Source organism: Aegilops tauschii, chromosome 7 (genome assembly GCF_002575655.3).
Source record: "Aegilops tauschii subsp. strangulata cultivar AL8/78 chromosome 7, Aet v6.0, whole genome shotgun sequence".
NCBI classification, from domain to species: domain Eukaryota; kingdom Viridiplantae; phylum Streptophyta; class Magnoliopsida; order Poales; family Poaceae; genus Aegilops; species Aegilops tauschii.
Genome location: NC_053041.3, coordinates 347,743,388 through 347,887,566, shown reverse-complemented (window position 1 = coordinate 347,887,566; position 144,179 = coordinate 347,743,388).

The window sequence follows — 144,179 nt, the reverse complement described above, 5'->3', positions numbered from 1 at the left end:
AGAAATCACTCAACCAACAAGAGTAGATCAAACATGCGCTAGATCGATGAACACAAAGGTAAGAAACAAGATCCAAAGTCAACAACGGACGATACAAACGGTAACCGATTCTTCTCCGTGAGGAGGTCTTGAATCCACGAGGGGATCTTCCCGTGAGGGGTCTTGAATCCAAGGTGGATCTTCTCCGTAGAGGGGCCACGGTCTCTCTCATGGAGTAGATCCGATATGGATGAGCAAAGCTCTATCTCTAAATGAGCTAATCCTTTGCTACCCTAACTAGGAGGAGGGGGAGTAGTATATATAGTCTAAGCCACGAAGGGGTAAGTGGGAAAGAGAGATACATGGGCCTCTGGCTCGTGGCTGCGCGCAGACAGGCGCCGGATGTCCGGGCTGGGGGGCGGATGTCCGGGGCTCGGGCCGGATGTCTGGGCTGAAGTGGCCAAACTTCGGGTGCCTTCTGTTGTCGATGCCGGATTTCCGGGGGAAGGGCCGGATGTCCGGGCTTTGGCGAGGCGCCGGATGTCCGGGGCTGGCGCCGGATGTCCGGCCGCTGATGGTACTTGGCGGCTGCTGTGGGTGAGGTTCTAGGGGCCGGATGTCCGGGGTCCTGGCCGGATGTCCGGGTCCTGGGAGTTGTCTCCGTCTTCTTCTTCCATCGTCGCTTCCATGCTTCTCTCGCGGATGGTGTAGTTGTTCCTTGGCGCTTGCACTCCTCCTCGTCGTCTGCAGTGTTCCGACAATACCCTATGCATGCACACGAGTGGAGTGTCAAGTAGTATACCATCCTCGAAGGTGTCAAGTGAGCATGTGTAAAGGAGATGATTCACCTTTGTGTATGTGAAGTAGATGTCGCACGTGTCACTTGCCAAACGAACTCTTGACATGGTGATGTCCATAGGATGCTCCGCATCATCTCCCCTCCCTTGGGAAAGACCCGACCTCGGATCGAAAACCAAATCACCATGGAAAAGAGATGGCTTCGCCGTGTAGAAGTGGACGTTCACCAAGTACGTGTCATCTTGAAGCTCGAAATGGGCACTCTCCAATGTCGCACCGTCTTGTGATTCCTTGAAAAGGAGTAAGGACAACAAACACTTGGAAAAACAAATGTGGTTAGCGTTAGTGCAAAACCAAGCATTCAAGAGGTGATTCACCAAACAAGTGTCGTCATCATGCAAAGCATATGGTGTGACAAAGGATTGAGACATGGCATGTAAGTATATCAATCGAGCACAAGCAAAGATATCATGGGGGCAAGCATGTAAATTGGAGGTAGGGATGCAAATATGTGTGTCAAGAGAATAAGCATCTACCTCAGGTTCATAGCAAGCATGGGCAAAGCGCTCAATGAAAGGTCTATGGTAAGCATAGGAATCATTCACGACACCTAAGAAGATGAGATGTCTAAACACATGGGTTAAGTGCAAGACAATCCAAGCATAATGTGCATAGGGTGTAGTGAACATAGTGTGGCACTCAACACAATAGAAAGAGCAATTGTTCATCATGTGTGAGGCAATCAAGTCAATCATGTGACAAGCAACGGGACATGGCATATGTGAAGGGATGACATTGTTGCAACCAAACATATGAGAGGAGCAAGTAATCCAAGAATTGGATGCAACACACAAGGCATATATATCATGATGCATGGGACGGTGAAAATGACAAGTCGAAGCAAGATCTCTATCAAGTGTGCAATCAAGTGGTCCAAGATGAACAATAAGTCTCATGGTGCAAGCAACACAAGTAGTATGATCCGCAATATCCATGCTCAAGAAAGATATCACCTTGATGGCGTGTTCTTGTGCATTCTTCACAATGCCGAAGTGGTAGGAAAGGTGGCGCAGAAACGAGTCGTGGTCGAATGTATGAGGCTCGCTCTCAAGAGCTCGAATGGTCAACTCACGTGAAGCGGAAGTCGACACAAAGTCCAAGTATCTTACACATGCACACAACAAACACAAAGAACGTATACGCATGGTAGATAAACACATCATCCATCATGATGGTTTTCTTCTCTTGCACAAAGCCATGAGAAACACAAGTGCATGAATAATATGATGCAATAATGGCTATATTCATGGCACGAGGAATATGGTGCAAAGAGGTAAGGCAAGCATGCTTCACAAGAAATATGTCAAAATCTCCAAATATATGTGAGAATGCTATGGGGGCAAACTCATTATCAATACTAAGGGCATTGTTGCTCTCAATACATGTCAAATCATCTATCATGATAGAGGCAATGTATGGAGAGATATGACAAGAAGCAATAACAATCATGTGCAAAGCATGTAGGTGGTTGTCATCAACCGAATGAAATGAGCAAGTATCAATCATTGGTGATGCAACAAGGCAAGCAATAGTAATCAAGTTGTGCAAACTAGTGGAGCGAAGATGCAACACACTAGAGGGAATCATGACAATCATGTCATGTGAGTAAAGATAGGCATAGGCAATGTACATGACATATCGCAAGCACGAACACAAATCAAGATCATAGTATCATCATAGGCATGGGGCACAAAGCAATCATGGCAATAACAAACAATATCTCCACCTCGCTTGCAAATACACATACAAGTACTAGAATCAATCATCATGTGTAATGCAAAGCATGGGTCACAAATGCATGGCAAAGGCATAGTAATGGGCATATCATGCAAAGTGAACATGGCAAGATGGGCAAAGGATATATAATGGACAACAACCCATAACCATGTGAGGGCCATGTAAAAGAAATGCGCGAAGTGTTTGCGCGAAGTGAGCGGTGGGAAAGGCAATCCATGGGATCCCAAGTCATCATTGCTCTCTAGAGCTCGTTTTGTCAACTCGTGGGATTGCGAGGTTAACAAGTATTCATGGGTACCTACACAAAAGAGACACAATCCAAAGAAATTGTGCGCGTGGTAAATGTACACATCATCCATCATGATGTGTATGTGCAAGTGAGTGTTAGCACAAGATAAGCATCGCTCAAAGAAATTTGATGCATGGTATAAGAACATGTCATCCATCATGAAAGAATAGTTGTTATGTCTGACACGATGGGGATGCAAATTGAGCATACTAGTATATGTCACAACAATATCACTATGATTCATGGGGAGCATATTGTGCACATAATTATTGGGATCATGCAATGGATAGGATGGATCACAATCTCCTAAAATGTATGAGGAAACTATGGGGGTCCCCTCATGAGCAATATTGTAATCATATGGAGAAAATGGACAACATCCACAACAATGCATATCCGAAGCTAGGTGGTCATGGCATGGCATATGAGATAAATGATGCAAAGGGAGCATGTCAATATCATCACAAGAAAAACAAATGCCAATAACCATGGGCTTGTCATCTATGCCATATGTGCAAATTGGGTTAATTTTAATGGCATATGCATAGTCACTACGAAGAGATTGCAAATATGACATATGATTGATCTCATGCATAGCATATGACAAGTCAAGCGGATTGTCAAACATGATGTGACCTAAAGAATTGTCACAAGAAATCCTATGTAACATGGCATCACAACTAATAGACTCCACATGGCAATCATCATACTCATCATAAATGGGTAAATCATCCCATGGGGAAATCTCACTAGCATGAAGCAAGGTAATAGGTGGATCAACATCATGCAAGCAATCAATGTCAAGAATGTCCACTAGTGGGACTAGAGCATCACCGTCACCTATGTTACCTTTGTCATTCCAATCAAGTGGTGTAGGTGAGGTGGGAAAGACCAAATGGTGGTCATCTTCATCTTGATGGAACCATGTGGGGGTGCATCATATTCCACCATGGCCATCGTCATGTCCATTGGAAGGACGAAGTCGTCGTGAATTGGCGCGTCATCATAAATGAGACCTAGCACCAAATGAGAAGACACAATAGAGGTAGAGGTTAAGTCGTTAGAAATCGAAGTGGCCTCACTCTCTCTATGTGGTGGTTCACTCACTCCCTCAAAGTAGGTGCACTCAATCGCACGTATGGTGGAGTCACTCATCTCACTCAAGTGGTGGGGGTTGTGGCTCTCTTCACATGGGAATTGGGGCAACACATCGGATATGGGGCTAGTGGTGAAGTCACTCTCACTCTCAATATGGTGGCACAAGTCACTCAAGTCATCATACGTCGCCGTGGTCGAAGTGAAATACTCAACCATCTCATCGCCGTCGCCGTGGATGAAGGCCGAAGATGGCACATCATCACTCTCGCCTCCTAAGATGGAAGCATCATCCTTGCTCATCACCATGTCGCTTGCCTCAAAAGCTTGGTCCTTGAAGGTCTCCGTAGTCGTACTCGTCGCCGCACCATCTTGAAAAAGAGTCGTGGAGGACTCGGCATCATCAATGCCACAAAGAGGGATGGCGGTGAAGTCAAACTTGGGATCATCGTCTTGGAGCTCGTCGGGCTTGGACATCTTGGTGGTACTAGCCTCATGCTCGTCGTCTTTGAGCTTGGTCTTCGAGAAGTGTGCTTGGGGTGGAGAAGCCTTGGCCTTCATGAGTTCTTGTTCCTCCTTGAGAGCACCAATGTAGTTGTCGTCGAGGGACTTGTAGTTCTCGAGGAAGATAGTCTTGGAGATGGCATTGTTCAATCCCAGCATGAAGTGGAACTTCATTGACATGGGGTCGTCCACGCCGGCTCGTCGCAAGGCAATCTTCATCTCCTTGAAGTACGCGTCGATGTACTTGGATCCTTGGTTGGTGTTCTCCAATTGGCGTAGAAGTTGTTCCGTGTAGGTTGGAGGCACAAACTCTTCTTCGTCTTGGGCCAACTCATGTCGTAGGTTTCCGAAGGTGTGTGAAGCCACCATGTCGAGGCGTAGTCGTGGATGTTTCTTGTGGCGCACTTCACTTGATCTTCGGGAGGAACTTGATGTAGCTTGAGGTAGTCGTCCATTAGGTGCTCCCACTCGAGATACTCCTCGGGTTCTTGAGTCCCATAGAAAGGAATCGCATGGTCGGTGTCGAGGTCGTAGTAGCTTGTGGAAGTCGCGGACTTGAGCTTGGGGAGCTTCTCTTGAGCGTAGTCTTGAGGTGCTTGTTGGCGAAGATGCCGTATATCCGTAGGCGAAGATGCCTTGAAGTCGCTTGGCGAAGATGCCAACGGAGATGGTGAAGTCGTTGAGCGGTTGTTGGTGTAGAGCTCTTGACCTTCACGTTCTTGGTGGTGATGGTGTCGATGCCGATGTGACCTTGCCGGAGATGGTAGCTCGGAGGCATGTGCTCTTGAGCGTCTTCTCGAAGATGAGGAAGATCGCTTGTATGATTTGATGAGGGATTGGATCTCCTCCATTTGAGCTTGCATCTTGGCGTCGAAGTTGTTGTTCGTGGCATCGAACTTGTCGTTGTTGTGGTAGACCGAAGGTGAAATACCTTGCCTATCCATCACAAGACTCGAGCAAATATTAGTGGGAGAAAGCGAAGAACGATACCAAATGTACCTTGACCGATGTTGAAGATGGATCAATGATCACTCAATGTGTAACAAGGAAATAGCACAATTGGTACCAATTCTTGTCGGTTTCTCACACCTACACAAGTAAGGCTTATAGTGGAGCTCGGTGAGGATAGTGGCACAATAAAAATTTGATGCAAAATGTTAGCAAGAGTCAATAATGTTGAAAGAGATTCACAAATTCGCAAGTGAAACAAGTAGACCAATAGCAAAGAATGGCACACGGAAACACACACACGGATAGATAAATGGGGTCATGCAACCAAGGAATGAGCACAAAATGTGGAGAGTCCACGGAAAACGCTCGTGTTGCACAACTCAAGAGAGACGCTAGCACGATTGCTCAATAGGCGGATACGACACTTGTGCACAACCTATGATATGCAAAATGGATAAACTTCTATCCCAAGTATGCTTTGTATGTATGGTTCCCGGTGTTTCTCTCAAGATGATCCAAGATGATCGGATATGACAATCTTATATGCAATGTGGTATGATGCTATGGCACTTGCTTACAAGCTTCTTTGCTCTTCTCTTTTGCTTAAAATCTTATTCTTTTTTTTGTATGTATGGCCACTTTGCAAAATGCACAAACCAAGATAGCAATAGTGTGTATGCGGGAACAAACTTGAGGCACACGAGATGATATGATACCAATATGATATGGTATGTATGCAATGGAAGTTGTAGACCACTAATGTGCACAAGTAATGTTGCCGGCAATACTCGAATGGCTAGTCTCGATAGGCAAGTGACGCAAAATGGGGTAGGGGTTATCAATGCAATTGCAAGGGGAATATACAATGGTGTCGTCGAGGTTACCGTCCTTGGCGATGATGAGTGGCGGTGTTCTTGATGCAGATACCAAGATGATGGAGACTCGTCCCTAAGTAGCCGAAACACCTTAGGAAACGGAAAAACCACAACTCAAAATCTCAAGGACAAAAGTCAAACGGTGGTAGTTTAAGCGGTGGTGGTTTTGCGGAAGCTCAATGGGGTTGCAAAAATGCAATGCGGAAGTCGAGGGTAAGGTGGATGGACTATACACGGTGTCGGAGTTCGAAACATGGTCCCTAAGTAGTCGAAACACCTTAGGAGACACAACTCACAACGCAAACAAAATTGGGTTAAGTTGGGTTGGTGGAAGTGTATGGTGGGTATGCCTATGTGGAAGTTATGGTGGCGGTTGATGAAGAAGCAATCATCCCTAAGTAGCTGAAACACCTTAGGAGACTCGAATCACAACTCAAACAACCACAAATGCAAAGGGGAACAAAATTGGTTATGTTGCGGAAGTCGGTGGTGGCTATGCGGAAGTGGTGGTGGTATGCGGAAGTGTATGTGGGCACCGGGACAAAATTTGGTGAGAGTTAGGCGGAAAACGGAGTGGAGGATGGAAGTGATGCTGCCAGGGGCCGGATGTCTGGGCTGATGGCCGGATGTCCGGGCCGGGCCGGATGTCCGGGCTGGTCGGGCCGGATGTCCGGGCTCGGGATCCGTGGATGAACACCGCGTGGAGAGGTCAAATCCGGGGCAAAATTCGGAAGATTTTGTGGATGGAAATTGGGGAAAAGATGGGGAAAAGCTAGATCTACCTGCAACACACGAAATCCGCGGATCAAATCCAACAAAACTTCATCACACCAACAAATCACAAAAAAAATTGGGGCAATCTTCGGGTTAGGACGAAAAACAACAAAATCAAGCTAGAAAACAAAGAGAGGGGGCTCCGAAATCGTGATCAACGTGGCTCATGATACCAAGATGATATCATGAGACAAGCTGGCTCTGATCCAAGATGATGTAGGGTGGAACCCTAGATGGCTGATCTTTCACGAAAGGAGCGGATCCCTACGAAGAACGTGATGAACACGAGGGGAAACACGAGGGAAACATGAGGGGAACACGAGAGAAATCACTCAACCAACAAGAGTAGATCACACATGCGCTAGATCGATGAACACAAAGGTAAGATACAAGATCCAAAGTCAACAACGGACGATACAAACGGTAACCGATTCTTCTCCGTGAGGAGGTCTTGAATCCACGAGGGGATCTTCCCGTGAGGGGTCTTGAATCCAAGGTGGATCTTCTCCGTAGAGAGGCCGCGGTCTCTCTTGTGGAGTAGATCCGATATGGATGAGCAAAGCTCTATCTCTAAATGAGCTAATCCTTTGCTACCCTAACTAGGAGGAGGGGGAGTAGTATATATAGTCTAAGCCACGAAGGGGTAAGTGGGAAAGAGAGATACATGGGCCTCTGGCCCGTGGCTGCGCGCAGGCAGGCGCCGGATGTCCGGGCTGGGGGCCGAATGTCCGGGGCTTCGCGAGGCGCCGGATGTCTGGGGCTCGGGCCGGATGTCCGGGCTGAAGTGGCCAAACTTCGGGTGCCTTCTGTTGTCGATGCCGGATTTCCGGGGGAAGGGCCGGATGTCCGGGCTTTGGCGAGGCGCCGGATGTCCGGGGCTGGCGCCGGATGTCCGGCCGCTGATGGTACTTGGCGGCTGGGCAGCTGCTGTGGGTGAGGTTCCATGGGCCGGATGTCCGGGGTCCTGGCCGGATGTCCGGGTTCTGGGAGCTGTCTCCGTCTTCTTCTTCCATCGTCGCTTCCATGCTTCTCTCGCGGATGGTGTAGTTGTTCCTTGGCGCTTGCACTCCTCCTCGTCGTCCGTAGTGTTCCGACAATACCTATGCATGCACACGAGTGGAGTGTCAAGTAGTATACCATCCTCGAAGGTGTCAAGTGAGCACGTGTAAAGGAGATGATTCACCTTTGTGTATATGAAGTAGATGTCGCACGTGTCACTTGCCAAACGAACACTTGACATGGTGATGTCCATAGGATGCTCCGCATCAACTCACATTATGGTTCAAGGGATAGTCGTGGATCACTCTGCAGATGACACTGATTCTGACGAAGCGCCTGCACCACCGAAGCCTAAGAAGCTGAAGAAACCCAAGGCTTCGAAGCCTTCCACTGCTCCAAGTGCTTCACGAGCAAAGCCTCTGGCCACTACTCCTCCTGCACCTAGTGTGCATTCTGAAGATCTCTCACGCATCTCCAAGTCCGAGAAGGAGAAGAAGAAGCCCATGCACACTCCTGGTCCAGCACTGACCCCTGCTGCTATTCTAAGAAATGAGAACGACGCCATTGATCTGTCGAGTGACGACGATCTAGATGATGATGCTCTTGAGCTGCTGATAAAGAGCAAGCAAGAGGCGGAAATCTTCAATGATTTGCCTCTCTTTGACGTGGAAGTGTTGAACAATGTCATTGATGAGTGGTTTGACACCCCCAATCTCAGCTTTGATGATCTGCAACTCCCCATTGGCCTCAGCGTCTCCTTCCATGGAGCCATTGCTCCTGAGCTGGCTCTTGCTCAGAAAATCATTGAACTGAAGCACAAAATTGACTATGAGAAGGCTCAGTTCAAGAAGCATATGGCCCAGCTCAGTGTGACAGACGTCCAAAATTTCAAGACAATGATGCATGAGCTCAAGGAAGCGTTTCACAAGAAACGTGATGAAGCCAAAGGTTCTTGTGAGCGCATGAAGCACTTGGCTGCCAAATGTGTTCAAGCCTACAATGAAGCTGAGAAGCGCAAGGCACTTGGGCGTCCTGGCATCGACCCCAAGATGGCTGCCAAGAAAAAGAAGCCAACGGTGGCCCCAGCTGAAGCACCCAGGCGGGACGAACCTCGCATTGTCTACCCCGCCAGTATGACAGGCGTGAAGCCTAAGGTCCCCACAGTGGCTTCGGAGCTTAAGAAAACAAGGGCAGCTGAAGCCAAAGCCAGAAAGCGCAAGACCAAGAACACCACTGACGAGGCTCCACCTGCCAAGAAACGTAAAACCAAGAAGAAAGATCGGGCAGCTTCCACAGAGCCCCTTGTCGTCGAGCCAATTTCTGTTGCTCATCCTGCCTCTGCACAACAAGAGCGTCATTTGATAGTTCATGAGCCTGCTTCCCCAGAGGCTCCTGAAGCTGAAGACATTCCAGTTGTCAACCCTAACGCAGCTGAAGACATTGGTCCCCAAGACAATGTAGAAGATGATGAAGTCCTTCCTCAGATCGAGCACAATGTGGTATCATCGCCTGTTCTCACGAACAGCGAACTCATCAGCATTGGTCGTCCTTTGACACCAATCACTCAGGATGATTCATGGGCTGATCACCCTCAAGACTCCCCCCGTCAAGCAGAAACACCAACTACTCCCCCAACTCAAGTCACCACTCCGGTGCTTGAAGATGATGACTTTAAGGCCCAACCTACTCCATCTCCACAAGCGTCGCCAGCGTTCCGCAGGCTTCGCAAAGGTCCAAGGCCACAAGTCACACTTTCGAGTGTTCCGGAAGGAGAAGAGCACCATTCTGTGTCACGCCAAGTTTTTCCTGAGGCCTTTCCTACTGCGAACATCTCCGAGTCTGAAGCCAAAGCGGCTGAAGACATTCCGGCTGCATCAGCCGATGAACAAGAAGAGCCCAGAGATGAAGAAGAACGTGCTGCTACACCCCCAACCAACCCTGAAGTTGTTCTCGAGGAGAACGTGTCCGACCCTCCAGCTACTCGAGTGGAGGTTGATAACATTGGGGCGACCACCAACACCCATACTGAAGCCAATGACGTTGTCATGGCTGAAGCTACTATGGCGCCTGAAGTTAATGTGGTGCCAGAAGTGATTGCACCTGAAGCCACTGCTGCTCCTGATGCAAATCTGCAGCCTGAAGTCAATACGACTGCCACTGCCACTGCTCCTGTACCGCCTCCACGGCTACACACCATCGAGCAAGCATATGATCATGGTCAGCTGGTCACTGTCAGATGGCCCATTCTCGTTCCTCCACCTGCTGCTGGTCCGCAATTTGACTATCATATCGAGCACAGGCCTCAGGTCCAGAAGCCGAAGCCAAGGTTGCCCAGGTTTCCAGGTACAGCAACTTCACCAGGGTCGTTCAATGCAAATGGCTTCATTGCGCACAACACTTTCTTTGATAGTGCCAAGAACCCCTATTCCAAGCCAAGGATTTCATCTAACCGGTTCTGGAGCTATCAGCAGCGCAGTTACTACTCTTGTGTTCTCTATGACCAAGGGCGCATCTTTCCACATATGCGTCTAGATTGTGAAGCCATTGCTGGGCTGCCCTGCCTTGAAGAAGCCCTTGACTGCTTCCGTGATGCTAGTCTTCTAAACTTTGTCACAGATAAGGAGCATTGGAATGAAGAGCTTCTGCTACAATTTTATTCTACCCTTCACATTCGCGGCTACAACAGGGATCCGAAGACTTGGGTTGTAGCGACCAGACCTCAAACAGTCTAGTCTCTGTGCATCAGTGTCATCCCTGGATCGGTAATGCTGACACGCACAGTACTTTGAAGGATTTATAACAGAGTAGCAATCACACACTTATTACAACGAATAGTTCAAGAGAACTCAATACAATAAATATGGCTTATGGCCATCTAAAATACGATAACAGCGGAAGGCTTGGAAGATAAAGTGAGTCCATCAACTCCAACGGCATCACTGAGTATAAGACCACGACCTAAGGCTCCTTACTGTCCTCTGAAAAGTCTGCAACATGATACGTTGCAGCCCGAAAATGGGTCAGCACATGGAATATGCTGGCAAAGTAACACATAGAGAGTAATGAACAGAATAATGCTATCACTACATGCATATTTGGCTGGTGGAAAGCTCTATGGTTACAGTTTTGCGAAAAGCCAATTTTTCCCTACCACAAAGGAATAAGTTTTATTTAACTATCATGGTGGTTGTTAAACATTGAGAAGGTACCTCCAACTCAATCCCAATTAAGAACGTGATTAACCCAATCAAATTAAATTAAGTAACATGATGATGAGATTCACATGATAATCCAAGAACTAGATACACAAGATGTCCATAACCGGGGACACGGCTAATCATGATTAGTTTGTACACTCTGCAGAGGTTTGTGCACTTTTCCCCATAAGACTCGATCGCCTCCGCTTGATTTCTCGCACTACATGGTGTTTGAGAAACGGATGACCGAGACACAGTCTTTCAGAAACACTACTCTTTACTCCGGGTGGACAGTTACACCTACTTTCCCCTACATCTGCTAGCCCACCTCTTCAAGAGGTCATGTAACCTACTCAACTATGCTAGAGCCCATAATAGCTTGTGGCTGCACACGGAAGTTTCTAGCATGAATAATCTCATGATCCCTTTGAGTCTGGGTGGCGGTCCATAGGATGATCACACGGGTACTCCGGGATATCCAAAAATACAGGCAACACTGGTTTCTCCAGGTGCCTCAATCCACCCAGATGTAAATTAAAGTAGCCACCTTAAGTTGAACCATAAATTAATAATCTCACATCTGTCATGAAGAATTCACTCAAACCCAATCCATGTCTACGAGCATAGCATAGCAATATAAGCAAACGTAGAAGTAACTCCCAAAGGTTTGATAGTAAACAGGACAATAGGTACTACCTCATCTACTTCCCAAAACCCACATATTAATCAGATCCTAATCATGCAACTGTTTGAGGATTGATGTAATGCAATAAAACTGGGTGATGAAAAGTATGATCAAAGTGTTACTTGCCTTGCTGATGATCCGTGAAACCTAGAGACTCGTAGTAGCACGCTTCGCATCTGCGTACTCTATCGCAAACAAACAATACATACATAAGCAATCAAGCAAGGGTGCACGAAATAGAACTCAAAAGAAGAGATCTAACTAGAAAGTTCAACTTAAGAACTCCGGTTTGCAAACAGAATCAATTCAAATGAAGCAACAAAGGTCAAACGGCGAAAGAAACAAGCTTCGTTTACTAATCTGGATCTAAGTCAAATTTTACAGTAGCAAAAACTTGTTTGAATTGGTTAAACGGAAAGAGAATTTCGAGACGAAACTCTAGGCGCTTGAATCGCCTGATTCCGATAAATGAGCGAAAAGTTATACTAAAACGAAAAACAGATCGGAAATCGCGATCAGGAATAATCACGGAAAATCCGAGAAAAAGAAAAACTGACGAACAGGCTAACGATCGATCGTTCGCTGTCTGTAAAAAAAATGAAAACCGTTCGTTAAAACAAACAAACGAACGGGCGTTCGCTATTTAACTAAACCGGGAAAAAAATAAACCGATCTAATATAAAGAAACGAATCTCGGTTTCGAAATAAAACCGAACGGTTTTTCGAGAAAAACCGGCGGCTACCTCGGTTCGCGTGACGGCGGCGGCGGCGAGCGGGTCCGGCGGGTGGCAGCGTCGGGCGAGAGGCGGCGGGGCTCCGGCGGGCGGAGGAGGACGGCTGTGGGGCTCCGGCGGGTGGCGGGTCGGGCGGCGCGGGTTTTGGGGCGGCGGCGACTTGGGCTGAGGCGGGGCTTGGGCCGCGGCTTTAAAGGCCAGCCGGGCTGAGGTGTCCGGGTCGGACACGGCCCGTAAGGCGGTTGACTTTAAAAAAAAATCGGACGTGCAAAAAAAGTAAGAAAAGAAATACTAAACGGACTCCAAAAATCCCGAAATAAATTTTCCCCGTCCTCTAAAGCTAAGCCGGACAAGATGAACATTTATTTGGGCCTAAAATGCAATTTTGAAAAACGCGTATTTTTTTCTAATTCGAATAAAATCAAATAAAATCAAATATTTGTTTTTAATATTTTTCCTCCAATATTTCATTATTTGTGGAGAAGTCATTTTATCCCCTCTCATATATTTTGATATGAAATATTTTGGGAGAGAAAAATAATTAAAACAAATGATCCTATTTTCAAAATTTGAGAAAACCCAAATATGAAAATAACGAAATCCCCAACTCTCTCCGTGGGTCCTTGAGTTGCGTGAAATTTCTGGGATCGCAAATCAAAATGCAATAAAATATGATATGCATGATGATCTAATGTATAACATTCCAAATTGAAAATTTGGGATGTTACATGGGTCCTTGAGTGGATGACAGGCAATGTCCATCATGAAGCCAAAGCTCTTGATATCATTGAGCTAACTGGCCTGCCCACTCTAGGTGAACTCTTCGAGCCTGGTTGTCAGCTTCACCGCAATGCATTGGAGAGCATCTTTTAGAAGCCAGAGCCCAACATGAGCCAATGCTAAGCATGATGAAGACTCTGCCACGCGACGCTGAATACCCAAGAGAATTCTTTGTTGAAGACCTAGAGTTTCTGCCCCAAACCATCAATCATATCATAAGGCGAACTCTATGGCCATCAAGGGACATTCTTCTGCAGCGAAGCTTGAAGGAGCGATGAAGACGTTGGTCTTTTATATCTTCGATGGCATCTTCAATGCTCAAGACTTCTTTATCAGGCAATTGGCTGCATCAGGCTCTGATCTCTTTGGTCTGAAGTTCTACGCTCCATGGGTTATGCGCCTTATCAAGCTTCATTCAGCTGTCAACTATCAGCCTTCTGCTCGCAACCATCTGATCTTTTTGCCAGATGTTGATATGTCAGTTGAAGCCATATACCCAGAGCCTGCCAAGGAGCCTATTTATCTTCACAATGCTGATCACCAAAGCTTCACACAGCCCATTGAAGGAGTCCAAGCTATCACTCGTGTTTATCCTTTGGCTGGCAATACACGTGCACCTCACCGTGCCCAAACTGAAGCTACTGAAAGCACTATTGTTCAACGGCCTCGAAAGCGATCTCGTGCTCTCAATGACTGAGAGCTTCTCATCGCCCTGCATCAGAAACAGGATAAGCATCACTACTGGCTGAAGCGGCAGATGCAAAGCCTCTTGGTGGACGTCAATCGCATTCGCAACCTTGCCACCAAGAATGCATTTGTCACTCATGAAACATGTCGGAGGTCTTGGAAGAGTTTGACTTTGCTCAGTGCTGAAGCAGATCTTCAAGACGATGGCTTCACTGAAAGATTCAAGTTTGACTCCACTCCTCCAAGGAATGTTGTCTTGCGTCGGACTCCCTCTCTTGAAGACTCTGACTATTCCTCCTCAGCTGCAAAGGTGAATGCCCGAGTCATTGATGACCAAGATGATGCTACTTCACCACCTCCAACTTCAGCGCGTGTCGACAATGCACCAAGTTCTTCTGCACCGCCAAACGCCAACGACGACCCTGCAGCTTCTCCTACTCCTTCTGGGAATGAGTAGAGGCTCTATGTCTTCAAACCTTTTTGGTCCTTACTGACAAAAGGGGGAGAAGCATATGAGTTGATAGTCTTCAAGCGGGTCCATATGGGCGGTTGCTTTATATTTTGCCTAGTGTTTACAACTCTCGCTTTTGATACATTTGGTTCTTTTGAGTTGTAACACTTAAACTTGATGGTCGTCTGCTACTTGTTTGCTATTCTGTGATGCGATGATAAATCCCGCATGAAGTCATATTGCAGACGTCCATTTTTTATTTTGCATGTCATTATCTTCGTTATATCAAATCATGCATGATGAATTGTCTTCATAAGTTGAAGAGGATCTCCACAAGTACAACCTGCCATGTGCATTTGCATTCCAAAAGCAAATTACTTATATGCACATCTTCAGGGGGAGCCTGTTGCTACTTATGAAGACAATACCTTAATCCTTTACAATCTCACATACTTTTATCCCCGTTGAACACTTCAACCAGTTTGTCATCAATCACCAAAAAGGGGGAGATTGTAAGTGCATCTAGTGCCACCCCTAGTTGGTTTTGGAGTATTGACGATGAATCTGGTTGAGGGACTAATGTGTTTGTGAGAATTGCAGGATAACACAGGTAGTAGTCCCTCATTGATTCGGTTTACCTACCGGAGATGACCCCTAAAAATGTATGAAGACATTGAAGACAATGGTGGTATATGAAGATATTCACATTGAAGACTATGACAAGAGAAGACATCGCGTGAAGACTATGGAGCGCGAAGACTTAGTTGTTTCGTTGTTTCCTATTCTTCTTTGTTGAGTCATAGGAACCACCGTACTATTAAGTGGTGTCCCAGTGAACAAAGTCAGAGTGACTGAAGTGATGCTCAACCAAATCCTATGTCTTCGAGCGAAGACAATGAGAGCAAATCTTATCCAGAGTGGGATGAGTCAGCCTTACTTGTAGCCCAAGTCATGCTGCCGCGTGTGTTTGAAATCTGACCATTGGAACACGTGTCAGTTCCTTAGTGACCCAGGGTCACTTCGGACAAATCAGGTCGGGTTGCCTAGTGGCTATAAATAGCCCACCCCCTACACCATAAAGTGGTGGCTGCTCAGAGTTAGTGCACGGCTTTTGTCGTTTGAGAGCAACCCACCTCCGAAGCTTTTGAGAGAGAGAAATCCTTGCGAGGACAAAGCCCAAACACCCAGAGCCAAAGAGTGTTAGGCATCACTGAAGTCTTTCTGTCCGCGTGACCTGAAGACTTGTTACACTTGAGGACTGTGAATCCTCCAGCCGGTTAGGCGTCGCGTTCTGAGCATCCAAGAGTCATTGTGGATCGCCGGTGAACGAAGTCTGTGAAGGTTTGGAAGTCTACCTTGAAGACTTACCAGAGTGATTGGGCGAGGACTGGGTGTCCTTAGCTCAAGGGGAATAAGGTGAAGACACGGTCTTCTGAGTTAAATATCAGCCTCCCTAACCAGACGTACAGTTGTCACAGCAACTGGAACTGGTCCAACAAATCCTTGTCCTCATCAAGTGACTGGTTCTATCCTCTCCCTCTCTTTATTTACAGTTTGTCTTCGTGAAGTCATTGCCTGCCTGTGTTACCTGTTTGACTTCACTGTGTGACTTCTATTGTTGATTGGCTTCATACTATCTTCCATCCTGATCTTTACTACCTAGTTGCTATTAGTCTTCGTGCTTTTACTTCATTGAATACTTGACTATGGCTTGCCTAGTGTAGTCTACCTTCCGCTGCATGTCAATAGGTTCATTTCTATTGTTTGTCTTCGAAACTCCGATGTTCTGAAGACGTTCATAAAAATCGCCTATTCACCCCCCCTCTAGTCGATAACTAGCACTTTCAAGTCCCACTCTATGTCACCACAAAATAAATTTGGAGAAAGACGCCAAACCAGTTATTGATCACCAACGACGGCTAAATCCTAAGATGAAAGAAGTGGTAAGAAAGGAAATATTAAAGCTCCTTGAGGCAGGTATAATTTATCCCGTTGCTGATAGTCAGTGGGTAAGTCCTGTCCATTGTGTCCCTAAGAAGGGAGGTATTACTGTTCCTAATGATTAAGATGAATTGATCCCGCAAAGAGTTATAACAGGTTATAGGATGGTAATTGATTTTCACAAATTAAATAAAGCTACTAAAAAAGATCATTACCCTTTGCCTTTTATTGATCAAATGCTATAAAGATTATCCAAACATACACATTTTTGCTTTCTAGATGGTTACTCTGGTTTCTCTCAAATACCTGTGTCAGCTGAGGATCAAGAAAAGACCACTTTTACTTGCCCTTTTAGTACTTTTGCTTATAGACGTATGCCTTTTGGTTTATGTAATGCACCTGCTACCTTTCAAAGATGCATGATGGCTATATTCTCTGACTTTTGTGAAAAAAATTGTGAGGTTTTCATGGATGATTTCTCCGTTTATGGATCCTCTTTTGATGATTGCTTGAGCAACCTTGATCGAGTTTTGCAGATACGTGAAGAAACTAATCTTGTCTTGAATTGGGAGAAATGCCACTTTATGGTTAATGAAGGCATTGTCTTGGGGCATAAAATTTCTGAAAGAGGCATTGAAGTTGATAAAGCTAAAGTTGATGCTATTGAAGAGATGCCGTGTCCTAAGGACATCAAAGGTATAAGAAGTTTTCTGGGTCATGCCGGTTTTTATAGGAGGTTCATTAAGGACTTCTCAAAAATTTCTCGGCCTCTGACTAATCTATTACAAAAAGATATTCCTTTTGTCTTTGATGATGATTGTGTAGAGGCATTTGAAATACTTAAGAAAGCTTTGATTTCTGCACCTATTGTTCAGCCACCTGATTGGAATTTACCTTTTGAAATTATGTGTGATGCTAGTGATTATGCTGTAGGTGCTGTTCTAGGGCAAAGATTTGATAAGAAATTAAATGTTATTCAATATGCTAGTAAAACTCTAGACAATGCCCTGAGAAATTATGCTACTACTGAAAAACAATTTTTAGCAGTTGTTTTTGCTTGTGATAAGTTCAGACCTTATATTGTTGATTCTAAAGTAACTATTCGCACTGATCATGCTGCTATTAAATACCTTATGGAAAATAAAGATGCTAAACCTAGACTTATTAGATGGGTTCTCTTGCTACAAGAATTTGATTTACATATTATTGATAGAAAGGGAGCTGAGAACCCCGTTGCAGACAACTTGTCTAAGTTAGAGAATGTTCTTGATGACCCACTACCTATTGATGATAGCTTTCCTGATGAACAATTGGCTGTCATAAATGCTTCTCGAACTGCTCCATGGTATGCTGATTATGCTAATTACATTGTTGCTAAATTTATACCACCTAGTTTCACATACCAGCAAAAGAAAAAGTTTTTCTATGATTTGAGACATTACTTTTGGGATGACCCACATCTCTATAAAGAAGGAGTAGATGGTGTTATTAGAGGTTGTGTACCTGAGCATGAACAGGAACAGATCCTATGCAAGTGTCACTCCGAGGCTTATGGAGGGCACCACGCTGGAGATAGAGCTGCACATAAGGTATTGCAATCCAGTTTTTATTGGCCTACCCTCTTCAAAGATGCCCGTAAGTTTGTCTTGTCTTATGATGAATGCCAAAGAATTGGTAATATTAGTAGACGTCAAGAAATGCGTATGAATTATTCGCTTGTTATTGAACCATTTGATGTTTGGGGCTTTGATTATATGGGACCGTTTCCTTCCTCTAATGGGTATACACATATTTTAGTTGTTGTTGATTACGTTACTAAGTGGGCAGAAGCTATTCCAACTAGTAGTGCTGATCATAACACCTCTATTAAGATGCTTAAAGAAGTTATTTTTCCGAGGTTTGGAGTCCCTAGATATTTAATGACTAATGGTGGTTCACACTTTATTCATGGTGCCTTTCGTAAAATGCTTGCTAAGTACGATGTTAATCATAGAATTGCATCTCCATATCACCCACAGTCTAGTGGTCAAGTAGAATTGAGTAATAGAGAGCTCAAATTAATTTTGCAAAAGACTGTTAATAGATCTAGAAAGAATTGGTCCAAGAAACTTGATGATGCATTATGGGCCTATAGAACTGCATATAAAAATCCAATGGGTATGTCTCCGTATAAAATGGTTTATGGAAAAGCATGTCACTTACCTCTCGAACTAGAACATAAGACATTTGGGCCATTAAAGAGCTCAATTATGATTTCAAACTTGCCGGTGAGAAGAGGCTATTTGACATTAGCTCACTTGATGAATGGAGAACCCAGGCCTATGAGAATGCCAAGTTGTTTAAAGAAAAAGTTAAAAGATGGCATGACAAAAGGATACAAAAACATGAGTTTAATATAGGTGATTATGTGTTGCTATACAACTCTCGTTTAAGATTTTTTGCAAGAAAAAATCTCTCTAAATGGGAAGGTCCTTACGTTATCGAGGAGGTCTCGTTCCGGTGCCATAAAAATCAACAACTTCGAAGGCACAAATCTGAAGGTGGTGAACGGTCAAAGAATAAAACATTATATCTCAGGTAATCCTATAAATGTTGAAACCAATGTTATTGAAACCGTAACCCCGGAGGAATACATAAGGGACACTTTCCAGAACGCTTCAGACTCCGAAAAGGAATAGGTACGTGGTACGGTAAGTAAACCAACTCCAAAACAGTTCTAATGGCAATTTTTCTCCATTTTGGAATATTTAAGAAAATAGGAAAATAAGAAGTAGTCCGGGAAGGACACGAGGGTGGGAGGCGCGCCCTACCCCCTGGGTTTGCCCCTTGCCTCGTGGGCACCTCGTGTGCCCTCCGGACTCCGTTTTCTTGCACGATACTTTTTTTGGTCGGTAAAAATTCATTATATAATCTCCCGCAGGTTTTGACCACCGTATCATGCAAATATCCTCTGTTTTTGTTTTGAGCTGTTTTTCTGACAGATCTAGATCGCCATGACGTCTCCAAGTGCCCCCAAGGACAAGTTCTTCGAGAAGGTCATCAACCCCTACCTTGCAGAAGTGCTGCAACACCCTCAAACCATTGAGATGCATGAGGGGGTGCTGCACATCCGCGATGTTGAGGGACCAAGGAGGACCGGAAGCGTGGAAACAAGGCTCGAGGCAATGGAACAACAAGTTTTCAAGTGTCAGGAGATGGTGGAGCGCGGACTTGACTCCAATCACATAATGATCACGGAGTTCACCAACAACCACAAGCTGGATGCCAAGGACATTGGGGAGGCCATCTTCAAGCTTCACGAGAAAATCGAGCACCTCCAAGCCCAGAACTATGACCTGCAAAACCAAAACTGTGAGTATGAATATAGATTCAAGAGGATGAGTTTGGCTGCAGATTTAAGGATCCCGGAGACTCGAGCATCCTTCTATGATGGAGAGCCTATGCCTTGGAAGATGGATGACAAGCCTACATCATCAACAATTTCTTCACCAGCAAAAGAGACATAATCACATGGGTATGGGCACTCACCTTGGCAACTCCCAAGCTTGGGGGAGGTGCCCCGGTATCGTATCAACATCACATTCCTATCTTTACCTTTTTCTTAGTTCGATCCTTTTTGGTAATATCTTGATCTAGTAGAATAAAGTTTTAGTATGATTTAGTTTTGAGTTTAGCTCTATGATCCCTCTATGTAATCGAGTCCGTGAGCTATATATAATAAAGATTAGTGTTGAGTCAAGGGCTTGATTATCTTGCTATGATCTCGAGGGAATTAAAGAAAAAGAAAGAATAAAAAGAAATAAAGAGATCATATTGATCTTATGGAGAGTAATGACTTCACATATAAAGAGTATGATGAATAAAAGTTGTTGAGAGTTGACAAACATAGTTTTGGTCATCGTTGCAATTAATAGGAAGTAATAAAGAAAGAGAGGTTCTCACATATAAATACACTATCTTGGACATCTTTTATGATTGTGAGCACTCATTAAAATATGACATGTTAACGAGTTGATGTTGGACAAGGAAGACAACGTAATGGGTTATGTTTTCTTATATCTGAGATAAAGTATATTGTCATGGATCATCCAACATGTTGAGCTTGCCTTTCCCTCTCATGCTAGCCAAATTCTTTGCACCAAGTAGAGATACTACTTGTGCTTCCGAATACCCTCAAAACCAGTTTTGCCATGAGTGTCCACCATATCTACCTATGGATTGAGTAAGATCCTTCAAGTAAGTTGTCATCGGTGCAAGCAATAAAAATTGCTCTCTAAATATGTATGACTTATTAGTGTGGAGAAAATAAGCTTTATACGATCTTGTGATGTGGAAGAAAAAAAAGCGACGGACTGCATAATAAAGGTCCATATCACAAGTGCCAATATAAGGTGACGTTCTTTTGCATTAAGATTTCATGCATCCAACCATGAAAGCGCATGACAACCTCTCCTTCCCTCTGCGAAGGGCCTATCTTTTACTTTTGTCTTATTCCTTATGCAAGTGTCATGGTGATCTTCACCTTTCCTTTTTACATTTTATCCTTTTTCACAAGCACATTGTGTTGGAAAGATCCTGATATATATATATATATATATATATATATATATATATATATATATATATATATATATATATATATATATATATATATATATATATATATATATCCAATTGGATGTAACTTAACATGAACCATTATTGTTGACACTACCCTTGAGGTAAAAGGTTGGGAGGCAACACTATAAGCCCCTATCTTTCTCTGTGTCCGATTAAAACTCCATACCCATAAGTATTGCGTGAGTGTTAGCAATTGTGAAAGACTAAATGATAGTTGAGTATGTGGACCTGCTGAAAAGCTCTTATATTGACTCTTTCCGATGTTATGATAAATTGCAATTGCTTCAATGACCGAGATTATAGTTTGTTAGTTCTCACTGAAGTTTCTGATTCATACTTGACGCTGTGAATAGATTATTACTTGAGCATAATAAATCATATGACAATATTCATAAATGTTGCTGTTATAAGAATGATCATGATGCCCTCATGTCTGTATTTTATTTTATCGACACCTCTATCTCTAAACATGTGGACATATTTATCGTTATCGCCTTCCACTTGAGGACAAGCGAGGTCTAAGCTTAAGGGAGTTGATACGTCCATTTTGCATCATGCTTTTATATCGATATTTATTGCATTATGGGTTGTTATTACACGTTATGCCACAATACTTATGCCTATTCTCTCTTATTTTACAAGGTTTACATGAAGAGGGAGAATGCCGACAGCTGGAATTCTGGGCTGGAAAAGGAGCAAATATTAGAGACCTATTCTGCACAGCTCCAAAAGTCCTGAAACTTCACGGAAGTCATTTTTGGAATTAATAAAAAATACTAAGCGAAGAAATGTAGCGACCCGACTTGGTAAGAGTCGAAGTCTCTGTGCTTACCGTGCTAGTCCCTGGATTGACTTGCTAGCACACACAGTACTCGATGAAATAACAGAAATAACACACATCTCTTTATTACATCGATAGTCCAGGAGCAATACATTTATTACAAAATAGGGCATAGAGCCAATAAACAAATACTGTGGAAGCAAAGTAGTAAATGAGTCCAACTCCACGAGCAAGGTTGTGTGTAGAACATCGACCTATCGCACCTTAATCCTCGTCGGATATATCTGCAATGTGATAAGTTGCAGCCATATAGGTCAGTACATTGTCACATCATAAGTGTAAAGAACCTACTTGTACATGCAATTTGGCTGGTGGAAAGCTCTAAGTTTAGTTTTTTGCATAAAGCTAGTTTTTCCCTATTAGGAAAGATTTTATTCTACTACTACACATTTGCATAGGATGAGTTGGCAAACCCAACTCCATCCGTTCCCAAGTTTCATTTAAAACCCAACTATTTAATTAAAGGTGAGGAGATCTCCCGGCATTTCCACTACTAGATGCTCAACTTGTCCGTAACCGGGGACACGGCTAATCGATTAGGTTGACACTCTGCAGAGGTTGCACACTTTTCCCCACAAGACTCGACCACCTCCATGATCGGAAGATCGAGACATAGTCTTTCGAAAATGTTCCCCCTTAACCCACGGATAGGCCGGTACACCTACATCATTCTACATCCGCTAGCCCATCCCGGAAGGGGTCACACTAACTACTCAACTAAGCCAGAGCCCATATTGGCTTGTGGCTGCACACGTAAGCTTCTAGACATGAGAATACGATTGATCTCTTTGAGCCTGAGCAGACGGTCCACTAGTGGTGCACCACCATGGATTTCCCATGCGTGCCCCACTGTACTTCGCCACCATTCCAACAACTTTCCGCCCAGGTAGTTCATTAATTATCTTAGGTCCTATTTACTACATTGTCACTCATACTTTACAATGATCACTCCCCAAATCCACGTTTACTTAGCGAAGCAACATAATGTAAAACGATGGCGATAATGTTATAAGGTTCAGACCTACCTCAATGAACTACTGGGTGAAAATCATAGTCATGCGGCATCAATTCCTACCATGCAGTCCTACCTCAAAGAACTAAGTGCATAACAAAAACATAGGTAATGAAACATGATCAAGATGCAACTTGCCTTGGTACTGTTGGTTGAATTCTAAAGACTGATAATATTCTGCTTCGCACTCCGCGCAATCTATCGCAAAGAAGATAAACAAACATAAGCAAACATTTCAGAGAACCAAGAAGAACGTGCAAAGCAAGAAGTCTCGGAAAAACCAAATGAACAAACAACACACTTAACTAGCACAAAAATATTCTAAGTGCAAAACAACATAGGCACATGGTTCAAGAAGTGATGTGAACTATAGTGCATTCTATGCATACTAGCAAAAATATTAATGGACAGATGCTAGTGTGTGAAAATTATTGTGACAAAGGTCCAGGTGATAGGGTTCGGCTACGGTGACAGAATGCAAAAAGAATCAACTTAATCGGAGCTACGGTTTGAGAGATATGGCCATTTGAAGTTCGAATTCGAATCTGAATAAATTCAAATTTGAATATGACAAAAGTTTACGAAAAGGATACCACTGGATAGATCTAAACATGACGAAGAATTTGCCGCTGGTTTCATCGAGTTTGGATCTACGGTTAAAAAGTTGTGGCTACTCGAAGTTCAGGGACTAATCTGCTAATTACAGGGACTAAACAGAGAAGAAAACTATCGCAACCAAGTCCCTGGCCACGTGGCGGCTCCTAGCTGGCCGAGCAGCGTCTGCTGCGGAGGCTATACGGCGAATGGCCGCTAAATAAAAAAAAAAGCGACGGCTAACTAAAGAAAAACCGACGCTCGGTTTAAATAAAACCGCACGGTCTAAGGGAACCGCGGTTAACCGCGTACCTCTTCGCAAAATTAAAAAAACGAACCTAATCTAATCTGGGCCGTCGGTGATCGATCTAACGGGCGGGAGTGGGGCGGCGGCTTACAGCGGCTGGCGACGTCGGCGACGAGCAGAGGACGGCGGCGCGGCGTCGGGCGGTGGCGGGGCCGCGGCTACGGCGGTCCTCGGCGTCGGGGAGGTGCGGCGCGACGTGGGCGTCCGGATGGTGGCATCAGGGCTCCTTAGGGGCGTCTGGGATCGGCGAGACGAAGGCGGCGGCGCTCCGTGGGCTCCGGCGAGGTCGGGCGTCGTCTCCGGCGGGACCTAGGCGAGGAAAAGGTGTCAAAAAGACAAGCAAGTTCACGGTGGCACGATTGACGAAGGAACAAGGGCTCGGGGTGGTTTACTGGCAGCGGAATGCTCCGGCGAGGTTCGTTCGGCCGGCGAGATCCAAGCGGCGACTGCGGGCGGTAGGACCGGCGTGGAAAGAAGCGGGACGGCGAGGATGGAAGAGGGGGTCGAGGGGCTTTTATAGGCGAGGGCAGAGGGCTCGGGGTCGACGGATAAGACTTATCCGAGCGCGAGGCGACCGGCTGTTGCGGGCGGCGAGGCACGGATGTTTATCCCGCGTGGTGCGAGTGGTTGGGGACGGCCTGACGGGCGGGGCCCGCCTGGTAGCGGCAGTGAGAGGAGGCGAGCGAGGGCGAGCGCGGCGCGGTCGACCGGGCGGGAGGCTTCGGGCGCGCGGGCGGCCTTGGGCCGAAAATGGCCGGTGGGCTGGCTGGCCTGGCGGGGCTGGCTGAGCGCGTGCGTCCCTGGTCCGAACTGGTTTCGGTCCAGGCGGGTGAGTGCGTGCGTGCGTGCGTGTTTTTTTAACGGAACACTAAAGTGGCCCTAAATAATTCAAATGAATTAATAAAAACACCACAATAATTTCTAAAATAACTATACAATATTTAGAACCTAATGAACATTAACTTAAGCACATAGCATTTTGAAAATATTTTCCTACTGCAATTAATGCATTTTTTTAAATAAATACCAATAAACTCCAAAACTTCAAATAATATTCAGAATAAAATTTCCCACACTTTTATAAATTTGAGGAAGTCATCTTATCCCCTCTCATTTGTTTTTCACGAGTGGAAAAATATTATTTGAATATTTCAAAAACTCCAAAATGCAAAGAAATATGATATGCATTGAATGATTCTATTAACATCCAAATTTAATAAAAATTGGGATGTTACAAACCTACCCCCCTTAAGATGAATCTCGTCCTCGAGATTCGGGTTGGCCAGCAAAAAGGTGTGGATGGTCCTGTCTAAGATCTTCCTCTCGTTCCCAAGTAGCTTCCTCCTCGGTGTGGTGACTCTACTGAACCTTGCAGAACTTGATGATCTTGGTACGAGTGATTCTCTCTGCAGTCTCAAGAATCTTAATAGGTTTCTCCTCATAAGTCAGATCATTCTCCAACTGAATTGCCTCCAGTGGCACTGTATCTCTCAAAGGAATGTCCGCCATCTCTGCATGACACTTCTTCAGCTGGGAAACATGAAACACATCATGAACTCCCGACAAAGCCTCTGGTAATTCCACCAAAAACTTTCCACGCCATTGCATATCAGCTGGAAGTACCAGAGGCTTTGTCGGGAGTTCATGATGTGTTTCATGTTTCCCAGCTGAAGAAGTGTCATGCAGAGATGGCGGACATTCCTTTGAGAGATACAGTGCCACTGGAGGCAATTCAGTTGGAGAATGATCTGACTTATGAGGAGAAACCTATTAAGATTCTTGAGACTGCAGAGAGAATCACTCATACCAAGATCATGAAGTTCTGCAAGGTTCAGTGGAGTCACCACACCGAGGAGGAAGCTACTTGGGAACGAGAGGAAGATCTTAGACAGGACCATCCACACCTTTTTGCTGGCCAACCCGAATCTCGAGGACGAGATTCATCTTAAGGGGGGTAGGTTTGTAACATCCCAATTTTTATTAAATTTGGATGTTAATAGAATCATTCAATGCATATCATATTTCTTTGCATTTTGGAGTTTTCGAAATATTCAAATAATATTTTTCCACTCGAGAAAAACAAATGAGAGGGGATAAGATGACTTCCTCAAATTTATAAAAGAGTGGGAAATTTTATTTTGAATATTATTTGAAGTTTTGGAGTTTATTGGTATTTATTTAAAAAAATGCATTAATTGCATTAGGAAAATGTTTTCAAAATGTTATGTGCTTAAGTTAATGTTCATTAGGTTCTAAATATTGTATAGTTATTTTAGAAATTATTGTGGTGTTTTTATTAATTCATTTGAATTATTTAGGGCCACTTTAGTGTTCGGTTAAAAAAAACACGCACGCACGCACGCACCCGCGAGACCAGCCAGCCCACCGGCCATTTTCGGCCCAAGGCCGCCCGCGCGCCCGAAGCCTCCCGCTCGGTCGACTGCGCCGCGCTCGCCCTCGCTCGCCTCCTCTCGCTGACGCTGCCAGGCGGGCCCCGCCCCTCAGGCCGTCCCCAACCTCCACACCGCGCGGAATAAACATCCGTGCCTCGCCGGCCGCCTCGCGCTCGGATAAGGCTTATCCGTCGACCCCGAGCCCTCTGCCCTCGCCTATAAAAGCCCCTCGACCCCCTCTTCCATCCTCGCCGTCCCGCTTCTTCCCACGCCGCTCCTACCGCCCGCAGTCGCCGCTTGGATCTCGCCGGCCGAACGGACCTCGCCGGACCATTCCGCTGCCAGTAAATCACCCCGAGCCCTTGTTCCTTCGTCAATCGTGCCACCGTGAACTTGCTCGTCTTTTTGACACCTTTTCCTCGCCTAGGTCCCGCCGGAGACGACGCCCGACCTCGCCGGAGCCCACGGAGCGCCGCCGCCTTCGTCTCGCCGATCCCAGACTCCCCTGAGGAGACCTAACGCCACCATCCGGACGCCCATGCCGCGCCGCACCTCCCCGTCTTCTTCCCCGACGCCGAGGACCGCCGTAGCCGCGGCCCCGCCACCGCCCGACGCCGCGCCGCCGTCCTCTGCTCGTCGCCGACGTCGCCAGCCGCCGCCCCACTCCCGCCCGTTAGATCGACCACCGACGGCCCAGATTAGATTAGGTTCATTTTTTTATTTTGCAAAGAGGTACGCGGTTAACCGCAATTCCCTTAGACCGTGCGGTTTTATTTAAACCGAGCGTCGGTTTTTCTTTAGTTAGTCGTCGCCGTTGTTTTTTTTCTATTTAGCGGCCATTCGCTGTATAGCCTCCGCAGCAGACGCTGCTCGGCCAGCCAGGAGCCGCCACGTGGCCAGGGACTTGGTTGCGATAGTTTTCTTCTCTGTTTAGTCCCTGTAATTAGCAGATTAGTCCCTGAACGTCGAGTAGCGAACTTTTTAACCGTAGATCCAAACTCGATGAAACCAGCGGCAAATTCTTCTTCATGTTTAGATCTATCCAGTGGTATCGTTTTTGTAAACTTTTGTCAGATTAAAATTTGAATTTATTCAGATTCGAATTCGAACTTCAACTGGCCATATCTCTCAAACCGTAGCTCCGATTAAGTTGATTCTTTTTGCATTCTGTCACCGTAGCTGAACCCTATGACCTGGACCTTTGTCACAATAATTTTCACACACTAGAATCTGTCCATTAATATTTTTGCTAGTATGCATAGAATGCACTATAGTTCACATCACTTCTTGAACCATGTGCCTATGTTGTTTTGCACTTAGAATATTTTTGTGCTAGTTAAGTGTGTTGTTTGTTCATTTGATTTTTCCGAGACTTCTTGCTTTGCACGTTCTTCTTGGTTCTCTGAAATGTTTGGTTATGTTTGTTTATCTTCTTGGCGATAGATTGCGCGGAGTGCGAAGCAGAATATTATCAGTCTTTAGAATTCAACCAGCAGTACCAAGGCAAGTTGCATCTTGATCATGTTTCATTACCTATGTTTTTGTTATGCACTTAGTTCTTTGAGGTAGGACTGCATGGAAGGAATTGATGCCGCATGACTATGCTTTTCACCCAGTAGTTCATTGAGGTAGGTCTGAACCTTATAACATTGTCGCCATCATTTTACATTATGTTGCTTCGCTAAGTAGACGTGGATTTGGGGAGTGATCATTGTAAAGTATGAGTGACAATGTAGTAAATAGGACCTAAGATAATTAATGAACTACCTGGGCGGAAACTTGTTGGAATGGTGGCAAAGTACAGTGGGGCACGCATGGGAAATCCATGGTGGTGCACCACTAGTGGACCGTCTGCTCAGGCTCAAAGAGATCAATCGTATTCTCATGTCTAGAAGCTTACGTGTGCAGCCACAAGCCAATATGGGCTCTGGCTTAGTTGAGTAGTTAGTGTGACCCCTCCGGGATGGGCTAGCGGATGTAGAATGATGTAGGTGTACCGGCCTATCCGTGGGTTAAGGGGGAACATTTTCGAAAGACTATGTCTCGATCTTCCGATCATGGAGGTGGTCGAGTCTTGTGGGGAAAAGTGCGCAACCTCTGCAGAGTGTCAACCTAATCGATTAGCCGTGTCCCCGGTTACGGACAAGTTGAGCATCTAGTAGTGGAAATGCCGGGAGATCTCCTCACCTTTAATTAAACAGTTGGATTTTAAATGAAACTTGGGAACGGATGGAGTTGGGTTTGCCAACTCATCCTATGCAAATGTGTAGTAGTAGAATAACATCTTTCCTAATAGGGAAAAACTAGCTTTATGCAAAAAACTAAACTTAGAGCTTTCCACCAGCCAAATTATGTGTACAAGTAGGTTCTTTACACTTATGATGTGACTTGCCAGTACATTCAATGTACTGACCTATATGGCTGCAACTTATCACGTTGCAGATATATCCGACGAGGATTAAGGTGCGATAGGTCGATGTTCTACACTCAACCTTGCTCGTGGAGTTGGACTCATTTACTACTTTGCTTCCGCAGTGTTTGTTTATTGGCTATATGCCCTATTTTGTAATAAATGTATTGCTCCTGGACTATCGATGTAATAAAGAGATGTGTGTTATTTCTGTTATTTCATCGAGTACTGTGTGTGCTAGCAAGTCGATCCAGGGACTAGCACGGTAAGCACAGAGACTTCGACTCTTACCAAGTCGGGTCGCTACAAGATGGTATCAGAGCCAGGTTGACTGTAGGACGCGACCCCTAGAAAATGGAAAAAACCATAGGATAAAAACTATATTTTTCACTTTCCCTATATATCCTTTGGTCTCGTACCTTCTCTACTTCGATACTAATTTCTTCTCTCTTTCAAAATGTAGACGTCGTCTGCCATTGTTGAGTTCGAGCAGCCCGATGAGACCATGCCCTTTGGACGGCAGCTGATGAAGATCGTGAGGCACCTGAAGATTGGGCTTCCCACATTCACTGGAAGTTTCACTGCCACCTTGCCCGAGGAGACGCGTTGGAGGATTGATGCCCATATCCCCGGACGCATCCTCGGAAACCACACCAAGCCCATTGATTTCCATGTGGATACTGCAACATGGGGCTTGGGCAGGGGCATCACTGCTCACATTGCTCTCGGACGCATTTCGGGAGGAGTATGACGAGGACCTCAAGAAGACCTCCTTCGTGATGTACGGACGCCGCGATGCAAATGGAGATGTGGTGCGTACCCTGGAGGACGAGACGATAGCATCCCATATCCAGGACATGGAGGATCACATTCGTATGATGGAGCTGGAGCTGTCTAACAACATGATCGTCATCAAGAACCTCATGACTCGCAAGGCCGATCTCGAGGAGGAACTCCAGGACGCTCGCATCAAGCATGAGGGAGAGCTGGACGCACTGCAGGAGAAGATCGACGACCTGAAGCTTGAGCTTGAGGAGGCCGAGGAGAAGCTGGATGAGGGAGAAAACATCCAGGAGGATCACTCTTATGGAGATTACGTCAGCCAGGACAAGGACCAGGATGATGAGCTTGGAGATGACGACACAGACAGTGATGCAAGGACACCTGATGTCAACATGGTTGACTGCTCTTCATCCGATGAGAGTTAGATTTATACCACCATGAGAGTTAGAAATTCGATTTCGTTATCCGACTAGTTTTACTTCATTTGTAAGACCTTGTCAAATCTTGTGACATGGCTTACCTTAGGTTTGATTATTTGTGTGAACCTCTTTGTTTCAAATTGAATTGGAGTGATTTGAAGTTTTATTGCTATCATGTGCATATGGGTAGTGTGATTTTACTCACTAGGCCTTATCCTATTCTAACTCCTCATCCACTCTAAACCCATCAGATGCCTCCAAGACGTGACCACGGATTCAACTTTCCGCCGGAGCTCACGCAATTGATCCAGCAGCAGAATGCTCTTATGCAGATGCTCATTCAGAACCAGAACAACAACAACACCAACAACAACCCACCGCCGCCACCCCCAGTTGACAGTCTTACCCGTTTTCTGAGGCTGAACCCACCCGTGTTCTCCAGTAGCACGGAGCCGATTGTCGCAGATGACTGGCTCCGCAAGATAGGAAGGGAACTGGCCACGACAAGATGCAATGATGCTGAGAAGGTGAAGTTTGCCGCCCATCAGCTGGATGGCCTGGCCGCTGCTTGGTGGGAGAACTACACCACCACATACCCCTTGGAGAGTGTGACTTGGACTCAGTTCCAGCAGGCGTTCCGCACTGCTCATGTCTCAGCTGGAGCCATGAGTCTGAAGAAGAAGGAGTTCCGCAGCTTGCGCCAGGGAGGACGCACGTTATCCCAGTATGTTGATGAGTTCAGTAAGTTGGCCCGTTATGCCCCAGAGGACGTGGCCACTGATGCAGCCAAGCAAGAGAAGTTTCTGGAGGGACTGAACGATGAGTTGGGAGTTCAGTTGACTGTGGCGACCTTTGTGAACTATCAGGAGCTGGTTGATAAGGCTACCATTCTCGAAGGCAAGCACCAGCGGATGGAGAATCGTAAGAGGAAGTACGGTCACGGGAAGTATAACTCTGGAGTTCAACAGAAACCCCGGTACAGCCCGTACTCAGGAAGTTCTGGATCAGGCACTAGCAAGTTTGGAGGGAATCATCATAACCATGGAGGCCACATTCAGCATGGAGGAAATGGACACAACCACCATGGTCACAAGCATGGAAATGGCAATGGCAATGGAGGGAATGGCAACCAGCAGCATTTCAACTCTTCTACACCAATGAAGAAAGATCTGAGTCACATCACTTGCTTCAAATGCAAGAAGACAGGGCACTACTCCAATGAGTGTCCCGAGCAGCAGAATGGGAATGGAAATGGGAATTCTGGAGGCAAGAAGCCTAATCCCTTCACTAAGGGGCATGTGAATCATGTCAATGTGGAGGAGGTCTATGAGCAGCCTGACGCAGTGATTGGTAAGTTCTTGGTTAATTCATTTCCAGCACTCATTCTTTTTGACACTGGTGCATCACATTCATTCATATCAAGGGGATTCGTGGATAAACATAAGTTGCCTACCATAGCTCTTAAGTCACCCATTCTAGTGAGTTCCCCAGGAGCCGAGTCTATGGCTAGTCAGGGATGTTTCCAGTTGCCTTTGAACATAGGGGGACATGTTTTTCCCATAGACATGATCATACTAGAGTCGCAAGGGTTGGATGTAATCCTAGGGATGGATTGGATGTCCAAGTATGTGGGGAACATTGATTGTGCTAGGAGATCGATTTTTCTCACCACCCCAGAGAAGAAGAGGATCAAGTATGTATCTAGGCTTAAGCCTAAGAGGACTCAGGTGAACTCTCTTACGGGAGTTGTCCAGGAAGAAGTACCAGTGGTGAAGGATTATCCCGATGTATTTCCGGAGGAGTTACCGGGTATGCCGCCAGATCGGGAGATTGAGTTTTTGATTGAGTTGCTGCCAGGTACAGGACCTATCTCCAAGAGGCCGTATCGGATGCCCGCTAATGATTTGGAGGAAGTCAAGAAACAGATTAAGGAGTTGCTAGAGAAAGGGTATATTCGCCCGAGTTCATCACCTTGGGGAGCCCCAGTACTCTTAGTGGAGAAGAAGGATGGGACCTTGAGGATGTGTGTGGATTACCGCTCTTTGAACGAGGTGACCATCAAGAACAAGTATCCCCTACCGATGATCAATGACTTGTTTAACCAGCTAGAAGGAGCTAGTGTTTTCTCCAAGATCGATCTTCGATCGGGTTATCACCAATTGGAGATCCGTGAGAAGGATATACCCAAGACAGCTTTTACCACAAGGTATGGGCTTTATGAGTATACAGTCATGTCCTTTGGTTTGACTAATGCCCCTGCTTATTTTATGAGCATGATGAACAAGGTGTTCATGGAGTTCTTGGATAAGTTCGTTGTGGTATTCATTGATGACATATTGGTTTTCTCCAAGAACGAGGAGGAACATGCTGAACATCTGCGCTTAGTTTTGGAGAAGCTCAGAGAACATCAACTTTATGCCAAGTTTAGCAAGTGTGAGTTTTGGCTCAAGGAAGTCAGATTCCTTGGACATGTAGTCTCAGGTGAAGGGATTGCAGTGGACCCTACCAAGGTAGAGTCAGTCACAGAATGGAATGCACCCACCACAGTTGGCGAGATTCGTAGTTTTCTTGGACTTGCTGGATATTACTGGAGATTTATTGAAAATTTCTCCAAGATTGCAAGGCCCATGACAGCGTTGTTGAAGAAGGACACCATGTTCGTTTGGACTGAAGAGTGTGAAGCCAGCTTTCAAGAGTTGAAGAAGCGTTTGGTCACAACCCCAGTGCTAATCCTGCCTGACGTGCACAAGGACTTTCAGGTGTATTGTGATGCTTCACGTCTGGGACTTGGAGGTGTTCTTATGCAAGAGGGAAAGGTTGTAGCTTATGCTTCACGACAGCTTCGACCTCATGAGTTGAACTATGCCATGCATGATTTGGAGTGGGCAGCCGTAGTACATGCGCTCAAGACATGGAGACACTATCTTATTGGGAATCGTTGTGATGTTTACACGGATCACAAGAGTTTGAAGTACATTTTCACGCAGAAGGAGTTGAATCTCAGGCAAAGGAGATGGTTGGAACTTATAAAGGATTATGACATGAGTCTGCATTATCATCCAGGAAAAGCCAATGTTGTGGCGGATGCTTTGAGCCGTGAGAGTTATGTTAGTACCCTTACAGCAGGAGGTTTACTTCAGGAGTTATGTGATGAGCTTAGAGACATTCAGTTGGAAATAGTTCCAAGAGGTTATGTTGCCGCACTCGAGGTACAGTCCACCTTGTTGGGAAGGATCAGAGAGGCCCAGAAGTTGGACCAAGGTATTGCTGAGATAAAGGAAATGATGAGCAAAGGGAAAGCAGAAGGATTCCGTGAGGATGAAAATGGAATCATATGGTTTGAGCAACGGATTTGCGTACCCAATGACCCGAAGATCAGGAAGTTGATTCTTCAGGAGGCTCATGACTCACCATATTCCATACACCCAGGCAACACCAAGATGTACTTGGACTTGAAGGAAAGTTTTTGGTGGGCCGGTATGAAGAGAGAGATTGCCGAGTATGTCGCAATATGTGATGTATGTCAGAGAGTAAAGGCGGGGCATCAGAAACCAACAGGTTTACTTCAGCCGTTGCCGATACCTGATTGGAAATGGGATAAACTTGGTATGGACTTTATCACGGGGTTACCCAGGACCCGTTCAGGTTATGATTCCATTTGGGTGATAGTGGATCGTTTGACCAAGGTTGCTCACTTCATTCCAGTAAAGACCACCTATACAAGTGCTAAGCTGGCAAAGATATATATGACCAGGATCGTATGTCTGCATGGAGTTCCGAGGAGCATCGTATCAGATAGAGGAACACAGTTTACCTCAAAGTTTTGGAATCAGTTGCATGAAACTTTGGGTACCAGGCTAGAGTTCAGTATAGCCTTCCATCCACAGACTGATGGGCAGACAGAGAGAGTCAATCAGATTCTGGAGGACATGCCGAGAGCTTGTGCGCTAGACTATGGGTCTAGTTGGGATGATAACTTACCCTACGCAGAGTTCTCGTACAACAATAGCTACCAAGCCAGTTTGCAAATGGCCCCTTTCGAGGCATTGTATGGCAGGAAATGCAGGACACCTTCGATGTGGGATGGAGTTGGAGATCGCAAATTGTTTGGACCTGATTTGATTAGGGATTCTGAGGAGAAGGTCAAGTTGATTCATGACAGAATTAAGATAGCTCAGTCAAGGCAGAAAAGTTATGCCGATGCTAAACGCAAGGAAGTGATCTATGAAGTGGGAGATAGAGCATATCTTCGAGTGTCACCACTTCGAGGTATTAAGAGATTTGGAGTCAAAGGAAAGTTAGCACCACGGTTTGTGGGACCATACAGAGTTCTGGAACGTAGAGGAGAGGTTGCATACCAGCTGGAATTACCAGAGGCTTTGTTGGGAGTTCATGATGGGTTTCATGTTTCCCAGCTGAAGAAGTGTCATGCAGAGATGGCGGACATTCCTTTGAGAGATACAGTGCCACTGGAGGCAATTAGGTTGGAGAATGATCTGACTTATGAGGAGAAACCTATTAAGATTCTTGAGACTGCAGAGAGAATCACTCGTACCAAGATCATCAAGTTCTGCAAGGTTCAGTGGAGTCACCACACCGAGGAGGAAGCTACTTGGGAACGAGAGGAAGATCTTAGACAGGACCATCCACACCTTTTTGCTGGCCAACCCGAATCTCGAGGATGAGATTCATCTTAAGGGGGGTAGGTTTGTAACATCCCATTTTTTATTAAATTTGGATGTTAATAGAATCATTCAATGCATATCATATTTCTTTGCATTTTGGAGTTTTTGAAATATTCAAATAATATTTTTCCACTCGAGAAAAACAAATGAGGGGATAAGATGACTTCCTCAAATTTATAAAAGAGTGGGAAATTTTATTCTGAATATTATTTGAAGTTTTGGAGTTTATTGGTATTTATTTTTAAAAATGCATTAATTGCAGTAGGAAAATATTTTCAAAATGTTATGTGCTTAAGTTAATGTTCATTAGGTTCTAAATATTGTATAGTTATTTTAGAAATTATTGTGGTGTTTTTATTAATTCATTTGAATTATTTAGGGCCACTTTAGTGTTCCGTTAAAAAAAACACGCACGCACGCACGCACTCACCCGCCTGGACCGAAACCAGTTCGGACCAGGGACGCACGCGCTCAGCTAGCCCCGCCAGGCCAGCCAGCCCACCGGCCATTTTCGGCCCAAGGCCGCCCGCGCGCCCGAAGCCTCCCGCCCGGTCGAGCGCGCCGCGCTCGCCCTCGCTCGCCTCCTCTCACTGCCGCTGCCAGGCGGGCCCCGCCCGTCAGGCCGTCCCCAACCTCCCGCACCACGCGGGATAAACATCCGCGCCTCGTCGCCCGCAACCGCCGGTCGCCTCGCGCTCGGATAAGGCTTATCCGTCGACCCCGAGCCCTCTGCCCTCGCCTATAAAAGCCCCTCGACCCCCTCTTCCATCCTCGCCGTCCCGCTTCTTTCCACGCCGCTCCTACCGCCCGCAGTCGCCGCTTGGATCTCGCCGGCCGAACGGACCTCGCCGGAGCATTCCGCTGCCAGTAAACCACCCCGAGCCCTTGTTCCTTCGTCAATCGTGCCACCGTGAACTTGCTTGTCTTTTTGACACCTTTTCCTCGCCTAGGTCCCGCCGGAGACGACGCCCGACCTCGCCGGAGCCCACGGAGCGCCGCCGCCTTCGTCTCGCCGATCCCAGACGCCCCTGAGGAGCCCTGATGCCACCATCCGGACGCCCACGCCGCGCCGCACCTCCCCGACGCCGACGACCGCCGTAGCCGCGGCCCCGCCACCGCCCGACGCCGCGCCGCCGTCCTCTGCTCGTCGCCGACGTCGCCAGCCGCTGTAAGCCGCCGCCCCACTCCCGCCCGTTAGATCGATCACCGACGGCCCAGATTAGATTAGGTTCGTTTTTTTTTATTTTGCGAAGAGGTACGCGGTTAACCGCGGTTCCCGTAGACCGTGCGGTTTTATTTAAACCGAGCGTCGGTTTTTCTTTAGTTAGCCGTCGCCGTTGTTTTTTTTCTATTTAGCGGCCATTCGCCGTATAGCCTCCGCAGCAGACGCTGCTTGGCCAGCTAGGAGCCGCCACGTGGCCAGGGACTTGGTTGCGATAGTTTTCTTCTCTGTTTAGTCCCTGTAATTAGCAGATCAGTCCTTGAACTTCGAGTAGCCACAACTTTTTAACCGTAGATCCAAACTCGATGAAACCAGCGGCAAATTCTTCGTCATGTTTAGATCTATCAAGTGGTATCCTTTTTGTAAACTTTTGTCAGATTCAAATTTGAATTTATTCAGATTCGAATTCGAACTTCAAATGGCCATATCTCTCAAACCGTAGCTCCGATTAAGTTGATTCTTTTTGCATTCTGTCACCGTAGCCGAACCCTATCACCTGGACCTTTGTCACAATAATTTTCACACACTAGAATCTGTCCATTATTATTTTTGCTAGTATGCATAGAATGCACTATAGTCCAATTGGATATATATATATATATATATATATATATATATATATATATATATATATATATATCAGGATCTTTCCAACACAATGTGCTTGTGAAAGGATAAAATGTAAAAAGGAAAGGTGAAGATCACCATGACACTTGCATAAGGAATAAGACAAAAGTAAAAGATAGGCCCTTCGGAGAGGGAAGGAGAGGTTGTCATGCGCTTTCATGGTTGGATGCATGAAATCTTAATGCAAAAGAACGTCACCTTATATTGGCACTTGTGATATGGACCTTTATTATGCAGTCCGTCGCTTTTTTTTTCTTCCACATCACAAGATCATATAAAGCTTATTTTCTCCACACTAATAAGTCATACATATTTAGAGAGCAATTTTTATTGCTTGCACCGATGACAACTTACTTGAAGGATCTTACTCAATCCATAGGTAGATATGGTGGACACTCATGGCAAAACTGGTTTTGAGGGTATTCGGAAGCACAAGTAGTATCTCTACTTGGTGCAAAGAATTTGGCTAGCATGAGAGGGAAAGGCAAGCTCAACATGTTGGATGATCCATGACAATATACTTTATCTCAGATATAAGAAAACATAACCCATTACGTTGTCTTCCTTGTCCAACATCAACTCGTTAACATGTCATATTTTAATGAGTGCTCACAATCATAAAAGATGTCCAAGATAGTGTATTTATATGTGAGAACCTCTCTTTCTTTATTACTTCCTATTAATTGCAACGATGACCAAAACTATGTTTGTCAACTCTCAACAACTTTTATTCATCATACTCTTTATATGTGAAGTCATTACTCTCCATAAGATCAATATGATCTCTTTATTTCTTTTTATTCTTTCTTTTTCTTTAATTCCCTCGAGATCATAGCAAGATAATCAAGCCCTTGACTCAACACTAATCTTTATTATATATAGCTCACGGACTCGATTACATAGAGGGATCATAGAGCTAAACTCAAAACTAAATCATACTAAAACTTTATTCTACTAGATCAAGATATTACCAAAAAGGATCAAACTAAGAAAAAGGTAAAGATAGGAATGTGATGTTGATACGATACCGGGGCACCTCCCCCAAGCTTGGGAGTTGCCAAGGTGAGTGCCCATACCCATGTGATTATGTCTCTTTTGCTGGTGAAGAAATTGTTGATGATGTAGGCTTGTCATCCATCTTCCAAGGCATAGGCTCTCCATCATAGAAGGATGCTCGAGTCTCCGGGATCCTTAAATCTGCAGCCAAACTCATCCTCTTGAATCTATATTCATACTCACAGTTTTGGTTTTGCAGGTCATAGTTCTGGGCTTGGAGGTGCTCGATTTTCTCGTGAAGCTTGAAGATGGCCTCCCCAATGTCCTTGGCATCCAGCTTGTGGTTGTTGGTGAACTCCGTGATCATTATATAATGAATTTTTACCGACCAAAAAAAGTATCGTGCAAGAAAACGGAGTCCGGAGGGCACACGAGGTGCCCACGAGGCAAGGGGCAAACCCAGGGGGTAGGGCGCGCCTCCCACCCTCGTGTCCTTCCCGGACTACTTCTTATTTTCCTATTTTCTTAAATATTCCAAAATGGAGAAAAATTGCCATTATAACTGTTTTGGAGTTGGTTTACTTACCGTACCACGTACCTATTCCTTTTCGGAGTCTGAAGCGTTCTGGAAAGTGTCCCTTATGTATTCCCCCGGGGTTACGGTTTCAATAACATTAGTTTCAACATTTATAGGATTACCTGAGATATAATGTTTTATTCTTTGACCGTTCACCACCTTCAGATTTGTGCCTTCGAAGTTGTTGATTTTTATGGCACCGGAACGATAGACCTCCTCGATAACGTAAGGACCTTCCCATTTAGAGAGATTTTTTCTTGCAAAAAATCTTAAACGAGAGTTGTATAGCAACACATAATCACCTATATTAAACTCATGTTTTTGTATCCTTTTGTCATGCCATCTTTTAACTTTTTCTTTAAACAACTTGGCATTCTCATAGGCCTGGGTTCTCCATTCATCAAGTGAGCTAATGTCAAATAGCCTCTTCTCACCGGCAAGTTTGAAATCATAACTGAGCTCTTTAATGGCCCAAATGTCTTATGTTCTAGTTCGAGAGGTAAGTGACATGCTTTTCCATAAACCATTTTATACGGAGACATACCCATTGGATTTTTATATGCAGTTCTATAGGCCCATAATGCATCATCAAGTTTCTTGGACCAATTCTTTCTAGATCTATTAACAGTCTTTTGCAAAATTAATTTGAGCTCTCTATTACTCAATTCTACTTGACCACTAGACTGTGGGTGATATGCAGATGCAATTCTATGATTAACATCGTACTTAGCAAGCATTTTATGAAAGGCACCATGAATAAAGTGTGAACCACCATCAGTCATTAAATATCTAGGGACTCCAAACCTCGGAAAAATAACTTCTTTAAGCATCTTAATAGAGGTGTTATGATCAGCACTACTAGTTGGAATAGCTTCTGCCCACTTAGTAACGTAATCAACAACAACTAAAATATGTGTATACCCATTAGAGGAAGGAAACGGTCCCATATAATCAAAGCCCCAAACATCAAATGGTTCAATAACAAGCGAATAATTCATACGCATTTCTTGGCGTCTACTAATATTACCAATTCTTTGGCATTCATCATAAGACAAGACAAACTTACGGGCATCTTTGAAGAGGGTAGGCCAATAAAAACCGGATTGCAATACCTTATGTGCAGTTCTATCTCCAGCGTGGTGCCCTCCATAAGCCTCGGAGTGACACTTGCATAGGATCTGTTCCTGTTCATGCTCAGGTACACAACGTCTAATAACACCATCTACTCCTTCTTTATAGAGATGTGGGTCATCCCAAAAGTAATGTCTCAAATCATAGAAAAACTTTTTCTTTTGCTGGTATGTGAAACTAGGTGGTATAAATTTAGCAACAATGTAATTAGCATAATCAGCATACCATGGAGCAGTTCGAGAAGCATTTATGACAGCCAATTGTTCATCAGGAAAGCTATCATCAATAGGTAGTGGGTCATCAAGAACATTCTCTAACTTAGACAAGTTGTCTGCAACGGGGTTCTCAGCTCCCTTTCTATCAATAATATGTAAATCAAATTCTTGTAGCAAGAGAACCCATCTAATAAGTCTAGGTTTAGCATCTTTATTTTCCATAAGGTATTTAATAGCAGCATGATCAGTGCGAATAGTTACTTTAGAATCAACAATATAAGGTCTGAACTTATCATAAGCAAAAACAACTGCTAAAAATTGTTTTTCAGTAGTAGCATAATTTCTCTGGGCATTGTCTAGAGTTTTACTAGCATATTGAATAACATTTAATTTCTTATCAAATCTTTGCCCTAGAACAGCACCTACAGCATAATCACTAGCATCACACATAATTTCAAAAGGTAAATTCCAATCAGGTGGCTGAACAATAGGTGCAGAAATCAAAGCTTTCTTAAGTATTTCAAATGCCTCTACACAATCATCATCAAAGACAAAAGGAATATCTTTTTGTAATAGATTAGTCAGAGGCCGAGAAATTTTTGAGAAGTCCTTAATGAACCTCCTATAAAAACCGGCATGACCCAGAAAACTTCTTATACCTTTGATGTCCTTAGGACACGGCATCTCTTCAATAGCATCAACTTTAGCTTTATCAACTTCAATGCCTCTTTCAGAAATTTTATGCCCCAAGACAATGCCTTCATTAACCATAAAGTGGCATTTCTCCCAATTCAAGACAAGATTAGTTTCTTCACATCTCTGCAAAACTCGATCAAGGTTGCTCAAGCAATCATCAAAAGAGGATCCATAAACAGAGAAATCATCCATGAAAACCTCACAATTTTTTTCACAAAAGTCAGAGAATATAGCCATCATGCATCTTTGAAAGGTAGCAGGTGCATTACATAAACCAAAAGGCATACGTCTATAAGCAAAAGTACTGAAAGGGCAAGTAAAAGTGGTCTTTTCTTGATCCTCAGCTGACACAGGTATTTGAGAGAAACCAGAGTAACCATCTAGAAAGCAAAAATGTGTATGTTTGGATAATCTTTATAGCATTTGATCAATAAAAGGCAAAGGGTAATGATCTTTTTTAGTAGCTTTATTTAATTTGTGAAAATCAATTACCATCCTATAACCTGTTATAATTCTTTGCGGGATCAATTCATCTTAATCATTAGGAACAGTAATACCTCCCTTCTTAGGGACACAATGGACAGGACTTACCCACTGACTATCAGCAACGGGATAAATTATACCTGCCTCAAGGAGCTTTAATATTTCCTTTCTTACCACTTCTTTCATCTTAGGATTTAGCCGTCGTTGGTGATCAATAACTGGTTTGGCGTCTTTCTCCAAATTTATTTTGTGGTGACATAGGGTGGGACTTGAAAGTGCTAGTTATCGACTAGAGGGGGGTGAATAGGTGATTTTTATGAACGTCTTTAGAACATCGGAGTTTCGAAGACAAACAATAGAAATGAACCTATTAACATGCAGCGGAAGGTAGACTACACTAGGCAAGCCATAGTCAAGTATTCAATGAAGTAAAAGCACGAAGACTAATAGCAACTAGGTAGTAAAGATCAGGATGGAATATAGTATGAAGCCAATCAACAATAGAAGTCACACAGTGAAGTCAAACAGGTAACACAGGCAGGCAATGACTTCACGAAGACAAACTGTAAATAAAGAGAGGGAGAGGATAGAACCAGTCACTTGATGAGGACAAGGATTTGTTGGACCAGTTCCAGTTGCTGTGACAACTGTACGTCTGGTTAGGGAGGCTGAGATTTAACTCAGAAGACCGTGTCTTCACCTTATTCCCCTTGAGCTAAGGACACCCAGTCCTCGCCCAATCACTCTGGTAAGTCTTCAAGGTAGACTTCCAAACCTTCACAGACTTCGTTCACCGGCGATCCACAATGACTCTTGGATGCTCAGAACGCGACGCCTAACCGGCTGGAGGATTCACACTCCTCAAGTGTAACAAGTCTTCAAGTCACGCGGACAGAAAGACTTCAGTGATGCCTAACACTCTTTGGCTCTGGGTGTTTGGGCTTTGTCCTTGCAAGGATTTCTCTCTCTCAAAAGCTTCAGAGGTGGGTTGCTCTCAAACGACAAAAGCCGTGCACTAACTTTGAGCAGCCACCACTTTATGGTGTAGGGGGTGGGCTATTTATAGCCACTAGGCAACCCGACCTGATTTGTCCGAAATGACCCTGGGTCACTAAGGAACTGACACGTGTTCTAATGGTCAGATTTCAAACACATGCGGCAGCATGACTTGGGCTACAAGTAAGGCTGACTCATCCCACTCTGGATAAGATTTGCTCTCATTGTCTTCACTTGAAGACATAAGATTTGGTTGAGCATCACTTCAGTCACTCTGACTTTGTTCACTGGGACCGCACTTAACAGTACGGTGGTTCCTATGACTCAACAAAGAAGAAAAGGAAACAACGAAACAACTAAGTCTTCGTGCTCCATAGTCTTCACGCGATGTCTTCTCTTGTCATAGTCTTCAATGTGAATATCTTCACATACCACCATTGTCTTCAATGTCTTCATACATTTTTAGGGGTCATCTCCGGTAGGTAAACCGAATCAATGAGGGACTACCTGTGTTATCCTGCAATTCTCACATACACATTAGTCCCTCAACCAGATTCATCGTCAATACTCCAAAACCAACTAGGGGTGGCACTAGATGCACTTACAATCTCCCCCTTTTTGGTGATTGATGACAAACTGGTTGAAGTGTTCAATGGGGATAAAAGTATGTGAGATTGTAAAGGATTAAGGTATTGTCTTCATAAGTAGCAACAGGCTCCCCCTGAAGATGTGCATATAAGTAATTTGCTTTTGGAATGCAAATGCACATGGCAGGTTGTACTTGTGGAGATCCTCTTCAACTTATGAAGACAATTCATCATGCATGATTTGATATAACGAAGATAATGACATGCAAAATAAAAATGGACGTCTGCAATATGACTTCATGCGGGATTTATCATCGCATCACAGAATAGCAAACAAGTAGCAGACGACCATCAAGTTTAAGTGTTACAACTCAAAAGAACCAAATGTATCAAAAGCGAGAGTTGTAAACACTAGGCAAAATATAAAGCAACCGCCCATATGGACCCGCTTGAAGACTATCAACTCATATGCTTCTCCCCCTTTTGTCAGTAAGGACCAAAAAGGTTTGAAGACATAGAGCCTCTACTCATTCCCAGAAAGAGTAGGAGAAGCTGCAGGGTCGTCGTTGGCGTTTGGCGGTGCAGAAGAACTTGGTGCATTGTCGACACGCGCTGAAGTTGGAGGTGGTGAAGTAGCATCATCTTGGTCATCAATGACTCGGGCATTCATCGTTGCAGCTGAGGAGGAATAGTCAGAGTCTTCAAGAGAGGGAGTCCGACGCAAGACAACATTCCTTGGAGGAGTGGAGTCAAACTTGAATCTTTCAGTGAAGCCATCGTCTTGAAGATCTGCTTCAGCACTGAGCAAAGTCAAACTCTTCCAAGACCTCCGACATGTTTCATGAGTGACAAATGCATTCTTGGTGGCAAGGCTGCGAATGCGATTGACGTCCACCAAGAGGCTTTGCATCTGCCGCTTCAGCCAGTAGTGATGCTTATCCTGTTTCTGATGCAGGGCGACGAGAAGCTCTCAGTCATTGAGAGCACGAGATCGCTTTCGAGGCCGTTGAACAATAGTGCTTTCAGTAGCTTCAGTTTGGGCACGGTGAGGTGCACGTGTATTGCCAGCCAAAGGATAAACACGAGTGATAGCTTGGACTCCTTCAATGGGCTGTGTGAAGCTTTGGTGATCAGCATTGTGAAGATAAACAGGCTCCTTGGCAGGCTCTGGGTATATGGCTTCAACTGACATATCAACATCTGGCAAAAAGATCAGATGGTTGCGAGCAGAAGGCTGATAGTTGACAACTGAATGAAGCTTGATAAGGCGCATAACCCATGGAGCGTAGAACTTCATACCAAAGAGATCAGAGCCGGATGCAGCCAATTGCCTGATAAAGAAGTCTTGAGCATTGAAGATGCCATCGAAGATATAAAAGACCAACGTCTTCATCGCTCCTTCAAGCTTCGCTGCAGAAGAATGTCCCTTGATGGCCATAGAGTTCGCCTTATGATATGATTGATGGTTTGGGGCAGAAACTCTAGGTCTTCAACAAAGAATTCTCTTGGGTATTCAGCGTCGCGTGGCAGAGGCTTCATCATGCTTAGCATTTGGCTCATGTTGGGCTCTGGCTTCTAAAAGATGCTCTCCGATGCATTGCGGTGAAGCTGACAACCAGGCTCGAAGAGTTCACCTAGAGTGGGCAGGCCAGTTAGCTCAATGATATCAAGAGCTTTGGCTTCATGATGGACATTGCCTGTCATCCACTCAAGGACCCATGTAACATCCCAAATTTTCAATTTGGAATGTTATACATTAGATCATCATGCATATCATATTTTATTGCATTTTGATTTGCGATCCTAGAAATTTCATGCAACTCAAGGACCCACGGAGAGAGTTGGGGATTTCGTTATTTTCATATTTGGGTTTTCTCAAATTTTGAAAATAGGATCATTTGTTTTAATTATTTTTCTCTCTGAAAATATTTCATATCAAAATATATGACAGGGGATAAAATAACTTCTCCACAAATAATGAAAAATTGGAGGAAAAATATTAAAAAAAATATTTGATTTTATTTGATTTTATTCGAATTAGAAAAAATACGCGTTTTTCAAAATTGCATTTTAGGCCCAAATAAATGTTCATCTTGTCCGGCTTCGCTTTAGAGGACGGGGAAAATTTATTTCGGGATTTTTGGTGTCCGTTTAGTATTTCTTTTCTTACTTTTTCTGCACGTCCGATTTTTTTTTAAAGTCAACCGCCTTACGGGCCGTGTCCGACCCGGACACCTCAGCCCGGTCGGCCTTTAAAGCCGCGGGCTGAGCCCCGCCTCAGCCCAAGTCGTCGCCGCCCCAAAACCCGCGCCGCCGCCGCCGCCCGCTACCCGACCCGCCACCCGCCGGAGCCCCGCCGCCTCTCGCCCGACACTGCCACCCGCCGGAGCCGCTCGCCGCCGCCGCCGTCACGCGAACCGAGGTAGCCGCCGGTTTTTCTCGAAAAACCGTTCGGTTTTATTTCGAAACCGAGATGCGTTTTTTTATATTAGATTGGTTTATTTTTTCCCCGGTTTAGTTAAATAGCGAACGCCCGTTCGTTCGTTCGTTTTAACGAACGGTTTTCATTTTTTTTACAGACAGCGAACGTTCGATCGTTAGCCTGTTCGTCAGTTTTTCTTTTTCTCAGATTTTCCGCGATTATTCCTGATCGCGATTTCCGATCTGTTTTTCGTTTTAGTATAACTTTTCGCTCGTTTATCGGAATCAGGCGATTCAAGCGCCTAGAGTTTCGTCTCGAAATTCTCTTTCCGTTTAACCAATTCAAACAAGTTTTTGCTACTGTAAAATTGGACTTAGATCCAGATTAGTAAACGAAGCTTGTTTCTTTCGCCGTTTGACCTTCGTTGCTTCGTTTGAATTGATTCTGTTTGCAAACCGGAGTTCTTAAGTTGAACTTTCTAGTTAGATCTCTTATTTTGAGTTATATTTCGTGCACCCTTGCTTGATTGCTTATGTATGTATTGTTTGTTTGCGATAGAGTACCCAGATGCGAAGCGTGCTACTACGAGTCTCTAGGTTTCAAGGATCATCAGCAAGGCAAGTAACACTTTGATCATACTGTTCATCACCCAGTTTTATTGCATTAGATCAATCCTCAAACAGTTGCATGATTAGGATCTGATTAATATGTGGGTTTTGGGAAGTAGATGAGGTAGTACTTATTGTCCTGTTTACTATCAAACCTTTGGGAGTTACTTCTACGTTTGCTTATATTGCTATGCTATGCTCGTAGACGTGGATTGGGTTTGAGTGATTTCTTCATGACAGATGTGAGATTATTAATTTATGGTTCAACTTAAGGTGGCTACTTTAATTTACATCTGGGTGGATTGAGGCACCTGGAGAAACCAGTGTTGCCTGTATTTTTGGATATCCCGGAGTACCCGTGTGATCATCCTATGGACCGCCACCCAGACTCAAAGGGATCATGAGATTATTCATGCTAGAAACTTCCGTGTGCAGCCACAAGCTATTATGGGCTCTAGCATAGTTGAGTAGGTTACATGACCTCTTGAAGAGGTGGGCTAGCAGATGTAGGGGAAAGTAGGTGTAACTGTCCACCCGGAGTAAAGAGTAGTGTTTCTGAAAGACTGTGTCTCGGTCATCCGTTTCTCAAACACCATGTAGTGCGAGAAATCAAGCGGAGGCGATCGAGTCTTATGGGGAAAAGTGCACAAACCTCTGCAGAGTGTACAAACTAATCATGATTAGCCGTGTCCCCGGTTATGGACATCTTGTGTATCTAGTTCTTGGATTATCATGTGAATCTCATCATCATGTTACTTAATTTAATTTGATTGGGTTAATCACGTTCTTAATTGGGATTGAGTTGGAGGTACCTTCTCAATGTTTAACAACCACCATGATAGTTAAATAAAACTTATTCCTTTGTGGTAGGGAAAAATTGGCTTTTCGCAAAACTGTAACCATAGAGCTTTCCACCAGCCAAATATGCATGTAGTGATAGCATTATTCTGTTCATTACTCTCTATGTGTTACTTTGCCAGCATATTCCATGTGCTGACCCGTTTTCAGGCTGCAACGTATCATGTTGCAGACTTTTCAGACGACGAGTAAGGAGCCTTAGGTCGTGGTCTTATACTCAGTGATGCCGTTGGAGTTGATGGACTCACTTTATCTTCCAAGCCTTCCGCTGTTATCATATTTTAGATGGCCTTAAGCCATATTTATTGTATTGAGTTCTCTTGAACTATTCGATGTAATAAGTGTGTGATTGCTACTCTATTATAAATCCTTCAAAGTACTGTGCGTGTCAGCATTACCGATCCAGGGATGACACTGATGCACAGAGACTAGACTGTTTGAGGTCTGGTCGCTACAGAGATGGTATCAGAGCACACACTGACTGTAGGACACGACCACTAAGCTAAAGCCCTAGATCACTACTCTCTTCTCATTTCTGAGTCCTCTCCTTTCTTCCACTCTTTTAGGATGGCAGATGCAAGGAACAAGTTCGCGGAACCAGATGAGGATACACCTTTTGGACGACACTTGAAGGAAGTTACTAAGTACCTGAACATCGGAATACCAAGCTTCACCGGAACCTACAACGCCACACTACCAGAAGAGGAGCACTGGATGATTCAAGTTCAAGTTCCAGGAAGGACGTTCACGCCAATCACTGAGCCCATAGAGTTTTCCTTTGATGCACCAACCTGGAGTCTAGGAAAGAGCATGGCAGCCCACATCACCATGGGACGCATTGGAGAAGTGTACCACAATGATCTCAAGGATACTATCTATCAGATTTGTGGGCGCCGAGACGAGCAATGGGAGATGATCAGTACCAGGAAGGATAGATCTATTGCAGCTTTCATCCAGGAGTTAAACCAGCACATTCGTCGCCAGGAGAACCAGATGTGCGTAGACATGATAGAACTGAAGAAGGCAAAGACTAGGATCATGGAACTGGAGGAAGAACTCAAGGCTACACACGAGGATTATATGGAGGAAATCGTCGCACTAGTGGAGAAGAATGACGACCTGACAAAGAAGCTAGGAGTTTTCATGGGAGACCCAGCACCAGGACGAGATGATGACGATTCTACTTGCCCGGAGAATTACATCATCATTGACGACACCGACTCGGAACCCATTGAGGATGATTTGGAGGATGAAGCCAGAGCAGATATCATGGAGTCTTCGACTGAGCAATTTTTCTAGTAGACCACCAAATTAGTTGTAGTATTCCACCATGTATATATTATAGTCCAAGCACTTTGTAACGATAGTTAGATCGATTGTATGCCTTGTTTGAATTGATTGGAGTGATATGATTGTGTTTGTCTCATGTGCATATGGGTAGTGTTTTCCCTCTAGACCTCATTCTATTCTATTTTCTCATCTTTTCTAAACCATCAGATGCCTCTGAGACGCGACACCGGATTTGTTTTCCCACCGGAGATCACTCAGTTGATTCAGCAGCAGAATGCCCTGATGCAAGTGCTAGTTCAAAACCAAGGCAACAACAACAACCCACCACCACCACCTGTTGATCACTTAGCCCGATCTCCTAGGCTGAATCCGCCGGTGTTTTCCAGTAGCACCGAGCCGATTGTGGCAGATGATTGGCTCCGCAAGGTTGGAAGGGAGATGACCACTGCAGGATGCACAGATGCGGAGAGAGTGCGTTTTGCCGCACATCAGCTTGATGGACCCGCAACATCATGGTGGGAGAATTACACAGCCACTCACCCCATTGACACTGTCACATGGGACCAGTTTCAGCAAGCTTTCCGTTGATGAGGACATCAATACCATTGTTACACCTACAGCCCCTGCTGTTATACATACTGGACCAATTACTAGAGCTCGCGCACGCCAATTAAATTACCCGGTACTTTCGTTTCTTGGTAATGATTCTAATGTTCATGAGAATATGATGCTGCCTAAATTGGATACATTTGTTTTGCTTACAAATGAAGGGCCTAGCTTTGAGAAGGATGAACATTGGAGCAAGAACAAGCATGGAGATGATGGCATGCGCATGGGGAACAAGAACGGAGTTACAAGTGATGATTTCAGGACGTTGAAGCCACCATAATGCGTGCATGAAGCCTTGGACGAAATATACAAGATGCTACTTCATAACTTTCGTCCAGAGGCTATTCTAGGTGATGCGTCACCTTATTATTGGGCCAGGCCCATGTAATTTCGAAATACATAAGTATAGGCTGTTTTTAGAGTCCGTATGTGTGGGGAAACAAGAGATAGGGTTGGTTTCGGACCTCTTCCTCAAGGGCCACGAAATTCCCCCCTCTTCCTCCATATATACAGCCCTTAGGGCATCGTTTAGACTTTGGGTTTTGTTTAGATTAAAAGTTCACCATAGCTGCAACTTCGCGTACTTCGTTTGTGTTCAGCGACCAGACAAAGGCGTCACAGAACTCCACCTTGATCAATAAAGCTTTCATCTTATATTTGCAATATCCAGATTGCAATCTCAGTTTCTTGCTTGTTCTTCGTTTGCTTGCAGGAAACAGACCCTCGTGGTCAGGTTGATCGTGCTCCGGCGTGGTCGATAACCTCTCGGAGTTGGTTTAGCGATTGCTAAGGCGCGACGTCCTCGCACGTTCGTAGTCGGATCGTCAAAGTCGACTTCCACCAAAGCGATATCCATCATCTCATCGAAAGACGGGACACCTTTGCCTCTATCATCCGTACTGCCCATGTTTCAGTAGGAGCTATGGCCATGAAGAAGCGTGAGTTTCGCAACTTACGCCAAGGAGGACGTACCGTTGGCCAGTACGTGGATGATTTTAGTAAGTTAGCACGTTATGCCCCAGATGACGTTGTTACGGATGCAGCTAAGCAGGAGAAGTTTCTGGAAGGACTGAATGATGAGCTGAGCATGCAGTTGATGGTGGCAACTTTTAACAACTACCAGGAGTTGGTAGATAGAGCTCTCATGATTGAAGGGAAGCAGCAGCAGATTGAGAGTCGTAAGAGGAAGTATGGACAAGGAAAGTACAGTACAGGAGCTCACCAGAAGCCTCGTTTTACCCCGAACCCGGGAGGACACCTTCAGCATAACCATGGAGGTCACAATCACAATGGAGGAAGTTCGCACAATCATAGTGGCCCCAAGAATGGCAATGGGAACGGAGGAAGCAACGGACAGAACCGTACCAACCCATCAACCCCAGCCAAGAGGGATCTAAGCCACGTTACCTGTTTCAAGTGCCAGAAGACTGGACATTATGCCACTAATTGTCCAGAAGCAAAGAATGGAAATGGCAATGGAAGCTCGGGGAAGAAGCCGAACCCTTTCAACAGGGGACAGGTGAACCACGTTAATGTGGAGGTTGAAGCACAGTCTGATGCAGTAATAGGTAAGTTCTTGGTTAAGTCATTTACTGCAATCGTTCTTTTTGATACTGGTGCATCACATTCATACATATCAAGGGGATTTGTGGATAAGTTTAAGTTGCCCACCAAAGTTCTTAGAACACCTATGTTAGTAACCTCGCCAGGAGCAGAGTATATGGCAAGCCAAGGATGTCTTCAGTTGCCATTGGCCATAGGTAGGCATGTTTTCCCCTCAGACCTAATAGTTTTGGAGTCACAAGGTTTGGATGTGATTTTGGGAATGGATTGGCTATCGATGTATGGAGGAATCGATTGCGCCAGTAAGACGATTTTGCTTACTACCCCAGAAGGAAGAAGGATTAAGTATGTATCCCGACATGTGCCGAAGAGGGCTCAAGTGAATTCCTTATCAGGAGTTGTACAGGAGGAAGTACCAGTGGTGAATGAATTCCCTGACGTATTTCCAGAGGAGTTGCCAGGCATGCCACCGGATAGAGACATCGAGTTTTTGATTGAGCTTTTGCCAGGCACTGGGCCAATATCTAAGAGACCGTACAGGATGCCCGCTATTGGAAGAAATTAAGAAGCAGATTAAGGAGTTACTGGATAAAGGATATATTCGCCCAAGTTCGTCACCTTGGGGATCACCCGTACTTCTAGTGGAGAAGAAAGATGGATCGTTGAGGATGGTTGTTGATTATCGTGGATTGAATGAAGTAACAATCAAGAACAAGTACCCACTGCCGATGATCAATGATCTGTTTGACCGACTACAAGGAGCTAAAGTATTTTCCAAGATTGATTTGCGATCAGGATACCACCAGTTGAAGATTCGAGAGCAGGATATACCCAAGACAGCTTTTACCACAAGGTATGGGCTATATGAGTACACCGTTATGTCATTTGGCCTGACTAACGCACCTGCCTATTTCATGAACATGATGAACAAAGTGTTTATGGAGTTTTTGGATAAGTTCGTCGTAGTGTTCATTGATGGTATTCTGGTCTATTCGAAGAATGAAGAAGAGCATAAGGAGCATTTGCGTTTGGTACTTGGAAAGCTCAGAGAACATCAGTTATATGCCAAGTTCAGCAAGTGCGAGTTTTGCTTAAAGGAAGTTGGATTCCTTGGACATGTTATATCCGGAGAAGGAATAGCAGTAGATCCCACCAAGGTTAACACTGTGACAAGTTGGGACGCACCCACGACAGTTGGAGAAATCCGGAGTTTTCTTGGACTCGCAGGATATTACCGAAGATTCATCGAGAATTTCTCGAAGATTGCAAAGCCTATGACGGAGTTGTTGAAGAAGGACACCAAATTCATTTGGACTGAGGAATGTGAGGCTAGTTTCCAGGAATTGAAGAAACGTTTGGATACAGGGCAAGTGTTGATTCTGCCAGATCAACGCAAGGATTATGAAGTATATAGCGACGCTTCTCGTCGAGGACTTGGAGCAGTGCTAATGCAGGAGGGAAGAGTTGTTTCATATGCCTCACGACAGCTTAAACCCCATGAGTTGAATTATGCTACACATGATTTGGAGTTAGCAGCCGTAGTGCATGCGTTGAAGACATGGAGACATTTTCTCATGGGAAACCATTGTGAGGTGTACACGGATCACAAGAGTTTGAAGTACATTTTCACGCAGAAGGAGTTGAATCTCAGGCAAAGGAGATGGTTGGAGCTCATTAAGGATTATGATATGAGATTGCATTATCACCTAGGGAAGGCTAACGTAGTAGCCGATGCGTTGAGCCGCAAGAGCCATGTCAACACGCTCATGACCGGAGAGTTACCCAAGAAGTTAGCATAGGATCTTCGTGAACTATGTTTGGAAATAGTTCCAAGAGGTTTTGTAGCAGCATTGGAGATTCAGTCTACTTTGATGGATAAGATCAGAGAAGCTTAGAAAACAGACAAGGAAATTGCTGAGATAAAGGAAAGGATGAGTAAAGGAAAAGCCAAGGGATTTCGTGAGGATGAACACGATACCTTATGGTTTGAGGACCGCGTTTATGTGCCCAATGATCCGGAGATCAGGAAGTTGATTCTGCAAGAGGCCCATGATTCACCATATTCGATTCACCCAGGAAATACCAAGATGTATTTGGATTTGAAGGATACTTTCTGGTGGACCGGAATGAAGAAAGATATTGCGGAGTATGTAGCAGTTTGTGATGTATGTCAGAGAGTAAAGGCAGAGCATCAGAAGCCAGCAGGATTGCTACAACCATTGCCGATACCCGAATGGAAGTGGGATAAGCTAGGCATGGATTTTATCACAGGATTGCCCAGGACTCGTTCAGGCTATGACTCGATATGGGTTGTAGTCGATCGTTTGACGAAGGTAGCTCATTTCATCCCAGTAAAGACCACTTATACAAGTGCTAAGTTGGCAAAGATATACATGACCAGGATCGTATGTCTGCATGGAGTTCCGAGGACCATTGTATCAGATAGAGGAACCCAGTTTACTTCAAAGTTTTGGAATCAGTTGCACGAGACTTTGGGTACCAGGCTAGAGTTCAGTACAGCCTTTCATCCATAGACAGACAGACAGACCGAGAGAGTCAATCAGATTTTGGAGGACATGCTGAGAGCTTGTGCGCTAGATTATGGATCTAGTTGGGACGACAATTTGCCATATGCAGAGTTCTCTTACAACAATAGTTATCAATCCAGTTTGAAGATGGCCCCTTTCGAAGCTCTGTACGGAAGGAGGTGCAGGACACCGTTGTTGTGGGACGAAGTTGGAGACCGCCAGTTGTTTGGACCAGATTTGATTAAAGAGTCTGAACAGAAAGTGAAGTTGATTCGCGATAGGCTCAAGGTAGCCCAGTCCAGGCAGAAGAGTTATGCGGATTCTAAACGCAAGGAGACAGTTTACGAAGTCGGAGACAGAGTTTATCTTCGAGTATCACCACTTCGAGGAGTAAAGCGCTTTGGAGTTAAGGGAAAGTTAGCGCCACGTTTTGTAGGACCATACAAAGTTTTGGAGCGTATGGGGGAAGTTGCTTACAAGTTGGAATTGCCCGAAGGATTGTCGGGAGTTCACGATGTGTTCCATGTTTCTCAGCTGAAGAAGTGCCACGCAGAGATGGTTGAGATACCACTGAGAGATACAGTGCCATTGGAAGCGATTCAGCTGGATAGTGACTTGACCTATGAGGAGAAACCAATTAAGATTCTTGAGTATGCCAGCCGAGTCACCCGCAGCAAGGTATCAAGTTTTGCAAAGTTCAGTGGAGTCACCATACCGAAGATGAAGCCACCTGGGAGCGAGAGGAAGATCTACGGAAGGACCACTCTCACCTATTTTCTAGCCAACCCGAATCTCGAGGGCGAGATTCATCTTAAGGGGGGTAGGTTTATAACATCCCAAATTTCAATTTGCAATGTTATACATTAGATCATCATGCATATCATATTTTATTGCACTTTGATTTGCGATCCTAGAAATTTCACGCAACTCAAGGACCCACGGAGAGAGTTGGGGATTTCGTTATTTTCATATTTGGGTTTTCTCAAATTTTGAAAATAGGATCATTTATTTTAATTATTTTTCTCTCCGAAAATATTTCATATCTAAATTATGAGAGGGGATAAAATGACTTCTCCACAAATAATGAAATATTGGAGGAAAAATATTAAAAACAAATATTTGATTTTATTTGGATTTTATTTGATTTTATTCGAATTAGGAAAAATACGCGTTTTTCAAAATTGCATTTTAGGCCCAAATAAATGTTCATCTTGTCCAGCTTATTTTTAGAGGACGGGGAAAATTTATTTCGGGATTTTTGGAGTTCGTTTAGTATTTATTTTCTTACTTTTCTGCACGTACGAATTATTATTATTTTTTAAAAGTCAACTGCCTTACGGGCCGTGTCTGACCCGGACACCTCAGCCCGGCCGGCCTTTAAAGCCGCGGCCCGACCCCGCCTCAGCCCAAGTCGCCGCCGCCCCGAAACCCGCGCCGCCGACGCCGTCCCGTGCCGCCCGCCGCCCGCGTCGCCCCGCCGCCCGACCCGCCACCCGCCGGAGCCCCGTCGCCGTCCGCCGCCGCCTCTCGCCCGACGCCGCCACCCGCCGGAGCGGCTCGCCGCCGCCGCCGTCACGCGAACCGAGGTAGCCACCGGTTTTTCTCGAAAAACCGTTCGGTTTTATTTCGAAATCGAGATGCGTTTTTTATATTAGATCGGTTTATTTTTACAGACAGCGAACGTTCGTCCGCCGCCGCCTCTCGCCCGTTCGTTCGTTTTAACGAACGGTTTTCGTTTTTTTACAGACAGCGAACGTTCGATCGTTAGCCTGTTCGTCAGTTTTTCTTTTTCTCGGATTTTCCGCGATTATTCCTGATCGCGATTTCCGATCTGTTTTTCATTTTAGTATAACTTTTCGCTCGTTTATCGGACTCAGGTGATTCAAGCGCCTAGAGTTTCGTCTCGAAATTCTCTTTCCGTTTAACCAACTCAGACAAGTTTTTGCTACTGTAAAATTCGACTTAGATCCAGATTAGTAAACGAAGCTTGTTTCTTTCGCCGTTTGACCTTCGTTGCTTCGTTTGAATTGATTCTTTTTGCAAACCGGAGTTCTTAAGTTGAACTTTCTGGTTAGATCTCTTATTTTGAGTTTTATTTCGTGCACCCTTGCTTGATTGCTTATGTATGTATTGTTTATTTGCGATAGAGTACCCGGAGTGCGAAGCGTGCTACTACGAGTCTCTAGGTTTCACGGATCATCAGCATGGCAAGTAACACTTTGATCATACTTTTCATCACCCAGTTTTATTGCATTAGATCAATCCTCAAACAGTTGCATGATTAGGATCTGATTAATATGTGGGTTTTGGGAAGTAGATGAGGTAGTACCTATTGTCCTGTTTACTATCAAACCTTTGGGAGTTACTTCTACGTTTTCTTATATTGCTATGCTCTGCTCGTAGACTTGGATTGGGTTTGAGTGAATTCTTCATGACAGATGTGAGATTATTAATTTATGGTTCAACTTATGGTGGTTACTTTAATTTACATCTGGGTGGATTGAGGCACCTGGAGAAACCAGTGTTGCCTGTATTTTTGGATATCCCGGAGTACCCGTGTGATCATCCTATGGACCGCCACCCAGACTCAAAGGGATCATGAGATTATTCATGCTAGAAACTTCCGTGTGCAGCCACAAGCTATTATGGGCTCTAGCATAGTTGAGTGGGTTACATGACCTCTTGAAGAGGTGGGCTAGCAGATGTAGGGGAAAGTAGGTGTAACTGTCCACCCGGAGTAAAGAGTAGTGTTTCTGAAAGACTGTGTCTCGGTCATCCGTTTCTCAAACACCATGTAGTGCGAGAAATCAAGCGGAGGCGATCGAGTCTTGTGGGGAAAAGTGCACAAACCTCTGCAGAGTGTACAAACTAATCATGATTAGTCGTGTCCCAGGTTATGGACATCCTGAGTATCTAGTTCTTGGATTATCATGTGAATCTCATCATCATGTTACTTAATTTAATTTGATTGGGTTAATCACGTTCTTAATTGGGATTGAGTTGGAGGTACCTTCTCAATGTTTAACAACCACCATGATAGTTAAATAAAACTTATTCCTTTGTGGTAGGGAAAAATTGGCTTTTCGCAAAACTGTAACCATAGAGCTTTCCACCAGCCAAATATGCATGTAGTGATAGCATTATTCTGTTCATTACTCTCTATGTGTTACTTTTCCAGCATATTCCATGTGCTGACCCGTTTTCGGGCTGCAACGTATCATGTTGCAGACTTTTCAGAGGACAGTAAGGAGCCTTAGGTCGTGGTCTTATACTCAGTGATGCCGTTGGAGTTGATGGACTCACTTTATCTTCCAAGCCTTCCGCTGTTATCGTGTTTTAGATGGCCTTAAGCCATATTTATTGTATTGAGTTCTCTTGAACTATTCATTGTAATAAGTGTGTGATTGCTACTCTGTTATAAATCCTTCAAAGTACTGTGCGTGTCAGCATTACCGATCCAGGGATGACACTGATGCACAGAGACTAGACTGTTTGAGGTCTGGTCGCTACAACCCAAGTCTTCAGATCCCTGTTGTAGCCGCGAATGTGAAGGGTAGAATAAAATTGTAGCAGAAGCTCTTCATTCCAATGCTCCTTATCTGTGATAAAGTTTAGAAGACTAGCATCACGGAAGCAGTCAAGGGCTTCTTCAAGGCAGGGCAGTCCAGCAATGGCTTCACAATCTAGACGCATATGTGGAAAGATGCGCCCTTGATCATACAGAACACAAGAGTAGTAACTGCGCTGCTGATAGCTCCAGAACCGATTAGATGAAATCCTTGGCTTGGAATAGGGGTTCTTGGCACTATCAAAGAAAGTGTTGTGCGCAATGAAGCCATTTGCATTGAACGACCCTGGTGAAGTTGCTGTACCTGGAAACCTGGGCAACCTTGGCTTCGGCTTCTGGACCTGAGGCCTGTGCTCGATATGATAGTCAAATTGCGGACCAGCAGCAAGTGGAGGAACGAGAATGGGCCATCTGACAGTAACCAGCTGACCATGATCATATGCTTGCTCGATGGTGTGTAGCCGTGGAGGCGGTACAGGAGCAGTGGCAGTGGCAGTGGTATTGACTTCAGGCTGTAGATTTGCATCAGGAGCAGCAGTGGCTTCAGGTGCAATCACTTCTGGCACCACATTAACTTCAGGCGCCATAGTAGCTTCAGCCATGACAACGTCATTGGCTTCAGTATGGGTGTTGGTGGTCGCCCCAATGTTATCAACCTCCACTCGAGTAGCTGGAGGGTCGGACACGTTCTCCTCGAGAACAACTTCAGGGTTGGTTGGGGGTGTAGCAGCACGTTCTTCTTCATCTCTGGGCTCTTCTTGTTCATCGGCTGATGCAGCCGGAATGTCTTCAGCCGCTTTGGCTTCAGACTCGGAGATGTTCGCAGTAGGAGAGGCCTCAGGAAAAACTTGGCGTGACACAGAATGGTGCTCTTCTCCTTCCGGAACACTCGAAAGTGTGACTTGTGGCCTTGGACCTTTGCGAAGCCTGCGGAACGCTGGCGATGCTTGTGGAGATGGAGTAGGTTGGGCCTTAAAGTCATCATCTTCAAGCACCGGAGTGGTGACTTGAGTTGGCGGAGTAGTTGGTGTTTCTGCTTGACGGGGGGAGTCTTGAGGGTGATCAGCCCATGAATCATCTTGAGTGATTGGTGTCAAAGGACGACCAATGCTGATGAGTTCGCTGTTCGTGAGAACAGGCGATGATACCACATTGTGCTCGATCTGAGGAAGGACTTCATCATCTTCTACATTGTCTTGGGGACCAATGTCTTCAGCTGCGTTAGGGTTGACAGCTGGAATGTCTTCAGCTTCAGGAGCCTCTGGGGAAGCAGGCTCATGAACTATCAAATGACGCTCTTGTTGTGCAGAGGCAGGATGAGCAACAGAAATTGGCTCGACGACAAGGGGCTCTGTGGAAGCTGCCCGATCTTTCTTCTTGGTTTTACGTTTCTTGGCAGGTGGAGCCTCGTCAGTGGTGTTCTTGGTCTTGCGCTTTCTGGCTTTGGCTTCAGCTGCCCTTGTTTTCTTAAGCTCCGAAGCCACTGTGGGGACCTTAGGCTTCACGCCTGTCATACTGGCGGGGAAGACAATGCGAGGTTCGTCCCGCCTGGGTGCTTCAGCTGGGGCCACCGTTGGCTTCTTTTTCTTGGCAGCCATCTTGGGGTCGATGCCAGGACGCCCAAGTGCCTTGCGCTTCTCAGCTTCGTTGTAGGCTTGAACACATTTGGCAGCCAAGTGCTTCATGCGCTCACAAGAACCTTTGGCTTCATCACGTTTCTTGTGAAACGCTTCCTTGAGCTCATGCATCATTGTCTTGAAATTTTGGACGTCTGTCACACTGAGCTGGGCCATATGCTTCTTGAACTGAGCCTTCTCATAGTCAATTTTGTGCTTCAGTTCAATGATTTTCTGAGCAAGAGCCAGCTCAGGAGCAATGGCTCCATGGAAGGAGACGCTGAGGCCAATGGGGAGTTGCAGATCATCAAAACTGAGATGGGGGTGTCAAACCACTCATCAATGAAATTGTTCAACACTTCCACGTCAAAGAGAGGCAAATCATTGAAGATTTCCGCCTCTTGCTTGCTCTTTATCAGCAGCTCAAGAGCATCATCATCTAGATCGTCGTCACTCGACAGATCAATGGCGTCGTTCTCATTTCTTAGAATAGCAGCAGGGGTCAGTGCTGGACCAGGAGTGTGCATGGGCTTCTTCTTCTCCTTCTCGGACTTGGAGATGCGTGAGAGATCTTCAGAATGCACACTAGGTGCAGGAGGAGCAGTGGCCAGAGGCTTTGCTCGCGAAGCACTTGGAGCAGTGGAAGGCTTCGAAGCCTTGGGTTTCTTCAGCTTCTTAGGCTTCGGTGGTGCAGGCGCTTCGTCAGAATCAGTGTCATCTGCAGAGTGATCCACGACTATCCCTTGAACCATAATGTGAGTTGATGCGGAGCATCCTATGGACATCACCATGTCAAGAGTTCGTTTGGCAAGTGACACGTGCGACATCTACTTCATATACACAAAGGTGAATCATCTCCTTTACACGTGCTCACTTGACACCTTCGAGGATGGTATACTACTTGACACTCCACTCGTGTGCATGCATAGGTATTGTCGGAACACTACGGACGACGAGGAGGAGTGCAAGCGCCAAGGAACAACTACACCATCCGCGAGAGAAGCATGGAAGCGACGATGGAAGAAGAAGACGGAGACAGCTCCCAGGACCCGGACATCCGGCCAGGACCCCGGACATCCGGCCCGTGGAACCTCACCCACAGCAGCCGCCCAGCCGCCAAGTACCATCAGCGGCCGGACATCCGGCGCCCCCCCGGACATCCGGCGCCTCGCCAAAGCCCGGACATCCGGCATCGACAACAGAAGGCACCCGAAGTTTGGCCACTTCAGCCCGGACATCCGGCCCGAGCCCCGGACATCCGGCGCCTCGCGAAGCCCCGGACATCCGGCCCCCAGCCCGGACATCCGGCGCCTGCCTGCGCGCAGCCACGGGCCAGAGGCCCATGTATCTCTCTTTCCCACTTACCCCTTCGTGGCTTAGACTATATATACTACTCCCCTCCTCCTAGTTAGGGTAGCAAAGGATTAGCTCATTTAGAGATAGAGCTTTGCTCATCCATATCGGATCTACTCCACAAGAGAGACCGCGGCCCCTCTACGGAGAAGATCCACCTTGGATTCAAGACCCCTCACGGGAAGATCCCCTTGTGGATTCAAGACCTCCTCACGGAGAAGAATCGGTTACCGTTTGTATCGTCCGTTGTTGACTTTGGATCTTGTATCTTACCTTTGTGTTCATCGATCTAGCGCATGTGTGATCTACTCTTGTTGGTTGAGTGATTTCTCTCGTGTTCCCCTCATGTTTCCCTCGTGTTTCCCCTCGTGTTCATCACGTTCTTCGTAGGGATCCGCTCCTTTCGTGAAAGATTGGCCATCTAGGGTTCCACCCTACATCATCTTGGATCAGAGCCAGCTTGTCTCATGATATCATCTTGGTATCATGAGCCACGTTGATCACGATTTCGGAGCCCCCTCTCTTTGTTTTCTAGCTTGATTTTGTTGTTTTTCGTCCTAACCCGAAAATTGCCCCAATTTTTTTTTTGTGATTTGTTGGTGTGATGAAGTTTTGTTGGATTTGATCCGCGGATTTCGTGTGTTGCAGGTAGATCTAGCTTTTCCCCATCTTTTCCCCAATTTCCACCCACAAAATCTTCCGAATTTTGCCCCGGATTTGACCTCTCCACGCGGTGTTCATCCACGGATCCCGAGCCCGGACATCCGGCCTGGCCCGGACATCCGGCCATCAGCCCAGACATTCGGCCCCTGGCAGCATCACTTCCATCCTCCACTCCGTTTTCCGCCTAACTCTCACCAAATTTTGTCCCGGTGCCCACATACACTTCCGCATACCACCACCACTTCCGCATAGCCACCACCGACTTCCGCAACATAACCAATTTTGTTCCCGTTTGCATTTGTGGTTGTTTGAGTTGTGATTCGAGTCTCCTAAGGTGTTTCAGCTACTTAGGGATGATTGCTTCTTCATCAACCGCCACCATAACTTCCACATAGGCATACCCACCATACACTTCCACCAACCCAACTTAACCAAATTTTGTTTGTGTTGTGAGTTGTGCCTCCTAAGGTGTTTCGGCTACTTAGGGACCATGTTTCGAACTCCGACACCGTGTATAGTCCATCCACCTTACCCTCGACTTCCGCATTGCATTTTCGCAACCCCATTGAGCTTCCGCAAAACCACCACCGCTTAAACTACCACCGTTTGACTTTTGTCCTTGAGATTTTGAGTTGTGGTTTTTCCGTTTCCTAAGGTGTTTCGGCTACTTAGGGACGAGTCTCCATCATCTTGATATCTACATCAAGAACACCGCCACTCATCATCGCCAAGGACGGTAACCTCGACGACACCATTGTATATTCCCCTTGCAATTGCATTGATAACCCCTAGCCCATTTTGCGTCACTTGCCTAACGAGACTAGCCATTCGAGTATTGCCGGCAACGTTACTTGTGCACATTAGTGGTCTACAACTTCCATTGCATACATACCATATCATATTGGTATCATATCATCTCGTGTGCCTCAAGTTTGTTCCCGCATACACACTATTGCTATCTTGGTTTGTGCATTTTGCAAAGTGGCCATACATACAAAAAAAGAATAAGCTTTTAAGCAAAAGAGAAGAGCAAAGAAGCTTGTAAGCAAGTGCCATAGCATCATACCACATTGCATATAAGATTGTCATATCCGATCATCTTGGATCATCTTGAGAGAAACACCGGGAACCATACATACATAGCATACTTGGGATAGAAGTTTATCCATTTTGCATATCATAGGTTGTGCACAAGTGTCGTATCCGCCTATTGAGCAATCGTGCTAGCGTCTCTCTTGAGTTGTGCAACACGAGCGTTTTCCATGGACTCTCCACATTTTGTGCTCATTCCTTGGTTGCACGACCCCATTTATCTATCCGTGTGTGTGTTTCCGTGTGCCATTCTTTGCTATTGGTCTACTTGTTTCACTTGCGAATTTGTGAATCTCTTTCAACATTATTGACTCTTGCTAACATTTTGCATCAAATTTTTTTTGTGCCACTATCCTCACCGAGCTCCACTATAAGCCTTACTTGTGTAGGTGTGAGAAACCGACAAGAATTGGTACCAATTGTGCTATTTCCTTGTTACACATTGAGTGATCATTGATCCATCTTCAACATCGGTCAAGGTACATTTGGTATCATTCTTCTCTTTCTCCCACTAATATTTGCTCGAGTCTTGTGATGGATAGGCAAGGTATTTCACCTTCGGTCTACCACAACAACGACAAGTTCGATGCCACGAACAACAACTTCTACGCCAAGATGCAAGCTCAAATGGAGGAGATCCAATCCCTCATCAAATCCTACAAGCGATCTTCCTCATCTTCGAGAAGACGCTCAAGAGCACATGCCTCCGAGCTACCATCTCCGGCAAGGTCACATCGGCATCGACACCATCACCACCAAGAACGTGAAGGTCAAGAGCTCTACCCCAACAACCGCTCAACGACTTCACCATCTCCCTTGGCATCTTCGCCAAGCGACTTCAAGGCATCTTCGCCTACGGATATACGGCATCTTCGCCAACAAGCACCTCAAGACTACGCTCAAGAGAAGCTCCCCAAGCTCAAGTCCGCGACTTCCACGAGCTACTACGACCTCGACACCGACCATGCGATTCCTTTCTATGGGACTCAAGAACCCGAGGAGTATCTCGAGTGGGAGCACCTAATGGACGACTACCTCAAGCTACATCAAGTTCCTCCCGAAGATCAAGTGAAGTGCGCCACAAGAAACTTCCACGACTACGCCTCGACATGGTGGCTTCACACACCTTCGGAAACCTACGACATGAGTTGGCCCAAGACGAAGAAAGCTTTGCGGCGAGAGTTTGTGCCTCCAACCTACATGGAACAACTTCTACGCCAATTGGAGAACACCAACCAAGGATCCAAGTCCATCGACGCGTACTTCAAGGAGATGAAGATTGCCTTGCGACGAGCCGGCATGGACGACCCCATGTCAATGAAGTTCCACTTCATGCTGGGATTGAACAATGCCATCTCTAAGACTATCTTCCTCGAGAACTACAAGTCCCTCGACGACAACTACATTGGTGCTCTCAAGGCGGAACAAGAACTCATGAAGGCCAAGGCTTCTCCACCCCAAGCACACTTCTCGAAGACCAAGCTCAAAGACGACGAGCATGAGGCTAGTACCACCAAGGTGTCCAAGCCCGACGAACTCCAAGACGATGATCCCAAGTTCGACTTCACCGCCATCCCTCTTTGTGGCATTGATGATGCCGAGTCCTCCACGACTCTTTTTCAAGATGGTGCGGCGACGAGTACGACTACGGAGACCTTCAAGGACCAAGCTTTTGAGGCAAGCGACATGGTGATGAGCAAGGATGATGCTTCCATCTTAGGAGGCGAGAGTGATGATGTGCCATCTTCGGCCTTCATCCACGGCGACGGCGATGAGATGGTTGAGTATTTCACTTCGACCACGGCGACGTATGATGACTTGAGTGACTTGTGCCACCATATTGAGAGTGAGAGTGACTTCACCACTAGCCCCATATCCGATGTGTTGCCCCAATTCCCATGTGAAGAGAGCCACAACCCCCACCACTTGAGTGAGATGAGTGACTCCACCATACGTGCGATTGAGTGCACCTACTTTGAGGGAGTGAGTGAACCACCACATAGAGGGAGTGAGGCCACTTCGATTTCTAACGACTTAACCTCTACCTCTATTGTGTCTTCTCATTTGGTGCTAGGTCTCATTTATGATGACGCGCCGATTCACGACGACTTCGTCCTTCCTATGGACATGACGATGGCCATGGTGGAATATGATGCACCCCCACATGGTTCCATCAGGATGAAGATGACCACCATTTGGTCTTTCCCACCTCACCTACACCACTTGATTGGAATGACAAAGGTAACATAGGTGACGGTGATGCTCTAGTCCCACTAGTGGACATTCTTGACATTGATTGCTTGCATGATGTTGATCCACCTATTACCTTGCTTCATGCTAGTGAGATTTCCCCATGTGATGATTTACCCATTTATGATGAGTATGATGATTGCCATGTGGAGTCTATTAGTTGTGATGCCATGTTACATAGGATTTCTTGTGACAATTCTTTAGGTCACATCATGTTTGACAATCCGCTTGACTTGTCATATGCTATGCATGAGATCAATCATATGTCATATTTGCAATCTCTTCGTAGTGACTATGCATATGCCATTAAAATTAACCCAATTTGCACATATGGCATAGATGACAAGCCCATGGTTATTGGCATTTGTTTTTCTTGTGATGATATTGACATGCTCCCTTTGCATCATTTATCTCATATGCCATGCCATGACCACCTAGCTTCGGATATGCATTGTTGTGGATGTTGTCCATTTTCTCCATATGATTACAATATTGCTCATGAGGGGACCCCCATAGTTTCCTCATACATTTTAGGAGATTGTGATCCATCCTATCCATTGCATGATCCCAATAATTATGTGCACAATATGCTCCCCATGAATCATAGTGATATTGTTGTGACATATACTAGTATGCTCAATTTGCATCCCCATCGTGTCAGACATAACAACTATTCTTTCATGATGGATGACATGTTCTTATACCGTGCATCAAATTTCTTTGAGCGATGCTTATCTTGTGCTAACACTCACTTGCACATACACATCATGATGGATGATGTGTACATTTACCACGCGCACAATTTCTTTGGATTGTGTCTCTTTTGTGTAGGTACCCATGAATACTTGTCAACCTCGCAATCCCATGAGTTGACAAAACGAGCTCTAGAGAGCAATGATGACTTGGGATCCCATGGATTGCCTTTCCCACCGCTCACTTCGCGCAAACACTTCGCGCATTTCTTTTACATGGCCCTCACATGGTTATGGGTTGTTGTCCATTATATATCCTTTGCCCATCTTGCCATGTTCACTTTGCATGATATGCCCATTACTATGCCTTTGCCATGCATTTGTGACCCATGCTTTGCATTACACATGATGATTGATTCTAGTACTTGTATGTGTATTTGCAAGCGTGGTGGAGATATTGTTTGTTATTGCCATGATTGCTTTGTGCCCCATGCCTATGATGATACTATGATCTTGATTTGTGTTCGTGCTTGCGATATGTCATGTACATTGCCTATGCCTATTCTTTACTCACATGGCATGATTACCATGATTCCCTCTAGTGTGTTGCATCTTCGCTCCACTAGTTTGCACGACTTGATTACTATTGCTTGCCTTGTTGCATCACCAATGATTGATACTTGCTCATTTCATTCGGTTGATGACAACCACCTACATGCTTTGCACATGATTGTTATTGCTTCTTGTCATATCTCTCCATACATTGCCTCTATCATGATAGATGATTTGACATGTATTGAGTGCAACAATGCCCTTAGTCTTGATAATGAGTTTGCCCCCATAGCATTCTCACATATATTTGGAGATTTTGACATATTTCTTGTGAAGCATGCTTGCCTTACCTCTTTGCACCATATTCCTCGTGCCATGAATATAGCCATTATTGCATCATATTATTCATGCACTTGTGTTTCTCATGGCTTTGTGCAAGAGAAGAAAACCATCATGATGGATGATGTGTTTATCTACCATGCGTATACGTTCTTTGTTTTGTTGTGTGCATGTGTAGGATACTTGGACTTTGTGTCGACTTCCGCTTCACGTGAGTTGACCATTCGAGCTCTTGAGAGCGAGCCTAAAACATTTGACCACGACTCGTTTCTGCGCCACCTTTCCTACCACTTCGGCATTGTGAAGAATGCACAAGAACACACCATCAAGGTGATATCTTTCTTGAGCATGGATATTGCGGATCATACTACTTGTGTTGCTTGCACCATGAGACTTATTGTTCATCTTGGACCACTTGATTGCACACTTGATAGAGATCTTGCTTCGACTTGTCATTTTCACCGTCCCATGCATCATGATATATATGCCTTGTGTGTTGCATCCAATTCTTGGATTACTTGCTCCTCTCATATGTTTGGTTGCAACAATGTCATCCCTTCACAGATGCCATGTCCCATTGCTTGTCACATGATTGACTTGATTGCCTCACACATGATGAACAATTGCTCTTTCTATTGTGTTGAGTGCCACACTATGTTCACTACACCCTATGCACATTATGCTTGGATTGTCTTGCACTTAACCCATGTGTTTAGACATCTCATCTTCTTAGGTGTCGTGAATGATTCCTATGCCTACCATAGACCTTTCATTGAGCGCTTTGCCCATGCTTGCTATGAACCTGAGGTAGATGCTTATTCTCTTGACACACATATTTGCATCCCTACCTCCAATTTACATGCTTGCCCCCATGATATCTTTGCTTGTGCTCGATTGATATACTTACATGCCATGTCTCAATCCTTTGTCACACCATATGCTTTGCATGATGACGACACTTGTTTGGTGAATCACCTCTTGAATTCTTGGTTTTGCACTAACGCTAACCACATTTGTTTTTCCAAGTGTTTGTTGTCCTTACTCCTTTTCAAGGAATCACAAGACGGTGCGACATTGGAGAGTGCCCATTTCGAGCTTCAAGATGACACGTACTTGGTGAACGTCCACTTCTACACGGCGAAGCCATCTCTTTTCCATGGTGATTTGATTTTCGATCCGAGGTCGGATCTTTCCCAAGGGAGGGGAGATGATGCGGAGCATCCTATGGACATCACCATGTCAAGAGTTCGTTTGGCAAGTGACACGTGCGACATCTACTTCACATACACAAAGGTGAATCATCTCCTTTACACGTGCTCACTTGACACCTTCGAGGATGGTATACTACTTGACACTCCACTCGTGTGCATACATAGGTATTGTCGGAACACTACGGACGACGAGGAGGAGTGCAAGCGCCAAGGAACAACTACACCATCCGCGAGAGAAGCATGGAAGCGACGATGGAAGAAGAAGACGGAGACAGCTCCCAGGACCCGGACATCCGGCCAGGACCCCGGAGATCCGGCCCCTGGAACCTCACCCACAGCAGCCGCCCAGCCGCCAAGTACCATCAGCGGCCGGACATCCGGCGCCAGCCCCGGACATCCGGCGCCTCGCCAAAGCCCGGACATCCGGCCCTTCCCCCGGAAATCCGGCATCGACAACAGAAGGCACCCGAAGTTTGGCCACTTCAGCCCGGACATCCGGCCCGAGCCCCGGACATCCGCCCCCCCGCTCGGAAATCCGGCGCCTGCCTACGCGCAGCCACGGGCCAGAGGCCCATGTATCTCTCTTTCCCACTTACCCCTTCGTGGCTTAGACTATATATACTACTCCCCCTCCTCCTAGTTAGGGTAGCAAAGGATTAGCTCATTTAGAGATAGAGCTTTGCTCATCCATATCGGATCTACTCCACGAGAGAGACCGCGGCCCCTCTACGGAGAAGATCCACCTTGGATTCAAGACCCCTCACGGGAAGATCCCCTCATGGATTCAAGACCTCCTCACGGAGAAGAATCGGTTACCGTTTGTATCGTCCGTTGTTGACTTTGGATCTTGTATCTTACCTTTGTGTTCATGGATCTAGCGCATGCTTGATCTACTCTTGTTGGTTGAGTGATTTCTCTCGTGTTCCCCTCGTGCTTCCCTCATGTTTCCCCTCGTGTTCATCACGTTCTTCGTAGGGATCCGCTCCTTTCATGAAAGATCGGCCATCTAGGGTTCCACCCTACATCATGAGTGATGAGACCCTCTAGGTTGTAGAAGGGCCCAACAATATTGGGTTCAGCCTCACGTGTGCCATTGGCATGAGGAGCAGAGGGGTCGGGGTTGCAGTCTAAGCCTCGCGACTTCTTGTTTTCTTTGGCCGAGTTCTTGGCAAACTGGAAGTTGCGCTTGAACAGATTGTCTTCACGACACCATAGCAGAGACGATGGGTCGGCATCAGTAGGCTGTGGTCCTCGGACCATACAAGGGTAGAAACCTTGATCAATTGCTTCAGAACTGGACCTGGGTGGAAGATTTTTGTACAAGATGTCTCCCCAGGGTTGCTTGATGGCATTCTTTTCAGCATATTCCTGGGTCACGAACCTGTACTTGAACCATTGCTCTGCCCAATATCTTCGAATCCATTGGATTCGAGTTTTGCGCTGATTGTAATCCTCTTCTGGATCTGTCTTGTACAGCTCATAGAGGCCAGGCGACAAATCTCTTGATGTTCCCCCACGCGCTGTCTGCCTCCCTTCCTTGCTGACTCTGTTGCCATGAAGTTCAGACTGAATGGCTTCAAAACTGTCAAAGGCTTCCGTCTGCTGGTCAGACAGGAACTAGCTTCGGGAGAGTTGATATGATGTTGTAAGAATTCTGCAAATGAATGCAGACTATGAGAACCAAGGGATTCTCCCACGGACATGTACCTGTGACATCATTAGAGATGCGAGGGAAGGGAAAGAGGTCATATGCATTCTCAGAAGATTTTGAAGATAAATCAGTTTAGAAGACATTGACCTCACAGCGCCAAGACATTCACTTATATGTTGAGAGTTGGTTCCAGATTTGTACGAATCCAAGAATAGGTACAAGTGAGGAATCTAACTATGTGTGAAGCATAAGTGAACATACTGGGCATATGATGAGATGCAGAACAGGATAGCTCCAAATTTTTGGAGGCAGAAACTACTTTTGGAAGAAAGGATGAATCTATTGGATCAAAAAGACGGTAAAAAGAGAGTTTTAATTTACCACACGATGAACTGCTAGACGAAGTAGAAGATGAGGCCGAGCAGTTCGATCTTCCGTTCCCTAACTTGGCGACGGAGGACACCTACGGCGGCGGCGGAGACGACGATGTCCACTGCCGGCGTGAGGACGGCGTCGGTGAGGTCGCGGCAGCTAAGTGCTTCGTCGCCGGCGTCGTCGAGAGCTAGCGGTGGCGCTAGGGTTTTGACGAGGTGGAGAGGTGGAAGAACGATTTTTTGACCATGATGTGATGTGCATTTATAAGGAGAGGGACGGCACAGCGCAATTACGCAGGTGCCCCTGGCGGTTCACATCTGAGCGACACGTGGCGAACATGCAACACATTAGGAGTTGTTCCATGTTCCCACGCACGCCTGGACTATCGGGTGGTCGTTCCGGCTTCTCCGGATTTCAGGCACTAAGGATTGAGCATTTAAAACAGATTTAATGTTTGTCTCTGTATCTTCTGCTGACAAGCACACAGAGAAGACATTTGACGGTTTCAATAGAATGCATATGATTTGGATAGATAGACTTGAGTAGGAAGCATAGATAAGTTAGGGTCCGATCACATTCACTTAGTTCAAAAGATTCAAACAAGAAGACATAGCTATAAGTGGATGCTGTAGAGGACAGAACACTAATATATGTATATATCAAAATAAGACCAAATCAACAATGTGAAGATGAACATTGAAGACAAATCAATGTTGAAGATAAATTGAATGTGAAGACTTTGCAAAAGTAACGCCACAGAAAAACACTTCAAACAAAAGTTTGGTGGTGGCGTTACCCACCGTATAGGAAGTATTAGACCCAGACACGGCGCACAATTATCGTGGCGCTCCAAAGTCAAATTCCGCATTAATGTATTCACACTCAGAGTGTAAGTCTTCATTGATTGAAGATATACATTCCTTCGTGCGTTGCACATCTAAATCATCAACATGCATAAGTGTTAGGATGTGTGCCTGATCACAGGACATTTGAGGATTCCAAGATATTCAGCTCACACTGCAACTTGCAAAACCTTTTCTCATCCAAGGGCTTTGTGAAGATATCAGCCAATTGCTCTTCAGTGTTGACGTGAATGATATCAATATATTCCTTCATAACATGATCTCTGAGAAACTGATGATGTATTTCAATGTGCTTTGTCTTCGAGTGCTGAACTGGATTGTTGGCAATCTTGATGGCGCTTTCATTGTCACAATAGAGTGGTACTTGTTTCAGATGGATGCCATAGTCCTTGAGTGTTTGCTTCATCCATAGAAGCTGAGCGCAGCAAGATCCAACAGCAATGTATTCAGATTCAGCAGTGGAGAGAGATACACAGTTCTGCTTCTTTGAAGACCAACAGACAAGTGATCGTCCCAGAAAGTGACATGTGCCTGATGTAGACTTGCGATCCACCTTGTCACCAGCATAATCAGCATCCGAAAATCCAACTAGATCAAATTCGGAGCCCTTTGGATACCATAATCCTAATGTTGGGGTGTAAGCCAAATATCGAAGAATTTGCTTCACAGCTAAATGATGCGATTCCTTTGGTGCCGCTTGGAATCAAGCACACATGCAAACACTAAGCATGATATCTGGCCTAGATGCACATAAATAAAGTAAAGAACCAATCATGGAGCGGTATACCTTTTGATCGAACTCTTTACCATTGGCGTAAGGACCCAGATGACTCTTGGTTGGCATTGGCGTCGTGTAACCTTTGCAGTCTTGCATTCCAAACTTCTTCAGGCAATCTTTGAGATATTTCTCGTGAGATATGAAGATGCCATTGCTTTGCTGACGAATTTGAAGACCAAGGAACAACTTCAGCTCACCCATCATGGACATCTGATATTGCTCTTGCATCATGTGTCCAAACTCATCACTGTATTTCTGGTTGGTGCAGCCGAAGATGATGTCATCCACATATATTTGGCACACAAACAGTTCACCATCATATGTCTTCGTGAGGAGTGTAGGATCTAGCGAACCAGGTTTGAAGCCTTTGCTCTTCAGGAAGTCTTTGAGTCTATCATACCAAGCGCGAGGGGCTTGTTTGAGGCCATACAGTGCCTTGTTAAGCTTGTATACCATGCCAGGATGTTTTGGATCTTCAAAGCCAGGAGGTTGTGCAACATACACTTATTCTTCAATCTTGCCGTTGAGAAAAGCACTCTTCACATCCATTTGATACTGAAGGATGTTGTGATGATTTGCGTAGGCTAGCAGTATGCGAATGGCTTCAAGCCTGGCCACGGGAGCAAATGTTTCATCGAAGTCAATCCCTTCAACTTGAGTGTATCCTTGAGCAATGAGACGGGCCTTGTTTCTGATGACTTGACCATGCTCATCTTGCTTGTTGCGATATATCCATTTTGTGCCTATTATGTTGTGCTTGCGAGGGTCAGGACGCTTGACAAGTTCCCGGATATTGTTCAGCTTGAACTGTTGAAGCTCTTCTTGCATAGCTTGAATCCATTCAGGTTCCATGAAGGCTTCAGCAACTTTCTTGGGTTCAGATATTGAGACAAATGCAAAGTGCCCACAGAAATTTGCTAGATGTGTTGCTCTCGAACGAGTGAGTGGACCAGGCGCATTGATGCTATCAATTATCTTCTCAATCTGTACTTCATTTGCAACACGAGGATGAACTGGACGAAGATTTTGCTCTTGCTGATCATTGTCATCGTTAGGAGGATTGTCTTCAGGCCGAGCATTGTCTTCAGGTTGATTAGGTGCAGAAATGATAAGTTCCTCTTCAGGCTGTGCTTCAGACGGTATGATTTCTCTAGTTCCCATAAGCTTGATGGATTCACTAGGTGGAACTTCATCTAGCACATTTGGCAGGTGCTCTCTTTGCGAGCCGTTAGTTTCATTGAACCGCACATCTACAGTTTCAACCACTTTATAGTGAAAGAGGTTGAAGACTCTGTAGGAGTGCGAGTCCTTTCCATAACCAAGTATAAAACCTTCATGTGCTTTCGGTGCAAATTTTGAAGTGTGATGTGGATCCTTGATCCAGCACCTAGCACCAAATACTCTGAAGTAACTAACATTTGGCTTCTTACCAGTCAGGAGTTCATAGGATGTCTTCTTCAGAAGCTTGTGAAGATAAACTCGGTTGATGACATGGCATGCAGTATCAATAACTTCAAGCCAGAACTTTCTTGGAGTCTTGTATTCATCGAGCATCGTCCGAGCCATCTCATTGAGTGTTCTGTTCTTGCGCTCCACGATGCCATTCTGCTGAGGTGTGTATGGTGCAGAGAACTCATGAGTGATGCCCAATGTATCCAGGTAAAGTTCGAGGCCGGTGTTCTTGAACTCTATGCCGTTGTCACTTCTGATATGCTTGATCTTGACGCCATAGTTGTTCATGGCACGGTTGGCGAAGCGTCTGAATACATCCTGCACTTCAGTCTTGTAGAGGATTATGTGTACCCAAGTATATCTTGAATAATCATCAACAATGATGAAACCATAGAGACAAGCAGTAGTAGTGAGAGTAGAGTAGTGAGTAGGGCCAAATAGGTCCATGTGTAGCAGCTCGAAGGGTTGAGATGTCGTCATCTTCGAGGGATGCTTGGCCCTTGTCATCTTTCCAGCTTCGCAGGCACCACATAAGTGATCCTTCTTGAACTTGACGCCCTTGATGCCTATGACGTGTTTCTTCTTTGCGAGCGTATGCAAGTTCCTCATCCCAGCTTGCCCTAGCCTCCGATGCCAGAGCCAGCATTCTGAAGCTTTTGCAAGAAGACATACGACAAGCTGTGGTCCTACTGAGAAATCTACCATGTACAAATCATCTTTCTGATACCCTTCAAAGACTAGAGACTTGTCAGATTCCATTAGAACAAGGCAACGATATTTTCCAAATATCACAATCATGTTCAAATCGCAAAGCATTGAGACAGACATTAAGTTGAAACCAAGGGATTCAACAAGCATCACTTTATCCATGTGCTGATCCTTTGAGATTGCAACTCTACCTAGACCCAATACCTTGCTTTTACCAGTGTCAGCAAATGTGATGTGACTCTTGTCAGATGGACGTAAGGTTGAGTCCATGAGAAGACTTCGATCACCAGTCATATGATTAGTGCATCCGCTGTCCATAATCCATTCTGAAGCATGAGGTGTCATACCCTACAGTACAGTTAGGGGGACAGGCTTCACCAAGAGTATTGTGAAGCATAAACATTTGACGCACAAGAGGATTATCAAAGCTTAGATCAAGATTAGGACTGATAGGATGATTGGCAAGCGATTCAGGAACAAAATACATAGTGAGACCATTTGGGCATTTTATCTTGCGCCCCACAAGATGTTTTAGGTCCCCAGCAATAGCATCGGACGCCTTTGATTTCCGGCTGGAGACCTTTCCCTGCAAAAGAAAGTTAATTCTTCTTAACCACCCACATCTTCAGGGGTGGCTTAGAAGCAATGAGTCTAAGTGCAGCATCTGAGAACTTCGGCTTTGAAGCCCTAGCAAATAGCCTTGCAGAAGGTGAATAGTACTCATATGAATAAGCAGAATAGTTCTTAGTCTTATGAACATAGCGGTTTGATGATACACGCTCATATTCATAAGTTCGAGTATGATTTCCCTGCAAAACATTGGTGTTAGGCTGACTCAGGTGAGTCCTCTGTCTGTATGAAGCCTTTGGACCATATGAAGCCTTTGGTCTGGGGTTTGTCTTCTTCCCAGGCGGTGTCATGATGAGATTCACTGGAAGATTCTCAAGACAATTTTTGGGAACCCAGATCTTCTTCATAGGTGGTCCATTCCTGCAGTTAGTACCAATATACCTGGCAAACACTTCACCATTCTGATTCTTAAACAGTTTGTAGTTTGCATCAAAGGATTCATCGATGATAATAGGGTTAGCACAAGTGAAGCCAGATAACGTCGATGGATCCACTGAAGGTTCCTTTGCAGCCACCCATGTGGTTTTGGGGTACTGCTCAGGTTTCCAGTAAGAACCATCAACATTCATTTTCCTCTCGAACCCAACACCCTCTTTCCTAGGGTTTCGGTTCAGAATCTGCTTTTTGAGGACATCGCACAGTGTCTGATGCCCTTTGAGACTTTTGTACATCCCTGTTTCAAGCAATGTCTTCAACCTAGCATTTTCATCAGCAATAGTGGTGGCATCCTCAGCAGAGGGGTTAGTTACCACATCAACAGTTGAAGATATTGCAAAAGTAGCAGCAGTACAACATTCAACAACAGAAGTAGCGTTATCATGCTCAAGGAATTTTAGACATGGTGGTTCAAATCCTTCCTGAGCGGTACTGATCTGTTGAGCGCGAAGTGACTCATTCTCTTTTTGATGATCTTCATGAGCCGCTCTCAATTTCTCAAGCTCTTGCTTCCTTTGAAGATAATCATAGGAAAGCTTTTCATGAGTAGTTGAGAGCGTTTCATGACGACTTTCAAGTTCCTGGTACTTAACATGAAGATTTTTTATGTCTTCAATTAAGGACTGAGATCGGGTCATTTCCGCGTCCAACAGGTCATCGCTTTTGTCTAACAGTTTTTGAGTGTGTTCCATAGCTTTCTGTTGTTCAGTTGCAATTTTAGCAAGTGTTTTATAGCTGGGTTTGGATTCACAATCAGAGTCATCTTCACTTTGATGTTTGAAAGTAAGCATCGCGTGATTTTACCTTGGCACCACGTGCCATGAAGCAGTAGGTAGGAGCAGAGTCATCCTTGTCATTAGCATCAGCATTGGTGACGGGGCCATTGTCTTCAGTGTTGAAGATGGACTTGGCAACGTAGGCTGTAGCTAGAGCCAGACTTGCAACGCCAGGGTCGGACTCCTCCTCAGACTCCACCTCCGCCTCCTCAGAAGCAGACTCCTCCTCTGAATCCATCTCCTTGCCAACAAAAGCACGAGCCTTGCCAGATGAGCTCTTCTTATGTGATGAAGACTTGGACGAAGACTTGGAAGAAGAGTTTGAGGATTTCTTCTTCTTCTTCTTGTCATCAGAATCATATTCCTTGCTCTTCTTCTTGTTGTTGTTCTCATTGTCCCACTATGGACACTCAGAGATGTAGTGTCCAGGTTTCTTGCACTTGTGACATGTTCTCTTCTTGTAATCATGAGTGGAAGCTTCATCATTTCTTGAGCTGGATCGTGAAGACTTTCTGAAGCCCTTCTTCTCAGTGAACTTCTGGAACTTCTTCACAAGCATAGCAAGCTCCTTTCCATGTCTTCAGGATCACAAGAACTGCAGTCAGATTCTTCTTCAGATGAGGAAACAGCTTTTGCCTTCAAAGCGTGAGTTCGGCCGTAGTTTGGACCATAGATATCTCTTTTCTCAGATAGCTAGAACTCATGTGTGTTGAGCCTCTCAAGTATGTCAGACGGATCGAGTGTCTTGAAGTCAGGGCGTTCTTGTATCATCAGGGCAAGGGTGTTGAATGAGCTGTCAAGTGATCTCAGGAGTGTCTTGACGATTTCATGCTTGGTGATCTCAGTGGCGCCGAGAGCACGAAGCTCATTTGTGATGTCAGTGAGGTGATCAAACGTGAGCTGGACATTCTCATTGTCGTTTCTCTTGAAGCGGTTGAAGAGGTTGCGAAGAACACTGATCCTTTGATCTCTCTAGGTTGAGATGCCATCGTTGACCTTGGAGAGCCAGTCCCAGACTAGCTTCGACGTTTCCAGAGCACTCACACGGCCATACTGTCCTTTGGTCAGATGGCCACAGATGATGTTCTTGGCAGTAGAATCCAGTTGAATGAACTTCTTGACATCAGCAGGGGTGACACCTTCACCAGTCTTGGGAACACCATTCTTGACGACATACCAGAGGTCGACATCAATGGCTTCAAGATGCATGCGCATCTTATTCTTCCAGTAGGGATATTCAGTTCCATCGAAGACGGGGCACACAGCGGAGACTTTGATTATTCCTACAGTCGACATAGCTAAAACTCCAGGTGGTTAAACCGAATCACACGGAACAAGGGAGTACCTTGTTCTGATACCAATTGAAAGTGCTAGCTATCGACTAGAGGGGGGGGTGAATAGGCGATTTTTATGAACGTCTTCAAAACATGGGAGTTTCGAAGACAAACAATAGAAATGAACCTATTGACATGCAGCAGAAGGTAGACTACACTAGGCAAGCCATAGTCAAGTATTCAATGAAGTAAAAGCACGAAGACTAATAGCAACTAGGTAGTAAAGATCAGGATGGAAGATAGTATGAAGACAATCAACAATAGAAGTCACACAGTGAAGTCAAACAGGTAACACAGGCAGGCAATGACTTCACGAAGACAAACTGTAAATAAAGAGAGGGAGAGGATAGAACCAGTCACTTGATGAGGACAAGGATTTGTTGGACCAGTTCCAGTTGCCGTGACAACTGTACGTCTGGTTAGGGAGGCTGAGATTTAACTCAGAAGACCGTGTCTTCACCTTATTCCCCTTGAGCTAAGGACACCCAGTCCTCGCCCAATCACTCTGGTAAGTCTTCAAGGTAGACTTCCGAACCTTCACAGACTTCGTTCACCGGCGATCCACAATGACTCTTGGATGCTCAGAACGCGACGCCTAACCGGCTGGAGGATTCACACTCCTCAAGTGTAACAAGTCTTCAGGTCACGCGGACAGAAAGACTTCAGTGATGCCTAACACTCTTTGGCTCTGGGTGTTTGGGCTTTGTCCTTGCAAGGATTTCTCTCTCTCAAAAGCTTCGGAGGTGGGTTGCTCTCAAACGACAAAAGCCGTGCACTAACTCTGAGCAGCCACCACTTTATGGTGTAGGGGTGGGCTATTTATAGCCACTAGGCAACCCGACCTGATTTGTCCGAAATGACCCTGGGTCACTAAGGAACTGACACGTGTTCCAATGGTCAGATTTCAAACACACGCGGCAGCATGACTTGGGCTACAAGTAAGGCTGACTCATCCCACTCTGGATAAGATTTGCTCTCATTGTCTTCACTTGAAGACATAAGATTTGGTTGAGCATCACTTCAGTCACTCTGACTTTGTTCACTGGGACCCCACTTAACAGTACGGTGGTTCCTATGACTCAACAAAGAAGAAAAGGAAACAACGAAACAACTAAGTCTTTGTGCTCCATAGTCTTCACGCGATGTCTTCTCTTGTCATAGTCTTCAATGTGAATATCTTCACATACCACCATTGTCTTCAATGTCTTCATACATTTTTAGGGGTCATCTCCGGTTGGTAAACCGAATCAATGAGGGACTACTACCTGTGTTATCCTGCAATTCTCACAAACACATTAGTCCCTCAACCAGATTCATTGTCAATACTCCAAAACCAACTAGGGGTGGCACTAGATGCACTTACAGGACTAATGCCCTTAAGATCATCAAGAGTATATCCAATAGTAGCACGGTGCTTCTTCAGAGTTTTCAATAATTTCTCTTCCTCCTTCTCTGAAAGGTTAGCACTAATAATAACAGGATATATCTTCTTTTCATCAAGATAAGAATATTTAAGAGTATCAGGTAATGGTTTAAGCTCAAACACGGGATCACCCTTGGGTGGAGGAGGACCCCCTAGAATTTCAACAGGCAAGTTGTGTTTCAGAATAAGCCCCTGTTTAAAGAATACTTCATCTATTTCCCTTCTTTCATTCATAAACGTATCATTTTCATGGTCTAGCAAATATTGTTCTAAAGGATCACTAGGAGGCACGGCAATAGAAGTAGGACCAATAATTTCATCTTTACTAGGCAATTCCACATCACGGGGTTGTCTACAAAATTTAGCAAAATTAAACTCATGAGACATATCCCCTAAACCAATAGTAACAACATCCTTTTCGCAGTCTATCCTAGCATTAATAGTATTCAAGAAGGGTCTACCAAATATGATGGGACAAAAGCTATCTTGTCGGGAACCAAGAACAAGAAAATCAGCAGGATATTTAACTTTCCCACACAAGACTTCAACATCTCTAACAATCCCGATTGGTGAAATAGTATCTCTATTGGCAAGCATAATTGTAATATCAATTTCTTCTATCTCAGCAGGTGCAATATCATGCATAATTTATTTGTATAAGGAATGAGGTATTGCACTAGCACTAGCACCCATATCGCACAAGTCATGATAACAATGATCTCCTATTTTAACAGAAATAACAGGCATGCCTACCACATGTCTATGTTTATCTTTAGCACCAGGTTTAGCAATTCTAGCAGTCTCATCACAGAAGTAAATAACATGCCCATCGATATTATCAGCCAATAGATCTTTAACCATAGCAATTTTAGGTTCAACTTTAACTTGCTCAGGGGGTTTGTGTGTCCTAATATTACTTTTGTTGACTACAGTTGAAGCTTTAGCATGATCCTTTATTCTAACAGGGAAAGGTGGTTTCTCAACATAAGCAGTAGGAACAATAGGATCATTATAAGTGATAGTCTTTTCTTCAACTTTAATAGGTGCTACTACTTTTACTTCAATGGGAGGATTATATTTAAACCACTTCTCCTTAGGGAGATCAACATGAGTAGCAAATGATTCACAGAAAGAAGCTACTATCTCAGAGTCAAGTCCATATTTAGTGCTAAATTCACGGAAAACATCGGTATCCATAAAAGATTTAACACAATGAAACTTAGGTGTTATACCTGACTCCTTACCTTCGTCGGGATCCCAATCTTCAGAGTTGCGTTTAATTCTTTCCAATAAATCCCATTTGAATTCAATAGTCTTCATCATAAAAGAGCCAGTACAAGAAGTATCGAGCATGGAGCGATTATTGAGAGAAAGCCGAGCATAAAAAATTTCAATAATCATTTCTCTTGAGAGCTCATGGTTGGGGCATGAATATAACATTGACTTAAGCCTCCCCCAAGCTTGAGCGATGCTTTCTCCTTCGCGAGGCCAAAAATTATATATATAATTATGATCACGATGAACAAGATGCATAGGATAAAACTTCTGATGAAATTCCAATTTCAATCGTTTGTAGTTCCATGATCCCATATCATCACATAGCCTAAACCATGTCAATGCATCTCCCTTCAAAGATAAAGGGAAGACCTTCTTCTTGATAACATCCTCGGGCATACCTGCAAGCTTAAATAATCCACAAACTTCATCCACATAGATTAAGTGTAAATCGGGATGCAATGTTCCATCTCCTGCAAAAGGATTAGCTAGCAGTTTCTCTATCATACCCGAAGGAATTTCAAAGTAAACATTTTCAGTAGGTTCAGTAGGTTGAGGAGCAACTCTTTGCTCTACTGGTCGGGGTGAAGATACCCCGAACAAGCCCCTCAGAGAATTACTTTCCATAGTAACAAGTGATAGTAAATTTCAGCACACTATATAAATTTTTCCTTACCAAATTACACCTACCAAAGGCGCTTCACTCCCCGTCAACGGCGCCAGAAAAGAGTCTTGATGACCCACAAGTATAGGGGATCTATCGTAGTCCTTTTGATAAGTAAGAGTGTCGAACCCAACGAGGAGCAGAAGGAAATGATAAGCGGTTTTCAGCAAGGTATTCTCTGCAAGCACTGAAATTATCGGTAATAGACAGTTTTGTGATAAGGTAATTTGTAACGAGTAACAAGCAATGAAAGTAAATGAGATACAGAAAGATGGCCCAATCCTTTTTTTAGCAAAGGACAAGCCTGGACAATTTCTTATATGAAGGAAAACATGGGAATTATCGTCAAGCTAGTTTTCATCACGCTCATATGATTCTCGTTCGGTACTTTATAATTTGGTATGTGGGTGGACCGGTGCTTGGGTGCTGTCCTTACTTGGACAAGCATCCCATTTATGATTAACTCCTATTGCAAGCATCCGCAACTACAAAAGAAGTATTAGGGTAAACCTAACCACAGCATGAGACATATGGATCCAAATCAGCCCCTTACGATGCAACTCATAAACTAGGGTTTAAGTTTCTATCACTCTAGCTACCCATCATCTACTTATTACTTCCTAATGCCTTCCTCTAGGCCCAAACATTGGTGAAGTGTCATGTAGTCGACGTTCACATAACACCACTAGAGGAAAGACAACATACATCTCATCAAAATATCGAACGAATACCAAATTCACATGACTACTAATAGCAAGACTTCTCCCATGTCCTCGGGAACAAATGTAACTACTCAAAAATCATATTCATGTTCATAATCAGAGGGGTATTAATATGCATAATAGATCTGAACATATGATCTTCCACCAAATAAACCAATTAGCATCAACTACAAGGAGTAATCAACACTACTAGCAACCCACAGGTACCAAGTTGAGGCTTTGGGACAAAGATTGGATACAAGAGATGAACTAGGGTTTTAGAGGAGATGGTGCTGGTGAAGATTTTGATGGAGATTGACCCCTCCCGATGAGAGGATTGTTGGTGTTGACGATGGCGATGACTTCCCCCTCTCGGAGAAAGTTTCCCCGGCAGAACAGCTCTGTCAGAGCCCTAGATTGGTTCCGCCTCGTGGCGACGGAGTTTCTTCCCGAAAGCTTGCTTGTGATTTTTTCCAGGGTAAAATACTTCATATAGCAGAAGATGGGCACCGGGGGCCTGCCAGGGGGCCCACGAGGCAGGGGGCGCGCCCAGGAGGGTAGGGCGCGCCCCCACCCTCGTGGCTAGGGTGTGGGCCCCCTCTGGTATTTTCTTCGCTTAGTATTTTTTATTAATTCCAAAATGACTTCCGTGAAGTTTCAGGACTTTTGGAGCTGTGCAGAATAGGTCTCTAATATTTCCTCCTTTTCCAGCCCAGAATTCCAGCTGCCGGCATTCTCCCTCTTCATGTAAACCTTGTAAAATAAGAGAGAATAGGCATAAGTATTGTGGCATAACGTGTAATAACAGCCCATAATGCAATAAATATCGATATAAAAGAATGATGCAAAACGGACGTATCAGGAAGCACTAGAGAGGTCCCGTCGCGAAGCCGCCGCCGCAGCAGAGATGTCTCGGCGCGCCGTGGAGCCCTCGAACGAGTTCTCACGGGCACGCGAGGGCTCTCACAAGCGCATTCGCAGCGTCGGCCATCGGGACGAGCCGGCGTTCACTACATAAAAAAGACACATCCGTGACATTTTGGGTCGAACGAAAAAAATTCTGTCATGCTTAGGACACTTCTATGACGATAATTGTGACAAAACCCGGTATCATCATAGATGTGGTGGGCTCCTACTTCTATGACAAAAAAAATCATGACAGAAAATGGGCTTTTCGTCCTGGGCGGGCCGAAGACGCAGCTGCATGACATTCTTTGGGCCGTCCATGACGGAAAAAACCGTGGTAGAAGCGAGGGCGAGGAAAATATCGGGGAGTTCCCGGTTACGGTGGGTGGTCGGGGGCCGAGCGATGCGCGATGCACGTTTCTCTCATACACGTACGCACGTGGGTGCGAGGCGTTGGGCTCTAACTGAACCCGAGCAAGGCGTTCACCTACTGAACCCGAGCGATTGCACTGCAGGCTACGTGTTATTGAACCCGAGCGATCGCTCGATGGCTGTTAACTGAACCAGATCGAGCGATTCCTTCGCTACTGCTGCTAACTGAAGCCGATCGATGCTTCCTCTGGCTGAACATTGAGCGTTGCTGGGGGGTTTGGATGAATAGTTCCTGGTGGGGGGTTGGATGAATAGGACCCCGTGGTAGTAGAGGCTGTTGCCGCTGGATGAACAGGACCCTGATCGAGTCGGTTAGGGGTGGATGAACAGGACCCCGTGGAGGGCTGGATGAACAGGACCCCGTGGAGGACTAGTTGAACAGTAGCCGGTGGAGGGCTGGATGAATAGTAGCCCGTGGAGGGGTGGTTGAATAGGACCCCGTGGAGAGGGCTGGTTGAACAGTAGCCGGTGGAGGAGCGATGGAGGCTGGATGAACAGGAGCCCGTGGATGAACAGTCGCAGGTGGAGGCAGGAGGGGAGACGCCGTGGATGAACAGCATAGGTGGAGGCTGGAGGAGGTCGACGGTGGATGAACAGTAGCCCGTGGAGGCAGTCGACGGTGGAGATGAACAGTATCCTGTGGAGTCCCGTTTTGCGGTATGCCACACCCCTCCCGATGAATAGGACCCCCATTTCGACCGTAGCGCTCCAACACAAGTCCGTTTCCTCCGTTTTGCAGTACGCCACACCCCTCCCAATCAACAGGACCCCGTTTCGACTGTAGGAGTCCAAGAGAAGTCCGTTTCCTCCGTTTTGCGGTACGCCAGACCCCTCCCGATGAATAGGATCCCGTTTCGGCCGTGGCTTGTCGAACACAACGCCATTTCCTCCGTTCTGCGGTACGCGAGGCCTCGTTTCGATCGGCTATTCCATCCAAGACGGTTGGCTCCCGATGAACATGACGACGACGAAGTTTCTCCATTCCGACCCAGCCATGTACATGAGCCCCGGCCTTACGTATACGCGAGTAGGCGTTCGAGACCCCGCTCGTATGTACGTACGTGGCCGTATTTACTTTCTTGCACCCTGGCCGCTATACGTACATGTACAAGATATTAACGGGAATGCGTGACATGCTACGTGCGCTCCTCTACTACGACATGTGCGCGCCTCTACTACGACGCGTGCCCTTCCTTACACGGCCACGGTTCATCGTTGCAGCCTATAGACAGACCGATCGACCAGTATGTACGTACACGTTCGCGACCAGAATGATAACACAACGTACGCTTCGACCAGGTGGGTCCCGACTATTAGGCACTTCCTTGCGTGCAAAGATGCAGCTGGTGGGTCCAGCAGTCAGGGACGAATCATTTTGTTTTGCCCGTAATACGGACGCACTTCCTTGCGTGCGAAGATGTAGCTGGTGGGTCCCAACAGTCAGGGGGAAACATTTTTTTCACGAAATACGGTGGCGCGTCCGGTGAGTCCCTGCTGTCAGGTGGAGGAATCATTATTTTCCGCGTAATAAGGAGGCACTTCCTTGCTGCGGCCGTGGACCCAACTGTCAGCCTCTCCACATACAGTACTCTTCCAATGGGAGTCATTCGTTGACCACATTGACCATGCCGCACCGAGAGCACCAAGACGGTGGACGACGGCGAGGCCTAGGAAGGGGACGACGCGGAGCCTGGGAAGACGCGGCAGTGGATGCCCATGCGGAGAAGAGTACGAGGGTTCACTGGTTCGGCCGCGGTGTGAGGCTGCCGTCGCCGCAGGGCTTGGCCAGCGGTTGGAGTAGTAGGGGGCAGTGAGGCCTCAATGGCAGCACAGCCGGCCACTAGAGGCAGGAGCAGGCGGTCTCGCCGGCGCTGGTTTGGGCGGCTGGTGCAAGAAGACTTGAAGAAAGCAGCAGGACCGTTCGATTCAAATCCAATGGTCACTGCTGCTAGAATCGTTTGTCGACTAAGTTAACAAAGCCCTACGTACGCGTCAACTTAGTAGGCCCACAGGTCAGCCTCCGAACCGGTGCGCCCTAGATGTCAGTGGGAGGAATCATTTTTTTCGCGTAATAAGGAGGCAATTGATTGCGTGCGGCCAGGCCAGCGGAGGGAGTAGGGTGGGCCGGTGAAGCCTACGCGGCATCACAGCGGGCCACAAGAGGAGGGAGCAGGCAGTCCCGCCGGTGATGGTTTAGGCAGCTGGAGCAGGAAGATCAGAGATTGAAGAAGCACGTCGGCCGTTGGATGGACATCCAACAGTCACTGTTGCTAGAATCGTGTGTTGACTGACAAAGCCTTGCGTAAACAAGTCAGCCACGAAATCTGTGGCGTGTATAGCCCATTTGCTATTATTTTTATAATTTTTACTCATTTTCTAATTAATATGGAATTTATTGCAGTCCTTATTCCATTTTTAAAATTGCTCCCCATTTTTTGGTTAGTACCAGGGTTAAAAAATTGAACTAAAAATGTGCGAATTTTTGAAAATTCGCAAATTTTTGCTATGGAACAAAATATTCTTAATCCAAAAATTAGTAGCCATTACTAAAACAAATTTAAAAATAAATTAGTACTATGCCATGTTAAAATCCAATGAAATATAAAATATCAATGAAGAACAAAAACAAAAAAAGAAACTAATTTCCCATTTGCTATATTTTTTTGGAATTTTCAACCCCTTTGATATTACTTTTAACAAATACTGATCATACTCTTTGGCCAGGCCGGAATGCATCCCTCCTCGTCTTGAAAGATTTGCAGCCCAGTAAGTCGGAGAAAACAAATAGGCCTAGCTTGGGTATTCTTCAAAAAGAAATAGTGGGCTACCTATTTTCCCAAAGAAAAAACTGTTGGGCTGGTCATGTTGTTAGATGGGCCACAGAGATCGCACAACCCAGTTTATAGCCTGCTCCTCCGAACAAATCCTCAAAAAAAAAGTTGTGCAATTCTGTCGTTAATTGACTATACATTGAAAAAGATGTGGGTCCCAGATATCAGCAGGGTGGATTAGAGTAAAAAACGAGGGGTGCATCTGAGTAGTAAAAGAGGCGCTTGCTTGTGTTCGGGAGTGGACCTGGTGGGTCTGTACTGTCATACTCACAACAACAGTCCTCTCCTGATTCACTATGTTTACAGGGCCAGACGGCGACGCCGCGGCGAGCGCACCAAGGCGGAGGATAAAGTGTTGTCGCCAATGTGATAGGCTGGGTTGGACATTCTTATTGAAAAATAAAAATGGACCGGAACTATTTACGACATTGACTACGATTTGCATGGGTCCGCTGGTTGCAGGAAGAAAATTGTGGGAGAAAGAAGACTGGTTGCTATCTTTGCCTAATAATAATATCGACTGAATGTAACGACACTCTCATAGGAAATAATATCCTCCTATTAAATCATGAATTTAAAGAACTGGTGCATGAGCATTTAGCTTTATTTATTTATTTATTTATTTATTTACTTATTTATGTTTAGGGGACCATGAGCATGTACCTGGGCTAGATTCATGTGAGGCCTCCCTTCCAGTTAATTATGGGCTCCTCTATTGGGCCTTCATCAGTGGGCTGCATGTTATAAACAAGTGGAAAATGTGTTCCGTACCAAAAATAGTATGCACTACGTACGGTACGGGGCGTAAAGGATCGGACCGTGCAATGACTTCGAAAACATTGTGTTTGTTGTTCTAACAACACATTTATTCAACTAACAGACGAAATATACTACTGATTGTACATTGAAAACAGCAGCAACAACAACTAGGGTTGGGGGTGCAACAGAAGCAGTAAGCAGGCCAAAAGAGTAAAGACGCAACTCTCTCTTCCAAACCAAACATCAGCCATCATTACAAAAGGGCTACCAAAAAAGAACAAGAGTATGCATCAAACTAAAAAAGATCCTACTACACCAAGTGTTCGCATCTAACTAACTGGCTCAGTTAGACGTTACTATTTATTAAGCTGTGGAGATTGGCTGACGGCTTGAACCAGATGGGTGCCTGATGGGGGAAACTCCATCCAGCAGGTCGAAGTCTGATACTTGTGACCCTCTCTCCTACTTTGGGCTGCAGAGCATGGCGGCACATATGTATGGTGCATGCAGAGACTCATGGTATGCTGTGTACAGACAGTTTTGCCTGATGAACAAAACCGCGTTGCGATCATGATCCTTGCCGTCGGTTATCTCCTGGTTAATTGGATAATTTAGTCTGAGAAACAGAGAGCGTGTACCAAGGCTACTTACCAGCCTCCAGTCAGAAATTCCTGAAGGCCCAGAGAAGCTGGGATCCTGCTCAAAGACCTTGCAGTGACTGTGATTGTATTCCACGAAACAACACGTCTGGTACGTGCAAACAATCATCAATCATTCGCCGTCGTCTGATCGAGCCAGGAACCACATGCAACTGCCATGCCGCTTTTCTTTGAAAGGTTTTGGGATTAGGAAGGGTAGGGACACCAGGCGGCCTACAACATCATATCAAGTTGGAGTCAAATAAGAAAGAGCTCTTAATGTAGTCAATCTTAAGAACAACATGTTATGAGCATGAATATTTTTCAGTAAATGTTGACAGTAATATAAGCAAGCCATCATGATATCATAGGAAACTAACATACTGCTGTAACTGCCGTTTGTAGCGATGACTGGAGTAGGCCAGCAATACGTCCGGACATAGAAGGAGTCGACAGCGTAAATGAAGCCCTTGTGTTCAATGGCATCAGAGAACCATGGAGGATGTATGATCCTGCGATGGACGTGCAGATTTATCCACTTACCGAAGTGACCTGTCAGATAGGCGAGACCGCGGTTGAAGAACGCAATTAGCCTGAAGTCTTTATAATTCGCAGATCTTGTGAGCACTTGGCAGATTACAACCTTGAGCAAATCAAACTTGGTTTCATGTTGGCTACTGTAAGATTCCGAGTATTCTAGGCCGCGGTGCCAAAGCAGTGCAGTGTTAATCGAAGGAAGGGGGATCAATCGCCGGGTGTAGACCTCCACGAGCATCCAGCTGCCGCGACCGTCGACTAGCACCATCCAAGACGTGTTCATGCCGACCCAGTACATACCGTTAATGTAGTTGAGGGTGACGGGGATTGGATCGCGGTCAAGGGGGTTGATGCTTGCCACCCTACGATCATTATGCTGCGTGACACGCCGTTTCTGAAGAGGTGGCATCAGCAAGCAAGGAGCTGGCTTAAAAGCTCTGTCCTGAGGGCTTTGAGTAAACGGTACAGCCCCGACGAGCACGTGGCAAGCGGCATGGTACCGAGATTGTCCACACGCGAAACAATGATCTTGATTACCTCTATGGGGAGCGAATTCCAGCCAGTCTTACGGCGGACAATGCTCGTTTCTGCCATTGTTAGTGCTTGGGTTTCGGAAGAGGGGGAGGCACCTTAGCAGGGATGGAAGACTGGACGATTATGTGCGGACAAAGATGGAGAAGCGAATATGTGTTGCGGGAAGTGGACAGGTGATGATGACTACATCACGCCACTTGAGTTACGAGACACATACCAGCAGCGTAGGATCATATCGATGTCAGACAACTTGCTTGAGTGATCACAGTACTGGTACTCCCTACAGTACCTACTCCTATGCCCTAACTTGCTTGAGTAGAGTAGTAGTGGAGTAGGACTCTAGCACCGGAGGATTAGTATATTCTAATCTAAAATAGTTACAAACTTCAATGCCCGAGGGTGGAATGACTACGAACCGCCATCGGTGCTAACTCCAATCCCCAGCAAACGTTCGATGGGAGACATGGCAGTGGAAAACGCCCGCGATGCAGTTACAGTACGTGTGTAAGGGTGGCGGTTTTGTCAAATACTATGGCTTAAAAACAGGCCACCGTTGGATGGAAATCTGACGGTTACGTGGGATTCGCCAGGATTGAGCTCGTGGCGAACAATCGCCACATATCATTACTAAAAAAAGGTTAAAACACCTGGGGCTATAACTTGCACCGGCTGACCACTAACAATGATACTAACATAGTTGTAAAATGGTTAAAGATCGTGTCTACGTGGTGTTTGGAATTATATGCAAAATAACTAGCAAGATGCCCATTACACGGAACATCAAGATGCATTTTTTTACAAAACACCTATTGTGATTGACCCATGCCGGAGTAATCCCATGTGTAAAAACTAATGATATCTCGAGAATTTTATCGGAAAAATGGTATCTCAACCATTTCATCGAAAAAGTGATATCTCGAGAAAGATGATAGATAAGGTGAGGAGGAGTGAGGCATGGTGGTGACTGGTGGTCGGACTGGGCGGAGGCATGGGGATGGACGGCGCCGGCAGCGGCCACCATGCCAGATTGTTCCAGAGACTTCCTTTTTTAATTGCTCAGCAATGAGGTTATGGGAGATAAGGATGAACGAGGCAAGGCCTTATCTGTAAATGTGGAGAGAGGTGCGGGTATCTTTTGTAAAATTGTCATAGTTTGCTTTCTATCCATCAGATATAGATCAGACGGTCTATATTATAAGATGGCAGGCACACCATCATCACCAACTCAGTTCTCTACTCCTACTCCTATAAAAGACTCAATTGGTGATGATGGTGTGTCTGCCATCCGCCATTTCTGACCATTAGATCTGCATCTATCGGCTGTGATGTAAGTTGTGGCCTTTTGCAACAATTCCCACTTCTCTGCTCCAGTTTACACAAAACCCCTTAGTATCTTGAAACCAACCACATTCCTCCCTTACCTCATCATTCATAGGTTCAATGCTAGAGATGAATGAATAATGTTCACAAAAATTAGCCAAATGAATTTTAGAGCGAGTGATTCTCCCGGTTTGAATATCATTGAAGATTTGTTCGACGGGATGGTCTCTTGAGACTCTTGCTCGAACTCATGAGAGCTTTTGCTTGGGTCGGGGTGGAACATCCTCTTCATCATCTTGTCGTTCTTCTTGGCCTTCTTCATTGTTGACGTTGTCGTCCTCTTGTCGTGGCAGAGAAGGAGGTTGATGAGTTTCATCTTGGTGTACTTCCTCGTTTTCTTCATCTTGGTGTGTCCCACTCGTGGATACTTCCATGTCAACCCTTGGTTCACCTTGTCGTAAGGTAGAAGCTTCCACTTGGACGGACGAGGTACTCTCATTCACCTCCGCTGGACGGATCTTGCCAATAGAGATGTCTTGGATTGCTTCCGAATGGTCTTTGTCTCCTACATCGATTGGCAATTGCTCTACTTGCGAGCCGTTAGATTCATCAGACTTCACATCTACCGTCCTGGTTTATTCGTCTCACTCATTTATTTGGGCTTCTAAAGTACTACTAGTACCTCTGTCCTGGTTTATTCGTCACCATTGTAATTTGTGCTAAATTTTGACCAAAGATTTAACTGATAAAATGTTAGTGCATGTGACATGCACAAACATTTCATTAGTTAAATTTATGGTCAAAATTTGACACGGATTACAATGGGGACCAATAAACCAGGACGGAGGTAGTAGTTATGGGATTACTAATATAGAAGCCTAAAACAACTGGCCCCTGGTACTCCTAGTAGTAGTACTCAAGTTGGAATTCCAACACGGCACAACTTGTTAGGCAAAAAATTCGATACAGGGTGTAGGAAGCGGTTTGGGAATTTGCATGCCTTCCCGACCAGTGAGATACTCCCCACAAAGCACGATAGAGAAATAACACAGAGAAGGAAGCTAAAAGTAAACAATTAAACGAGCATTTTTGCATTTGTTTTGCATTGAATCGTTTCACAAGCTTGACTAGTGCTGTTTTTCTACTTTTACAAAAACCGCATCGTAATGTTAAAACGTGCATTTGCACGTACATAAGTAATAGTAGTACTCCCTCCATCTAGGTGTATAAGTCTTCCCTCCTTGGTCACAGTGCACAACCAAAGATGACTTATTCACCCGGATGGAGGGAGTAGCACAGTCTGCAAGCATATATAGAGAGAGACGTGTAGTGCGATAGTATATAGTAAAGTTTGTGCTATATGCATGTACTTACAAAATGCGTACGGATACACAAGGTTTCCAAACTTTTCCTTTTGCATACTTAATTAAGGACGCTAATAATTGCCGAACGTTCGGGATTTATCATTCGCATCCCAAAACTAATGAGATCGCCTTACGAAACTAAATTATATTCCTAATAAAAGCCACGGCACTCGCAGGAGCGCTTGCGGCGCGCCACGAGTGCCCTGGTGTGTGTCGTTTCCTAGCGCGGCGACACAACACCTCTTCCTCAGCCTCGCAACTCGCGAGGTGCTGATTGGCGGCTTGCTGACGGGCGAGCGCGATCTGACCGGTGTGGTGATCCGACGCCAACAGGTACTCATCCTCGCTGGAAGGGTGCACCCGGTCCACATACCGCCAAACGTAGATGAGGTGCTTAGGCCCGACTGCACTTAGGGCTTTGGCACGGGCGTCCTCCGCCACCCTCACGGCCCTCGCACGAGCCTTCTGCCAAAGAGCCAATTGCCTGAATGTCTCGGACGCGACATAGGCCTGCCAAGCAGCTTGCCCCGCGGCGCGCTTCTCTTGCTCGGCCTTCTTCTCTGCCTCTATTTTGGCGCGTGCTGCCGGAGGCAAAGCCTCCAACGAGGCGACATCCATTTCTTTCCAAAGCTCCTCAAGGCTGAGGGGGGGGGTCTCAGCGGGCGTCGCGGCGTTCTCCTTGTAGCGGGGAGCCGACGCGCGTGCTGGCAAGATTGGGAACGCCGACGTGTCCACCTCGATGCGTCGCGGCGAGGAGCGGAACGCCGACGCGTCCTCCTTGACTAGTGGCGGCAAGGAATGGAACGGCGATGAGTGACCATCCACGCGGTGCAGCGAGAGGCACCTAGGGCTTGGGAGGGGCGATGCCATGGTGGTCGACATGAGAGGGAGGGGGAGGAGATAGCGATGAACGTGAGCGTTTTTCCGAATGCCGTGGGAGGCGCAGTATTTATAGCGAGCAATGGCACACCTACGTAAGATATAGACTGAGTTGCACTGACTTAACTGCAGGTCCAGTCGCGTCACTGACATGTGGGCCAAACACCTGTTGGGCCCACATGTCAGTGACCCAATGCACCTGTAGTTAAGTAACTGAAGCAGCGTCCCGTAAGATATGTTGCGTGATTAACGTAACAGCTACGTGGGCATATTTGTTGGACTAAATTACGGGGGAGGGAAGGGGTGGAAATATTGGTAGTCACAACAGATTGGACGAGCGCGGGGGGAGGAGAGTCATGCATGCAGATTTTTTCCACACGGGGTGGAGTGCTGGGACTGCTAGAGGGAGAAGGAGAGTCAAGCAGGCGTTCGAATTTCAAGGTGCGCTAAGTTATTGCATGTGATGATTAAGGCTGGCCATAGGGGTGGTAATGTGGTATCCTACTAGCTGGTATCATGCACACGGGAATAGCAAACATGCTGATGTGACAAAGAATTAAAGAAGAGTAACATAGGTAGATACCGTATCATGTTAAATACTATGCTACTTTGTGTCATACATGGCACTATAAAGGTAGTCCCGTATCATACACTAGTATCATGCACATGATACTAGTATATGATAATTTCTACTATGAGTAGCCTAAAGAGAATATTGACTAATCTCTACTCTTTATCTCGACTCTTATCTCTATTTTCTACTCTATATATTTATTACTCCTATAAAAATCTCAGTTGGTGGTGATGGTGTTTCTGCCTCTGGACAATGTGAGCCGTTCGATCTACTTGGAACCAACGGCTGAGATGTGTGTGCATAGAGACATGGCCTTGACACCGGAGGTATAGCAGATATTTACCCACCTCTGCCACTGTATAAAATACAAAACTACTCTTTCCAGCCTCATTTCCTTTCTGGTTCATCTCCTTCCATTCTTGCCGGCGGCGGCGAAGGTTCCTGAAGATGGAGTCCAAACCCTAGAAACCACTACAAAAACTATTCCACCGCCTCTATCTTGGTAAGAGTAGGTGAAATTTTTGAATCGAGCCCTTTAAACTAGAAGGGAGGTAGTAGTACTCTAACAGCTAACCTTGTTGTGATGACTAGATAGGACATGGCACGCACCTGGACGGAGGAACTAGTCTGGATTGTGCATTTAAGTTTTGTTTGATGTCAATGTACCTCTACTTTGACCAAACTTATAGAAAAATGTATCAACATTCACAATGTTAAATCAATATTTTTATACTCATTATAAAATGTAGTTTCTATACTCATTATAATCAGTATTGTAGATATTGATATTTTTAGCATAAATTTGGTCAAAAAATTTGCAAACGGTTGACGGAAGTAAAAAGGACCAGAGGGAGTATCATGCATGCGGAGTAGGCAAAAAAATTGCTCATTTATAGCCGGTCGAAGTCTCAAAGGGCGCGACCGCGCGAGGGAGGCAAAGGTCGTGGGAGGCGCGACGGTTGACGGAATTAATTGAAGTTACATCCACACACCGGCATGGTGTGCAAACAGGCAGAAGCTATACCGTCAGGCCTACGATATGGGTACAGTATACACGACATCTAGTGGGTCCCGCATAGTACTCGAGAACTCTTTCGGGGCTTGCAGTCGTTTATCCACCGGGCAAGCCAATAATCCATGGCCTCACAAATCTCCATGGTCGCCGCTGACTACCAGGTTAGAGCCATCACCGGTGATGAGTTCATCATCATCTACACCCGTGGATCCACGACAGTGAAAGCATGCCTTGCTTGCTTCCTACGCATGTTCAATAGTTCAAAGGATGAGTGGGTCGCTGGGCTAGATGTTGAGTACACCACAGTCCTGGAAAGCGAGAAGATTCTAAAGGAGGCAGAGAAGAAGAAGCCCGCCATGATCTAGGTTTGCGTACATAAAGTGTGCTTGGTCTACCACATATGCCATGCCGACGTTGAGTGCCAGGATTTTAAGAACTTACTCAAGGACGAAATACTGAAATTCGTTACTGTAGACTTTAGGAACGACAGGTGATACGTCTCCGTCGTATCTACTTTTCCAAACACTTTTGCCCTTGTTTTGGACTCTAACTTGCATGATTTGAATGGAACTAACCCGGACTGACGCTGTTTTCAGCAGACTTTCCATGGTGTTATTTCTGTGCAGGAACAAAAGTTCTCGGAATGACCTGAAACTCCACGGAACATCTTTTTGGAAAATATTAAAAATACTGGAAGAAAAATCCAGGTCAGGGGGCCCACACCCTGTCCACAAGGGTGGAGGCCGCGCCTGCTCCCCTGGGCGCGCCCCCTACCTCGTGGGCCCCCTGACGCTCCACCGACCTCAACTCCAACTCCATATATTCACTTTCGGGGAGAAAAAATCAGAAGGAAGGATTCATCGCGTTTTACGATAAGGAGCCCCCGCCAAGCCCTAAAACCTCTCGGGAGGGCTGATCTGGAGTCTGTTCGGGGCTCCGGAGAGGGGGATTCGTCGCCGTCATCATCATCAACCATCCTCCATCACCAATTTCATGATGCTCACCGCCGTGCGTGAGTAATTCCATCGTAGGCTTGCTGGACAGTGATGGGTTGGATGAGATCTATCATGTAATCGAGTTTGTTTTGTTAGGGTTTGATCCCCAATATCCACTATGTTCTGAGATTGATGTTGCTATGACTTTGCTATGCTTAATGCTTGTCACTAGGGCCCGAGTGCCATGATTTCAGATCTGAACCTATTATGTTTTCAAGAATATATGTGAGTTCTTGATCCTATCTTGCAAGTATATAGTCACCTACTATGTGTTATGATCCGGCAACCCCGAAGTGACAATAATTGGGACCACTCCCGGTGATGACCATAGTTTGAGGAGTTCATGTATTCACTATGTGTTAATGCTTTGTTCCGGTACTCTATTAAAAGGAGGCCTTAGTATCCCTTAGTTTCCATTAGGACCCCGCTGCCACGGGAGGGTAGGACAAAAGATGTCATGCAAGTTCTTTTCCATAAGCACGTATGACTATATTCGGAATACATGCCTACATTATATTGATGAATTGGAGCTAGTTCTGTGTCACCCTATGTTATGACTGTTACATGATGAACCACATCCGGCATAATTCTCCATCACCGATCCAATGCCTACGAGCTTTTCATATATTGTTCTTCGCTTATTTACTTTTCCATCGCTACTGTTACAATCACTACAAAACACCAAAAATATTACTTTTGCTACCGTTACTTTTGTTACCGTTACCACTACTATCATATTACTTTGCTACTAAATACTTTGCTGCAGATACTAAGTTATCCAGGTGTGGTTGAATTGACAACTCAACTGCTAATACTTGAGAATATTCTTTGGCTCCCCTTGTGTCGAATCAATAAATTTGGGTTTAATACTGTACCCTCGAAAACTGTTGCGATCCCCTATACTTGTGGGTTATCAAGACTATTTTCTGGCGCCGTTGCCGGGGAGCATAGCTCTATTCTTTGAGTCACTTGGGATTTATATCTGCTGGTCACTATGAAGAACTTGAAAGACGAGAAAACAAAAATCTATCCCTCAACTACGAGGGGATGTAAGGAACTGCCATCTAGCTCTGCACTTGATTCACCTTCTGTTTTGAGTAAGCTTGCGACACCTAAACCTGCTTCTGCTATTCGTTCTGATATGTCGCATGTTATTGATGATGCCACTTCTGCTATGCATGATACTTATGATGAAACTACTTCTATGCTTGATACTACTGTGCCACTTGGTGAATTTCTTGATGAACAACTTGCTAGGGTTAGAGAGAATGAAATTATTGAAACTGATAATATTGATGAAAGTGATGATGAAGATTCTCCCCCTAATAAATATGAATCGCCTGTTGTTCCTGAGGGTTATGTTTTTGAAAAAGAAGCTGCTCTAGCTATTTTAGCTTGCAAAGATAGATACGAGCTCAAGAGGTTATTAGCTAAATGGAAGCAGCAATCCCTTCATGCTAGAATGAAACCTGACCCTGCTTTTGCTACTTCACCTATCTGTATTACTGATAAGGATTATGAATTCTCTGTTGATCCTGATATAATTACTTTGGTTGAATCTGATCCTTTTCATGGCTGTGAATCTGAAACTGTTGTGGCACATCTTACTAAATTAAATGATATAGCCTCCCTGTTCACTAATGATGAGAAATCTCGCTACCTTTATATCCTTAAAATATTTCCGTTCTCATTAAAGGGTGATGCTAAGATATGATTTAATTCTCTTGATCCTGGTTGTGTGCGTAGTCCCCAGGATATGATTTATTACCTCTCTGCTAAATATTTCCGTGCTCATAAGAAACAAGCTGCTTTGAGGGATATATATAATTTTGTGCAAATTGAAGAAGAGAGTCTCCCACAAGCTTGGGGGAGGCTTCTCCAATTACTCAATGCTTTGCCTGATCATCCTCTTAAGAAAAATGAAATACTTGATATCTTTTATAATGGACTAACCGATGCTTCCAGATATTACCTAGATAGTTGTGCTGGTTCTGTTTTCAGGGAAAGAACACCGGATGAAGCTGAAATTCTATTGAATAACATGTTGACAAATGAAAATAATTGGACACTTCCTGAGCCAATTCCTGAGCCTATTCCTAAACCAACTCCGAAGAAGAGAGGTGTTCTATTTCTCAGTCCTGAAGATATGCAAGAGGCAAAGAAATCTATGAAAGAAAAGGGTATAAAAGCTGAAGATGTTAAGAATTTACCTCCTATTGAAGAAATACATGGTCTTAATTTACCGCCTATTGAAGAAACATATGATCTTAATCCATTACCTATTGAAGAAACTCATGGTCTTGATAACCCGACACAGGTAGTAAAGGTAAATTCTCTCTATAGATTTGATGAAGGTGATATTCCTCACTATAAGTCTGCTAGACAATGCTTAGAAGAGTTTGATAATTTTATTGTCAAACAAGAAAACTTCAATGCATATTTTGGTAGACAATTGAAATACAATTCCGATACGCTTGAACACTTGGGTGATTATATGTCTAGAGTTAAAGGTGAACTTAAACTCATTACTAAACATGCTTCTATGGTTACCACTCAAGTAGAACAAGTACTTAAAGCTCAAAATGATTTGCTCAATGAATTGAATAGTAAGAATAATGACTATGCTCTTAGAGTGGCTACTAGAACTGGTAAGATGACTCAGGAACCTTTGTATCCTGAAGGCCACCGTAAGAGAATTGAACAAGATTCTCAGAGAAATAATATTGATGCACCTAGTCCTTCTAAAAGGAAGAAAAAGAAAAATGATAGGACTTTGCATGCTTCTAGTGAACCTATTGCTGAACCACCTGAGAATCCAAACGATATCTCTATTTCTGATGCTGAAACACTATCTGGTAATGAACCTGAACCTAGTGAAAATGTTAATGATGATGTTCATGATGATGCTCAACCTAGTAATGACAATGATGTAGAAATTGAACCTGCTGTTGATCTTGATAACCCACAATCAAAGAATCAATGTTATGATAAGAGAGACTTTGTTGCTAGGAAACATGTTAAAGAAAGAGAACCATGGGTTCAGAAACCCATGCCTTTTCCTCCCAAACCATCCAAGAAAAAGGATGATGAGGATTTTGAGCGCTTTGCTGAAATGATTAGACCTATCTTTTTGCGTATGCGTCTGACTGATATGCTCAAAATGAATCCTTATGCTAAGTATATGAAAGATATTGTTACTAATAAAAGAAAGATACCGGAACCTGAAATTTCCACCATGCTTGCTAATTACACTTTTAAGGGTGGAATACCAAAGAAACTTGGAGATCCAGGAGTACCTACTATACCATGCTCCATTAAAAGAAACTATGTTAAAACTGCTTTATGTGATCTTGGAGCCGGTGTTAGTGTTATGCCTCTCTCTTTATATCGTAGACTTGACTTGAATAAGTTGACACCTACTGAAATATCTTTGCAAATGGCCGATAAATCAACTGCTATACCTGTCGGTATTTCTGAGGATGTGCCTGTTGTGGTTGCAAACGTTATTATTTTAACGGACTTTGTTATTCTTGATATTCCCAAGGACGATAGTATGTCTATTATTCTTGGAAGACCTTTTTTGAATACTGCAGGGGCTGTTATTGATTGCAACAAAGGCAATGTCACTTTTCATGTTAATGGTAATGAGCATATGGTACACTTTCCGAGGAAACAACCTCAAGTCCACAGTATCAACTCTATTGGAAAAATTCCATCGATTATTTTTGGAGGTTTTGAATTTCCTCTTCCTACTGTCAAGAAGAAATATGATATTCTTATTATTGGGGATGTGCATATCCCCGTTGAGGTAACATAGTGTTATTCAAAATTTCTCCGGTTCCATGTTATTCGGAATGAGTTTGTTAACAAGACTTGATCAACCTTTTTAGTGGATTCCTTTTGATGAGCATGAGATGGATGAAACTAGAAGGCACAACCTTCTGTACCCTCTTTCTACTTTTTGTTATTTAGTTGAAATAAAGTAAAAATAGTATTTTCCTGTCTGTTTTCTGATTTATCCGTGCAATATAAAAATACCCCGAAAATAAAAGTTCTCCAAATGCCCTGAAAATGGAATATGATTTTTTCTGGAATATTTGAGAATATCTAGCACTGAGAACACAGTAGGAGGGGCAAGCGCCTGGCCACGAGGGTGGAGGGCGCCCCCTACCCCCCCTGAGCGCGCCCCCTGCCTCGTGGGCCCATGGTGGCTCCCCTCCACTTATTCCTGCATCCACACACTTCTTCTTCCTCCCAAAAAAATCACCATCCAGCTCAAGCACGAGTTCTAGCTCATTTTGCTGCGATTTCCGATCTCCTTGCTCAAAGCACCTCTCACAAAACTGCTTTGGGGGATTGTTCCTTGGTATGTGACTCCTCCATTGGTCCAATTAGTTTTTGTTCTAGTGCTTTATTCATTGCAAATTTTTGCTGCCTAGGTGACCATGTTCTTGAGCTTGCATGTCAAACTTATATGGTTCAGAGTAGTTCTAATGCTTAATAAAGGCTCTAGGCACTTGTAGGAGTAGTTGATATCAATTTTGTTGAGCTTGGTTCACTTTTATTTGAAGTTACTAAAAATTTCAGATTTTTTTCATAAAATAATGAAGAGATTTTTGAGGGGCTCATCGAGCCGAAGCTCGAAGGAAAAGCAAAATGAAGAAGCACAGAGGCCCAAATATAATCTGCCCCGCACCGCGGAGGTTCGGCCGTGTGAATGGCCTTCCGATGATTTCTTGAGAGAAGCCGGGATTTACAATGATTTTTATGAATTGGCTGAGAATGCAGGCCTCACCGACTTCCTCCGCGATCAACGCAACCAGTATCTCTTACTCACCAATACTTTTGTGCAAAACTTCTACTATTATCCTAAGGAAACACCTCCTTCAGTAGAGTTTCATTTATATGATGTTGTTAAAAAGATGCCACTAGATGAATTTTGCAAGGTTTGCAAAATATCTTTTGAGGGTAGTTTAGATGAACCACATCGTAAAGATGTGGATGGGTTTATTGACACTATTACTGTAGGGGAAACTAGGAAGGTTTCCGATGCAAGAATCACTAGCATACATTTTCCTGTTTTACGCTACTTTGCCATATTTGCTAGTCATTGCTTAATTGGTCGCGGAAACTGTGGAAACCTTAGTGTTCCTGATATTATCATTTTGTTCCATGGTTTATTCTGCGATAACACTGTTAGTATGGGCGGTATTATTGCTAAACGGTTAAGTTTGAACCGTACAAAGGGCCCCATCGTTGGAGGTATTTATGCTTCACGCCTTGCTACACATTATAACATACCTATTAGGCACTATGAAAAAGAAGAAAAATTGTTGCCCAATGCTTATTTAGATTATAAGAGTATGATAGCGCATAACTTTATTGTTAAGAATAGGGAAGGGGCTCTTAAATACAAATTATTCTTCGATAAACATCACCCTGAGACGATTACCTTGCCTGCTCCCTCCTTGTTTAATTTATCTACAGGCCCGTATCTCGTTCCATGGGCGGCCATTCACGCCTACCGGAACCCTACACCAGCCACGGAGCCGGAACCACAATTTGAGCCTCCACGACAGTCTAACTACCAGTGGGATCCGGAGATGATTTCCAACCAGTGGCAATCAGAGTCTTCTTCATCTCAGTACGACCCTGGCTACAACTATGGATATCCGCCAGGCCATCCGTGGCAATGAACCAACTTAGGCCAAAAGCCTAAGCTTGGGGGAGTACGTATTTCTCACCGACATTACATTCATGTTCACACACTCATTGCTAGTTGTCGGTGCTCATGCTCTTTCACTGTAATATCCATGCTAGTTTATTTTCTTTTTCTTGCTTTCTTCTTGTGTGTTTGATAAACCTTCAGAAAAAACAAAAAAAATTAGTATAACTTTTAGTTAGTTTACCTTTCTTGCTGTAGTAGTAATAATTAAAAAGAAAACCCAAAAAGATTTCATGTTCTTCTTTTTATTTGTTGGGAGCTTTCCCGTGTAAATAGTTTTATTTATTTTCTTTTCTTTGGGGGTCGATAGGAGAAGACCATAATTAAATTGTTGAAGTGGCTCTTATATGCATTATTGTTGATTTAACCAAGAGCCCATATTGCCTTGTCTTCTCCTGTTTATTGAATGCTCGCAGATTCCAGCTTAGTCCAATGCACGTGCACTCTTATTATTTTTCACATCATTCGGTCATGCAAGTGAAAGGCAATTATGGCGATATATGATGGACTGACTGAGATAAGAAAAGCTGGTATGAACTCGACCTCTCTTGTTTTTGTAAATATGATTAGTTCATCATTCCTGATTCAGCCTATTATGAATAAACATGTTTGCAATGACAATTAGAGATCATAGTTGCTCGTGCCATGCCTGATTAGCTATGAGTTATAATGGTTTACCTTGCATATTAAAATGGTTGTGATGTGGTATAGTGGGGTGGTATCCTCCTTTGAATGATTTAAGTGACTCGACTTGGCACATGTTCACGCATGTAGTTGAAACAAATCAACATAGCCTTCACGATATTTATGTTCATGGTGGATTATATCCTACTCATGCTTGTACTCAATGTTTATTAATTTTAATGCATGTTCACGACTATTGTCGCTCTCTAGTTGGTCGCTTCCCAGTCTTTTGCTAGCCTTCACTTGTACTAAGCGGGAATACTGCTTGTGCATCCAATCCCTTAAACCCCAAAGTTATTCCATATGAGTCCACTATACCTTCCTATATGCGGTATCTACCTGCCGTTCCAAGTAAATTTGTATGTGCCAAACTCTAACCTTCAAATGAAATTCTGTTTTGTATGCTCGAATAGCTCATGTATCAACTAGGGCTGTCTGTATCTTCCATGCTAGGCGGGTTATTCTCAAGAGGAGTGGACTCCGCTCCTCATTCACGAGAAAATGGCTGGTCACCGGGATGCCCAGTCCCATGCTTTATGCAAACTAAATCAAAATAATTGCAAACAAAACTCCCCTGGGACTGTTGCTAGTTGGAGGCACTCGTTGTTTCGAGCAAGCCATGGATTGATGCTTGTTGGTGGAGGGGGAGTATAAACTTTACCATTCTGTTTGGGAACCGCCTATAATGTGTGTAGCATGGAAGATATCGCCATCTCTTGGTTGTTATGTTGACAATGAAAGTATGCCGCTCAAAATATTATTTATCTCTATTTCAAAATCGAGCTCTGGCACCTCTACAAATCCCTGCTTCCCTCTGCGAAGGGCCTATCTATTTACTTTTATGTTGAGTCATCACCCTCTTATTAAAGAGCACTAGCTGGAGAGCGCAACTGTCATTTGCATCCATTACTATTAATTTATATTGGGTATGACTATGATTGGATCTCTTTTACCATGAATTACAATGTCTAGTCAGTCCTTGATCTTTAAAGGTGCTCTGCATTTATGTTTTGCGGTCTCAGAAAGGGCTAGCGAGATAACATCTTATTATATCATATCATGATTGTTTTGAGAAAGTGTTTTCATCCAAGATTTATTATTATTGCTCGCTAGTTGATTATGCCATTGATATGAGTAAACATGAGACCTAAGAGTTATTGTGAATGTGGTTAGTCATAATCTTTGCTGAAAACTTGAATGTTGGCTTTACATATTTGCAATAACAAGAGCAAACAGAGTTTGTAAAAGTTTTTCTTTATCACTTTCAGTTTATTAACTGAATTGCTTGAGGACAAGCAAAGGTTTAAGCTTGGGGGAGTTGATACGTCTCCGTCGTATCTACTTTTCGAAACACTTTTGCCCTTGTTTTGGACTCTAACTTGCATGATTTGAATGGAACTAACCCGGACTGACGCTGTTCAGCAGATTTCCATGGTGTTATTTATGTGCAGAAACAAAAGTTCTCGGAATGACCTGAAACTCCACGGCAAATCTTTTTGGAAAATATTAAAAATACTGGAAGAAAAATCCATGTCAGGGGGCCCACACCCTGTCCACAAGGGTGGAGGGCGCGCCCCCTACCTCGTGGGCCCCCTGACGCTGCACCGACCTCAACTCCAACTCCATATATTCACTTTCGGGGAGAAAAAAATCAGAAGGAAGGATTCATCGCATTTTACGATACGGAGCCGCCGCCAAGCCCTAAAACCTTTCGGGAGGGCTGATCTGGAGTCCGTTCGGGGCTCCGGAGAGGGGGATTCGTCGCCGTCGTCATCATCAACCATCCTCCATCACCAATTTCATGATGCTCACCATCGTGCGTGAGTAATTCCATCGTAGGCTTGCTGGACGGTGATGGCTTGGATGAGATCTATCATGTAATCGAGTTAGTTTTGTTAGGGTTTGATCCCTATTATCCACTATGTTCTGAGATTGATGTTGCTATGACTTTGCTATGCTTAATGCTTGTCACTAGGGCCCGAGTGCCATGATTTCAGATCTGAACCTATTATGTTTTCATGAATATATGTGAGTTCTTGATCCTATCTTGCAAGTCTATAGTCACCTACTATGTGTTATGATCCGGCAACCCCGAAGTGACAATAATCGGGACCACTCCCGGTGATGACCATAGTTTGAGGAGTTCATGTATTCACTATGTGTTAATGCTTTGTTCCGGTACTCTATTAAAAGGAGGCCTTAATATCCCTTAGTTTCCATTAGGACCCCGCTGCCACGTGAGGGTAGGACAAAAGATGTCATGCAAGTTCTTTTCCATAAGCATGTATGACTATATTCGGAATACATGCCTACATTATATTGATGAATTGGAGCTAGTTCTGTGTCACCCTATGTTATGACTGTTACATGATGAACCACATCCGGCATAATTCTCCATCACCGATCCAATGCCTACGAGCTTTTCATATATTGTTCTTCACTTATTTACTTTTCTGTCGCTACTGTTAACAGGGATGTCCTGGGTCGGATAGGCCTCGTTGTAGCCCAGCCCTTCGATCTCCAGAAGGCAAGCCTGGTGTCCTCCTCTCAGCCTTAAATGCTGACCCTGGCAGTAGCCATTATTGATCCTTCGTACGCTAAACTGAAGAAACCTCACCACGAATTTCATCATGCGTGGGAGTCGAAGACAATAGATGAAGATCAAATCCTGTACGCAACAATGGATGCCTCCCTTTGTTTAAATATCTACAAGGGTTGGATGAAGAAGCAGAGCCCAGTGTCTGGTTCAAGCAAAGAAGCGTCGGCGAACAGGAAGAGGAAGAGGTACGAGGACGAAGTCGAGGACCTGGACTCGGACTCCGAGTAAGGAGGCGGTGCCGTCGCTCATGCTGGTTCTACTGCAGTGTCAAGCGGACGAGTTGCTTAGTTTTATTTTAGGGGTGTGTTGTGATGAGACCCCAACAGAACTATGTTTATGTTCTTTCTCGTTATTTGAACTTTATGTTCTTTCTCGTTAATTGAACTCTTTAGTATGTACAATAGTACTAGTAATATGTCTTACTACTGTTCTTCTTGCAGTTGGTACTACTGCTCGTATCTTCGTGTTCCTACTGTACTTAATACGTTCGTACTAGTAGTATAATTTGGGTCAGTCGATTTGTGAAAGAAGTTCGACGGTATGACGCCCGGATAATTAAGCTACAGTAATCCCAAGTTAGTGGTGCCACGTTACCACTCTTACTGTTGCTAATCCTTGGTTGATCCAAATTCAAGTTCAAACTAAAGTCCAAAATTCAAATTTCTCAAACATGCAAACTAAAATGTTCAAAGGGTGGAAAATAATCCCTGGATATTTGTCATGTTGGAACAAACCTGTTTTGAATTCCCAAAATGCCCCTGGAATTTTATTTAGTGGTCCAGCAGCAATTAAAATTGGCATTTTCAATTTCTAAAAATAGTTAGACAACTTCTTTTGGCCCCAAACTTTTTGTGCCATCTAATATTACTGCACTTGATTTATGTGCAAAGTTTCACAAGTAACAAAACTCATTTGGTACCTCTAATAAATCTAAAACAGGAACTAAAAGCTTTAACAGAAAAAAGGAACGAAAAGGCCAGAGACAACATTGCTCACATACAACCCATAGGTATAGTGCGGCCCAGCCCACTCAACGGACCTTCTCTTTCTTCACGTACAGGAGGAAGGCAGAGGCAGGAGCGCCATGGCGCACACACGCCGTCGACGCCCGGATTGCTAGGTGTATAAGTGTTTCCCCTGACTCCGTTGACGAACCCTAGCCCCCGAAATTCCCCTCTCCCACTCGCGTTTCTCCTCTGAACCTCGTGCCCGAGATGTCGTCACCACGCCTTCATCGATCCCGCGGCCACCGACTCCCCATCGTTGCATCGCCATGTCCATGAGGTTCTCCGTCGTTGCCTCATCGTCTCCACCACTGGATCGAGCTTGGGGAGCAATGTTAATGTCGCCCTCATCGCTATCTCCGCCACGGCCGCCACATCCTCGCCGTCGATCCGCGTTTTCTCGTCCACCCCGGCCCCGTACGAGCTCGCCATCAGCCCTCCCGTGGCGAGCAAGCCAATCCCCTGCCTTTCTCCCTAGTTTCCATCGACGTAGCCGCCACTCAAGTCCTCCCGAGCCCGCGCCCGAAACTCTGCTTCTGGCGCGAGCGCACGCCCCTGGCTGCGCCTCACCTTGTCCGGCCGCTCCCTTCGACCGCCCGCTTGCCGTCGCTCTTGCACGTCCGTGCCCATCCCTGTTGCCCCACGCAGCCGCCCGCCCGCCCACTAGCCACCGCGCCCGGCCGCGCTGCTGCTGCTCGTTGTCTACTGCTGCTCTGTGCCGTTGATGCGTTGCTGATTCTCGCTGCCTGCTGATGCTCCCGCTACCGCTGCATATTTCTGTTGCGCTGCTCCTGGCCGCCGTCGTGCGTGCCATTGCTAGCCACGGCCGCATTTGCCTGTGTGCGCCTGTGTGCACAGCCGTGAGAACGGCTTGTGCCATTGCACATATGGCGGGCCCAATTAGTTTAGCACTAATCAGACTAACTAACCCCCTATGACATGTGGGACCCCTCCACCACTAATTAAACGAGTTTAAATAATTTATTAACCCTTAAGCAATTGACAAGTAGGCCCCACAGCCACTATTCACACTTTGATCGGGTCAACCTTTGACTGTTGACTTGCTGACTGTGTACGCTGACTTAGCCACTGGACCCCACCTGTCATTCTAACAGGCTTGCTAAAACTATGTAAAAAAATATCTCACTGTTTAATTTCGAGTTAATAATAAATCCAGAATGTTGCTAAATCTTTGATAAATCATAGAAAATTATCCGTAGCTCGGATGAAAATACTTTGTATATGAAAGTTTCTCGGAAAAATCTAACGAATCCGAATACGCAATCCATTCATCTGTCACATGCCCCTAGCATGCTGAACATGGAACATTCCCCCTCCAGTCATCTTTCTGACACAGGTCCGGAACCGGGAAAACTTTCCTGGTTGAATTCCCCCTTCACCTATATCGTGCAGTACTACGTTAGGTCGACCCTAGTTCTTCTTATCGTCTTGTCATGCTTAGTGGTACCTCTGTTTGCTCTGTATTTACTGTTTCTTCCCCCTCTTCTCTCCGGTAGACCCCGAGACCGATGCTGCCCCTGTGATCGACTACGTCTCCGACGACCCTTCTTCTCTTTCAGCAGAGCTTACAGGCAAGCCCCTCCTTTGATCATCCCGATATCGCCCATTCCATTCTCTCATGCTTGCATTAGATTTTGCTACTGTTATTGTTTGCTCCTATTCTAATGCATAGCCTGCTTTTGTAACCTGCTCATTGTACCTTAACTGCTTAGTATAGGCTGGTTAGTGATCCATCAGTGACCCCCACCTTGTCCTTGTTGCCCTGCTTCATCATCGAAGACCCGATCAACGGGATCGAAGACCAGGCCCCGGCACCGCACATCACTTTCCCCTTAGTAGCTCGACACTACTGGGTTACTATCGAGTGCCGAGGGTGAGACCTCATCAGCACTTGTGATGTTAACCCTGTAGTGTAGCTATTCAGTCGTGGTCATCGAGGGTGATTTCCTCCTTAACCACTTCCAATACCACTCTGTTGTGCAACCCCTCAAGTGTGAACCTCGAGGGTGGATCCTCTTACGTTCATCTTGATGATTACATTGAGTGGAATTCACCGGGGGTGATTCCTCGGGTTTTCCCCTTGATGTTTGGACACACGGATACTTGGACTTTACAACTGTTACTTGGAAAGGCGGGTCGACCCTGAGGGGTACCCGCGAGTGATGTGGAGACGGGTTGACCTGGAGGGTGCCCGCGAGATAATTACGAGGCGTGGCCGGGCATTCCTAGCCCTTGCCGTAAGTCCTCGAGACGGGGCAACGGGGTCACATCTTTCGTGAGTCTCTGCTTGTTACCACGCGTTCCTAATCCACTACGATTTGGATATTTGATCCGAGGGGCCTCTGGCCTAATAGCACTAACCATCACGTGGGCATAGTATGGGCGTTCTGCGTCGTATGCATCAGCCGAAGCTTAGTAGACGTCAGCGACTGAGCGGCGCGCGCCGGGTTGGACTGGTAAGCACCTGCCTTTTTTAAGGAGGTAGCTAGGTCTGCTCACCGGCCGCGTACGCAACGTGCAGGAGTTCCCGGGGCGATGGCCCATGACCCCTGGGGGCATAGGTTTAGTCCGGCGTGCTGACCTCTCTATTAAGCCTAGGTCGGGTTGCGGCGTATTGTTTGGCCGAGGCCGGGAATGACCCAGGAAAGTGTGTCCGGCCGGAGTTAATCGAGCATGGTGGGTAAGTTGGTGCACCCCTGCAGGGAAGAAAACATCTATCGATAGCCTGTCCTACGGTAACGGACACTTGGAGTTGTATCCCGATCGATACAACTAGAACTGGATACTTGAGATGATAACTGGATAGTATGGCTCTGGGATTACTTTCTCGCAGGGAGTCGAGAAAGGATCTCTGGCCGAGGTTGATGACACTACTACTACTTTATTTTATGCTACTCTTATCTCTTCTGATGGTGCAAGATGCTTGGAGCTGCTTGAAGATGCTGAACATGCTAGGCTTCGATAGGCTAGGCTTTCCCCTTCTCTTCTGGCATTCTGCAGTCCAGTCCATAGATACATCCCATTTCATTGATGCCGATGCATATGTAGTGTAGATCCTTGCTTGCGAGTACTTTGGATGAGTACTCACGGTTGCTTTTCTCCCCCTTTTCCCCTTTCTTATTCTTTTTGGTTGATGCAACCAGATGTCGGAGCCCAGGAGCCAGATGCCACCGTCGATGCCTACTACTATGTGGAGACCGTCGACGACCAGGAGTAGTTAGGAGGCTCCCAGGCAGAAGGCCTTGCCTTTTCGATCGATGTTGCTTTTGTGCTAGCCTTCTTAAGGCAAACTTGTCTACCCTATGTCTGTACTCAGATATTGTTGCTTCCGCTGTGATAGAGGCAAAGGTGTCCCGTCTTTCGATGAGATGATGGATATCGCTTTGTTGGAAGTCGACTTTGACGATCCGACTACGAACGTGCGAGGACGTCGCGCCTTAGCAATCGCTAAACCAACTCCGAGAGGTTATTGACCACGCCGGAGCACGATCAACCTGACCACGAGGGTCTGTGTCCTACGAGCAAACGAAGAACAAGCAAGAAACTGAGATTGCAATCTAGATATTGCGAATATAAGATGAAAGCTTTATTGATCAAGGTGGGGTTCTGTGACGCCTTTGTCTGGTCGTTGAACACAAACGAAGTACGCGAAGTTGCAGCTATGGCGAACTTTTAATCTAAACAAAACCCCAAGTCTAAACGACGCCCTAAGGGCTGTATATATGGAGGAAGAGGGGGGAATTTCGTGGCCCTTGGGGAAGGGGTCCGAAACCAACCCTATCTCTTGTTTCCCCACACATACGGACTCTAAAAATAGCCTATACTCAAGTATTTCGAAATTACATGGGCCTGGCCCAATAATAAGGTGACGCAGCACCTAGAATAGCCTCCGGATGAAAGTTATGAAGTAGCATCTTGTATATTTCGTCCAAGGCTTCATGCACGCATTATGGTGGCTTCAATGTCCTGAAATCATCACTTGTAACTCCGTTCTTGTCCCCCATGCGCATGCCATCATCTCCATGCTTGTTCTTGCTCCAATGTTCATCCTTCTCAAAGCTAGGCCCTTCATTTGTAAGCAAAACAAATGTATCCAATTTAGGCAGCATCATATTCTCATGAACATTAGAATCATTACCAAGAAACGAAAGTACCTGGTAATTTAATTGGCGTGCGCGAGCTCTAGTAATTGGTCCAGTATGTATAGCAGCAGGGGCTGCAGGTGTAACAATGGTATTGATGTCCTCATCATCCTCCCCTTCTTGAAATGAAGTCGTCCTCGACGGAAGCTCATCTCCCTCACCCAAATAAGGCTTCAAATCTGCAATGTTAAAAGTGGGACTAACACTACAGGAAACAGCTACTTTGCCGTCTGCCATGGCGGACGGCAAAGGCTCCGGCAAAGAAGGCTACGGTAAACAGCTGCTTTGCCGTCTGCTTCCTGGCGGCGGACGGCAAAGTCTCTTTGCCGTCTGCGGCGGACGGCAAAAATTGCGCTGTCAATCCGTTAAGTGGCTAACGGCAGACCTTTGCCGTCCGCCGCAGACGGCAAAGAGCCTTTGGTCTTTGCCGTCCGCCTTATGATGTCATCTACACGTCACTAGATGGCAGGTTCTTTGCCGTCTGCCACTGATGGCAAAGTACAGGCTCTTTGCCGTCTGCCACGGACGGCAAAGTCTTTGCCGTCTGCCACTGTAGGCAAACTGACCAAATGGGTCAGCTCCCAGGAAGCACAGTTGGCTGCCACGTGGCTTCTTTGCCGTCCGCGGCAGACGGCAAAGGCTCTTTGCCATCGGTGGCAAACGGCAAAGAGCCTGCATATTGTCTGTTTTTTCTGTTTTTTATTAAATCCCACAATTTGCAGCACATATCACATATATAAGTTTCATATCCAGCACATATCCAACACATATCTAGCACATAAGTTTCATATCACATATCACATCAGTTTCATCCATACACATTGTTCATACATAAGGAAGTTCCATCCATACACATTGTTCCATCCATATATATATTACAATGCAAAGTGTCATGAAGATAGCAAGCTAGATACAATGCAAAGTTTCATCAAAGGAAAAGCAAGCACTCCATCATAGCAAGCTAGCTTCCATCAAGTGAATGAAATCTGCAAAATGGTAAATAAGAAAGTTAGAAATAGGTGACTAAAACAAGAAGAAGACTAGAACAAGAAGAAGACTAGAACAAGAAGAAGACTAGAACAAGAAGTATATGTCATTTATGAGCTAACTTAGGTGAAATGGATCATATATGAGCTAACTAAGTTGAAATGGGTTGTTTATGAGCTAACTTAGTTGAAATGGATCATTTATGAGCTAACTTAGTTGAAATGGGTCGTTTATGAGACAACTAAGGTGAAGGGCATCATTTTTGAGCTAAGTAAGGTGAAATGGGTCATTTTGGAGCTAACCTAGTTGAAATGGATCGTTTTTGAGCTAACTTAGTTGAAATGGATCGTTTTTGAGGTAACTAAGGTGAAATGGATCGTTTTTTAGCTCACTTAGGTCAAATGGATCGTTTTTGAGCTAACTTAGTTGAAATGGATCGTTTTTTAGCTAACTTTGTTGAAATGGATCATTTTTTAGCTAATTTAGTTGAAATGGATTGTTTTTTAGCTAACTTAGGTGAAATGGATCATTTAAGAGCTAATTTAGGTGAAATGGATCGTTTTTTAGCTCACTTAGGTCAAATGGATCGTTTATGAGCTAAATTAGTTGAAATGGATCGTTTATGAGATAACCTAGGTAAGATGGGTCATTTTGGAGTTAACGTAGGTGAAATGGGCCATTTTAAAGCTAACGTAGGTAAAATGGATCATTTAGGAGCTAATCTAGGTAAAATGGGTCATTTTTGAGCTAACTTGGATGAACTGCATCATTTATAAGCTAACCTAGGTAAAATGGGTCATTTTGGAGGAAAATAAGCTAACTCTAGGTCATTATGGTAAGCATATTGGAGGAAATAAAGCTAAGTCTAGGTCTTTATGCATTTGTTAAGCAAAACACTAGAGAAACTTACCGTGATCAGGGAGGTGTAGGAGCGGGGTGGCTAGTGCCGCTACCTGGAGAAGGATCGTGCGATGCGTTTCTGGAGTTAAGCTGCAACAAAGATCATTTCCAATGTCTCGTTAGCATTACGACACTCAAATGTTGAGACTACCAACTAATGTCCATTCAAACTAAACTCACCGTGCTCCCAGGAGCAATCACTGGCATCGGCGGAGCGGGCTGACCGGACTTCTCGCACACAGACTGCACATTTGGTTTTCAGAACAGAGTCATACTAGTTAGTAATGAGACTCAAATGTTAAGACTAGCAAGTAATCTGCAGAAGAAACTTACCACAAGGAGCTCGTACATGGCCCTTGCCTGCATGTCATTCCGTGCCCTCTCCTCCTCCATCATCTTTCTCGTCCTCTCCTCCATCTCCCGCTGCCTCTCCGCCGCCTCCGCCAGAAGTTTCTCCGTTCTATCTCTCTCAGTCTGTATAGCAGCCTGCAACACCACTTACATGACCATTTGTAATCATTGATGGAAGCGCACACAATGTAATGGAGAAAGATAACTGAGTACGTATCACTAACCTTGATGGCGAGTTGCACTGGCCGTTCACGAGGCCTTATCTCAGGAGCGGAGCTCGACTGGCGCGCCTTGATCTCCGGGAGAGTGCTAGGACAACGGATAAGTCCATCTCCAATGGCTATGGAGCCATGGGACCTCCCGCCACCAGATATCATCACCAGCTCTGGATCAATGGGACCCTGGCTCGGGTTAAAGTCCTCCCCTTTCCTCGCCTTCCCCTCATCTCTATATCTCACGAGCTTGTTGTGGGAGGAGATGTTGGTGAAGTTGTTTGCATCATCGAGGTCAGACTGAGAGAAAGCCTTGACTTTCTTGTAAGAGCCAGTGTGGGCCATGGCATACAGGTCGTACACCTCTGGCACCTTATCCGCCTTATTGTGGCGTGCCTGAAAGAGAGAAACAATGAAAATTAGTAATTAAAGGGCTCAAGCTAGCATGATGAATGAATTGCATGAATCATGAAGCAAACCACATACCCAGTTGCGCCCGAACTGATATAAGTTGGAGCTGCCTTGATGGTGTGGCACACCTTCCATTTGGGCACGTTTGTCCTTGGCCTGGTTGTGGAGGGCTAGCCATTCTTGTGAGCACCACTCATCGACCAACACCTCCCAACAATCCATCCGATCCGCACACCATCTCGGAGGCGCCTAAGTTAGCAAATAGAAACTTGAGCGCTACGGCTAAGAATTACTAAATGAAGGAACTTAAGTAGAAGGCCTTAAGAATTACCTTCATGTACTGCTCCTTACTCAGGAACTTATCGCGGCACGCCGGCTTGGTCTTCTTGATACCACGCAAGGCGTAGTAGTCTCGAAAAGCCTGCACCCGAGCCTCGTGCCGTAAGTTCTGGAGTAGGCGCTTGCAGACGTTTTGGATAACATTTGCGCAGTCCTCCTCGTATCCCTCCTCACACCTGTAGAATGTCTGCAATCAAATGAGACAATATTGATTAGTACAATTAATAACTAGCTAGTTGAAGATTTTGAAATGTGTAAAGGAGAAATTACCCAGAACGTCCTGATCACCATGTCTGCCCTCGTGTCGCACACGACACCGTCGATAATGACATCCGGCGGGGCCGGGGCAGCCACGTAGTGCTCCCAGCTCAACTCAAGCTCTGGAAGCCGACCCTCACTAGGCAACGTGACAAACCCCGGGAAGTTTTGCCGGCAAAGAACTCCAAGGACGGAGTTGGGCCGGCGGACACTATGATGGTGGTCCCAACCCCTGCAGCATGACAAGGCCAACGCATTAGTTATTTGAAGAAAGGTGAATGCAGAAGGTACAAAAATATTAAATGCACTTACGTACCTCTCCCCATCAGGGAAGATCAACCACCTCTGCTCGCGGGTCGCCGGCACGGACGGGAGCCGTGTAGCAGCACGCTGGTAGACGGTGCCACCCTCCTCCTCAAGATCAGTCGGCTCCCCGCCATCATCAGCATGGCCACTCGGCTCCTCGGGCTGATCCGGCCAGGTACCCCATCCGGACGTGTGCTCCTCCGGGGTCTCGTGGGCCGAAGGCCAGTCGACCCGAGGCTCGTGGGCCCAAGACCCGTGGACCGGAGGCTCGTGGACCGGAGTCCATGTAGCCTCCTCCTCGGACGAGTCCACCCTAGCAGTCACGTGCTCGGGTGAAACAGCTGGGGGTGGCGGCGAGGAAGGCGCCCTAGCAGTCACCCTACCTCCTCTCCCGCGACCACGTGCCCCACCTCCTCTCTTCCTACCTCGTCCCCTGCTGGGCACCGCGGTGGACGAAGAAGGGCCCGGCGGTGTGGACATACTGTCCAGCAACGCTCGGCGAAGAGGTACGTCTGGAATCGAAGACCTCAGACCACGCGCCGAGGAAGAAGGGGCCTTGGCGCGCTCCCGACCAGCGCCCACCATCTTTCAACACCTGCCATGACAAACAGTAAACAAAATTAGTACAACATAAAAAAAGACCGACATGAATAATAATATGTGTATCACTTAAGTGTATCATCATCAAGTACAACATTAAAAAATTTAATACCTGACACTACTAATAATCTCGATCAGTATCATCAATAAATGCATAATCATCATCATCACTATAATCAATGACGGGCTCATAGGGTTCAGTGGCATCAACATGTGCAAGGCCACCTTGACGTAATCGGTCAAGCAATGACAGGTCATCCGCAGCAGTAACCTCTTCTTGTTCCGGCTCTTCTTGTTCCTCCTCTGGGGTGATGTCGGATTCACTGTCACTGTCTACTTCAATGTTTTGGGGTGAAGTATAGCGGTTCTTGAAACGCTTTTTGGAAAGACGTGTCTCTTGGAAGAATTCTCCTTCATATGTGTCTGGGTTAATGTGAGGTTCATAATCCTCTTCCTTTGGGGGAGATAGTCTAGCACGTGGCGGCACTTCATAAACGACATCCCAACCTTTCAGATTTGGATTAGTTTGGCAGGCCCACGGTAGATAGAATACTTGGGTCGCCTGTTGAGCCATAATATAGACATCAGGAACATCTAAATGGGTGCTTTGGTTGATTTCAACTAGCCCTATATGTTCATGAGTTCTTCTAGTCTCCTTCGGCTGAAACCAATAACATTTGAAGACTACGACATTCGGTGGGTTTTCACCATAGAATAGAAGTTCATAAATTGCTTCAACTCTCCCATAATACTCGGTACCTCCTTCGCCGATAGCAGATACACAACAATTTGTAGACTTTCGGTCGGCCATAGATAGCTCTTTGCCATAGGTACGAAAGCGATACCCGTTGATGTCGTATTTGTCAGATGAACGGACCTTATAGTCAAAACCATTAGCGACTTGTCTCAATTCGGCGTCCATAGACTCTGAATTAGCCTACAAGTTTAATATGAAAGGATTGTTGCATTACGCACAAATTAGCGAATGAAACCGGGATAGCCGCCTACAAATTAGCCTACAAGTCTAATAGAAATTACCGTTTGTTTGAACCAAGAGATGAAACCGGGATAGCCGCCACCTTGCTTTGCGAGAAGCTCATACTCTTCGACAGAATCCTTTTGGATCACCGCTCCATACGAGAATAAGGCGACGTATCGACTGTATGAAATATCCAGGAATAAGAGCAGTTCAAAGGAAATAGAAGTTGCGAAACTATGTACCGAGAACTTACTCGATGTACGGCCGCACTTCTATCAGGTTGTTGAAGATATACAACGAAATGGTCCGCCATTGTTCGTTATCCAAAGATACTGGATTTGAAACACTGGCTGGTGCGAGATTCCCTTTGAATAGGCTGAGGTTGGATCCACCCTTTTTAGGGTCGTCAGCATTGTACCGAGGCTTCGGATTATGCAAATGACGATTTTTGGCTTCGTAGTGTGCTGTCACGAAGTTTGCCGCCTCCTCAGTGATGAATGCCTCAGCCATCGATGCTTCAACTCTACGTTTATTTTTACATTTTTGTCGAAGCGTCTTCTGCATCCTCTCAGTTGGGTAGCACCAACGATTTTGCACGGGCCCCCCCAATCTTGCCTCGGTCGGGAGATGCAAAATCAAATGTTGCATTGGATTAAAGAAGCCCGGTGGAAAGATCTTCTCTAACTTGCAGATCAACTCCGGCGCCAACTCTTCCATTTCTTCTAGCACGCTAGGCGATAGTTCTTTCGCACAAAGAACACGGAAGAAATAGCTGAGTTCTGCCAGTACTAGCCATTCATCCTCAGGGATGAAGCCACGCAACATCACCGGCATTACCCGCTCAATCCATATGTGCCAATCATGACTCTTGAGACCAAATATCTTCAATTTATCAAGACTGGCTCCCCTCTGTAGATTCGCTGCATACCCATCGGGGAACATCAACTGCATTTTCACCCACAAGATAATTTCCCTCATAGCCGGCCTTCCAAGATTGAACCATGCCTTTGGCTTCGTCCAGTTCTGCTTTCCTTTCGGTTCTTTCATGTTTTGTAACGGCCTATCACATAGCGCCTCCAGATCGACTCTAGCCTTAGTATTATCCTTTGACTTCCCATCTATGCCGAACAATGTACCAAAAAGTGCCTCGGCGATATTCTTCTCAGTGTGCATCACGTCGATGTTGTGTGGGCAAAGGAGGTCTTTGAAGTAAGGCAGATCCCATAAGCATGTTTTGTGAGTCCAGGCGTGCTTACAATTATACCCCTTGAAGTACCCTGGACGCTCGGGATCTGGCTCGAGAGCGTTTAACTGATCCAGGGTCTGTTGGCCTGTCAATGCATGTGGTGCAGAGTTTTTGACAACTCTACCTCTGATGAAGTTCTTCTTGTCTTTCCTGAACTTATGGCGAGGATTAAGGAACTCTCTATGCATGTCGAAGCAAGAAAACTTGCGACCGGCCTGAAGCCAACGAAACTCAAGAGCTCCCTTGCATGTGGGGCACGGGAACCTTCCATGCACACACCAGCCAACGAATAGCGCATACGCCGGCAAGTCATGCGTCGAGTACATGTACCAGACACGCATTATGAAGTTCCGTTTGCTATAGGCATCGTATGTCTTGAACCCATTATCCCAGGCTTCTTGCAATTCGTCCTTAAGCGGTTGCATGTACACATTCATATTTTTCCCCGGATAGTTGGGCCCTGGAATTATCAACGTCAGGAAAATGTTCTTTCTTTGCATAATCTGTCCGGGGGGGAGATTGAGTGGAAAGACAAATACGGGCCAACAACTGTATTGGGCTGCCGTCATACCAAACACACTGAACCCATCCGTGCTGATGCCGACTCGAGGATGCCTCGGATCTGCCGCTTTGTCACCATGTAATTCATCAAACTTTTTCCACGCAACACCATCCGATGTGTGTACAATCATCAGATTCCCATCTGCATCTAGTTCGGTTCTTTTGCCCGTTTTGTGCCATGTCATCTGTCTGGCCGTCTCTTCGACCATGAAAAGACGTTGAAGTCTTGGTACGATTGGCATATACCGAAGAACACTAACGGGGATTTTGGTCTGTGTCTTCTCACCCATACCGTTGTCTACCACAACATACCTGGAAGACTTGCAAATGGGACAACAGTTCAAGTCCACATAGTCAAGCCTAAACAAGACACATCCTTTCTCACAGGCATGTATCTTATCATAGGGCATCTTCAGTGCACGGAGGATTTTGTCCGACTGGTACAGGTTTGCAGGCATTACATGGCCTTTGGGTAGAAAGCGTCCAAATATTGTCATCATTGCATCGTAGCATTCTCTGCCCAAGTTGAACTGAGCCTTCAGAGCCATTACTTGTGAGATGGCATCCAACTGACAAAGCTCGGTGTGCTCATGGAGCGGACGTTTTGAGGACTCCAACATTTCATTGAAGGCCTTTGCAGATTCCTCCATCTCCTCGTCCGAATCTCGAGCATCATCAAAGTCTTGCACCATGTTTTCCATACCAGTACCATGCTCGTCGGTGCGACGACGATCCACCTCAGCTCGGTCACGTTGGGCAGACTCACCATGAAATGTCCACACCGTATAATCGGGCGTAAAACCACTCTTCTGCAGGTGTTTGCCCATTTCAGCCTCTGTCCTCTTTTCCCAATTGCCGCACCGTAAACAGGGGCACCAGGTTTTCCTCTGGCCATTTGCAAATGCGGCTCGCACAAACCCCTTGGTTTTTGTGAACCATTCAGTGCTCCATTTGTTCTGACCAGTGTGACCGGTGTACATCCACGCACGACCACTCATCTTGACTTTCAGAGCTACTAGACACACAACAAATATATATATATAATTCACCATGTATGTATTCATCAGTTGATCTACTTTGTCAATTTTATTACGTCCATGCAACCTACACTCTAATAGGTAATGATAGGTCCTAATCCCACCCGAGTATGTTTAGATTGGGTTCATTTTCCCATGCTATGCCCCGGATCCTACGCAAAATTTCGGCAGCACCTCCCCGCTGTTCTCCTGATACACGTCTCTGCAATAAACAGAGATGTGTACCCGGAGAACAACAGGGGAGGCAGTGACGAAATTTATGCGTCGGATCCGGAGCAAAGCATATGGGAAAACGAACCCAATCTAAACATACTCGGGCTGTCCATGGATAGCGTTGGACAATTCGAAAGAATCAAGGTTATAAATATGCAAATGCATGCATATTTATAACTATGACGCTTTCGAACGGGAGACACATATTGGTTACGCATACTGATGATTCAAGACACATATATATCTAGCTATCAAGTTTCATCGGAATAGATCAAATAATTAATGGGGGAGGAGGACATGTCATTTGTGCTCACCCACGAACGAAGGGGCAGAGCTCGTCAAACGCACGGCGAGGTCGTCGAACACCAAACCTCGCAGCGATGAAACAACTGCACATTTAAAACTACCCGATCAACACAATTATATATGATGTTTTTCATAACAAAATCGAAAGATATATGACCTAACTAATAATTCACAAATATATGACCCCGTCGGCTTCTGGAAGGCCAAAGAACACCTTTTCGGGGTCGGGGTCTCGGGGTCGGGGTGTCGGGTCGGGGTGCCGGGTCGGGGTCGGGGTGCCGTGTCGGTGTCGGGGTCGGGGTGTCGTGTCAGGCTCGGGGTCGGGGTGTCGAGGTCGGGGTCGGGGTCGGGGTCGGGGTGTCGGGGTCTCGGGGGTGTCGTGTCGGGGGCCGGGGTGTCGTGTCGGTCTCGGGGTGCCGTGTCGGGGTCGGGGTGTCGTGTAGGTCTCGGGGTGCCGTGTCGGGGTCGGGGTCTCGGGGTCGGGGTGTCGGGTCGGGGTGCCGGGTCGGGGTCGGGGTGCCGTGTCGGTGTCGGGGTCGGGGTGTCGGGTCAGGCTCGGGGTCGGGGTGTCGGGGTTGGGGTCGGGGTCGGGGTCTCGGGGTCGGGGTGTCGGGTCGGGGGTCGGGGTGTCGTGTCGGTGTCGGGGGTCGGGGTCGGGGTGCCGTGTTGGTGTCGGGGTCGGGGTGTCGGGTCAGGCTCGGGGTCGGGGTGTTGGGGTCGGGGTCGGGGTCGGGGTCGGGTTCTCGGGGTCGGGGTGTCGGGGGTGTCGTGTCGGGGGTCGGGGTGTCGTGTAGGTGTCGGGGTGCCGTGTCGGTGTCGGGGTGCCGTGTCGGGGTCGGGGTGCTGTTTCGGGGTCGGGGCTTCGGGGTGTCTCCTCCTCTTCTTCTTCTTCTTCTTCTTCTTCTTCTTCTTCTTCTTCTTCTTCTTCTTCTTCTTCTTCTTCTTCTTCTTCTTTCTCCTCCTCCTCCTCCTCCTCCTCCTCTTCTTCTTCTTCTTCTTCTTCTTCTTCTTCTTCTTCTTCTTCTTCTTCTCCTCCTCCTCCTCCTCCTCCTCCTCCTCCTCTTCTTCTTCTTCTTCTTCCCCCTTCTACTTAACCTAAACCTAAACTAACCTAAACTAAAAACCTAAACTAATTAAAACTAAACTATTTAACTAATTAAACCTAAACTTAAACAGAAAAAAAACAAAAAAAAAACAAAAAACAGAAAAAAAGGGAGGAGGGGCTCACTGTGGGGGAGGGCCGGGGCGGGGCCGGTGACGGAGGGCCGGGGCGGGGCGGTGGAGGAGGCGGGGCGGCGGGGGGCCGGGGCGGGGCGGTGGAGGAGGCGGGGCGGCGGGGGCCCGGGCGGCGGGGGGCCGGGGCGGCGGGGGGGATGGGGGGCGGGGGGCCGGGACGGCGGGGGGGATGGGGGGCGGGGGGCCGGGGCGGGGCAGTGGAGGAGGCGGCGGGGGGCGCGGGGCGGCGGGGGGCCGGGACGGCGGGGGCCCGTGGCGGCGGTGGGGCGCGGGGCGGCGGGGGGGGGCGACGGGGCGGTGGGGCGAGGGGGCGGCGGGGGCGACGGGGCGGCGGCGCGCGGCGGGCGGCGGCCGCGGCGGCGGGGTGGGAGGAGAAGGGCGAGGCGAGGACGAAGTGAGTAACGGGCGGGGGGTACCTGCCGTTAGGCAAGTGCCCTCTTTGCCGTCCGCCAGCCTTTGCCGTCCGCCTTTCTACCTCTTTGCCGTCCGCTAGCGGACGGCAAAGAGGTGGGCCGTTAGGATTTTTTCAAACGAGCGGGGGGTGGGGGCCACCACACTCTTTGCCGTCCGCCAGCGGACGGCAAAGATTCTTTGCCGTCCGCTGGCAGACGGCAAAGAGCTGGCAGATGGCAAAGAGCTTCTTTGCCGTCAGCCTTTTCTTTGCCGTCTGTTTATGTGTAGCTGATGGCAAAGAGCTTCTTTGCCGTCAGCTAGCAGACGGCAAAGAGCTGGCAGATGGCAAATTAGCTGATTCCAGTAGTGTAACCCCAAAATCTGTAGGCAGCTCAAGTTTATATGCATTATCATTTATTTTCTCTAACACCTTAAAAGGACCATCAGCACGTGGCATTAGCTTTGATTTGCGCAAATAAGGAAATCTATCCTTACGTAAATGTAACCAAACAAGATCTCCAGGTGCAAACACAACATGTTTTCTACCCTTATCTCCAGCAAGTTTATATTTAGCATTCATACGCTCAATGTTTTCCTTAGTTAACTCATGCATTTTTAAGATCAATTCAGCACGTTGTTTAGCATCAAAATTAACCTTCTCCGAAGATGGAAGAGGCAACAAATCAATAGGTGCACGAGGTAGGAAACCATACACAATTTCAAAAGGGCACATCCTAGTAGTAGAATGCAATGAATGATTATAAGCAAACTCAATATGAGCCAAGCATTCTTCCCACATTTTCTTATTATTCTTCAAAACAGCCCTAAGCATAGTAGACAATGTTTTATTGACTACTTCAGTTTGTCCATCAGTTTGGGGGTGACAAGTAGTACTAAATAGCAGTTTAGTCCCCAACTTAGCCCATAAACATCTCCAAAAGTGGCTAAGAAATTTAGTATCACGATCTGAAACAATAGTATTTGGCACAGCATGCAAACGAATAATTTCACGGAAGAACAAATCAGCAACATTAACAGCATCATCGCTTTCATGACATGGTATAAAGTGTGCCATTTTTTAGAATCTATCCACGACAACAAATATGCTATCCCTCCCCTTCTTTGTTCGAGGTAAACCTAAAACAAAGTCCATAGATATATCCTCCCAAGGAACACTAGGTACAGGCAAAGGCATATATAAACCATGAGGATTGAGTCGTGACTTAGCTTTTTGACATGTAGTGCAGCGAGCAACAAAACGCTCAACATCCCGTCTCATCTTTGGCCAAAAGAAATGTGTAGCAAGTACGTCCTCCGTCTTCTTCACGCCAAAGTTGATAGAGGCAAAGGTGTCCCGTCTTTCGATGAGATGATGAATATCGCTTTGATGGAAGTCGACTTTGACGATCCGACTACGAACGTGCGAGGACGTCGCGCCTTAGCAATCGCTAAACCAACTCCGAGAGGTTATCGACCACGCCGGAGCACGATCAACCTGACCACGAGGGTCTGTTTCCTGCGAGCAAACGAAGAACAGGCAAGAAACTGAGATTGCAATCTGGATATTGCGAATATAAGATGAAAGCTTTATTGATCAAGGTGGGGTTCTGTGACGCCTTTGTCTGGTCGCTGAACACAAACGAAGTACGCGAAGTTGCAGCTATGGCGAACTTTTAATCTAAACAAAACCCAAAGTCTAAACGACGCCCTAAGGGCTGTATATATGGAGGAAGAGGGGGGGAATTTCGTGGCCCTTGAGGAAGGGGTCCGAAACCAACCCTATCTCTTGTTTCCCCACACATACGGACTCTAAAAACAGCCTATACTTATGTATTTCGAAATTACATGGGCCTGGCCCAATAATAAGGTGACGCAGCACCTAGAATAGCCTCTGGACGAAAGTTATGAAGTAGCATCTTGTATATTTCGTCCAAGGCTTCATGCACGCATTATGGTGGCTTCAACGTCCTGAAATCATCACTTGTAACTCCGTTCTTGTTCCCCATGCGCATGCCATCATCTCCATGCTTGTTCTTGCTCCAATGTTCATCCTTCTCAAAGCTAGGCCCTTCATTTGTAAGCAAAACAAATGTATCCAATTTAGGCAGCATCATATTCTCATGAACATTAGAATCATTAGCAAGAAACGAAAGTACCTGGTAATTTAATTGGCGTGCGCGAGCTCTAGTAATTGGTCCAGTATGTATAGCAGCAGGGACTGTGGGTGTAATAATTGTATTGATGTCCTCATCATCCTCCCCTTCTTGAAATGAAGTCGTCCTCGACGGAAGCTCATCTTCCTCACCCAAATAAGGCTTCAAATCTGCAATATTAAAAGTGGGACTAACCCCAAAATCTGCAGGCAGCTCAAGTTTATATGCATTATCATTTATTTTCTCTAACACCTTAAAAGGACCATCAGCACGTGGCATTAGCTTTGATTTGCGCAAATCAGGAAATCTATCCTTACGCAAATGTAACCAAACAAGATCTCCAGGTGCAAACACAACATGTTTTCTACCCTTATCTCCAGCAAGTTTATATTTAGCATTCATACGCTCAATGTTTTCCTTAGTTAACTCATGCATTTTTAAGATCAATTCAGCACGTTGTTTAGCATCAAAATTAACCTTCTCCGAAGATGGAAGAGGCAACAAATCAATAGGTGCACGAGGTAGGAAACCATACACAATTTCAAAAGGGCACATCTTAGTAGTAGAATGCAATGAACGATTATAAGCAAACTCAATATGAGGCAAGCAGTCTTCCCACATTTTCTTATTATTCTTCAAAACAGCCCTAAGCATAGTAGACAATGTTCTATTGACTACTTCAGTTTGTCCATCAGTTTGGGGGTGACAAGTAGTACTAAAAAGCAGTTTAGTCCCCAACTTAGCCCATAAACATCTCCAAAAGTGGCTAAGAAATTTAGTATCACGATCTGAAACAATAGTATTTGGCACACCATGCAAGCGAATAATTTCACGAAAGAACAAATCAGCAACATTAACAGCATCATCGCTTTTATGACATGGTATAAAGTGCGCCATTTTCGAGAATCTATCCACGACAACAAATATGCTATCCCTCCCCTTCTTTGTTCGAGGTAAACCTAAAACAAAGTCCATAGATATATCCTCCCAAGGAACACTAGGTACAGGCAAAGGCATATATAAACCATGAGGATTGAGTCGTGACTTAGCTTTTTGACATGTAGTGCAGCGAGCAACAAAACGCTCAACATCCCGTCTCATCTTTGGCCAAAAGAAATGTGTAGCAAGTACGTCCTCCGTCTTCTTCACGCCAAAGTGTCCCATTAATCCTCCTCCATGCGCCTCCTGCAACAACAAAAGACGAAGAGAGCTAGCTGGAATGCATAGCTTGTTAGCACGGAACACAAATCCATCATTAACGACAAACTTGTTCCAGGTTCTTCCTTCTTTACAATTCTGCAATACATCTTTAAAATCAGCATCATGCACATATTGATCTTTGATGGTCTCCAAACCAAATATTTTGAAGTCAAGTTGTGAAAGCATAGTATAGCGACGAGACAATGCATCAGCAATAACATTTTCTTTACCCTTCTTGTGTTTAATGACATAAGGGAAAGTTTCAATGAATTCAACCCATTTAGCATGTCTACGATTCAGTTTAGCTTGACTTTTAATATGTTTCAAAGATTCATGATCAGAATGTATAACAAATTCTTTGGGCCATAAATAATGTTGCCATGTTTCTAAAGTCCGAACAAGAGCATATAGTTCTTTATCATAAGTAGAATAATTCAGACTAGGCCCACTCAATTTTTCAGAAAAGTATGCAACAGGTTTGCCATCTTGTAATAACACACCTCCTAATCCAATGCCACTAGCATCACATTCAAGCTCAAAAGTCTTATTAAAATCAGGAAGTTGGAGTAAAGGAGCATGTGTCAACTTATCTTTCAATACCGTGAAGGCTTCTTCCTGTGCGGTACCCCAAACAAAAGGCACATCCTTCTTTGTAAGCTCGTTGAGAGGTGCAGCAATGGTGCTAAAATCTCTCACAAAACGCCTATAGAAACCAGCGAGTCCAAGAAAACTCCGCACTTGTGTGACCGTTTTGGGCTGCGGCCAACTCTCAATAGCTTCAATCTTGGCTTTATCAACTTCAATTCCCTGTGGAGTAACAACATAGCCAAGAAAAGATACTCGGTCGGTGCAAAAGGTGCACTTCCCAAGGTTACCAAACAAACGTGCATCACGTAGAGCAATAAAAACAGCACGTAAATGTTCCAAATGTTCTTCCAAAGATTTGCTATAAATCAGTATATCATCAAAATAGACCACCACAAATCGTCCAATGAAAGCACGTAAAACTTCGTTCATTAGTCTCATGAAAGTACTAGGTGCATTAGTTAACCCAAAAGGCATGACTAACCACTCATATAAACCAAACTTAGTTTTAAATGCAGTTTTCCATTCATCTCCCAATTTCATACGAATTTGATGGTATCCACTACGCAAATCAACTTTGGAGAATATTGTAGAGCCACTCAATTCATCAAGCATATCATCGAGCCTAGGAATAGGATGACGATAACGAATAGTAATATTATTAATGCCTCTACAATCAACACACATACGCGACGTACCATCCTTTTTAGGCACGAGTATAATAGGAACAGCACAAGGACTAAGTGATTCGCGTATATAACCTTTGTCGAGCAGCTCCTGTACTTGACGCATAATCTCCTTCGTCTCCTCTGGATTGGTACGGTATGGTGCACGGTTGGGTAGCGATGCACCGGGAATTAAGTCAATTTGATGCTCAATCCCTCGAATAGGTGGTAATCCCGGTGGCACGTCTTGTGGGAAGACGTCAGCGAACTCCTGCAAAATGTGAGTGACAGCAGGGGGCAAAGAGGAAGGCACGTCCTCGAATGAAAATAATGCCTCTTTGCACACAAAAGCATAGCAAACAGATTTGCTGAAATCTAGTTCATCAATATCAGATTTTGTGGCAAGTAAACATGCACTTTTCAATTTAATTTCAGAAACAACACTAGATGGTTTATTATTAGGTTTCATTTGTTGCTCAAATTCCTTTGCCACAATCTGATTTTCACTCTTATTTTTCTCCTGTTTTGCTTTATTAGCTCTATTAATGTCATCTTTCAAAATGGAATCAGGAGTCATAGGAAGCAAAGTAATATTTTTATCCTTATGAACAAGAGTATACTGATTGTTTCTACCATGGTGTACAGAATTTTTATCAAATTGCCATGGTCTACCTAGTAATAAGGAACATGCTTGCATGGGTACCACATCACAATCAACATAATCAGCATATGTAGAGATACTAAAATGCACACGAATAGTACGTGTTACCTTAACCTTGCCGCTGTTGTTGAACCATTGGATGTAGTAAGGATGTGGATGTGGTCTTGTGGTGAGAGATAGCTTCTCCACCATCTCCATGCTAGCCAAGTTGTTACAGCTCCCTCCATCTATGATGACGCGAACAGAACGTTCCTTCACAACTCCCTTTGTATGGAACAAATTATGCCTCTGATTTTGCTCTGCTTGTGTGACCTGCACACTCAAAACACGTTGAGCAACTAAACATTCATACCTGTCAGCGTCTTCAGGAGCCATGTATTGCGTCTCATTTTCAGAATCATCTCCACCATGTTCTTCACGTGTAATAAGAGCCAAAGTCTCCTCATCATAGTCACTAGCGGACTCATACCCACCATCCTCAGTAGCAATCATGACACGCTGAGATTTGCATTCTCTCGCAAAATGTCCTCTTCCCTTACAACGACGACAAATAATATCACTTGTGTGCCCTGTCGATGCCATGGAAGAAGAAGAGCTCTGCACAGGCCCGGCAGGTGTGCTCTTGGCAGAGAGTGGTGGTTGTGCCTGCTTTCTTGTATCACGGCTGGAGGTGGCACCTGATGGAGGTGATGGTGAAGTGGAAGTAGAAGATGCACGCGGTGTCCATGATGAAGGTCGACCTGCAGAAAAGTTAGTTCGCGCCAATGGCTGTCGATCCTGCACTTCACGTTCAGCTTTACAAGCAAGATGGAATAAACGAGTGATATTATTATAATCCTTATACTCTAGAATGGTCTGAATCTCTTTATTTAATCCACCCATAAAACGTGCAAGCATAGCTTCATTCTCCTCAACAATACCACATCTAATCATGCCAGTTTGTAATTCCTGATAATATTCTTCTACAGAATTTTTTCCTTGTCTTAAACGCTGCAATTTTTGAAGTAATTCACGTTGATAATATGGTGGAACCCAACGAGTACGCATAGCAGTTTTCAAAGCAGCCCAAGTAGCTGGAACAGGATATAATCTACAATGTTCAGACCACCAAACACATGCAAAGCTAGTGAAAGCACAAACAGCAGCAGGAACACGTCTCTCCTCAGGATATTGTAAACATGTAAATCGTTGTTCAGTTTCTAACTCCCAAGTAAAATATATATCAGGAACATATCTACCCTCAAATGGTGGAATATTCAATTTCAGTTTAGGGAGATGGTCATGATCTCGTACCTGAGGTGGTGGTGCCGGCCTACCGTTGCGAATATATACCTGAGGTCGACCTGCTGGTGGTGGTGCTGGTGGCTGCACGTAGTTCTGATTTTGATCAACCTCATCCTCATAATCGCCCGCATAATCGTCATCCTCCTCAGCCGCCGCAGGAGCAGGAGCCAAAGAAGCATCAACAGTAGGGACAGCAGCACCCGAATTTTGACCAATCTCAATTGGAACGCGCTGTGCCCGTCCCACTTGATTTGGAAGGCGGCGTTGGAGATGTGGTTGTTGTTGTTGTAGAGGTGCGACATGTGCAGCCGGTGGTGGTCGGGGAAGACGCTTTAGTAATTCAGTAAACTTGTTATCCAGCTTTGTCTCAAACGACTTCTCCACGGCATCTATCTTCTCCATAGCCTCTTCAAATCTGTTTAGCACATCTCCCACCTGGCCACTCATCATTTGCTGAAATTTATCATGCAACTCCTTGTTCGTCATGTTCGCCCAATCAGTCTCATCGGCTTGTGAACCTGCCATGGTTAGCAGCAATAGAAACACAAAAGAATATGATCCTGCAGACTACTAGAAGTGGTGGGATGGTGGTGTGTCACAAAACCTTCAAGCGAATCTCAAATTCTTACCAGTTCTTACCCAGCAGCAGGTGGTGATCGGCAACCGTTGTAGTCAAAAACTCTCAAAGCTTGGATATAGCGATTACCAGGGAGAGTCAAACGCACGATGTAGACTTATGTGGAGCTGGGAAGGCTTATAATATGGTAGCAAAATGGTAAGCAATAATCAATTCAGAGATGCAAAGTTGAATAAACGCTCAACGACGGTACTGTGCTGGTCCTAGGCTAGACCGTGCTAGAGACGCGAGCCTAGAACACTAACAAAATCATGGCGCTGCACGTAAACAAGGGAAAAGCACACTCAGGAATTTTTTTTTCGCTCTTTTTTTTTGCGCTCTTTTTTTTTTTGCGCTCCTCCTTTTTTTTTTTTGCGAAAAAATCACTATAATGGCGAGTGTCTCAAAACTCTTCCCAGGTCAAACTGACAGGATGGGCACAAAATTTTTTGACTATTTTTTTTTTCGGAAATCAGGGCAGCGACGACGAAAAAGTGCGACAAAAAATCACTATGATGGCGAGTGTCTCAAAACACTACCCGGGGCCTAAAAATAGGATAGGGAAAAAATATTTTTGGTTGCCGAAATTTTGGCCTAAAAACTGCCCGGGGGTCTCCAGATTTTTTTTGCCGAATTTTTTTTTTCCGAGACCTACTCAGGCAAGGAAACACGAAACGGAAAATATATGGATCTCTAAAACAAACCGACTATGAAAAGAACTCGGATTGGTGGTGGATATATGGCGGTAGTATATGGCAGCGGTGGTGGTATATGGATACGGATTCAAAGCGGTGGCGGATAAGCAATGGTGGTAGATGACAAGGCGATGATGATGGTGCGGCGGCGGCGTGACAACTTATGACCAGAACTCGAAACTCTAAAAGACTAGACTCTAAGACCAGCAACTTGACACGACGATGCAACCGCAAATTCAACAAAGCAAAAACCCTAAAAAGATTATGCAAAGGCTCAGATTGGTTCGGATATGATGAACTAACCCTAATTTTTTTTTGTGGCTTTTTCGTGGACTGTAGGTATGAAGAACAGACTCGATCTAAACTACGAAAAACTGTAAAATCTCACCGAGCAACCTGGAAATCTGATACCACTTGATAGAGGCAAAGGTGTCCCGTCTTTCGATGAGATGATGAATATCGCTTTGATGGAAGTCGACTTTGACGATCCGACTACGAACGTGCGAGGACGTCGCGCCTTAGCAATCGCTAAACCAACTCCGAGAGGTTATCGACCACGCCGGAGCACGATCAACCTGACCACGAGGGTCTGTTTCCTGCGAGCAAACGAAGAACAGGCAAGAAACTGAGATTGCAATCTGGATATTGCGAATATAAGATGAAAGCTTTATTGATCAAGGTGGGGTTCTGTGACGCCTTTGTCTGGTCGCTGAACACAAACGAAGTACGCGAAGTTGCAGCTATGGCGAACTTTTAATCTAAACAAAACCCAAAGTCTAAACGACGCCCTAAGGGCTGTATATATGGAGGAAGAGGGGGGGAATTTCGTGGCCCTTGAGGAAGGGGTCCGAAACCAACCCTATCTCTTGTTTCCCCACACATACGGACTCTAAAAACAGCCTATACTTATGTATTTCGAAATTACATGGGCCTGGCCCAATAATAAGGTGACGCAGCACCTAGAATAGCCTCTGGACGAAAGTTATGAAGTAGCATCTTGTATATTTCGTCCAAGGCTTCATGCACGCATTATGGTGGCTTCAACGTCCTGAAATCATCACTTGTAACTCCGTTCTTGTTCCCCATGCGCATGCCATCATCTCCATGCTTGTTCTTGCTCCAATGTTCATCCTTCTCAAAGCTAGGCCCTTCATTTGTAAGCAAAACAAATGTATCCAATTTAGGCAGCATCATATTCTCATGAACATTAGAATCATTAGCAAGAAACGAAAGTACCTGGTAATTTAATTGGCGTGCGCGAGCTCTAGTAATTGGTCCAGTATGTATAGCAGCAGGGACTGTGGGTGTAATAATTGTATTGATGGCCTCATCAAAAGTGTCCCATTAATCCACCTCCATGCGCCTCCCGCAACAACAAAAGACGAAGAGAGCTAGCTGGAATGCATAGCTTGTTAGCACGGAACACAAATCCATCATTAACGACAAACTTGTTCCAGGTTCTTCCTTCTTTACAATTCTGCAAAACATCTTTAAAATCAGCATCATGCACATATTGATCTTTGATGGTCTCCAAACCAAATATTTTGAAGTCAAGTTGTGAAAGCATAGTATAGCGACGAGACAATGCATCAGCAATAAAATTTTCTTTACCCTTCTTGTGTTTAATGACATAAGGGAAAGTTTCAATGAATTCAACCCATTTAGCATGTCTACGATTCAGTTTAGCTTGACTTTTAATATGTTTCAAAGATTCATGATCAGAATGTATAACAAATTCTTTGGGCCGTAAATAATGTTGCCATGTTTCTAAAGTCCGAGCAAGAGCATATAGTTCTTTATCATAAGTAGAATAATTCAGACTAGGCCCACTCAATTTTTCAGAAATGTATGCAACAGGTTTACCATCTTGTAATAACACACCTCCTAATCCAATTCCACTAGCATCACATTCAAGCTCAAAAGTCTTATTAAAATCAGGAAGTTGGAGTAAAGGAGCATGTGTCAACTTATCTTTCAATACCGTGAAGGCTTCTTCCTGTGCGGTACCCCAAACAAAAGGCACATCCTTCTTTGTAAGCTCGTTGAGAGGTGTAGCAATGGTGCTGAAATCTCTCACAAAACGCCTATAGAAACCAGCGAGGCCAAGGAAACTCCTCACTTGTGTGACCGTTTTGGGCTGCGGCCAACTCTCAATAGCTTTAATCTTGGCTTTATCAACTTAAATTCCCTGTGGAGTAACAACATAGCCAAGAAAAGATACTCGGTCGGTGCAAAAGGTGCACTTCCCAAGGTTACCAAACAAACGTGCATCACTTAGAGCAATAAAAACAGCACATAAATGTTCCAAATGTTCTTCCAAAGATTTGCTATAAATCAGTATATCATCAAAATAGACTACCACAAATCGTCCAATAAAAGCACGTAAAACTTCGTTCATTAGTCTCATGAAAGTACTAGGTGCATTAGTTAACCCAAAAGGCATGACAAACCACTCATATAAACAAAACTTAGTTTTAAATGCTGTTTTCCATTCATCTCCCAGTTTCATACGAATTTGATGGTATCCACTACGCAAATCAACTTTGGAAAATATTGTGAGCCACTCAATTCATCAAGCATATCATCTAGCCTAGGAATAGGATGACGATAACGAATAGTAATGTTATTAATGCCTCTACAACAGCACACATATGCGACGTACCATCCTTTTTAGGCACTAGTATAATAGGAACAGCACAAGGACTAAGAGATTCGCGTATATAACCTTTGTCGAGCAGCTCCTGTACTTGACGCATAATCTCCTTCATCTCCTCTGGATTGGTACGGTATGGTGCACGGTTGGGTAGCGATGCACCGGGAATTAAATCAATTTGATTCTCAATCCCTCGAATAGGTGGTAATCCCGGTGGCACGTCTTGTGGGAAGACGTCAGCGAACTCCTGCAAAATGTTAGTGACAGCAGGGGGCAAAGAGGAAGGCACGTCCTCGAATGAAAATACTGCCTCTTTGCACACAAAAGCATAGCAAACAGATTTGTTGAAATCTAGCTCATCAATATCAGATTTTGTGGCAAGTAAACATGCACTTTTCAATTTAATTTCAGAAACAACACTAGATGGTTTATTATTAGGTTTCATTTGTTCCTCAAATTCTTTTGCCACAATCTGATTTTCACTCTTATTTTTCTCCTGTTTTGCTTTATTAGCTCTATTAATGTCATCTTTCAAAATGGAATCAGGAGTCATAGGAAGCAAAGTAATATTTTTATCCTTATGAACAAGAGTATACTGATTGTTTCTACCATGGTGTACAGAATTTTTATCAAATTGCCATGGTCTACCAAGTAATAAGGAACATGCTTGCATGGGTACCACATCACAATCAACATAATCAGCATATGTAGAGATACTAAAATGCACACGAACAGTACGTGTTACCTTAACCTTGCCGCTGTTGTTGAACCATTGGATGTAGTAAGGATGTGGATGTGGTCTTGTGGTGAGAGATAGTTTTCTCCACCATCTCCATGCTAGCCAAGTTGTTAGAGCTCCCTCCATCTATGATGACGCGAACAGAACGTTCCTTCACAACTCCCTTTGTATGGAACAAATTATGCCTCTGATTTTGCTCTGCTTGTGTGACCTGCACACTCAAAACACGTTGAGCAACTAAACATTCATACCTGTCAGCGTCTTCAGGAGCCATGTATTGCGTCTCATTTTCAGAATCATCTCCACCATGTTCTTCACGTGTAATAAGAGCCAAAGTCTCCTCATCATAGTCACTAGCGGACTCATACCCACCATCCTTAGTAGCAATCATCACACGCTGAGATTTGCATTCTCTCGCATAATGTCCTCTTCCCTTACCACGACGACAAATAATATCACTTGTGTGCCCTGTTGACGCCATGGAAGAAGAAGAGCTCTGCGCAGGCCCGGCAGGTATGCTCTTGGCAGAGAGTGGTGGTTGTGCCTGCTTTCTTGAATCACGGCTGGAGGTGGCACTTGATGGAGGTGATGGTGAAGTGGAAGTAGAGGATGCACGTGGTGTCCATGATGAAGGTCGACCTGCAGAAAAGTTAGTTCGCGCCAATTCTTGTCGATCCTGCACTTCACGTTCAGCTTTACAAGCAAGATGGAATAAACGAGTGATATTAGTATACTCCTTATACTCTAGAATGGTCTGAATCTCTCTATTTAAACCACCCATAAAACGTGCAAGCATAGCTTCATTCTCCTCAACAATACCACATCTAATCATGCCAGTTTGTAATTCCTGATAATATTCTTCTACAGAATTTTTCCCTTGTCGTAAATGCTGTAGTTTTTGAAGCAATTCACGTTGATAATATGGTGGAACCCAACGAGTACGCATAGCAGTTTTCAAAGCAGCCCAAGTAGCTGGAACAGGATATAATCTACAATGTTCAGACCACCAAACACATGCAAAGCTACTGAAAGCACAAACAGCAGCAGGGACACGTCTCTCCTCAGGATATTGTAAACATGTAAATCGTTGTTCAGTTTCTAACTCCCAAGTAAGATATATATCAGGAACATATCTACCCTCAAATGGTGGAATATTCAATTTCAGTTTAGGGAGATGGTCATGATCTCGTACCTGAGGTGGTGGTGCCGGCCTACCGTTGCGAATATATACCTGAGGTCGACCTGCTGGTGGTGGTGCTAGTGGCTGCACGTAGTTCTGATTTTGATCAGCCTCATCCTCATAATCGCCCGCATAATCGTCATCCTCCTCAGCCGCCGTAGTAGCAGGAGCCAAAGAAGCATCAGCAGTAGGTGCAGCGGCACCCGAATTTTGACCAGTCTCAATTAGAACGCGATGTGCTCGTCCCACTTGATTTGGAAGGCGGCGTTGGAGATGTGGTTGTTGTTGTTGTAGAGGTGCGACATATGCAGCCGGTGGTGGTTAGGGACGACGCTTGAGTAATTCAGTAAACTTGTTATCCAGCTTTGTCTCGAACGACTTCTCCACGGCATCTATCTTCTCCATAGCCTCTTCAAATCTGTTTAGCACATCTCCCACCTGGCCACTAATCATTTGCTGAAATTTATCATGCAACTCCTTGTTCGTCATGTTCTCCCAATCAGTCTCATTGCCTTGTGATCCGGCCATGGTTAGCAGCAAAAGAAACACAAAAGAATATGATCCTACAGACTACTAGGAAGTGGTGGTGATGGTGGTGTATAACAAATCCTTCAAGCTAATCTCAAATTCTTACCAGTTCTTACCCAGCAGCAGGTGGTGATCGGCAACTGTTGTAGTCAAAACTCTCAAAGCTTGGATAGAGCGATTACCAGGGAGAGTCAAACGCACGATGTAGATGTATGTGGAGCTGGGAAGGCTTATAATATGGTAGCAAAAATGGTCAGCAATAATCAATTCAGAGATGCAAAGTTGAATAAACGCTCAACGACGGTACTGTGCTGGTCCTAGGCTAGACCGTACTAGAGACGCGAGCCTAGAACACTAACAAAATCACGGCGCTGCACGTAAACAAGGGAAAAGCACACTCTGGAAAAAAAATTTGCTCTTTTTTTTCGCGCTCTTTTTTTTTTGTGCGCTCCTCTTTCTTTTTTTGCGAAAAATCACTATAATGGCGAGTGTCTCAAAACTCTTCCCAGGTCAAACTGACAGGATAGGCACAAATTTTTTGTGACTATTTTTTTTCGGAAATCAGGGCAGCGACGACGAAAAAGTGCGACAAAAAATCACTATGATGGCGAGTGTCTCAAAACACTCCCCGGGACCTAAAAATAGGATAGGGAAAAATATTTTTGGTCGCCGAAATTTTGGCCTAAAAACTGCCCGGGGGTCTCCTCAGGTAATTTTTTTTTCCGACACCTACTCAGGCAAGGAAACACGAAACGGAAAATAGATGGATCTCTAAAACAAACCGAATATGAAAAGAACTCGGATTGGTGGTGGATATATGGTGGTAGGATATGGCAGCGGTGGTGGTATATGGTAGCGGTGGTGGTATATGGATACGGATCGGTGGTGGTATATGGATACGGATTCAGAGCGGTGGCGGATAAGCAATGGTGGTAGATGGAAAGGCGATGATGATGGTGCGGCGGCGGCGTGACAACTTATGACCAGAACTCGAAACTCTAAAAGACTAGACTCTAAGACCAGCAACTTGACACGACGATGCAACCGCAAATTCAACAAAGCAAAAACCCTAAAAAGATTATGCAAAGGCTCAGATTGGTTCGGATATACTGAACTAACCCTAATGTTTTTTTGTGGCTTTTTCGTGGACTGTAGGTATGAAGAACAGACTCGATCTAAACTACGAAAAACTGTAAAATCTCACCGAGCAACCTGAAAATCTGATACCACTTGATAGAGGCAAAGGTGTCCCGTCTTTCGATGAGATGATGGATATCGCTTTGTTGGAAGTCGACTTTGACGATCCGACTACGAACGTGCGAGGACGTCGCGCCTTAGCAATCGCTAAACCAACTCCGAGAGGTTATTGACCACGCCGGAGCACGATCAACCTGACCACGAGGGTCTGTTTCCTGCGAGCAAACGAAGAACAAGCAAGAAACTGAGATTGCAATCTAGATATTGCGAATATAAGATGAAAGCTTTATTGATCAAGGTGGGGTTCTGTGACGCCTTTGTCTGGTCGTTGAACACAAACGAAGTACGCGAAGTTGCAGCTATGGCGAACTTTTAATCTAAACAAAACCCCAAGTCTAAACGACGCCCTAAGGGCTGTATATATGGAGGAAGAGGGGGGAATTTCGTGGCCCTTGGGGAAGGGGTCCGAAACCAACCCTATCTCTTGTTTCTCCACACATACGGACTCTAAAAATAGCCTATACTCAAGTATTTCGAAATTACATGGGCCTTGCCCAATAATAAGGTGATGCAGCACCTAGAATAGCCTCCGGACGAAAGTTATGAAGTAGCATCTTGTATATTTCGTCCAAGGCTTCATGCACGCATTATGGTGGCTTCAATGTCCTGAAATCATCACTTGTAACTCCGTTCTTGTCCCCCATGCGCATGCCATCATCTCCGTGCTTGTTCTTGCTCCAATGTTCATCCTTCTCAAAGCTAGGCCCTTCATTTGTAAGCAAAACAAATGTATCCAATTTAGGCAGCATCATATTCTCATGAACATTAGAATCATTACCAAGAAACGAAAGTACCTGGTAATTTAATTGGCGTGCGCGAGCTCTAGTAATTGGTCCAGTATGTATAGCAGCAGGGGCTGCGGGTGTAACAATGGTATTGATGTCCTCATCACGCTGACTCTTGTGTATTCGAGCTTATGTATTCGAGCCCTCGAGGCCCCTGGCTTGTAATATAAAGCTTGTATTATTTTAATTTGTGTTTAGGGTTGTGTTGTGATATCTTCCCGTGAGTCCTTGATCTTGATCGTACACATTTTCGTGTATGATTGAATCGAGGGCGTCACAGACGGAGCCAAGGAAGAAGACGGTAGAGAAGCTACCCCAGTATCTATATTAGGGTGGCAGGGTGCCCATGAGTGTTGGGTGTGGAATGCAGTTCGTCGGAAAAAATGGATTGTGCCTGGGGTTAAATGGATGGCGGGCGTGGGGGAGCATGGCGGTGGCAGGCAGTTCAGGGGAGGGCGGGGTGGCGGTGGCAGGCAGTTAGGCGTGTGGCGGGTTAGCGGCTCGATGCCTGAGAGAGAAGATGAACAGTGCATCAATTTCGGAGGTTGAAGAAGCCCTTCTGGCCATCCATGTTGCATCCAACGGCTCACAAGAGTCGACTGACCCAAATTGCTCCTTCAGATTGCAGGATTCACGTGGCATTCAAGGTCTCGAAGGTAGATTCTGCGTCCGCACCCGGTTTGCGGGCTCGGCGCGGGCGCGACCGGCTTCCACCGCGACAGCCACCATGCGTGCCTCCTCCGTGCGGGCGGAGACGACAATGACACGCTAGTTCCTCCTCGTCGACAGGCTTGAGCACGCGCTCGTCCTCCTCTTCGTACGCTGTGTGCATAGACGCGGCTCCACCAACTACTGGCAGCGCGGCGGCATCGCGAGGAGGGACTGCAGACGACGTGAGCGGGCGAGCCTTCGGCTTCATGGCACAGGGATGGCGGCGACACGGTGGTGATGGGCGAGAAATGGTTGGCCGGAGTAGGCGGGCGCCGGCATGCGCAATGGCGGCGGCGGCATATAGATGAGTGCGCGTATGGGACCTTAGTTTAGTTTTATATAGGGTTGGTCAAACTTAAAGAAAACCGTACTAGTACACGTAAACATTAGACTGAGGCAGCGTATGGGACCTTAGTTTAGTTTTATATAGGGTTGGTCAAACTTAAAGAAAACCGTACTAGTACACGTAAACATTAGATTGAGGCCGAGCGGTCGATCGAACGGTGCGTCACCGTGTCCCGCTCGAAGGACATCCACCAAACCTTTTTGTGTGTGTGAAAGCAATACCCGTAAATTACTTAACTTTTTTTCCTGGAAAATTTCTTGACGCTACAATATTTCCATATATTTGAATTTAGCTCCAGTTCGTGTTTATTTGGATTTGGACATTTTAGGTGCGCCCTAGTTTTTTTTAATGCTGATTTTGTGTGTGTGACTGAGAGAGAACATGCGTATGGGTCCATATGTGTGTTGTGGCGGAAGGGCAATGTGGAGACGGTGTACGTGTGATAGAGACATAGAGAGGTGTGAATGTGGAAATGATCATGCATTAGTGAGACATAGACAGATGCCGATATGTTGTGTATACATGAGAGAACGGTCTTCTATTTGTACTTGTGTGTGTGAGAGAGAGAGAGCGAGGAGCATCCGTAACACAACAACCATTTCTCTCGATTCGTCCGTCCCTCGCACGATCGCATGTAACACATGCATCAACGCATACATTTTGACACCCTCACCCGGCCCCTGCCCACCTCAAGGCCCGCACATCGCTCTCTATCTCGCACGCACAATCTCTTCGTGAAAACCCTATTTAGCATGTAGCTTTCCTTCACATACGCACACATTTCTCTCCATGGGTTTGATTTCTCTCAATATTTGACACACACACACACACACACACACACATACACACACACCGCACACACACTCCCCCTCCCCCGAGCACACAATTCATCCCCATCCAAGGTTATATGGCGACCACTCTCACTTGTGTTTCTCTGCACCCCAGCATGCACAACGCCTCAATCTTCAAAGAGGGCATCGAGGAGATCGAAGACGGTGACCACACTGCATTAGAGAATGCGGGGCCATTTGGAAGCACGATGATGGACGATGGCTGACTGACTCCTCCCCCCCTCTCTCTCCCGCACAAAATTACCAATCCCTCTCTCTCCCGCACAAAATTATCAATCCCTCAACCCACGAGATCCTTCCCCTCTCGTCCATGTTTTTCCAGCTCTCTCATCAAACATGTTGTTTCTTCTCCTTCCACGTGTACAGAATCCGGATGCACACGCATCTCACGTATATTACGTGTCTCCATCTTTCTCACAGACCTAACTTCTTCCTGTCTCTTTCTCTCTCTCTATCTCTCTCTCTCTCGCTAGGTTTGTCTCCTACTCTCTCGTCCACATACATACAATCTTTCCCGCCCTATCTGCTCCATCTTCGCAAGCTCTCTCTACACGTTTCATTCACACATTAGGATGTGTTCAAAATGTTGCTTTTATAATGGATGATGTAGAGTTATGGTTGGTTTTGTTGCATCCTACAAAGTAATAACTATGAAATGCATTTAGTTTCTCATTTGACTAGGATTATGTGAGTTTGAGCATATTGTGAAGTACTATAGACCTCGTATACATCTTGGAATTCAACAATGATTGTAACTATTGAATTGTATAGGCCCTTACATTCGAAGTCAGTAGCCTAATATATTTATTTCACAATTACAACAAATGATTAATTCACTACAAACTAAGAAAACAAATGTGTACTCCCTCCGTTATTATTTAAGTCTGCGTATTAGCATTGGCCACAGTCAAGTTTTGTAAACTCTCAGAAAGTTTATAACAAAAAATATTAACATATACAATAACAAATAAATACCATTAGATTCATTATTGAATGTACTTTCACATCATACATATTTGTTATGGTAAATCTTTATATTTTTCTACAAACTTGGTCAAACTTTAGGAAGTTTGACTTTGGTCAAACCTAATATGCAGAGTTAATAAAAACAGAGGGAGTACTTGTAGTTACTAGTACTACTCGCTAGTTGCTTAGCCCAATCACCCAACACGCCACACGGGGAGTTCACTGTCACAAAATTTTGAGGTCGGTGGGAAAATCTCCCGCGACCCTAATTCGAGCAGTGCGAAGTTACCATCATAGCCTTCGGAACAGGCCTACGGATGACGCTTGGTAGGGGGCTGTTTTCGTAACTTCAGGTTCACCCTACCCAGCCAACCCCACCCCGGCACCCAGAGTAGTACACCTGAATACTCCCCATTTTCTATCCCCACCACAAAATAGACTTCTCCACGGCACCGCAGCCTTCGTGCTCCTCCGCTTCTACATCGGCACACTCGTTCACCGCAGCACATCTGCCTCATTGATGACCTCGTACGCCGCACTGGAGCCGGTCCACCGTCGTCATCGTACACTGAGCCTCTTCCCCGGCACCGTCTTCGACGGTCTCGGAACTGCTTCCCGGAAGCCGACGCCAAGCGCAGAAGCACCACCGTCGTGGATAATGAACTGACTCCCGTTGCCAGCCATGATGCACAGAGGCCACCGCGACCATCGTTCTCCTCCTCGATTGGTAATCTGTGTATTGAATCACTTAGCAGTACATGTGCAGTTCCAATTTTGTTCATACCTACCCTTCAAATTTCCTGGTCGCTATTGTTCCCGTAAAAGTAATTGGTTATAGCCTCCATTGTCCAACAGAATATCAGCTTGTAATTGTGCATCGCTCTGTATCGCGCTGTGCTTGGGTAGGTTCTTCATCTACAACCAGTAGTGTGTCAAATGATGGAAATTTTTTTAGAACTAGCAAGATGCCCATGCGTTGCATGGAACATCAAGATGCATTTGTATGAGTAGTTTATCTTGTGGGAGAAAAGGATGAACGAGGGAAGGTCTTATTTGCAAATCTGGAGAGGGTTGTGGGTATCTTTCTGCAAAATTGCCATAGTTTCCTTCCTATCCGTCGGATATAAATCGGACGGCCTATATTGCAGGATGGCAGGCACACCATCATCACCAACTCTGTATTTTAAAAGAGTAGAGAAGTAGAGATAAATATAAAATATAAAATAAATATAACAGTAGAGAAGAGAATAGAGATAGCAGGGACGTCAGGAAAGGATCGCGCGCGCGTGGGAAAAGGCGGCCGGGCGCGCGCTAGTTTTGGTGCGCGGCGTCCGGCGCGCTTTATAAAATCCAACGCCCTCCCACTGCTCTGTGCCTTGCCACCGCACTCTCCCCGCTCTGTGCCTCGCCACTGCTCTCTCCCCGCTCTGCGCCTCGCCACCGCTCTCTCCCCTCTCTTTCTCGCCTCGCCGCTACCGCGCCACCATGTCGCTGCGTCGCCGGGAAACTTGGGGATACAGTGTCGTCCGCGCGCGCTCCTCCGGTGGCTTCTCCGCCGAGATCTGGTTCCATGGGATGCGCCGTGGCCTCGGCAATTTCAACACGGCCAACGAGGCTGCGCACGCGTACGACGCGGCGGCGTCGCGCCTCCGGTGGCCTCATAGAACATTGAACTTCCCCAACATGCCGATGCGGGAGCGGGCGCAGGAGCTCGCGCCTCTGCCGCCGCTTATCACCGACGAGGATCGTCGCGACAACCAGAGGCGGGAGCACCATCTCGGCATCGCCGAGATGGACGAGGAAGCCAAGGCGCTGTGGTGCCAACGCTTCCCGCAGGACATCATCAATGAGCGCGAGTTCTACGCGCAAAGGAGTGCGGAAAGGGAGAAGAGGAGGGCGGAGCGAGCCGCCTATCGCGAGGACAAGCGTATGCGAAAAGCGGACGCTCAATTCAACATGAGGCTAGGAGCAGAGTCACCCTGGGAATCCGACAACGATCGGTATCTTCACGCCTACATTGAGACGTCGGAGGAGGACATCACCGAGGAGGAGTCGGATGACGAGGAGTAGTTGAACTATCTATTTTTTATCTATCTATGTTATATCTATGCTGAGAACTATCAATGAGCGCGAGTTCTACGCGCAAAGGAGTGCGGAAAGGGAGAAGAGGAGGGCGGAGCGAGCTGGCTATCGCGAGGACAAGCGTACGCGAAAAGCGGACGCTCAATTCAACATGAGGCTAGGAGTAGAGTCACCCTGGGAATCCGACAATGATCAGTATCTTCACGCCTACATTGAGACGTCGGAGGAGGACATCACCGAGGAGGAGTCGGATGACGAGGAGTAGTTGAACTATCTATTTTTTATCTATCTATGCTATATCTATGCTGAGAACTATCTATGTCTCTACTCTCTAGTCTCTACTCTCTATCTCCACTTCTCGATCTCAGCACTCCGGGCCCGCAAAAACTGGCTACTCCGGCGCTGTAAACTCTTTTTTGAAGCGTCGCGTGTTGCGCTTCTGTTGGAGATGCTCTAACATGGCAGACGAGTGCTTTAATGTTGCCCACAAGATGTGTGAGTAATACTACTCCCTCCGTCCCATAATATAAGAATGTTTTTGACACTACTGTAGTGTCAAAAACGTTCTTATATTATGGAACGGAGGGAGTAGTATATTTTTCTGGTCATGTTGAGATTTTAAAACCACGAGTGCGAACATGTAGAGGAGCAATGAAGACCAAAAAGGGATATTGGGGACATCTTCAAGGAGCGTGGCAAGTTAAAGAGGAGCTGCACCGAACCTGTAAAACGAGCTTTGGTAAGTAACACCCTTTCAATTACTTTCGTTTAGCCTCGTGTTCTTCGATGTGTATATGTTGTAGTTTCTGTTTCTCTTAGCCTCGTGTTCTTCGATGTGTAATAAGAAGAGTCTTAATCGTCGTAATGCTTTCGTTTTTAGCTTGATGTAGGAAGTGGGTGTTCTCACCTTGTAGTCTGTTTTAATATTTTTCCTTTTGAATTCACTTCTCTGAGTCCTGTTTATCTGGCTTCTACTAAATGGATCTGGGTTGCTATGAGTATTGATCTAAAAAAGAAGTAACTTCATGTCAGGATGCAGTTCCTACGAGGAGGGAAGTATGGTCAACCTCGAGATCATGTTACCAAAATGAGGCTGGATTACACACAAGGTGCCAGTTCCCTAATGATGCTGGATTAGACACAAGGTGCAAATTCCCAGATGATGCTGGATTACACACAAGCCAGGTGGAGTCGTCAATTGTTCGTGTCCTCGTGGTTCTAGTAAAGGCTGAAAGAAAGCATGCAGCAGCCCTTGAGAATGTAGCTGAGTTCCTGAAGAAGCGAAAAGAGAAATCAGATGCTCTCTTCACCCAAGTCAAAGAAGAGATAGAAAAAGCCAGAAATAAGCTAGCAGAGGTAGAGCAGGCTAGGCGTCTCCTACTATCTAAAACTGTTGTCAATACAAATTTTCCTTCATAATAGCTAGGTTCAAATGTTTATCCAGTCAGCATGCCTGTTGTGATGTCCGTGCATCTACTAATGTGGCACAAAATAATTTTTTTGTTTCATGTAATAACAGCAATTACTTTCCAAACAATAACAAATGAAGCATTGGACATGGTATAGTTCACGCGCAAGCCCAACATTCCAAGTTCAACTTCCACATCAAACTCATGTTCACAGATATCTGCACATTCATAGATAATGTGCACAACCATGATTCACTTCAAAGCCAAAAAAATGTGAGGAGAGTTATAAATAAAGAAAAACCTCTAGTTCCTGCTACCAGTGCGAGCACAACAAGTCAAGACCATGCGTAATTAATTATATTTTGGATTTTTTGTGTTCTAAAATGCCGGCCGGCTCGCGGAAGGACGTGTTGCCGGCACACGCGCAGATTCAATGGAGGCAGGCGGGGCAGTCTGAAGCCGGTTGCATGCGGCGAGGAGGCGTTTTTAGCCGAGCCTGCAGCGAGTGGGGTCCTCTTGGCCGGCGCGCCGGTTCAATGCCTCCGCTATGAGAGGTCGTGTCCATGTCAGAGCAATCACTCCCTCCTGTCCTTTTTTGTTTGGGTATAACAAAATCTCGTTTTCCATTCACATTTTACAAGTAAAATTCGTGGACAAACTTTGACCCAAAATACGATGGGGACTAGTAAACCAGGACGGAGGTAGTAGTTTTTTTATCAAAGAATGGTTTCCCCCTTCCGATTTTCATTACTGAAAACCAACATCTAAACCATAGTATTTGCCATAGAACTACCAGGTTCAACATCTCACAACATAAACCCATACAACCATACGCCAAGGAGGTAGTAGTTAAGAATTCCATTTCGCTCCATACCAACCGTTCTAAAAACTACTTAGTACTTATAACGCGCCATTGAAAATCGGAACTCTTACCCTGCTAAAAAATGATATTTTAAACATGGCTACTCGATCTGTGGCAACTGGCAAGCCACCGCCTCCAGGTCGTTCACCTGTTGTCCCGACCATCAACTCCTACGGATCAAATTATCACGCGAGCTGACTATTCCTACAAAGGTGCGCTCCATCACGTACCCGGTACCCGCGCATGCAGCAATCATGCACCTAGGGTTTGAGGGTTTATTTGTTAACAGTGCCTTTACGTAACTCTCATGTGTGCGAGACAGCGAGAGACCGACTGTGTGCATGCGCCTCTTCTCTTCGTATATGTACTCCACCGTTTGTCTGGTGTCCAAAAAATTATACAGTAGTAATAACTACTAGCAATGTGCCAATGCGTTTCCACACGATCAAAGTTGATTAATACATATTCACCGATTTGATAGAAAAAAGGGTCTAGTTTTGAAATACGTATATCACCAAAGTTATGTTATGTTTCACTCAAAATATATTCCTTTGGCGGTTTTGATGAGATAAAGGAGGAATGTTGTTGGTTTCAAGATTCGAGAAGTGGTATATCTCTAATTTCTACTCTTACTAGCAAGATGCCCGTGCGTTGCATGGAACATCAAGATGTTGTGGGAGAAAAGGATGAACGAGGGAAGGCCTTATCTGCAAAAGTGGAGAGGAGTGCGGGTAAATTGCCATAGTTTCCTTCCTCTCCATTAGATATAGATCGGACGACCTATATTGCGGGATGGCAGGCACACCATCATCACCGACTATGCTTTTTATAAGAGTAGAGATAAAAAAAACAGAATTGGTGATGATGGTGTGCTTGCCATCCTGCAATATAGGTCGTCCGATTTATATCTGACGAATAGGAAGGAAACTATGGCAATTTTGCAAAAAGATGCCCACACCCCTCTCCACATTTGCAAATAAGGCCTTCTCTGGTTCATCCTTTTCTCCCGCAAGATAAACTACTCATACAAATGCATCTTGCTGTTCCATGCAACGCATGGGCATCTTGCTAGTTGTTGCAAAAAGCCCATGTGTGTGTGTTGTGTGTGTGAGAGAGAGGGAGAGAGGAGGAGGACGGAGTGCATGTGTGACAAAGACACAAAGAGTGTGTGTGCGAGAGGTATCAGCTTAAAATGAGGCAATAGTGTGTGTGTGCACAATCGAGAGGGCGTGTCTCAAGAAGGCACGAAAAATCTACATAGATACAAGGAGCGCGAGAGAGACATGTACGCGATAGTGAAAGCACGAGTGTGTGGGTGTATAAACCTATCTGGAGGCTAGTCGATCAATGTTTGTGAGACAAATACGAGTCGGGGGTGCGAAAGCGAGAGTTTTGTGTGTATGAGAGAGACGATAGTCAGGTAGGAGAGTGGAAGCAGGAGTTGTGTGTGTGTGTGAGAGAGAGAGGGGGGAGTTTGTCTGATCGGTAAACAAATGAATAATGTCTATTTTATAAAAGGGATGGAGACAGAAGGGAGACCGCAACAAATGTTGTGTCTGCGGGAGAGAGTAATTTTAGTGGTATGGGTCATATCTAGAGACATATAGGGTGTGTGAGAGAACCCCATAGAGAGAAAGGCAAAGTGAAAGACGAGTGAGACTGTGTGTGTGGCGGTGAAAAAGAAAGCTTAGGTACCTAGTGATACCAGAGAATGGTAGAGACGTGAGAGATAATGAAACTCGTGTATTATATAATGATAGGGAGAGTGTGACACTTCTCAAGGGAGACGTCGAGAGACCATGTTTGCGAAGATAGGAGAAACATGAAGTGAGCGTGCAGGTGAGCTGGAGAAAAGAGAGTGATAGCTACATGAAGGAGCATGCGAGAGAGATGGGCGTGAAAGGAGTCAACATAAAAGGGATTCAAATATTTGAATTCGAGATGATACATGTAATTCATAGTCAAACAAAAATTGATCTATCAAACATGCATACTCATATGAATTCACGCGCATCTATGTTATTTAATATGTATATATTACTGATCCATACATTTTGGTAGAACATAATTTGGTTTAAATTTTTTGAATTCAACCTTATGATTTTGAGATCATTGTATTTGTAAATCATATTATACATATAAAGGAGCAGAATTCTTTGTTGTGCTTTTGAGAGTATATATAAAAAATGATGTACATAGAATTATTCCAATTGAAAATGGATCCTGCCCGAACAAAAATAGAATACAATCTGGATTCGAATTGAGTTGGCACGGTAAACATGCACTCTTGCTCTGCAAAAATTTGAACGAAGCAGGGAAAGTCGCAGTAACCGCCCGAAACCAAAATCTGCGAGATGGAAATTACTGCCTATGCCTGACATGCAAAGGCTATCGGCTCGATTTCTATAGGTTTCGATAGGGGTAGGTTTGTAATTTCACTCAAACGTGACATAACCGCCTCTCACCCGGATTCATACACGGTGGGCGCCAATAAAAAGTGTCTCCTCGGGAGAAATCGACTCCCTCCCTGATTCATACATGGTGGGCACCAAAACAAACTCTCGTCGGCAAATATTCGGTGTATGCGAGATTACAGTCCTATCCCCAACCGACTAATATTGCTGTGTTGTAGGAAATTTTAAATGGGGGATAAGTTTGTAAATTTCCTCGCATTTGAGACAAGCACGCCCTGAAGACATGGTTCCCCCCTTCCTCTCAACCTCCATTTCCCCATTCGTACTCTGTGGGCGCCAAAACACCCTCTCCACCCCAGCCTCCTCCATCCGTCACCCCATCCACCGCCGTCCTCCTCCACCATGCCGGAGCTAATACCCCGACGCCATCGTCCATTACAAGAGATCGACCTCTCTCATCCACGACTTCGGACCAGGATCCTTGCATATCGTCCTCTCGCTTCATCCCCGCCATCGTCCACCTTGCCGGCGCCGCTCCTACGACCGTCTCGTCCACCGCGCCCCGCCGCCACCGTCTACCCTCCTAGATCTGTTTCCATGCCGCCGACAGCCATCGCTACTGCAGCACCGTCAAATTCTCAGTAGATGCATACACGGTGCCGCACCAGAGGCGGTACTCTTTCGTATCTGCTCAGCTTATTTATCGCAGCAAGGAAATAGATCGCCACTGCTTTACTCTAATTTCTTGTCCATCACTTACTTGTTAGTTGAAAGCAAACATTGGTTGCGCAGTTGCCTTTGTCCGGTTTGCACCTTCAGATCCGCCATGGCACACTCAACACTACACTCGCAATGCTCCTAAATCCATCAAGCTCCTAAATCCTTTATATTCAGTACCATCATCGTAGTTGCTTAGCACTGCTCCTAAATCCATCAAGCTAAACAACGTGCCACTCATAATTCCAAACTTGTTGCTCAAATATGAATCTGGTATGATGCTGACAATACTAAAATAGATAACGTTTAATTAGCCAGCTAATGTTCCTACTTTACTTTCGAAAAGCACGTGCACCACATATAGAGAGATAGCAGCGACTTGCATTCCTAATGCGCTCTGGTTCATCATGTGTGGGCACTGTGCAACAAACATTTTATTATCCAAAATTTTCTTCCTCTTCTTTAGCATGTTCCTCTTCCATTCTTCTTTAATAAGTACTCTCTCCGTTCCTAAATACAAGTCTTTGTATAGATTCCACCATGGACTACATATGGAGCAAAATGAGTGAATCTACACTCTAAAAGGTATCTGTATACATCTGTATGTGATCCATAGTGGAAATCTCTACAAAGACTTTTATTTTGGAACGGAGGGAGTATGATAGTAGTACAGTATGTTCCTTGTAGTGAAGATGAGCAGGGGCATTTGCAGTGTAAAGGTCTATACGGTCGGTTGTGCTGGACACTTTGAACTCTTCGGGCCTCTTTGATTCGTAGGATTTTGTAAACATAGGAATAGGAATTGTAGTGGCCTGCCCACTTGAATCCTATAAGATTAGCAAGTAAATGCGGGGAGTTGTGTCGCCTTTGAGAGTTACACTGATATTAACAGCACCGCACCTTCAGTTGAAGAGAGCTGGTATCTGAAGCCTTTCTAGCCGTACCGGCAATACTAGCACATATATTCTAGCAAGTTCCACTTTGTTGATTTTACTCCTAATGCTTACGGTTTTCCCGTTATATCTACACTATGATCTGTGTAGCTGCTTTGTGTCGCACTAGCAGCAGTCCACTCTTGAAGCTAAACAACACACCAATCATAAGCCCAAAGCTTACTTCTTCAAATATGAATTGTGATATGATACTGATATTAGTTAACAGACACACATTTAATTGGTCAGGTAATGCTCCCACTTGATTTTCCAAATGCATGTTGCCACATATAGAGATACAACATGGAATTGCATTTCTTTGGGCGCTGTGATTCATCATGAGTGGGCAACCAACATTGTACGCAATGAAGCGGAACCTCAAGAATATGCTTCCTCTTCTGTTCTTTAACATGTTCCTCTTTTGTTATTCTGTATTTAGTACGTACAGTATGTTCCTTGTCAGGAAGGGGAGCAGGGACATCTGCAGTCAACAACTGATAGAGCTGGCTTGTACATGATCGATAGGCTTTCAATTAGTAGCGGCAATACAACACCGCATTTTCCAGCCAGTTCTAGTTTCCCGATTTACATATCGTGGTTATGGTCTACCCCTTTTATGTACACTCTGCCTAGTTGTTGTGTGCTCTTGTTATCATGGTTTGGCAATAAACTCTCCATACAGTATATTATGAACCTATCATCTGCCAACTATCCTTACTTTTGGAGCCTATTTTTTGTGTACTTGTGCCAGATTATATTAATGCACGCACCATATTACAGCACACATGAGCTCTCTCATCAGAATCCAGTGATAGCACACAAGGGTTTACAGGGGCGCCCCTATATTAGAATATCCTCTGCATTACAAAGATAATCTCACTACTATTTATGTTTTCATGGTTCTCAGATATTATACATAATTACAGTGAATATCAGAATCCTTGCATCAGAAGAATATTTTGGAACACTGCAACGACTTACAAAATTGGCACCAAGGCATTGAGTGCCATTCTGGATGCAATGAAACTCATACGCTCCCCACCTGTAGATTCTTGTTCAGAATATGATCCTAATGACTATTCTGACCTCGAGGAGTCAAAGGCAGATGGACTGTCATGTTCACCTATCAAGGTGCATGTTCTAATTTGGCAAGGTTTTATTGATTGCGCGTATCTTGCATATGTTGTCTTGCATTTCTTCTACTTTGTTGCACCGCCATCTGCTTAGTTTACTCATCATATATGTCAAGATGCCATGCCCATCCATTATCAATACATATTCCATCTGTCATCATACCATGTTTTCCACTCAAATGATGTTCTTGTGCATCAGACATCAAAAAGGAAGAGGGTGATTGCCGAACCTGAAGGAGCACCAGCAAAGTTCTTGAAAAATGTGGTGGTGCCGGAGAAATCAGACAACGCCCCACTTATATTGGTTGTACAACCAGTGACACAAAACGTAGGACCGACTCCAGCAGACTGTACCCATCCTTCACTGGCCACACCACTAGCCCCACCACACAGGACCTACACTCCAGCAAAAGGTATGCCGATTTCAGTTGCCATAGTACCAGCCATACCACAGAAAAATCCCACTCCAGCAAAAAGTACAACAAGTCCACCGGCCAAAGACCTATCCCAGCTGCAGAGACGGCCAATTCCTGCAGCTTGGAACCCCATTCCAGTTATTCCCAGTTTAAAATACAATGCTTTCAGTGTTGTTAGGGACTACGTGCATATATTCCCATCGTGGGAAGATTATAGTGAAGACAAACACCATTTTCACATCTTCCTGTCCCACTTACGTGTAAGTGGTATTATTCATGGTGATTATTTTCCTGTTTTCTGCTGATTGAACACATCAATGATTTACATTACATTGTTGTAAGTAGGCGAGGGTCAATCTGGATAGTCATGACAAGCAAAGCTTGCTTGCACTTTTCAAGGAAGCATTACAGTAGTATAGGTGTTACCTGAGGAAATCACACTTTGATGGCAAGTCTATAAAGGAATTTCCAGTGAAGTCTCCTGTGCTAAATTTAGAAGACATTGAATGGAAAAACCTTGTTATGCACTGGTCTCGTTCCCATGATGAGGTATTGTCTATGATATCACATGACAATTTGAACTTCTACTTTTCTGCCTGTGCCTTACAGATCTTTTTTGCAGGAAATCTGCTCGAA